Raw genomic sequence first — 144,179 nt, forward strand, 5'->3', positions numbered from 1 at the left:
TGCTGAATGTAATAAGGCAAGTGATCTGAAGTTTTTGTAACTTTAGTTTAGTGAGCACAAACACAGAACAGGTCTCCACAGCTCACACGATGTAAACCAACACAGTGGAGAAGACAACACAGCAGATGGTGGATATTAGCAGTCCTTCAGTTCAAATGTTTTTATAGGTATGACTCGACATGGGCCGTGTTTCGGCTACAGTGCCTGCATCAGGAATCTACAACATAAAGTCAAAATATTATAACTGCGAAGACCATCAAGAAATCAAACATACATGTGACAAAACAGTGGGTTTTAAGCCTGTACACTGTATTATTTCTTGAAGTACATTTCTCTAGTTTGGCCAGCAGGTGGTGCATGTTTATGTTTAAAGCTGTTACAGAGAAATGACTATTCCCTCTTTAGTTAACACAGATAAGAGGTAACCTGTAGTGATGTGGCCAGCTACTTTAAAACTTGTTGCTCTGGGCTCTGATTGGCCCAGGAGCTCAATTCATCTAGAATGTACTGGCTTTTGCAGCAGTCTTAGCGAGGGAGAAAAGAGAGAAATATCTGTTTGCTGAGACCCTGTGAACAGTTATATTTGATAATCTGTGAGTAGCTGTATGTCCTGAACTCCCCAGGTACTATGTAGATAGTAAGCAAATGTTTAGAATTATAATTGATCCATATTTCAGTTACCTGTTATTGTTTTGCTGATTGCACCTTTTCTGTTCATTGTTCTAATTTTTTATGACAATAAACATTTTTAGTTTATTGCCTCTGCTTGTCTGGACTGACTAAGAATCCTGGTGGTTTGTGTGTTGCATCTGTGGGTGCTTTCTAGGAACTGTGGAACCACTGGGAATGTGGCCCCAGTAACCTAGGAATCACTGGGGATAATTTGAGAGTGGAAGACTTGCCCAGAGGCGGTTGGGATCCAATCAGTGAGAGGAGGGTGCTGGTGTACAGCACAAGCAACAGGTGCAGGCAGACCCGAGCTGTGCTTGGGATAGACCCTCTAAGTGGCTGCTGGGTAGCCCCAGGCGGGCGGCTAGGCATTTCATGAAAATACATAAAAATCAGACATCCATAAATAAGAAAAAGGAACCTCTACAACAATATATAATACAGTAAGGGCCCTTTTACTAAGGTGTGCTAGCGATTTTAGCACGTGCTAAAAATTAGCGTGTGCTAACACTAGAGACACCTATAGGAATATATGGGTGTCTCTAGCGTTAGTGTGTGCTAATTATTAGTGCACGCTAAAAACACTAGCACACCTACAGCTTAGTAAACAGGGACCTAAATATCAATCAACATAAAAATTAATCCATAAAAGCAAATTCCCTTAAACCCAAAACTATAGAAACAAGATAAAATTAGCATGCAACAAAAGAAAAAACTGTAATTGTATGAATTAAAAACTATGAATGCATAATTAAATTGATATATTTGAATTAATAGCACCTAAGTTTAAGAGAATGCAACAAAAAAATGCAAAACAAATTATATACAATTCTCAACTCATATCTAGAAAAACATATATTCCCCATAGTAGTATTTAAAAAAACTATTTTCCATCAACCAGTTTATGATAATGAGCACTGATGTTGCACACTTTTTTGTTAAAATAGATATACTAATATAAGACCAAAACAAGGAGTATATATACCTGGAAAGCTAAAGGATGAACTCAAATGGAGAAGATAAATGTATGAACTGGAATCGACAAAAAGTATATTAATCATATGCAGGGGCAGACTGAGAGTACTCTTGGCCCCCGAGCACTGAGACTACTCTGGCCTCCCCGCCATGCTGCTGCCACCGCCACCAGTGCCCCCACCCCTGCTGTGCTGCCTCTCTCCCGTGTTGCCGCTGTCCCCCCCCCACACACACACCTTGAAAGGCCCTGGTAGTCTAGTGGCTGTGAGCCTGTGGCTTCTTTTGGGGGCAGGAATGGCAGCCATTTTGTAAACACGGCTATGCAACCAGGGATAATAGTAGAAGTGGCCACTAAAGCACCAGGGCCCAGTGAGAGTTGTAGTGTGTGATGGCAGGCAACTGGGCAGAGCCTCTGGGCCCTCGGGTACTGCCCGGTTGCTCGAATGGTCAATCCACTCCTGACCATATAAGAAAATGGAAAACATAAAACAATGAATGCATATAGGGGTCCTTTTACCAAGCTGCAGTAAAGGGGGCCCATGATGGCATCAGCATTTGGGTTTGCCACATGCTGAGGCCCCCTTTTACCACAGAAGATAAAAGTTTTTTTTCAAATTGAAAATAAGTGGCCATGTGTCATGTCCCCTACCTCAACGCAAGCGGCGTCCTCAGGCTGCGCAGGGTCCCGTCGACACGCACACTTGACTGGCACAGCCCTGAGCCATGTGTATGTAGTTATTATTATTATTATTATTATTTGTACCCCGCGCTTTCTCACATAATGCAGGCTCAATGCGGCTTACATAGTAATTTGAAATACAAAGTTAATAGAATTTTAGTAAAACAGTAGTAAAACAATGTAAAGTTGGGCTTAGTAGTGTATGATAAGTTGAGCTAGATAATATATGACTAGGATAAAAGAGGGTAGACAGGATAGGATAGTGTAATTTGGGAGAAAGGGCAAGGAGGGATAAAATTAAGGAGAGATGGAAAGAGAAGGATGGGAGGTTGGTATTTAAGTCAGAACAGAATTGGGGGTGGAAGTTGGCGAGATTAGGTTGGGGCATTTGGGTAGGCTTGCTTAAAGAGATGAGCTTTCAGCATTTTTCTAAAGTTCTTCTCTGACTGCAGGCTCCTTGATTGCTTTGCTTCCATGCACCTGGCTCTGCTCTCTCTCTGCCTGGCTTCCCTTGCTTCTCTCCTATTGGTCTTCCGGTTCCTCCTTCCCCTGCTCTTGTCGTATGGATGTGCCCCTTCTCCCTGCTGATGTCAGACACCAGCACTTTATCAGCTGAGCTCTCCCTAGACTCCTTGCTTCGGCTTCTACTTTGGTAGGTGTTACTTGCTCAGTAGTGTGCTTCTCCTCTACTTTGTTCTTTGTTACTGATTCTGCCTTTACCTGGATTACTCTTGTGTCTGCTGCCTGCCTACTGACTCTGCCTCTACCTGGATTACTCTTGTGTCTGCTGCCTGCCTCCTGACCTTGCCTGTACCTGGATCACTCTCTTGCCTGCTGCCTGTCTGGCCGTCACGTTCATCACCCCACTTCCTGCTCCATCTCGTAAGCCCTGCAGGCCGCCCGCACCTAGGGGCTCAACCTCTGGGGAACAGCGGTCAGCGCTGGTGAAACCCGGGGCTGTCCAGCCACCAAGCAGAACCTGGTCCGAGTACCGGGCTCGGCAGTGCTCTACTTGGTACAAGAACTCACAGGTCTGACACCATGCGCTAAGTCAGCAAGTGGCCATTTACTGAACAGAGCTGTACATAAGTTGTGAAATGTGGAAAAAGTGAAACTAAATAAAACATCTCATCTGATCACACTCCAATGAATGAATAACAAAAGAAAATACACCAACAGAAGATTTTGTATCATTTATTTTACCATAATCAAGTAAAATGCAAGTGTAGAAAGAAGGACACGCTCATCAGTGTGTCTTAAAATAATCGCCAAGTTTAGCCACCAGTGTCATTGTACTATGAATGTTTCCTATCAGAAGACCCAAATGTAAAACCACAAAGCATAGTTGATATGGGCTACAGAGAATGTTATAAAATAGGTGTGCAGCCCCAACCGCTGACATTGTGACTCAACTGAAACATACCTGTCTCATTAATTAAACCAATTCTCACCAAAGGTATATGTGCCATTTTCCTAACAGAAAAAAAGTCTACAAAAGTACAACATGGGTGAGTTGTAAAATTACAGCATCGCAGATTATAAATTCCACAATAAGATACTGGAAAAAAAATGCCTCACTGCGACAAGTCTCCTGCTACAATAAAGCACTACGATTGCACACATACACTTATTTATTCAATATCACAATTCCTCATGTACAGTCTCAATACAATCTTTTAGGGTGGATAGTGTTCACAATGAGCTCCTTTTATTATTGACCAGATAGAGATTTCAGTTTTGGCACAGTATAAGTCATCACAAGAACAAAATATTTGAAAACCAGTTGTGGTCATAACCCCTCTCAAACTTACCTTTTTCCTGGTGGTCAGCTTAGCTGGCTTCTGTTTCTTTTGTCTGTCCTTTCTGAGCAGCTGGCTCTCTCTCTTTGTGCTGGCAGCTTCCAGCAGCATGGCTCTAATTGTTTCACTATACTGCACCTGTGTGTGTGGACTGAGTTAGCTCTACCTCTCTTTGGGTGTACTGGCTTCAAGTGCTTCATGGTGTTGCGTTGGTGTGGGTTGGGCCTCTCTGGGTCAGTGTGCTTTTGCCTAGGTCTAGGGAGTGTGACATCATCAGGGATGGCCTTGATAAGGAAGTGGTGTTGTTTCCTTCAGGGCCTTTGCAACGGTGGTGTTTGCTTTAGGTAGGGTGGTGCAGTGTGCACTTCTGACTTTGTGTCTAGTTTCCCTGCTTGCTTTTGCTAAGGTCCAGGTTAGTGTTAGTGCAGTGTGCACTGGTGACTGTGTGTTTAGCTTTCCTGCTTTTCCCTTATGGTTCCCCTGCTTTTCCCTCTTGGTTTTGGAAGCATTGCTATGTGTAGGGCTTTGGAAGCTCTGTTGCTGATAGAAGTACTTCAGGGTTTGGTGTTGTTAGGAACACTGCAGAGTTTGCTGTTAGAAGTACTTCTGGTGTTTGTGCTATTGGGAGCATTGCAGTCTTTGCTGTTGGTGTTTGGTGATTTAGAATCACTTTTGGCTTATGTGTTAGCTTCCCTGCTTTTTCCTTGTGGCTCCCCTGTCTTCCCTTTTAGTGCTAGGAGCTCTTCTGGTTGCTTGCCAGAGTAGTGCTTAGGAAGCTCCTTGTTAGTTTTGTATCTAGCTTGCTAGAGCAGTGCTTAGGTAGCTTGTTAGTTTTGTGTTTAGCTTGTTAGTGTAGAGCTCTGCTTGTAGCTTGGTGCTTAGTAGCACCTGTGTTAGCTTTGTGTTTAGTTCCCTGCTCTGTTAGTTTAGGGCTTAGGAAGTCCCTTTCTTGAGCAGGGCTTAGGAGCTCCTGTTTAGTATAGGGCTTATGAAGTCCTTTTGTCAGTTTACTGTTAGGAACACTCCTGCTGGTTTAGGGCTTGGGAGCACGTAGATCAGTTTAGGTTTAGGAGTACTTCTGTTTCCAGTCCTGGTCCCTGTGTCATCCGGTATCCAGTAAGTCCTGCCGGCTACTCGAACCCAGGAGCTCAACTCCTGGGGGGCTTAGTAGCTAAGTGCAGGTGAAGCTGTGTGGACCAGTCCGGTGTGCTCCAGTCCGGTGTTCCAGTCCTGTGTCCTCCAGTCTGGGGGATTCCAGTCCAGGGGGTTCCAGTCCTGTGTCCTCCAGTCCGGGGAATTCCAGTCCAGGATTCCAGTCTGTGTGTTCTGGCTCGCTGGGCGGTGCCTGCAATCCCTGCCGGTGCCGGTGTGTTTGCCCAGCATTGATTGGTGGGTTTTGCCTGCTGCTGTCACTCCTCGTCAGCAGCCCAAGGGCTCACGTTTGCTCCAGAGCCCAGCCCCGCGGGCTCTGAACCTGAGAACCTGACATCAGTGGACTGCATGAGGGGCTTATAGCCCATTTATGTTTCAACGAAAGAGATCTGATGAAACAAAATATTTATTTTTATTTTGACTTATGGTTATCAATAGAAATCAAACAAAATAAAACATGGAAAAGAAAATAAGATGATACCTTTTTTATTGGACATAACTTAATACATTTCTTGATTAGCTTTCGAAGGTTGCCCTTCTTCGTCAGATCAGAAATAAGCAAATGTGCTAGCTGACAGTGTATATAAGTGAAAACATTCAAGCATTACTATGACAGTCTGACAGGGTGGGAGGATGGGGGTGGGTCGGAGGTATGCATGGGGACATCAAAGCATATCATTGATATTCTAACAGGATGGGTGTGGATAGGTGAGGGGTGGGGTGATCAACAGAGACATACAGCTTTATGGTTTATAATGGGCTAGGAACCCCAGATCCTTGTTAAGTCCTTTCTGTTGGGTGTTAAAATATTCAATCATTCTGACTTCAAAAGTCTTACGTTCTTGTATGGTTAAAGTTACCTTTCAGTATTCTCACTGTGAAATCACTGGTACAGTGTCCTGGTTCTGTGAAGTGCTGTCCCACCAGGGTGGGGGCCCTACTGGCTGTATTGTTCATGTGATGTCTATGTAAATTGAATCTTGTCTTAAGCATCTGGCCTGTTTCTCCAATATAGCATCCTTCGTTACATTTTTTACACTGAATGATATATACCACATGGGAAGATGAGCAAGTGAAAGATCCCTTTATGTTGAATATTTTTCCTTTGTGGATAACTGTGGGGTCCTGTGAAATATTTTGGCATAGTTTGCAACTGGATAAATTACAGGGACGTGACTTATAAAACCACTTGCCCCTGAAACATGTTCAAAACAGAATAAACCCTTTGTGTATCTAAAAGGTAAACTTCTACAAAACCAGGGCTTTTTGTGAGGGGGTATTGAGTACAGCACCGTTTCCATTGTCTGCTAAAATTGACCGTGGACCCCAAGTTTTAATGATAGAGCTCAGGCTCTACACACATTTATTGTCATAGATTCTGTGACTGGTTGCAGAGGGCCTGGCTATTATGGGGTGGGTCCCTCAGTGATCACCCCACTCCTAAAGGGTGGCCTAGCACTTGAGTAGTGGCACCTTTTTGGCTATAAAAAAACACTCTGTATAAAACAGATGAAGATGTGATTCCATATGCCCCAATGAAAGGAGAGTTTACTTTTACTCCCAATTTCAACATATTTTCATCATCTTTATAACACCAGGCTTCCCAAGGCAGATTATCAACAACAGTTAAGATGAACCCATCAGGAAACAGGATATCTTCACTGAAATCTGGCCTTCTGTTGTACAGAATAGTGAAGAAAAATGAGCACGAACTACAGACTTTATAATTGCTGTTTCTACTAGCTACAATTATTCTTGAAGCTGTTGTAGTGATATTAAATTGTTATTTCTTTTCTCCTCCACCTTTTAAGGCACTGCCTATCCAGCCGAAACAACTTTAGACTTGTTACAAATGGACCAACAATAAAGAACGACTACGTGGATGCAGCAGCTCATAGGTTTGCTCGCTTTGTTTTGAGTGTCTGGCAATGACGGCTGCGCAGGTGAGTGGAAACAGAGATGAACCAAATTGGCTTCCTTGCTTACAGTGGACTACATAGGCTCACTTCCACCCCTGTCTATTAAACCTCCTTGCTAACTTAACTGCTCGAGAGGAAGCGTGGGAGCCGGTATCCCTAAGCCGGTAGCTCAAAGTGCAGCCATTTAAGGTTTAAAGACTACAAGACCCATGATGCTCTCACAAACTCTGCTGGTCCCAGTCTTTCTGAACTACAACTCCCGGTGTCCCCGCGATCCTATCTACGCGCAGAACGTTGGAATTGCACGTGTTTTCATGAGAAAGAGACTTGGCACGCACATGCCGGTGTGCACGCACGACGTTACCCATGCGCAGGGGGTTGGAATTAACAAGGAGACGGTTGTGTTCGCGCGAGAGCGATTCTTGGAAGCAAGGGACGGGGACCGACGTTTGACTCGCGCCGTTGCGGCGGCGGTTTTGGAGCGCAGTAGGCTCGGTGGAGCCCGTGCGTCTTCTGACTGAAGAGAGCGAGCCAGTAGGCCGGTCACCGCTGAGCGGGCGCCATGGCGAGCGATGGGGCCGATGGTAAAGTGGAGCTGCCAGGCTACGTGGGCTGGAGCATACCAGAGTTGCAGGCCCGGCTGGCGGAGATCGCGGCCCCGGTGCACGGTGAGTAGACCCCTGGATAGATAATTGCAACTATTTAAACTCGGCATCGCAACTTCTCTTCCCTATATTATTTTCGGATTGGCCTCGGTTTACCAAAATGCATTCTGGAATTTGCAGTTTCTGCCATGAATTAGATTGTGGAAACTACGAGTCCCAGCCCCCCGTGGCGGAGAATAAATTATAAAACCAGGCCTGGCTCCCTTTTTCACTGTTCTGTGGGCTATTTGTTTAATATGTCTTTAGGAAAGTGGGGAACTCTGGAACAGCAGTGGTTGTCAGACCATTGTTGTGACTGGTTATGTTAAAATCCACATCAACGTGTGCAGTATTTATCTACTTTGAGGATCCAATATGGGCAGGTGACTTATGTGATTAGTTAGACATGGATTTAGAACTTAAGAACATAAAAGTTGCCATACTGAGACTGAAGGTCCATGAAGCCCAGTATCCTGTTTTAGCAATGGCCAATCCAGGTCACAGGTACCTGGCAAGATCCCAGAACAGTAAAGTAGACTTGATGCTGCTTATCCTAGAAATAAGCAGTGGGCTTTCTCAAGTCCATTTTAATAATAGCTTGTGGAGGAGGTTTCTGAATATATGAGACTTTTAGGAAAGTATCCAAACCTTTTTTAAACCATGTTAAGCTAACTGCTTTTACCACATTCTCTGGCAATGAATTCTTGAGTTTAATTATATGTTGTGTGAAGACATATTTTCTCTGGTTTGCTTTAAATGTACTATTTAGTAGTTTCATTATGTGCCCCCCAGTATTGTTGGAAAGAATAAAAAGTGATTCATGTCTACCCATTCCACTCCACTCAGTATTTTATAGATCGGCCATCTGCTCATTCAGCATATTGCCTGCTAAGTTTGATGGCCAAGGCTGCCAAAATACCTGGAATAATTTTGGCCGCTATGAACTTAACCAACCAGTGCTGAATATTAGCTTGGCTGGTTGAGTTTAAACTGCCCAAAAAACACCTGGATATCCAGAGCTGGTCACCGGAAACAGCCTGGCATTGAAAGTCCGGGCTCAACAGCAATGCCAGGTAGGGCCTTGCTGGTGACTTGTGCAAGGGCATTAGCACCTCCTTTCTTCTGCTGGTTGCGCCTCTCTCTGGCCCCCCCCGATGATTAGAAGCCCCACGCTGTTCCAAACAGCGCTCTAAAATTAGCACTGGAACAGCACAGGGCAATTACGCCCCCATGATCAGATCTAATACCATGCAAATTTAGGCACAGTATTGGTCTGATCATAGGGGAAAAGTGAGGCACAATCATCTCACACTTGTTTGGCAGTTCCGCTGGTAGATGCTTGGAACGGCTTCTCAGTGGAGGTGGTGGAGATGAGGTTTGTATGTGGATTAAAGAAAGAATTGGACAAGCACAGAGAGCCTCTAAGAGAGAGGAAATGATTATAGAGCTTATTAGTAGGCATGGATTGGCTACATGTTCTTTATCATTTTTTACATAGTATTTTTTGAAAAGTTAAAATATCCACTCCATTCATGATTTTATGAACCTCTATCAGTGAGTCATGTAGAGGTGTCAATTTACCCCTTAATCATTTTGGTCACTACTCTGTGTTGGGTCATTCCATGTCAGTTCAACCAGTGGTCCCCATCTCACTATTTCAGAATTTCATAATACTCTTCTAGAATGGAGACCAATATATAGGTGAAGCTATGTCTGAAATTTTGCAGTTTTCCAATGATTTTTGAGATTTTTATTCAACAGGGGGGTCAGCACAGTTCACAGCCAAACTAGAAGTTTGGGTACCTTTTAGGTTTAATAACTTTGCCTTAAGGGCTTTGTTTACTAAGCCATGCTAGAGGCGCGTTAGTGCTTTTAGCTCACGCTGTGTAGGCTCCCACAATATTCCTATGGGCGCCTAAACAGCGCGCGCTAATTTTGTGCATGCGCTAAAAACGCTAGCGCACCTTAGTAAATAGAGCCTTAAGTGTCGTACATCTGTGAAATGTGCACCACTTATTCAAAAACTGCAGCCCATTTTGAGCTGGGACACATGGATTCTGCCTCAGAATATGAAGAAGAAATTTTGAGTAGATTTGAAGTCTAACTTGATGTAGTCCTAAGAAACATGGAAAAGTATCAGAAGAGATTGTGTTGGCTATGACAAAAGAAAACTTGAGCGAACAGAAAGACACTATCGGGCTTATTTTCGAAAGAGAAGGACGCCCATCTTTCGACACAAATCGCAAGATGGGTGTCCTCACAGGGTCGCCCAAACCGGCATTATCGAAAGCCGATTTTGGGCATCCTCAACTGCTTTCCGTCGCGGGGACAACCAAAGTTCACAGAGGCATAGCGAAGGTGGGACTGTGGCGGGCCTAACACATGGGTGTCCTCGACCGATAATGGAAACAAGAAGGGCGTCCCTGACAAACACTTGGACAACTTTACCTGGTCCTTTTTTTTCTTACGACCAAGCCACAAAAATGTGCCCTAAATCACCAGATGACCACCGGAGGGAATCGGGGATGACCTCCACTTATTCTCCCAGTGGTCACTAACCCTCTCCCACCCTCAAAAAAAAAATTAAAAAAATATTTTTTCCAGTCTCTATGCCAGCCTCAAATATCATACCCAGCTCCATGACAGCAGTATGCAGGTCCCTGGAGCAGTTTTAGTGGGTGCAGTGCACTTCAGGCAGGCGGACCCAGGCCCCCCCGCCCACCTGTTACATTTGTGTTGGTAAATGTGAGCCCTTCAAAGCCCACAGTACCCACATGTAGATGCCCCCCTTCACCCCTTAGGGCTATGGTAATGGTGTACAATTGTGGGTAGTGGGTTTGGGGGGGGCTCAGCACACAAGGTGAGGGAGCTATGCACCTGGGAGCAATTTCTGAAGTCCACTGCAGTGCCCTCTAGGTTGCCTGGTTGGTGTCTTTGCATGTGAGGGGGACCAGTGCACTACGAATGCTGGCTCCTCCCACGACCAAGTGGCTTGGATTTGGTTGTTTCTGAGATTGGCATCCTCGGTTTCCATTATCGCTGAAAATCGGGGACAACCATCTCTAAGGTCAACCTAAATATCGTGATCTGGGTGTCCCTGACCATATTATCAAAACGAAAGATGGCCGCTCATCTTGTTTTGATAATACGGGTTTCCCCGCCCCTTCGCCGGGACGTTCTGCGAGGATGTCCTCAGGAAAGCTTGGGCGCCCCTTTCGATTATGCCCCTCTTTGAAGACAAAATTTGTTTGCATGCTGGCAGTTGAAACAGGATCTATGGCCAGAGTCAATATGAAACTGCACAAAAGGTTCTGGTCTGGATGAAATAATTTAAAACATGAATGATAAAGTTGCTAAGTTCTCTAAAAAAACAGGAAAATTTATATACTGACGATACTGTACAGTTGGACAGTAGAGCAAACTGCTGAAGAATTAGGAGCTTCGAAACATAGTTAAGAAAGCTTGAAAGTTACAGAAACTACTAGTTTTATGGCTGAACCCAAATACTACTACTAATCATTTCTATAGTTCTACTAGACGTATGCAGCACTGTACACATTATATGTAGGTACTTTCTCTGTCCCTTGAGAGTTTATATTCTAAGTTTTTTGTACCTGGGGCAATGGAGGATTAAGTGACTTGCCCAAGGTCACTAGGAGCTGCAGTGGGAATTGAGCCCAGGTTGCCATTATCAAAGCCCGCTGCACTAGCCATTAGGTTACTCCTTCGCTCAAATGCTGTAAAGGTAAAGAACTGTCTTCTGAAGTGTTGTCTAAAGTGATCAAATTTTATGAGGAGGATGATATTTGTCGAATTTGCCCTGGAAAGAGAGACTTTGTCTCTGTGAAGATCGATGGTGAGTGCATCCATATGCAGAAAAGACCGCTCCTAGCGACTCTTCATGAACTATACGAATTATTTAAAGAGAAGGCGAATGAAATGTACAAGATTTGGAATTTCTAAATTCTGTGAATTGTGACCACCTTGGTGCATTATGTTGGTGCTAAAGGGGTTCATTGTAAGTGTGATTCACTGACTGTCCTGCATACCTCGTCAGTTATTCCTATGTTTCATATATACCCAGTGCTTTTTTTGTAGAAAAAAGGTGCCGGTACTCGTTGTGGGCGGGGTCACCACACATGGCTCCACCCCTGTTATAGCCACACCCACATTAGCCACACCCCTTATACCAGCCATGGCACATATAAACAGACATTGAAAATATTATAGTATTATAGGAGAAAAAAATAATGTGATTTTTATTATAAATAATTTCTGTAAGCTGTTACAGGTCCAGTATCCCCAGTGGGATACTAGACCTGTAATAGCAGATGTAAATTCTCAAATTGGACATATTCCAGACACTAAAATGAAAATAAAATGATTTTTTTCTACCTTTGTTGTCTGATCATGCTAGTCCAGTATCCGATTCTGCTGCTATCTGTCCTCTTAACTCCGTTTCCAGGGCTTCCTTTCCATTTATTTCTTTACTTTCCACTTTTCTTCTTCATTTCTTGCCCTACATCCATAAGTAAAAAGCTGGGTCCTACTCCGCAGACTTGACTGTCCAGTGGATCCAGCTTCTGCCTATTTTCTTCATTCATGTGCAATTTTTCTCCTCTCTTCCTTTTCCCTGATCTCATCTCCTTCCTCACTCTTCCCTCCCCTCCATCCATGTCCAGCAACCCTCCTCTCCCCTCCATCCACCCATGTCCAGCAACCCTCCTCTCTCCCTGCCCCCTCCAGCCACCCATGCCCAGTGATTCTCCTCTCTCCCCTGCCCTCCCCTGCCCATGTCCAGCATGTCTCCTCTCCCCCTGCCCTCCCGTCCATGTCTAGCGATTCTCTCTCCCCTCCATGCCCAGCATGTCGCCTCCCTCCCCTGCCCATGTCCCGCATGTCTCCTCTCTCCCTGCCCTCTCCTCCATGCCCAACATGTCACCTCCCTCCCCTGCCCTCCCCTCATCCATGACCAGCACTTCTCATCTCTCCTCTGCCCTCCCCTCTTTGTCCAGCGATTTTCTCCGAGGACAAGCAGGCTGCTTGTTCTCACGACTGGGTGACGTCCGCGTCAGCCCCCACCAACCGGAACAAAACTTCGCGGGCGGTCCCGCACGCAGGGCACGCCCACCGCGCATGCGCGGCCGTCTTCCCGCCCGTGCGCAACCGTTCCCACCAGTCCTTTCTTTTCCGCGCCTGGAGAGAGACGTGTTATCGCCTCTCTTGTTCTCAGTCCCGGAAACCAGATCGCATTGTTCGCGTATCTTCGTTATTTTTTTTCATTTAACTTCGTTGCCGCGTTTTCCCTTTATTTTTTCCAAAAAAAAAAAAAAACGCGCTGTACTGTTTTTCCCTCGTCTTCTAGCGGGGGCGTTGCGTTGGCGGTCGATTTCTTTTCGAGGTCTGATTTTACTGCCACCATCGACGACTTTGATTTCGCCGACGCGATTTTTCCGTCGATGTCCTCAAAGGTCCCGAGTGGATTTAAGAAGTGTGGTCGGTGCGGCCGGCCTATCTCGCAGATCACTCTCGCTTGGTGCCTCCAGTGCCTCGGGCCGGAGCACGATACCAAGTCGTGTACTTTGTGTCTTGGTCTCCGGAAACGGACTCAGATAGCGAGGCAAGTTCTTCGGGACCGTCTTTTTGGAACTTGCGCCGGCCCCTCGACTTCGACCTCGACGGCATCGGTATCCACGGCCGGTTCTTCGGTACCGGTATCGATGTCGACGAAATCGGCACCGATGGCATCGACCCCAGGAGCACAGGTCCCGTCGGCCCGCCAGTCCTCCGGTGACGGCAGGGGTGAGAGGCCGCGTGGGCAGTCGGCCCCGGTCACTCCCTCTACCCAGGGCCCTCGGGACCGAACCCTGTCGGACCCGGTCCCTCGAGGCCGAGGGGGATCGACCTCCTCCTCCTCCATCCCACCTAGCGCCGATGACGGGCATCACAAGAAATCCAAGAAGCACCGTCATTGGTCGCCATCGATGCATCCGGCCCCCGGTGCCGGAGAGGAGTCGACGCCGAGGAAGCGTCCACGTCGAGAGGAGAGGTCCCCCTCTGTAGTAGAGGTACCACCGCGTCAGGGTCCCAGCACTTCGGTGCAGTCTCCTGGACCCGAGCAGCTTCTGGCACCGACGCCTCTACCGGCCCCCCCATCTTTCCCGGCAGCGGGCCTGGATGAGTGTCTCCGAGCCATCCTTCCGGGGATCCTGGAAGGGCTGATGCGCCAGACTGTGCCGGCGCCGGGGGTGCTTGCGCCCTCGGCGCCGTTGACCGTGGTGCCGGCGAGCTCTAGCCCGGTGCCGAGGCCTTCGACGCCTGTCTCGACCACCACGCAGGTGGAGTCCCCGTCAATGGAGGGAGCTTCGTCCCCGCCGGCGCGGGAGTCCACCGCTCGACGACACCGAGGCCTCGGTGCCTCGACGTCAAGCTGGGCCCGGTTGAGGACTCAGCTGCATGAGCTTATGTCCGACACCGAGGAAGAGGCCTCGTGGGGGGAGGAGGAGGACCCCAGATATTTCTCCTCAGAGGAGTCTGTGGGCCTTCCCTCCGACCCCACGCCTTCACCAGAGAGAAAGCTCTCCCCTCCTGAGAGCCTCTCCTTTGCCTCCTTTGTCAGGGATATGTCTATCTGCATTCCCTTCCCCGTGGTCTCTGTGGATGAGCCGAGGGCTGAGATGCTCGAGGTCCTCGATTATCCATCACCACCTAGAGAGTCCTCCACGGTACCGTTGCACAATGTCCTCAAAGAGACACTGCTTCGGAACTGGATGAGACCATTATCTAATCCCACCATCCCTAAGAAAGCAGAGTCCCAATACAGAATCCACTTGGACCCAGAGTTAATGCGGCCCCAATTGCCTCATGACTGAGCGGTCGTGGACTCTGCTCTCAAGGGGGCACGGAGTTCGAGGGATACCGCCTCGGCGCCCCGGGGCGGGAGTCTCGCACTCTGGACTCGTTTGGGAGGAAGGCCTACCAATCTTCCTGCTCGTGACCCGCATCCAGTCGTACCAGCTCTACACGAGCATACACATGCGGAATAATGTGAAGCAACTGGCGGACCTGGTTGACAAGCTCCCGCCGGAGCAGTCCAGGCCTTTTCAGGAGGTGGTCAGGCAGCTGAAGGCGTGCAGAAAGTTCCTGTCCAGGGGTATATATGACACCTGTGACGTGGCATCTCGTGCTGCGGCCCAAGGTATAGTGATGCGCAGGCTCTCATGGCTGCGTGCCCCTGACCTGGACAACCGCACCCAGCAGAGACTGGCCGACGTCCCTTGCCGGGGGGATAATATTTTTGGTGAGAAGGTCGAGCAGCTGGTGGACCAACTGCATCAGCGGGAAACCGCCCTCGACAAGCTCTCCCACCGGGCGCCTTCAGCATCCACCTCAGCTGGTGGACGTTTTTCCCAGGCCCGGCAGGCTGCACCCTATGCCTTTACCAAGCGTAGGTACAACCAGCCGGCCCGAAGGCCTCGTCAGGCACAGGGACAGCCCCAGCGCGCTCGTTCTCGTCAACAGCATGCGCCTAAGCAGCCCCCTGCGCCTCCACAGCAAAAGCCGGGGACGGGCTTTTGACTGGATCCACGGGAACATAGCCGCCCTCAAAGTGTCCGTACCGGACGGTCTGCCGGTCGGAGGGAGGTTAAAATTTTTTCACCAAAGGTGGCCTCTCATAACCTTCGACCAGTGGGTTCTCCAAATAGTGCGGTGCGGATACGCCCTGAATTTGGCCTCCCTGCCACCAAATTGTCCTCCGGGAGCTCAATCCTTCAGCTCCCATCACAAGCAGGTACTTGCAGAGGAACTCTCCGCCCTTCTCAGCGCCAATGCGGTCGAGCCCGTACCACCTGGGCAGGAAGGGCAGGGATTCTATTCCAGGTACTTCCTTGTGGAAAAGAAAACAGGGGGGATGCGTCCCATCCTAGACCTGAGAGGCCTGAACAAATTCCTGGTCAAAGAAAAGTTCAGGATGCTTTCCTTGGGCACCCTTCTGCCAATGATTCAGAAAAACGATTGGCTATGTTCCCTGGATTTAAAGGACTCATACACTCACATCCCGATACTGCCAGCTCACAGACAGTATCTCAGATTCCGCCTGGGCGCACGGCACTTTCAGTATTGTGTGCTGCCCTTTGGCCTCGCCTCTGCCCCATGGGTGTTTACAAAGTGCCTCGTGGTGGTAGCGGCGTATCTGCGCAATCTGGGAGTGCACGTGTTTCCCATATCTCGACGCTTGGCTGGTCAAGAACACCTCGGAGGCAGGAGCTCTCCGGTCCATGCAGTGCACTATTCAACTCCTGGAGCTGCTGGGGTTTGTGATAAATTACCCAAAGTCCCATCTCCAGCCAACCCAGTCTCTGGAATTCATAGGAGCTCTGCTGAATACCCAGACGGCTCAGGCCTTCCTTCCCGAAGCGAGGGCCACAACCTCCTGTCCCTGGCTTCCCAGACCAGAGCGTCTCAGCAGATCACAGCTCGGCAGATGTTGAGACTTCTGGGTCATATGGCCTCCACAGTTCATGTGACTCCCATGGCTCGTCTTCACATGAGATCTGCTCAATGGACCCTAGCTTCCCAGTGGTTTCAAGCCACCGGGAATCTAGCAGATGTCATCTGCCTCTCCACCAGTTGCCGCACTTCACTGCACTGGTGGACCATTCGGACAAATTTGACCTTGGGGCGTCCATTCCAAATTCCACAGCCCACGAAAGTGCTGACGACGGATGCATCTCGCCTGGGGTGGGGAGCTCATGTCGATGGGCTTCACACCCAGGGACTGTGGTCCCTCCAGGAAAAGGATCTTCAGATCAACCTCCTGGAGCTCCGAGCGATCTGGAACGCACTGAAGGCTTTCAGAGATCGGCTGTCCTGTCAAATTATCCAAATTCGGACAGACAATCAGGTTGCAATGTATTACATCAACAAGCAGGGGGGCACCGGATCTCGCCCCCTGTGTCAGGAAGCCATTGGGATGTGGCGTTGGGCTTGCCAGTTCGGCATGCTCCTCCAAGCCACGTACCTGGCAGGCGTAAACAACAGTCTGGCCGACAGACTGAGCAGAGTCATGCAACCGCACGAGTGGTCGCTCCATTCCAGAGTGGTACGCAAGATCTTCCGAGAGTGGAGCACCCCCTCGGTGGACCTTTTCGCCTCTCAGACCAACCACAAGCTGCCTCTGTTCTGTTCCAGACTTCAGACACACGGCAGACTAGCGTCGGATGCCTTTCTCCTTCATTGGGGGACAGGCCTCCTGTATGCTTATCCTCCCATACCTTTGGTGGGGAAGACCTTACTGAAGCTCAAGCAAGACCGCGGCACCATGATTCTGATAGCGCCCTTTTGGCCCCGTCAGATCTGGTTCCCTCTTCTGGAGTTGTCCTCAGAAGAACCGTGGAGATTGGAGTGTTTTCTGACTCTCATTTCGCAGAACGACGGGGCGTTGCTGCACCCCAACCTTCAGTCTCTGGCTCTCACGGCCTGGATGTTGAGGGCGTAGACTTCGCTTCGTTGGGTCTGTCGGAGGGTGTCTCCCGTGTCTTGCTTGCCTCTAGGAAGGATTCCACTAAAAAGAGTTACTTTTTCAAGTGGAGGAGGTTTGTCGTTTGGTGTGAGAGCAAGGCCCTAGAACCTCGTTCTTGGCCTGCACAGAACCTGCTTGAATACCTTCTGCACTTATCAGAGTCTGGCCTCAAGACCAACTCAGTAAGGAATCACCTTAGTGCGATTAGTGCTTACCATTACCATGTGGAAGGTAAAGCCATCTCTGGAGAGCCTTTAGTCGTTCGATTCATGAGAGGCCTGCTTTTGTCAAAGCCCCCTATCAAGCCTCCTACAGTGTCATGGGATCTCAACGTCGTCCTCACTCAGCTGATGAAACCTCCTTTTGAGCCACTGAATTCCTGCCATCTGAAGTACTTGACCTGGAAGGTCATTTTCTTGGTGGCAGTTACTTCAGCTCGTAGGGTCAGTGAGCTTCAGGCCCTGGTAGCTCATGCTCCGTATACCAAATTTCATCACAACAGAGTAGTGCTCCGCACCCACCCAAAGTTCCTGCCGAAGGTGGTGTCGGAGTTCCATCTTAACCAGTCAAGTGTCTTGCCAACATTCTTCCCCAGACCGCATACCCGCCCTGCTGAACGTCAGTTGCACACATTGGACTGCAAGAGAGCATTGGCCTTCTACTTGGAGCGGACACAGCCCCACAGACAGTCCGCCCAATTGTTTCTTTCGACCCTAACAGGCTAGGGGTCGCTGTCGGGAAACGCACCATCTCCAATTGGCTAGCAGATTGCATTTCCTTCACTTATGCCCAGGCTGGGCTGCCTCTTGAGGGTCATGTCACGGCTCATAGTGTCAGAGCCATGGCAGCGTCGGTGGCTCACTTGAAGTCAGCCACTATTGAAGAGATTTGCAAGGCTGCGACGTGGTCATCTGTCCACACATTCACATCACATTATTGCCTCCAGCAGGATACCCGACGCGACAGTCGGTTCGGGCAGTCGGTACTGCAGAATCTGTTTGGGGTGTAAATCCAACTCCACCCTCCAGGACCCGAATTATTCTGGTCAGGCTGCACTCTCAGTTAGTTGTTTCTTCGTAGGTCAGTTTCTGTTGTTCCCTCGCCATTGCGAGGTTAAATTGACTTGGGTTCTTGTTTTGAGTGCGCCTGAGATCTAGGGATACAGTGGTGGAAATAAGTATTTGATCCCTTGCTGATTTTGTAAGTTTGCCCACTGACAAAGACATGAGCAGCCCATAATTGAAGGGTAGGTTATTGGTAACAGTGAGAGATAGCACATCATAAATTAAATCCGGAAAATCACATTGTGGAAAGTATATGAATTTATTTGCATTCTGCAGAGGGAAATAAGTATTTGATCCCCCACCAACCAGTAAGAGATCTGGCCCCTACAGACCAGGTAGATGCTCCAAATCAACTCGTTACCTGCATGACAGACAGCTGTCGGCAATGGTCACCTGTATGAAAGACACCTGTCCACAGACTCAGTGAATCAGTCAGACTCTAACCTCTACAAAATGGCCAAGAGCAAGGAGCTGTCTAAGGATGTCAGGGACAAGATCATACACCTGCACAAGGCTGGAATGGGCTACAAAACCATCAGTAAGACGCTGGGCGAGAAGGAGACAACTGTTGGTGCCATAGTAAGAAAATGGAAGAAGTACAAAATGACTGTCAATCGACAAAGATCTGGGGCTCCACGCAAAATCTCACCTCGTGGGGTATCCTTGATCATGAGGAAGGTTAGAAATCAGCCTACAACTACAAGGGGGGAACTTGTCAATGATCTCAAGGCAGCTGGGACCACTGTCACCACGAAAACCATTGGTAACACATTACGACATAACGGATTGCAATCCTGCAGTGCCCGCAAGGTCCCCCTGCTCCGGAAGGCACATGTGACGGCCCGTCTGAAGTTTGCCAGTGAACACCTGGATGATGCCGAGAGTGATTGGGAGAAGGTGCTGTGGTCAGATGAGACAAAAATTGAGCTCTTTGGCATGAACTCAACTCGCCGTGTTTGGAGGAAGAGAAATGCTGCCTATGACCCAAAGAACACCGTCCCCACTGTCAAGCATGGAGGTGGAAATGTTATGTTTTGGGGGTGTTTCTCTGCTAAGGGCACAGGACTACTTCACCGCATCAATGGGAGAATGGATGGGGCCATGTACCGTACAATTCTGAGTGACAACCTCCTTCCCTCCGCCAGGGTCGTGGCTGGGTCTTCCAGCACGACAATGACCCAAACATACAGCCAAGGCAACAAAGGAGTGGCTCAGGAAGAAGCACATTAGGGTCATGGAGTGGCCTAGCCAGTCACCAGACCTTAATCCCATTGAAAACTTATGGAGGGAGCTGAAGCTGCGAGTTGCCAAGCGACAGCCCAGAACTCTTAATGATTTAGAGATGATCTGCAAAGAGGAGTGGACCAAAATTCCTCCTGACATGTGTGCAAACCTCATCATCAACTACAGAAGACGTCTGACCGCTGTGCTTGCCAACAAGGGTTTTGCCACCAAGTATTAGGTCTTGTTTGCCAGAGGGATTAAATACTTATTTCCCTCTGCAGAATGCAAATAAATTCATATACTTTCCACAATGTGATTTTCCGGATTTAATTTGTGATGTGCTATCTCTCACTGTTACCAATAACCTACCCTTCAATTATGGGCTGCTCATGTCTTTGTCAGTGGGCAAACTTACAAAATCAGCAAGGGATCAAATACTTATTTCCACCACTGTACCTCAGTCGTGAGAACAAGCAGCCTGCTTGTCCTCGGAGAAAGTGAATGATACATACCTGTAGCAGGTGTTCTCCGAGGACAGCAGGCTGATTGTTCTCACCTACCCTCCCTCCTCCCCTTTGGAGTTGCGTTTCATCATTTTTGCTTGTCATTCAACTGGCGGGAACGGTCGCGCACGGGCGGGAAGACGGACGCGCATACGCGGTGGGCGTGCCCTGCGTGCGGGACCGCCCGCGAAATTTTGTTCCGGTTGGTGGGGGCTGACGCGGACGTCACCCAGTCGTGAGAACAATCAGCCTGCTGTCCTCGGAGAACACCTGCTACAGGTATGTATCATTCACTCTCTCCCCTCCATGCCCAGCATGTCGCCTCCCTCCCCTCATCCATGCCCAGCACTTCTCCTCCATCCCCTGCCCTCTCCTCAGCTATGCCCAGCACTTCTCATCGCTCCTCTGCCCTCCTATCCTTGTCCAGTGATTCTTTCTCCCCTCCTCTCCATGCCCAGCATGTCGCCTCCCTCCCCTCATTTATGCCCAGCACTTCTCCTCCATCCCCTGCCCTCCCCTCAGCCATGCCCAGCACTTCTCATCGCTCCTCTGCCCTCCCCTCCTTATCCAGCAATTCTTTCTCCCCTCCTCTCCATGCCTAGCATGTCGCCTCCCTCCCCTCATCCATGCCCAGCACTTCTCCTCCATCCCCTGCCCTCCCCTCAGCCATGCCCAGCACTTCTCATCACTCCTCTGCCCTCCCCTCCTTGTCCAGCGATTCTCTCTCCCCTCCTCTCCATGCCCAGCATGTCGCCTCTCTCCCCTCATCCATGCCCAGCACTTCTCCTCTCTTCCCTGCCCTCCCCTGCCCATGTCCAGCATGTCTCCTCTCCCCCTGCCCTCTCCTCCATGCCCAGCATGTCGCCTCCCTCCCCTCATCCATGCCCAGCACTTCTCATCTCTCCTCTGCCCTCCCCTCCTTGTCCAGCGATTCTCTCTCCCCTCCCCTCCATGCCCAGCATGTCGCCTCCCTCCCCTCATCCATGCCCAGCACTTCTCCATCCCCTGGCCTCCCCTCAGCCATGCCCAGCACTTCTCATCGCTCCTATGCCCTCCCCTCCTTGTCCAGCGATTCTCTCTCCCCTCCTCTCCATGCCCAGCATGTCGCCTCCCTCCCCTCATCCATGCCTAGCACTTCTCCTCCATCCCCTGCCCTCCCCTCAGCCATGCCCAGCACTTCTCATCGCTCCTCTGTCCTCCCCTCCTTGTCCAGCGATTCTCTCTCCCCTCCTCTCCATGCCCAGCATGTCGCCTCCCTCCCCTCAGCCATGCCCAGCACTTCTCATCGCTCCTATGCCCTCCCCTCCTTGTCCAGCGATTCTCTCTCCCCTCCTCTCCATGCCCAGCATGTCGCCTCCCTCCCCTCATCCATGCCTAGCACTTCTCCTCCATCCCCTGCCCTCCCCTCAGCCATGCCCAGCACTTCTCATCGCTCCTCTGTCCTCCCCTCCTTGTCCAGCGATTCTCTCTCCCCTCCTCTCCATGCCCAGCATGTCGCCTCCCTCCCCTCATCCATGCCCAGCACTTCTCCATCCCCTGGCCTCCCCTCAGCCATGCCCAGCACTTCTCATCGCTCCTATGCCCTCCCCTCCTTGTCCAGCGATTCTCTCTCCCCTCCTCTCCATGCCCAGCATGTCGCCTCCCTCCCCTCATCCATGCCTAGCACTTCTCCTCCATCCCCTGCCCTCCCCTCAGCCATGCCCAGCACTTCTCATCGCTCCTCTGTCCTCCCCTCCTTGTCCAGCGATTCTCTCTCCCCTCCTCTCCATGCCCAGCATGTCGCCTCCCTCCCCTCATCCATGCCCAGCACGTCTCCTCTCTCCCCTGCCCATGTCCAGCATGTCTCCTCTCCCCCTGCCCTCTCCTCTGCAAGTCCGGCGATTCTCTCTGCCCTCCCCTCACATACCCTCCATGTCCAGCACGTTGCCTCTCTCCACTGCCCTGCCCTCTGCAAGTCGCGCGAATCGGTCCGGAAGTGAAGGCAGCAAGGCAGGCATGCAGCAGACAGCTTCCTCTCTTCTCGCTTTGCTTCCCTCTCAGCGCATCCCGCCCATGAAGGCGGGGCGCACTAAAGGGAAGCGACGCAAGAGGAGAGGAACCTGTCTGCTGCGTGCCTGCCTTGCTGCCTTCACTTTCGGACCAGTTCGTGCGACTTGCAGAGGGGAGGGCAGTGGAGAGAGGCGACGTGCTGATGGAGGGTAGGTGAGGGGAGGGGACGGAGAATTGCGACGGGTAATGTTTTTAACGGAGCGCGGGGCAGGAACGGACGGGAGCGGGGCCTCATGAAAAAGGTGCCAGTACGCCGTACCGGTGCGTACCGGCACAAAAAAAGCACTGTATATACCATACCTAATGGAATGGGTAAAGGTAAATCAATTTTTTACGCTTTCAAAAAGTACAAAGACTATGGGACACTCAAGTTACATGGTGCTACTTTTAAAACGAACAGAAGGAAATATTTTTTCACTCAATGAATAGTTAAGCTCTGGAACTTGTTGCCAGAGGGTGTGGTATCAGCGGTTAGTGTATCTGGGTTTAAAAAAGATTTGGACAAGTTCCTGGAGGGCAGATCCATAGTCTGCTATTGAGAACTGCTATTGAGGTAGACATGGGGAAAGCAAACTGCTTGTCCCTGGTAACAGTAGGAACTATTTGAGATTCTGTTAGGTACTTGTGACCTAAATTAGCCACTGCTGGAAGTAGGATACTGGGCTAGATTAACCATTGTTCTGACCCTTTCTTACGTTCTTATGTTCAACTGGGCAAACAAAAGCATAGTGAATATAAAATTCCTTTTTGTTTCTTCTGCTGATGTTGATTCTGCTCACAAAATGTTGGAAAATGGATTTGCAACTGCAAAAACAATACCTGGTGCAAGAATCCACACACAGCTTTATCCCACTCAACAAGAGTGAGCTCAAAATTCACAGAATATCTGCAGATGATGCAGCAACAACAACAGTAACAGTGAAAGTAAAGAGTGGCGCTTCTATACAACAACTGTGGTCAATATGTTGCTGCTTGTTTATGACTGGGATTGGTATTTGGGAACCATCTTCAAACTTTCTGAAGAATATACAGATATATTGGTTAACATTATGAGATGAGTGCTAGGTACCCGTTATCCATGTGCCATGGTTGTTTATGTTCTGACTGGAACCGGTCGACATTACCATCTGAACAAGGGAGATAAAGAAAAAAAATTTAGCTTTGTTCTGCTTTAAAAACTGCGTACTTTGGGATCACTTGGTGCAGTGAGCCGCAGCAGGTGTGTTTTCCCAGTTCTGCTCTGGGGCCCCTGATAATTTTTTTTTGTTACATTTGTACCCCGCGCTTTCCCACTCATGGCAGGCTCAATGCGGCTTACATGTTGTATACAGGTACTTATTTGTACCTGGGGCAATGGAGGGTTAAGTGACTTGCCCAGAGTCACAAGGAGCTGCCTGTGCCTGAAGTGGGAATCGAACTCAGTTCCCCAGGACCAAAGTGCACTACTCTAACCACTAGGCCACTCCTCCACTCCTTAACTTGAATTTTACAGAGCTTTTGCACATAGGACTGTTGTATGGACAGATTTGTGACCAAGAGAAATGAGCAAATGGTGGCAAAAATTTTAAGAAACAACTGCGAATGGGCCAAGGCTCAGGATGACAAGATGGCTGACCAGCCGCCCTCTCCACATCCCTTAGCATTGAAAATGACGATTGCAGACCTTCCTGATGTGGTCAGTTGATCATTGATGTTTCCAAAAGGACTAAAGAGCTTGAATGTAGAGTTTCTGATCTCAAGGATGGCAACCTGCGGAGGTGTAAAGATATACAGGCCCTGTGTAACAAGTGGAAGAACAAGTGCAAAAATGTAATGATCTTTTGGGGTTCCCAAAAACGATTTCAGACTCATGCATATGCTAGGAACTGGAGAACTGGATAGCACTTACCTTTCCAACAATACGCAAGGTGTGGCTGGTCCAGATATTACATTACACTTGACACTTGGATGCTGCAGCAACCAATAAATGGATGTACATAGCTTACAAACTAGGCAAAATAGGGCATAACTCTAAAAATATAATAATGCAGAGAAGAATACTTCTTATATTACATCTGCACATAGGCTCGGCCATTGCTGAGAGGGAGAAGTGCAGCCTGGCGCTCTCATTGTGAAATTCCATGACTATGAACAAAAAATGGAGATACTGAGATGTGATCAGCTCAAGTGTGTGGAGGTGCGTTATGCTGACTCTCCAATCTGCATTTTTCAGGATTACTCTGCGGCTTTTTTGGATAAGCAGAGAATGCACCTCGTTCAGTGATTCTCCTTCTAAAGCAGTTGAATGGATTAACAACATGCGGTTGACTGATGGACTCTCATCTGATACATAGGCCTCTGGAAGAGACCGCAGCTATTTTTAATATTACTACAACTCTAAGAACTGCAGGTCTCCTGCAACTAAGGCCTTGGGTATCTGTTTACACTCCTGGATAACCGTTTGCCACTTTTCTTTATTCTCTTGTCCACTGTGCCGTTTGGTGAGAGGACTTACTGACTGGTATTGTCTTGCTTTCTTGGGTGGTGGTGCGGGACTCCAGTGAGCATCGTACCTGTGATCTATAACCTTTCCTTGCTGAGCTAGGGATGTCAATGGTTGGTGTTTTCAGGGTACTGGGGATGGGGGGAAGCAGGGTGGTAGAATTTTGGTTCTAATTCATTCCGTGTTTGCAGATACAGGGTTTCGTTCTTCCTGTATCATTATTCAGTTTCCTAACTGGTATGAACGATTGAGCAGCATTCTTGTCTTTGAATTCTCTGTAAGTGAAGTGAGCTCCTCTAGATTGAGGTTCTCCCGGGATGAAGACTGGGCATCTGGGGAGAACATGGATGGTTGCTCTCAACTAGTACTGTTTTACTATATTACCAGTTATGGGTGATTGCCTCCTGGAATGTATCTGGTATAACCTCTCCCATAAAGCAGTAAGATCAGGACCTTAAAGCAGCAAAAAAATAGATATAGCTTGCCTACAAGAGACAAAACTCATAGATCAGGAACATCAAAAACTTAAATGTGATTAGGTTGGGGAGATTTTTTTACTTCTCCTTTCAGAAGAAAGCAGGAGTGGTGGTACTTGTTCGGAAGAACCTACTTTGCAAATTCACTTAATATCTAAGGACGAATATGGCAGGTTCCTTCTGTTAAGAATTATTCTTTATGGCTGTGAGTTTTACCTCTTTGTATGCTCCTAACACACATGAACATGCATTCTTTAAGAAAATAGTTCAGTCTTCCCCCCCCCCCCCCCCCCCCCCCCCCCCCCCCCCCCGCTACTTGTGGGATATTTTAATCAAGCTTGAACATCATGGACTCTTGGGCAAATGCATTTCAACTAAAACTAAACAAAGAAAAAACACACTGCCTCATCCTCTCATCCCTACACAGCGCTGACAACCTCACTATTATCAACACCCCAGATTACACCCTCCCTATCTCAGCCTGAAAATCCTCGGAGTTACAATGGACCGCAACTTAACACTAAAGAGCCAAGTGACATCCACAACAAAGAAAATGTTCCACTCAATGTGGAAACTCAAACGCGTGAAACAATTCTTCCTGAGGGGAACATTTCGCAACCTGATACAATCAATGGTACTGAGCCATGTAGACTACTGCAATGGAATTTATGCGGGATGCCTAGAATAAACCTTAAAGAAAATTCAGACCGCTCAAAACACGGCAGCTAGGCTTATCTTCGGAAAAACGCAATTTGAAAGTGCAAAACCCCTTCACGAAAAACTACACTGGCTCCCAATCAAAGGACGCATTGCTTTCAAAATCTGCACTCTGGTTCACAAAATTATTTATGGTGAAGCTCCGGGATACATAACAGACTTGATCGACCTACCAACTAGCAACATATCTGAATCAACACGAACGTACCTAAATCTGCACTACCCAAGCTGCAAAGGACTCAAATACAATCAACTTACGCATCCAGTTTTTCCTACATAAGCACACAACCGTGGAACGCATTACCAAAAGCCTTGAAAACTACGAACGACCACCTAAGCTTCCGGAAAACACTAAAAAGTAACCTGTTTAAAAAGGCATACCCTACCGATCCAACATAAATGCCTGATCTTTGCAACACAACAAAACTAAAGAACGTAATGGACATAACACAACTCTTCTGCTATACGATTCCTTAGTGTGGCTGTGCCACATGAACTTTATCTTACCACAACATCGCTTTGTATTTGTTTACACCGGAGTCTGTAACGCCTCTCCGGTACTATGTAAGCCACATTGAGCCTACAAATAGGTGGGAAAATGTGGGATATAAATGTAATAAATAAAGTCAAAGTAGTCAGATCTTCTACTACACATACTTCAGTTTTCTATGTAGGGAAAGAGATAGTAACATAGTAAGTGACTGCAGATAAAGACCTAAATGGTCTATCCAGTTATATTTATTCTCAATTCAAGATTAAATCAACAATGAACGTAGTATTATATACTTGATCATGGTAGGTCTTTGTTGTTTCTGGGATATAGATTGTAGAAGTCCACCCAATTCTGTCCTTATGTTCCAGCTACTGGAATTGCTGTTAAAGCCCACTCCTCTTCGAATCCATGTTGTCATTTGCGTGACACAGGCCGTAAAAGTCTGCCTGACACTGTCCTCACGTTCCAGAATACTGGAGTTTTCGTCAAAGCTCTCTACAGCCCTTCCTAAACTGGATTGCTATAATCTAACCCAGCACCTGCCTTAGTTGATATAGCCAGTGTTGCCATCTAAGCACCACTTGACATGCAACACATATGCAACCCTTTATGGGATGCCTTAACCTCTGTTCCTCCCTGGGGCTAGTAGATCCATGGCGCATCTTGCATCATATAGAGACAGATTATACTAATCTCTCTAGGATGCATGACGCATTCTCCAGAATAGACTATATTTTAGCCTCGCAGACATTTTTTTCTGTCAATTTGTGTTGATGAGATAGGGCCCATACCAGTCTCTGACCATGCAATTATATGGGTGGATGTGGAGTTGATGGGACCAACAGTGGGATGGAGGTTTCCTTCATATCTGCAGAAGGATGAAGACTTTCTTAAGGGTCATTTCATGCCAAGTGGTCTAAAATTAAAAAAAAAGTTCCCACCATCATGTTCTCCAATTTTGTTAAAATTTTATCTGTTGAGTGAGTCAGGTGTTAAACGAAGTTTCCCAAAATTTGAGGTCTCAAACTGCAATAGTTGCAGATCTAGACCCCTGTTTCTGAAAGGTTGTCAGTCCATGAGCGCGCGACATTTACCAAAATGCCATTTTTGGGGTCTAATAAAATCCAAACACATTTATAAGAGTGGCTTAAAAATTCAAATCCTGTACAGTTTTTGATGCTAATTCTGTTGAAATACATTTTAACATTATGGATGCAAAGTCCAGTCAAACAAGTTGACTCAAAGTGTGCATCAAAATTGGTCGCGACTCATTGGAACATATTTGGACCAATATTCAGACCGCAACAACTTCCATGCAAACAAAGATACGGACTTGAAATTTTGAACAAGCATTATGCTTGTGCTGGACATAATTTATTTATTTATTTATTTATTGCATTTGTATCCCACATTATCCCACCTCTTTGCAGGCTCAATGTGGCTTACAATACATCATGGATAGTGGAAATTAGAAGAGAGTAGACATTAGTGTTACAGAAGGATTTTGGGTTACATGGTGATGGAATACATGATAGTAATAAAACAGAAGGCATTGATTTACATTTCTAGATATGTGTAAGAATTTCACATGCTTTGGTCTATGTGGTATATCTTGTCAAAGAGATGGGTCTTTAGTAATTTACGGAAATTGGTCAGTTCATAGGTCGCTTTCAGGTTGCTTGGCAACGTGTTCCAGAATTGTGCGCTTATATAAGAAAAGGTTGATGCGTGCATTACTTTGTACTTTAGACCTTTACAGTTGGAGAAATGAAGATTAAGGAATGTGCGAGAAGATTTTTTAGCATTCCTGGATGGTAGGTCTATCAGGTCTGACATATAGGCTGGGGCATCGCATGGATGATTTTATGTACTAGGGTACATACTTTGAATATGATGCGTTCTTTGAGTGGGAGCCAGTGTAGCTTCTCTCGTAGGGGTTTTGCACTCTCGTGTTTTGATTTCCCAGATGAGTCTGGCTGCTGTGTTCTGGGCTGATTGGAGTTTTTTGAGAATTTGCTCTTTCAGCCAGCGTAGAGTGAGTTGCAGTAATCTAGATGACTGAGTTCTAATGATTGTACTAGATTACGGAAGACAGTCCTCGGGAAGAATGGTCTTACTCTTTTTAATTTCCACATTGAGTGGAACATCTTTTTGGTAGTGTTTTTTGCGTGATTCTCAAGTGTTAGGTACCGGTCGATGGTAACTCCAAGGATTTTCAGGGTATCTGAGATTGGTAGGTTTAATTTTGGTGTGTTGATTTGCTTGTGTTATGTTGAGAGGTAAGTACTAGGCATTGGGTTTTTTCTGCATTGAGTTTTAACTGAAAGGCATCTGCCCAGGAGTGCATGATATGTAGGCTTTGGTTGATGTCATTGGAAATTTCTTTTAAATCTTGATTGAATGGGATGTAGATCGTTACATCATCGGCGTAAATGTATGGGTTGAGGTTTTGGTTAGATAGTAGTTTGGCCAGGGGTGTCATCATTAGGTTGAATATGGTCGGTGAAAGGGGAGATCCCTGTGGAACTCCACATTCTGGTGTCCATGCGGCTGATGTAACCGAATTTGATGTCACTTGATATGCCAGATTTGCAACTAACCAGTTTCTATAACCGCCCTGCAGGATCTCTTCAAAGTTGGCACTGTCAGCGCAAATGGTAAAGTGTACCAAAGTTCAAAGCCAGTTATTAAAAAAGAGTCTGCCTGAATCAGCTTGTGAACAGTATCATCTTAATTAAATCAGAAATGGGCAGATTTTGTCACTTTTAATCCACAATATGCACAAGAACGTGCCCTGTTTTCAGAAACTGCGAAGGTAGTCCATGGTGATAACTAGAAATAAGCGTATTTTCCAGTGCATACAGCTGTTAGAGCAAAAATATCAGTTTGCTAAACAACAATATATAAAGTGCCCTACCCAGTCAGTTATATTGTTGGCTACTCAAGCAGCTGTAAATTCACTTATTCATGAGCACACTAAGAAATTGTTTCTTAGAAAATAAGATATCACTAATAATGGCAATAAATCTGGTAAGCGTTTGCATAGGTGTCTAAGATTTGGCAGGGATCTCAATGTCTTTTATTTACAGTCCTCTGTGGGAGTGGTTGTCATTAAACAAGAAGATGTAACAGACTGTTTGTTGTTTACATCATTTTACGCAGATGTATTTTGTGCAGGCAGCAGGTGTGAGCCCTGCAGTCTGATTATTTGGAAGGTGCGGACCTGCCCTGCATTTCACTAGATGCCCTCATGCTCTTTATCCCCCCATTACAAGCCAAAGAAATTCAGAAGGCCATTCAGGCAAGATGAAATTGTACGGCCCAGTCCCAGATGTATATATGCCAGAATTTTACAAAATTATAGCCCATCAGTTATCAGTCCCCTCTAGGCTTATTACACGACTGCTGTAGATGGAGGCTTTTTTCCTTCTTGGGCTAATGAGGCATTAATCATGTTAATACCCAAGCCTAGGAAACCTGACCTTCCAGAATCATATCACCCCATTTCCCTTCTCAGCTTGGATATTAAAATATTTTCTCGGATATTAGCAGACATGCTTGTCTACATGTTTGGCCACTTTGATAGGGGACCATCAGTTTAGTTTTGTAAAGGCAGAGACAATTGGTACTAAATATACGGAAAGTATTGTTGGCCATGTCTCATTGCCAACAGGCAAATTTACCAAGCATGTTAAGTCAGTCTGGATGCTGCTAAAGCTTTCGGCCAAGTAGACTGAACTTAAACCTCTTTCATGTCTTACAACAGTTGGGGATAGAAGGATGGTTCTATCAGGTGGTGACTGTCCTATATACAGCACCTACTGCATGCCTCCTTGTTAACAGTTAGAACAGAGGCATTCCATATAGAAAGAGAAACGTATCAGGGCTATCCAATTTCCCCACTTCTGTTTTTATTATACTTAGAACCTTTTTATGCACTGTTGTTAAAGGTAATGAGATACAGGGAATGTGCATAGGAGACCATATTACAAGAGTCTTGGCTTATGCCGATGATATTATTCTGACTTTAGTTCACAGACGTCACTTACTAGGCTTCTTAGTACTGTGGATGGATTTGGTTTCTATTCTGGTTTTGCCCTCAATCTTCAGAAGTCAGTGGCTCTCCCACTACAAGACTCAGTTGTAACTAATTGGATAGACAGGCGCCTTTTCCTTGACTTGGGTAGAAGAATCTGTAAAATATTTAAGATCTTTGCATAAGTGCAACATAGTTCCCCTGCTCAATGCATTCATCACCAAACTGCAGCTGTGGCAATTCTACCCACCTTCATTAATGGGAAATATTGCACTGTATAACATGATACCTATACTGCTCTCAGCACAACACATACACTAATGAGGACTGTTACTGAATTTCTGTGGAATGGCAAAAAAGCTCCAGTTCCCTTTTCTGTTGTGTCTACACCACGAGATAAGGGAGGCCTCGATCTGCTGGATTTTAAACTTTTCTCCATGGTGTGTCAAATGTGACACATTAGTGATTAGTTTAGATCTTCTGATCACTTTTCTTATACACCAGTAGAAACTCAATTTACCTCTTATTGGCATTTTAGCTATATATTACATACTGGAGGTCCACACTGTTGGCCTACTCTATTATTAGGTCTATGAGACTGGCATGGTTATGGCTGTACATATGTACTGGGTTAGCTCCGGGGGCTACCCCATTATTAGCCAGAGAGGGTAATGGGTACTTTCTCCTGGACTTCACTCCTTAACTTTTTGCCACTGGTTCTCTACAGGCATGACGTAACTATGGCAGGTGGTTATGGAAGAGGAACTCCCCAAATCTTTTGACTAATGCACGGAATTCCAATTGCAATCTAGAGACTTCTTTACATACATGCAACTGCATCATTATGTTTCTTCTTCTCCATGTAACAATTTGGAGGCAGCCAAGTTGGAGCAGCTTAAAGAGTCTCTTAGTCTGGATGCCACCCAGGTCGACTCTCCTTCGACGTCGGTGGAGGAAGCTTCACCGGAGTCCAGGCAGGCGTCGACTTCTCGGCACCGCCATCAAGGACGTTGTTCCTCGGCGTCGAGGCAGGCTTAGTTTCGGACTGCTCCAGGGACAGAAAAATATTCACTGTACCTGAATGTATAACCTACAAGCCTGAAGAAGACTATTAAAGTGATGTACATTCAGGTACAAGTAGGTATTTTTCTGTCCCTGGAAGACTCACAATTTAAAAGAAAAGAAATCAGAGCTGAAGTGGGATTTGAACCTGGTTCTCAACGCCATTAGGTTGCTCCTCTGTTATATATCAACTTCTCTGTGACCATTTTATTACATGTAGCACACAAGAGAAGATCTGCAGATAGTACAGGTGAAGAAAAGTCAGATCCCAATATGCAGTGGAGAAATCCTTTATTGATTAAAAGTACCCAGCGTGGTCCACGTTTCACCCACTAATGAGCTTCCTCAAGGGTATTGCAGTGTGCTTGTAAAAACACAAATGCTGGCAGACGTCCTTCCAAAGAGTTACCACAAAACAAGTGGCACCAACAGACTAACTCAGAGCAAACAGCGTCATGTAACACATGTTTTTTAGTGGGCAAAACGATGGACCACATTGGGTACTTTTATCACTAAAGATTTCTCCATTGCATATTGGGACCCGCTTTTTTTCCTTTGCCCATTTTATAACACGGGCGTTTCTTTGTTGCCACAGATAGATGCCCATGTCCCTTGTTTTGCCCCATTTAAATTTTTGACATCATAGTTTGTAAGATGCACATGGATGTCTGTTTTCCATATATTTTAGAACAGGCTGTAGATCATGTTCAAAAATACTTGAGAAATGGATGTCCATATTATGACTTGTGGAGCAGCATTTTAGAAAGGATATTAATCAACCGGGGCCACCATTATCCATTTGCTTACTTCTTCAAACAAAAAAAAAAAATTTAATGCATTGATAAGTCAAGGTTTGCCTTTGCTGAACCTATAATGGTTCATTCCCATTTTAGTTTAGCTTCAGCCATTTTGCCTGGCACTGATGTCAGGCTCACAGGTTTGTAACTTCCCAGATTGTACCGAAAGCCCTTATAAAAAATTGGCATGGGCAACCCTTCAATTTCCAGGTGTCATGGCCATTTTGAGTTGTAGGTTACAGATTACTACACATAGTAACAGGTTAGCAGTTTTATGTTTGACCTCTTTCAAGATTGTGGGGTGAATGCCATCTGGTCTTAGCATTTTGTTGCTCTTGAGTTTGTCAGCTTGATCTATTACATGTTTGACTTACAGTGATGGGCTTTAATTGCTCCAAATCATCACCATCAGAGGTGCTTTCTGGTGTCGGTATACCCCAACAACAATAATTTAGTGTTTCTGCTATTACTTTATCCTCCCTGAGAGAGGAAGGTTCCTGCCTCATGATGCTTTGAGTCTAGGTAGGCAGGATGATCTGTGGAGATGGAGGTGGGATGTCTGAGGTTATTACCTGCTTTTGATTTATTAAAAGCTTTTTCCTATTCTGTCTCAATCATGAAAGTATTTCATACTTGCCTTTTTTCAAATCTGAGCTGAAGGTGAATTAGATATTCAGGTACCGTTTGGTAGGTTCCTTGTCAAGGGCTCTTTACATCTACATTGTACCTGAGGTATTGGAGGGTAAAATGATTTGTCCAAGGTCAGTGAGTAAGGCAGGATTTAAATCTTGGCTCCCCTGGTTTTAAACACTAGGTTGCTACTCCATTTCAGCAAGGGATAGGGCCTGTGAAAGAAAGCAGACTGATGAGATGTTGAAATGTGATGAGGAAAACTTCTGAAACAGTCTCTGGGGGGAAAAGCCTTTAGCTGAAGCATTAAGGGGAGAGAACAGGTGCTATCAGCATGTGTGACAGTGAGTTTTCAAATTGTGGATTTATTTTCTCATTAGTAACTGCCAATGATGTGATTGCTGTTTGCAGGAGGTCGGGAGGAGCTGATTGAGCGGCTTCAGACATACACCTTGCAGGTATGTGAATGTCAAAGGAGCTTAACTGCTTTCATATCTTTATCATAAAATATTCCTATGTAATAAAAAGGATTTTAGAGATTGCCTTTCAACTCTATCTGCCTTGACTAACAAGTGCACTTGGGGTCTGTATTGTTGATTAGAAGTAATTCTGTTTAAAAATGATTGTTTAACTTTGATTGTGTGAAAATAAGTTGGAATGCAGAAGATGAGACACAGCTCTAATTAATTTGGTATGTGAAGAGGAGGATGGTGCTTGTTTTCGAAGTTCAGACTGGCCACCTGGACTTGGAAACATGTGACCTCAATCCCACAGAATGGCTTTGTTCACCTATTCTCAAGCATTCTGTAATTTTCCTTGGCTCTGAAAATAAGCTTTAGCTTAATAAAAAGGGGGGCTTGTTGCAGCAGAGCTTTGAGGCTCATCTGTGGGTGGACGCATCGTGCAGAAAAGACTTGTTCCTGATCATAAGGAGACTTTGGGCTTTCGCTGCAATGGGCCTCCCGGCTGATGAGATAAGGGCCTGAAATTCCTGACCAGTGATGTTGTATATGTAATATGTATATATCTGTCTTATAGCTTTCTTTTAGTTAGATGATTTAATTATTGTATATATCTTAATCATTGTATATTTTAGCACCTCTAATAAAGATCTCATTTACCGAATACGAATCCAAAAGAATCCACAATAATTATTGAGTAGTCTGTGTCAGTGAAGCAGGCTGTAAATCCATAGCAGTACACCCTATCCAAGGAGTACGTTTTCTGGAGGGGGACACCAGTTTGATTGACTGGTCCCTTTTATGATTTAATGTAGTGCACTGACATCCCAAATGTCTGTTCTTTGGATCATCTCTTTTTTTAACAGACTGGCATCGTGTTGAACCGGCCAGTGCCGAGGGGAGAAGATGGAGAGCAGACTCTTCTACCTTCACGTTCTGTGCCAGGAAACCCTCCCCCACCATCTCTTCCAGGGCCTCCAGGAGTGGGAGTTGCCCCTCCCCCACCAAGGCTGGACCAGGTAAAAGCAGACCTCGTTCTGTGTTCTGTCTTTTCTGTTGCTGGTATGACTGAGCTCAGTCTTTAACTTGTTGCTGGTATGTCTTTAGCTTAATGGAACAAGCTTTTGACCATCAGTGGATAGTATCAGCTAGTTGGATTGTTGGGCTGCACAGCTCTTTGTGACTACTACTTGTTGGGAGGAAAGTGAGGATGAAAGGCTGAACTTAGCTTAAGTGCATGCTCATACAGAGTCTGTCAGTTTATAGCATGTCGCTTGAGGATTTCACATTTGTCCATGTGCTTGTCTATACATTTCATAGTTTATAATGAGAAGGGGAGGGGGGGCAGCTTTCACCTTTTTTTTCCAGTCTAGTGAAATGGTTTGATGGCTGCTTGTCTGCCTTCAAAGCTGCTGTGTAGATGAAAATCAGGTGCTGTACTACAAGTTGTTCACATCTGTATGAACTAAGAAACCCTAAGTTCTCTCATCCCATGAGGAAATGTTAGGATCAGTATGTATTTAGGAAACGCTTCTTGCTCTGTGCAGCTGATGAGGCTGTAGCTGAAAAAAGCAGATACTTGATTTTTTTGTAAAACAGAGCATGTAGCCTTATTAACCCTTCCCAAACTCATTCTCTGACGTGTGTCCTGTCTTTGCAGATGCCTGGAATGCCTTTGCCACCACCCTCAATGGGAATGTTATCTCTGCAGCCACCACCACCCCCTCCTCCTCCTCCACCCCCTCCCCCAGGGATGGGCCCAAGCTTCCCTTTAGGAGTAGTTCCCCCTCCTCCAGGTCTTGGGCCACCACTTCGGCTGCCCTCTGTTGATGCTGGCGCCCTGCCGGAGGAGGAGAGACTCAAGCTGGCCCAGCAGCAGGCTGCCATATTGCTTCAGCAGGAGGAGAGAGTTAAACAGGTAAGAACTGCATGTGACAAGCAGCTTGCAATTAGAAAGCCGCAAAGGCACTAGATGGCCAATTCTTATTGGAAAAGTGTCTGGAATGTGGGGGATAATGTGAAACAAAAATTGTTGTTAGAAATTGCCTGATCAGACAGCTGCATGGGAGGGCGAAGCAGCAGCTAACTAGAGATCTGCATCCAGGAACGTGCTTTATTACTGTTTGGCTTCTAATTATCAAGTAAAAGTGATAAACACCAAAGGGCCATGCTACCCTCTTCTTCTTTAACAAAGAAGATTCTCAACTGAAGCACCAGAAGTTTGTATGGGAAGGAAGCGGGGCTGTGGCGAGATTGCCTGCTGTTTCAAACGATCACTAGCTCATATTCGGTTTTTATTTCAAATTTTCATTATTCGACCTATCACAAAAATTCATGCACAAAGTAAGGTACAAGCAAATGGTTTCTTTGTATAACTATACAACAGTTACATAACAAAGTAGCAAGGTTAATATAAAATCATGGAAAATAAAACCTAGATACATATATTGCTATCAAACCACCATGCATCTTAAGAATTCAGAAGTAACCTAATACCTGACTTATAACTCATGAAATACTTCAAAACACATCATGGTACAAAAATCACATCAGTCAAATGTAATACTCCAGGTCGTTTCATAGGAGATAATCTAGAAAAATGGCTTCCAAACCTGACTCAAGGAGTCCCAGCCGGTCAGTTTCCCAGGATATCCACAATGAATGTTTATGAGACAGATTTGCATGCAGTGCTGCTATCATAAAAATGGAAAAGAAACAAGTCTTCAACTGCTTATGAAAGATGAGATGCTGTTTTTTAAAGGGGGGAGTTACCAAGGTGCAGTAAAAGGTGAGCTTTTACTGGATCTCAATTTACCACAGGAATCGCCAAACTGAGGTATCTCTGCTCTTATATGACACACTACCCTTATATGGATGACCTCCGTGCAGTAATAAAAAAACAGAACCTCTCACAGATGGTGTTCAGAAAAGATGTTTATTAACATCAGTCTTCAATAAAAAGAAAGGGGACCCGACACGACTCATGTTTCAGCCCTACCAGCCTGCATCAGGGGTCAAGGAAACTACCATCTCAAACAGGGCCGGTCTTAGCAAGTGCGGGGCCCTATGCAGACCAATTTGATGGTGCCCCACCCTAGCCCTGCCCCCACCCTAACTCCGCCCCCACCCTAACGCCAGGGCCGGCCACCCCTCCCTCCGAGCTCCAAGGCCCCCAGCTCCAGGGCTTGTCGATCCTGCACAGTCAATGCCAACTGAAAACCATGTCTTTTTCACAAACACAGATACACCCTAATCCACTATAGAATAAGTAGTATTATTTAAACTTTCTATTTAGACAAAAATTAAACTGAACCCCCAAGATGCCAGACTCTGCATACAATGCAACACCACAGAAACAGAAAATGTCCCCTAGTACTGTGCAAAATATAAAGACAGCAGATGTAAATTTGAAAAAAACTAACAAATATCAATCACCACTTTAAAAATTAGCAAATAGAAATAAAATAAATATAGAAAATAAAATAATACCATTTTATTGGACTAATACATTTAGCTTTCAGAGGCCAAAATATCCTTCCTCAGGTCAATACAGTATAGTACTGTTACAGTATCCTATCCTGACCTGAAGAAGGGGGGTTTGTTCTCCAAACGTTAGCCAAAATGTATTAAAATTAGTCCAATAAAAAGATTACCTTGTTTACATGTTCTATTATAAACATTTATTAACACAGCTACAATACTACTTTATCCTAAAGCAGAAAAATAAAAATATATATTTTATTTACAGTTGTCTCTGGTTTCTGCTTTCCTCATCTTCTTTTCACTGGCTTCCTTCCATCCAGCATCTGTCTTCGTTCTCTCTCTGCCATCCAGTGTCTGCCCTCTCTGCTGTCCCCTCCATCCAATGTCTGCCCTCTCTCCCTGCCCTTTCCATTCACATCTGCCCTCTATCTCTGCCCCTTCCATCCACCATTTGCCCCTGTCTGCCCTCTCCCCCTTCCATCCACTGTCTGCCCTTTCTCTCTGCCCCTTCAATCCACCATTTGCCCTCCCTCTCCCATCCATCCGGGTCTGCCCTCCCTCTTGCTCCCCCTTCCATCCAGGATCTGCCCCTCTCTATGCCCCTTTTTTTCAGCCCCCAGTTCCAGCCCCACTATCCCACCAGTCCCCTGCTTCAGCCCCAGCCCTTTTCTCCCACGTCCCGAGCTTCAAACCCAACCACTTCTCCCTGTCCCCTTTTCAGCCCCAGCCACTTCTCCCTATCTCCTTTTCAGCCCCCAGTACCCACAGTTTCAGCCCCTGCCCCTTTTCAGCCTCCAGTCCCAATACTAGCCCCCTTATCCCACCTACCCTCCTTTTCAGCCCCCAGTTCCAGCCCCCTTCATCCACATGCCTTGTATTAGGGGCCCCCCTTTTCAGCCCCAGAACCATTCTCCCACCTGACCCACTCATGCCCCATTTTCCCACTAGCCCCATGTATGGCCCCCATTTCCCATATGGCCCCTTCTCAAACCCCAGTTCCAGCTCCCTTCTCCCATCTGAGAACCCCCACCCCACACTCCTCCCATCTGAGTCCCCCTTACCCCCTCCCCCCATCTGAGAACCCCCATCCCGCACCCTTCTCCCATCTGAGTCCCCCTTGCCCCTTCCCCCATCTGAGAACCCCCACCCCACACCCTTCTCCCATCTGAGTCCCCCTTACGCCCTCCCCCCATCTGAGAACCCCCATCCCACACCCTTCTCCCATCTGAGTCCCCCTTACGCCCTCCCCCCATCTGAGAACCCCCACCCCGCACCCTTCTCCCATCTGAGTCCCCCTTGCCCCCTTCCCCCATCTGAGAACCCCCACCCCGCAACCTTCTCCCATCTGAGTCCCCCTTACCCCCTCCCCCCATCTGAGAACCCCCACCCCGCACTCTTCTCCTGAGAACCCCCACCCCATACCCTTCTCCCATCTGAGTCCCCCTTGCCCCCTCCCCCATCTCAGAACCCCCACCCTGCACCCTTCTCCCATCTGAGTCCCCTTACCCCCTCCCCCATCTGAGACTCCCATCTCACACCCTTCTCCCATCTGAGTCCCCCTTACCTCAGAGGAGGGCGGGACTCAATGCGGAAAGGCCCGACGACGTGCAGGAGATTTTTACTAGCAGACGCGAGGCACTGCCTGCTACTCGGCGCTTCTCAAATTTTTTTTTTTTTTTTTTTAAGGTAGGAAGCGATCGATCGTCGGGGGGGTGGGAGCGGCGGGCCGGGCGACCTTGAGCGCGGGGCGCTATGCGGTCGCCTTGGTCGCCTCGCCCTAAGACCAGCCCTGATCTCAAACATATTCCCAGACAAGTCATGAAACAAAGTCTCCTATTGGCAATCTCTTTGAATGCAAAGATCTGAGGTACAGGCTAACTCACAAAGTGCTTTGTGAATGGTGAAAATAATGAAATCCCAGTCATTGAGATATCTTATTTCATATATACATTTGTGGAAATTTAGTTAATCATAAATCAAATGAGCAGGCAGACGTATGTGGAATACAGGCTCAGGAGAGAGGTCTGAATGCAAATGTTTGATATCAGTGTTAAACTGTTGGGAAGTCAGTGGTGTGATTGTAGGGACGTGCAAGTACCCACGACCGGTGGCTGCATCTTTGAATGCTGTTAAAGATTTTCCTTAGCATCCTCAATAGACCTGTCCAGGACTTGTAGGTTATGCTCATCGACCAGCAGAGATAGGGCAGAGTACAGTTCTGTTTTCTATAGAGCACTGTACAGCTTGGATCAATCAGTATTTCTCTATCTCCAGCAGGTGGAAGATGGTTCCCTGTTCAGCTTCTGGAGTGCTCTGTTGAGGTTGCTCCTGAACCAGTAATGACTGGTCTTCAGTTGAGCTGGGAGTGAAAGTGCTTTTGGATTAGCCTCTTTGGCAACAGGGCACACCTGGAGATGCAGGGTTCTCCACCCCCCCCCCCCCACACACACACACACACACCTTGACTGCTTCTCTCTGGTGACTTCTTCCCTCTTTGCTGTTGGCTTTATAAAATATTTTTAAAAAGTGACAAGAATACTGCCCCAATGAGGGAGCTGAGGCAACCAGAAAGTGAGGGAGTGGCTGCCGTTTTGCTTTTCCACGCTTCTGCTCCCAATGTTGATATTGGCCTTTCATCTCAGTTTCCTTTACAAAGGCTGCTTCACAATCCTCCAGGTGGATCTTTGCCTGCTAGTGAAGAAACAGGTATATCTGTTAGAGAGAGCACAGGCTCCTCAGGAACTCCTTTTTCATTCATTCTCAGCAGGATCCCATTGGGATGACCAACACGCTATTTCAGCACTGTCTGCTGCTCTCTTGTTCACTCCGTCTGTTCTTCCCTGCTAGAAGCTGGCCCCCGAGTTCTTCCCAAAGACAGGCAGAGGGGTCTTGGCATGTCTTTGGTGGGCTTCCTGCCTGTTGGGTAGTAGGCGGTTGGCGCTTAGCTGTGCTGTATCGTTTTTTCACGCCAGAGCTGTTTTGTCTTGTGGGGCCTTCTCCTCCCCCCCCTCCCCCCCCCCCCCCCCCACCCCCCCCCCCCCCCCCACACTCCCAGCCCTCTCTGCACCCTTCGGGCACTTTACCACGGTTTCTGAAGTGCAACGCCTCAACTGGATAGGCTGTAAACTTTGGAGACTTACACCAATGGTGCTGGCAACTGTGTGCAGAATGCACTCCATGTTGTTGGCCTGATTTCTCTGTAGGTCAGGAGGGGTTGCCTACCGGCATCTTAAGGGGCCTGGCTTCGGTTATTTTTTTGCCTCCCCTTATCTGGGAAAGTCAGTTTTTGTGATTCAGGCGGGAAGTTTTTGGTGTCAGCCATTGCTCTTGCCTCCAGGGTTCCTCCTCTTTTCCGTGTTGCTGGACCAGATGTCTCGCCCTTGGCTACATCGGCGAGGTGCTGTTAACACTGTATGGCCAGGCTACTCGCTCTCGCCTGGAGGCCTAGCTTTCCTGGTCACCTGCACTCCGGTTGGGCGTGGATCAGCTTAAGGGCTGTTCCGTTTTTTTACTGGGGCCTACTTGGTCCATTTTTTTTTTCCCTAAGGCCCCATTGTTTCTAATCTCCCCCAGTGCGCATTCCCCTGTAGCTGGGTGATCTTTGTCATTTCTGGATGCCTGTTTTGTAACGCTGAGCTTTATTTTGCTAGGCTTCTTGTTCCTTTTCTTTCTGCCTTCTTGCAGTGGTTTGACTTTGGGATTCAGTGCTTGCAGTGTTCCCTTTGTTTGGGTCTTATGATACAGCCTCTTGGTGTTTCTTACCCTGTAAGTCATATCTGTTGACTGCTATCCTTCTCTTGGTGCAGAGTATGAGGGACATAGCTGCTGGCTTTCATTCCTTCCAGTATAGCGTCTGGTATCTGACTTAGCAGCTGTAGCAGTCAGCCTTTCGCGGGTCCAGTCCCGTCTCTTCTCTGGTCGAGTATCTCTTGGTGGCTTGTGGTCAGCCTGGCTTTGGCTGACCTGCCATCTGGATTCTCATCCTTCTTTCTTGCACAATGGATGACCTGTCCTTTGGTGGATCTGCCATCCAATATTTCAGAGGGTGGCCGTTAGGCCTTCTTGCGGGCTTGTCATATTGCCTCTTTCCAGGGCTTTATGTTGTCCCCAGCAGTGGGGGACAAGCTTTTTCTTTGCCCAGGGTATGTAATACCTTAGAAATGGTCCCATGGTCCCTTCTCTTCAGTCTTGTCGTCCTACCTCCTACGGCCCTTCCTACCCTGGTTCTTCCTGGGCTGACGTCCTGTTTCTTCCAGGGCGGCCCTTGCTGCATTGCCGGGCCTGCCTCTGATCATCATCTCTGTCCGCCCACACCCACTCAAATTGGAGGTGAGGTAGTGCACCTTTCCTTTTGAGGTGAGCAGTAATCTGTCTCTGGTGGTTCTCCGACTGTCGGTCCTTGCTCTGTTGGGGTCAGACTCATCTTGTCTTTGGATGTCAAACCACACTCTGACTCTGGTCATCGAGATTGGCTCTGTCTCTGGGTGTTGGACTTTGTCCTGTTTCTGGGTGTCCAGTCTGGCTCCGCCTTGGGACGTCCAGCCATACTCCATATCCAGTTGTCGAGCTTGGCGCCATCTTGGGACTCCGAGCCTTCCTTCAGCTCTGGGCATTGAGATGGCACTGGAAGTCAAGCTTTGCTCCATCCATGGGCCTTGTCTTGCTCCATCTCTGCACGTCGAGCCTTGCTTAGTTGTGGTGCGTCAAGCCCAGCTCCATCGCAGTGCGTCAAGACGTACTACATCCCTGCTGGTTGAGCCAGGCACAATCTCGGGAGGTTGAGCCTTGCATTGTTTGTGGATGTCCAGCGTGACTCCATCTAGGGTGATAGTGCCCGGCTGCTTTGCAGATGGCCAAACCTTGCTCCCTCTCAGGCGGCCAGGCCTGGACTTCCTCTTGGGCAGCTAGGCTTTGTTGCTGAGGGCCAAGATTTCTCCCAATCTCGTTTTTGGGCCTGGCACCATCCAAGGAGGTCAACCCTCACCATATATGGCTGTTGGGCATTGCCCTGACTCTGGCTGGTGGCCTGGCTCCATGTCAGGAAGGTGTGCCTTGCCTCTTGCCTTGCCCCATTTCTGGGCGGCAGACCTCATTCCGCCTTGGGGGGGGGGGGGGGGGGTTGGGCTGGCTGGCATCCCTTGTATTGTTGCTGGCTGCCGTGGTGGCACCGCCTCTGGCTGTCAAGTTTTGCTGCATAGCGGGGTCTCGGACCTGGCTCCGTTGTTCTTGATTGAAGCTTATGTCATTGGGCACCGGCCTTTTCTCCTCTTCTGGAATTTGAGCTGCCTCCATTTCTGAAGGTTGCACCTACTGCATTTCTAGTTGACTGGTCTTCAACTCTTGTGGCTTTTTGGGTCTGGCACCTTATCTGGACTTGGAGACTTTCAAGTGATCAAAGCTTCCTTTTCCGGAAGCAGAGACCTTCATTTCTGAGGGTCGAGGTTTGCTCCCTCTTGGGGCGAGCTTCTTGGCGGCTCTGACTGACTCTGCTTCCTCTGTCTCTGGATGGCGTCTGTTTCTCCGCTTTGGGTTGGCAAGTTTTCTCACAGTCTTCGATATTGCTTTCGCTCTGGGGGCTTCTCCAGCACTACATAGCAAGTTGGCTCCGTCACTGGCAGTCATTGCTGCTGGGCTTCTGCACCCTACTTGGGGACTGCTTTGGTGCATCCCACTTGCCTCTGGATTGATCTGTGGGAGGTAATAGAAGGAAAAATTATATTTCTTACCTGATAATTTTCTTTCCTTTAGTCCCAATAGATCAATCCAGAGGCCCACCCTTGATTTACTTTGCAACATGTGTAGATGTATGTGTGTGTGTGTGTGTCAGTCCTTTCTGGCTTTGATTTGCCTTTTCCTGTAGGAGGTGTGATGTGTTATTGCAAGGATCGCTTTCAATGGACATTTGATGCAAGAGTACAACTGCGATGGCTTCTCAGCGCCGCTGGGTCTTCAAGATTGTCCTGGAGGCAGGAGTTTGATCCATGGGGTAATGGTCTCCCTACTGCTTTGGTATCGAACATACTGAAAGTGAGGCTGCTGCATAGTATCTCTTTTTTCAGAGTTCTGGCATTCTCTCTATCTCCACCTGCTGGTAAAGGGACATAACCCACGTCTCTGGATTGATCTGTTGGAACTATTTTCCATTTTCAGCAGAGGCAACACTCGTTTCAAGGGGATCAAAGAAGGGGTGAACAAACATGTGGAATCTCATCTTCTCCCTTGCTGGGAAGAGAACTATGTGAGAGTGCTTTCAGCAGTGGACATTGCAGGAGAGATGACTCTCTTCAGTCAGACAACCTCAACAAATACTATCAGGGTCTTTCAGTTCTAGATCTTATGGCCACGAGTTGCAAATCCAAAGTGCCAGTTTTTTCAGTCACCAAAAGGAGGAAAAGTTTGAGGAGCTGGATGTTCTCCTTTATCCATGGCCATTCTGTGCTGTAGGTTTGTGTTTCCTCCATGGCCAGTGATGGGCAGAGTGCTGCAGAGGATTGCTTCCTGTCCAGGCCAAGTGATTCTATTAGCTTCAGACTGGCTTAGAAGGCCTTGCTACACAGACCTGATTCGTCTCCAGGTCATTGCTCATTGGTTGTGGCTACCACATTGCAGGAAGCTCCTATACCAGGGACCAATTCAAATGAAAGATGTGTCTCCTTGTGGTCTTACAGCCCAGACCTTGGTTATGCTTAAGATGTCTTTACTACTTTTACTTCAAGCTAGGTAACATTCTATGTCTGTGGCCTATGTGAGAGTCTTGAGGGTTTTAGAAGGTTGGCGTTCCAAAAGAGCCCATTGTCCTTTTCAGTCATCGGTGGCTCATATTCTTGCCTTCTTTCAGGACGTCTCTAAGAAAGGACTGTACCTGAGTTTCCTATGATCCAAAGTGTCTTCTCTTGCTTCAGAAGCACCAAGAAGTAGTCATCTATTACATCTAGGAATTTTATCTCCCTGGCTCTCCCTGATTTAACATTTATCTAGTCAATATTGGGGTAATTAAAATCATCCGTTATTATACTGTTGCCCAATTTGCCAGTTTTCCTAATTTCTGTTAACATTTCTTCATCTGTCTGTTCATTCTGTCCTGGTGGATGGTAGTACAGCCCTACCAGTATACCCCTTCCCTTCACTCATGGAAGGGAAGACGTATATAGCTATGTTTCATGTAGCATGCTTATTTTATGTGACTCAATTCCCTTTTTAACATATAGCGCATCCCCCCCCCCCCCCCCCCTCCAATTTGATCCACTCTATCATTGTGATATAATTTGTACCGTTAACCCAGTGTCCTATTGATTGTCCTCCTTCCACCAGGTCTCTGAGATGCCTATTATATCTACCTCTTCATTTAACACTATATACTCTCTCCCTTTTTATTTTTTAGGCTTCTAGCATTTGTATACAGAAACTTTGTTGTGTTTTTTTCTTTGCATCTACAAGCTGCCTAGAAGTTGATGGGGATAATTTGCATCTTTTACTCTGCTCTCCCCTTAAACACTCCTAGCTTTCTTTCACCATTGTTGAAACCTCTCTATTGGGATTCTCTAAATGTCATGTTTCAATAGTATCCTTCAAGGATACTCCACACCAAACCCTATAGTCTCTGTCAGGAGGTTTTCGGAGATTCAAATCTTGTCGTGCAGAGATCCCTTTTTTCGTTTCACAGAGGCTAAAGTAACTATTCACACTGTTCCCGCCTTTCTTCTAAAAGTAGTGAGGCAGTTTTATTTTAATCGGGGAGCTGGGGAGGAGCTGGCAGTTATGCGGATGCCAGCAGTATTGAGTGCTACAGTTACAGTTCAATTAGCCCGTTGTTTCCCATAAATATAGTTCACGGTGGATTACAGCAAGATTCTAGAGCACAATAGGCTAGGAAGTTACACAGTATAGATGCAAAACCTTGAAGCAGTATAGCATAATAATAATGAAGAAAAACAAAGCAGATATAATTCAAATTATTTCTTTTCTGGTGTCTGCGTAGCTAAACAAGCATATAGGACCACACAAAAGCAGTCCTAACTATTCCCGCTTAGCTATTTGGGTGCCAGCACTGAATATCAGTTGGCACCCACATAACTTATAGGTATGGTCTGAGGGGTTCTTTGGTCTTCTCCTGACCCCGCCCCGTTTATTGACCTGGACCCACATAAGATCTTTTAGGCAGCGTATGCCCTCATGGCCCCAGATATTCAGTGTGTTAACTGCCATCAGCTGAATATTGATCAGTCTGTTTTTTTTGCACACACTTTAACTTTTGGAATTTTTTGGTGAAATTTTGAAACTTTTTCTTTAGTTGCTGTTAGCAGTTGAATTCAAGTTGGATATTTTGTTTAAAAAAAAAAGCGGAAAAGGAAAGTTAAGGTGAAGTAGATAAGGAAGGATATTTCATGAAGTTATTGCAACTCTGTGTTCCACTGCTGTGCTATTGAAATACCAGTGTGAACTGCACAGTGCTGTGGGGAACAGCACAATTCTGTTCTCTGTCTCCCTTCTGGTCGATGAGCATAATCTGCAAGTCCTGAAATGATCTTTTGGGACTAATTGAAGGAAAATTAGCAGGTAAGACCTAATTTCTCCTTAATATTCTCAAAGAACCTTTAACTGTAAAATAGGCAGCTATATTTATTTAATCGACTTACAACCTGCCCAATCACCATAGTTCTAGGTAGTTCATAGTTTATTAACATTTTATATACTGCCGTTTTGTCATAAAAAAGGTGGTTTACAATAAAAAAGTAACACAGCCAAGAGCTTTAAAATGAAAGGAACACCGTAAATCAATAGGACAGAAAAGAGGAAAAAGAAAGAAGAGTAGAAAAAGTAGAGAAGAAAGTAAGAAACAGAAGATTGCTGCATGCTGGAACCTGACTCAGATGGAGACTCCATAGGCCTTGGTGAATAGATGGGTCTTCAAAACATTCTTAAACTTGGGGAAAGAGAATTCAAGTTGGAGCCCTGGAGGTAGAGAGTTCCAAAGAAAGGACCTAAAAAGAAGGTGGCCCTATTCCTAGTTAATTCTGAATGGGATTGAGAAACAGAGGGGAGGATTAAGTGATGTCCTGTAGAAGAGCGAAGAAAGTGTGGGGGTGGAGAAAGGGATGAACAGGGAGGCTAGATAAGGAGGAGAGCCACAATACAAAGCCATGTGAATTGTATACATTTGATGACCTTAAGCCAATGGTGGTGAATGAACAGCAAGGTTGCACTATCAAACTTTCAGTGGTAAAGAATATGAACAGCTGTATTCTGAACAGTCTGAAGACATTTTATCACGTAGGAAGGGAGCCCTCCATATACTAAAAGGCCTAGCCCAATGACCCCACGTAAACCTCTTCAACCAGGAACATAACATGACTAATGATCGCACTGGACATCACGCAATCTTCATCCCTTCCGATCCTCCACATATATCTCATTTGATATCTATACAACCTATATTTGTTATCAACCGACTGAGCAAACGCCTTTGATGGTATTATGTAAGCCACATTGAGCCTGCAAATAGTTGGAGAAATGTGGGGTACAAATGCAATAAATAAAATAAATAACATTGCAAATAGCTAGAAATTGGCACATAGCCCAAAAACAGCGTTGTCATCTTGCTGATCTGAGAACTAAAGGAGAGATCACTGTCAAAAATAACACCTAGATACTTAGAATCAACGAGAGGGATGGGGAGTCCCTGACAGAGATGGGGAGAGTCGGCCTGTAATCCAACAAGTGGTAGATCTTTATGGATTTACTACCAGTGTAAAGAGCAAACAAGAAGCTGTGTTATCATGTCATGCTTGAAGGACAGAGAAATCAGGAGAAAGACGGTGTAAAGAAGCAACAAGAAGAATGTCATCTACATAATAATATGCTGAGATGCCATGAGACTGTACCAAAGTAGTTAAAGGACTAAGAAAGATACTGAAGAGGAGAAAGCTCGAACTGTGGGGACCCCCACAATGCACAGGAAATGGAGGGGAGTGAGGTGGTGAGAACAGTGAGCGATAGGTCGTGTAAAAAAAGAAAACCACTGTCCAAAGTCAGATAGATGGGCGAGAAGGAGAGATTGGTCTACAAAATCAAATGCAGATGAGAGGTCTAGTTATACAACCAGAGTGAGGTTACTGGAATCTAGGATAGAATGAAGTTCACTAAGGAAGCCTTTGATTAAAATTTTGGTGCTGTGCTCAGGCCTAAAACCTGATTGATTGTAAGTAAAAGAAATTAGCTTGTTCCATGTGCTGGGATAATTGTGAGAAAACAATGCACTCAAGAACTTTGGAGATGAACGGAAGATTGGAAACCAGATGGTAGTTTGAATGAAGAGAGTTGTCTAAATTTGGTATAATGAGGTAAAACCGTGTATAATGACATATAAAATGCAGTGATGAAATATCGCTTACAGAAACCTAAAATAAATCACAGGTTACCTTTTATTTGCAGAAAGTGGCTTGCTCCTCTGATCCCCTTTGTCTTCACCTTTTCAGGCAACAGTGTTGCAAGAGCGTAAGCAGGACATGGTTAGCATGGCTGTTCCTGTGACTCGGCCCCAGGATGGCATCCCACGACCACAGATCCCACCAGCAGGTAAGTTGCAGAAAGCCTTTTTCTAGCTGCTGTGGCCTGTGCTGCAGGACTGCTCATCCTGGTTGGAATTTGGCTCTTACCCTCTGGTGAGGCTGCCTTTACAACGCATATGCTTGGGTAAGTGTTTTGGGATCTATTTTAAGTGGAAAGTGCTAAGTAAGTAAATGATTGGAATGTTTTATTCTATATGATAATTAAACTGACATATTGATCTTGAACGTGTAGAACACATCACTTAGGGGCTGACTTAGTAGATTATGCTGAGGGACCTGGGTTTGATTTCTAGATCAGATCTTCCACCACTTGGGCCAGTAAGGAATGCTGTGAGGACAGAGTTCCCAGCCCATGGGGATGGAGAGTTGTCCTTGCACACCAAGAATGTAGGACATACTATGCTGGGCCCCACCCTCTCGTGCTCTTTTCTTCTCTACCAGACCAGTCCAGACCAATAGGTTAAGTCCATCCACCATCAGAAGGAGACAGAGAAAAAATAGTTCCGAGTAATTCGCCCCCTTAAGGGTATCGTGTAGCCTGCAATGTTCAGTATTTTCTCTGTCTCCTAGTGGATGGTGGATGAATCGTGCAGCTCTTCCTTGGTGCTTGTTAATTGGCTCCTGTGCCGGTTTGTCTGGGTGCGCTGGTTGATTTGTGCTCATTTTACTGCCTGCACATGTCTGAACCAGAATGATAACCAGTGGGGCTGGGACCCACATTCCTCAGCTGGAGTGACGCTCAATGGTCCAGACCTCTCCTCCACCCTCCAGTTCCACTCTTTTACTTGAGTGGCATCATATGTAGTGCAATGTGGCTTCGGTGTGGCATTATCCTCGGCAAGTATTCAATGTTTATTTTCAAGCAAAGGTAAGTGGTACTTCATTATTTCTTGTCTTCAGCCTTTCCTTCGGGATTCTGGGGAGTTTGACTGTGGGCTCCAACCGTTACTGGTCGAAGGACAGCCATTGCCTGCCAAGCCTCATGAAATTGAGTTTTTCTCCCTGTTTGTGATGGTTCTGGTGCCTATTTGGGGAGGTGTGTGAGTTGAGTGCCTGCATGCCATGCCCTAGACTCTCTGTCCTAGTCTCGGCAGGTGTGTTTTATACACTAGGTTTCTCTTTCGCTAAGGGTGTTCTATCGTTGCTTATGTAAGAAATAACTCTGCACAATGTAATCCATAACCAATCTGTAAACAAATTGTATTTCCAACATTTAACTCATATTGTAAGCCACACTGAACCCGCAAAAAGGTGGGAAAATGTGGGATACAAATGCAATAAATAAATAAATGTTTCTGCCATTTCTCTCCATGTTTCCTTTTGCGCGCCTCTGTTCTCTCTTTGGAGGTGCTATGGTTTAAAACGTTATAAAAAGGGCGGGAAATCTCCTTCCTGGAGTGACTTTTCGTTTCTCAGTCTATGCTCTCCCACTTCTTTTTACCTGACCTGATATTTGGTGGTGTTTGTTCTGTTTCTCTCAGTAACAGTCTCCCTTCCTGCACCCTGTTCTGCCTTATTCCAGGGACTCGCATCAGGCTCATTGTCTTTTAGATTAGTCAGCCTGAATTTAATGGCCTCATTTGTCAAGTGCTTTTGCTGCTCATGTTTCTTGAACAGGCTGTTAAAACAAACAAACAAACAAAAAAAGCCCTGGGATACCGCTGTGTTCCCATTTCCCTGGTTTATTTCAGTTTCTCTGGGAATGTTACTTGTTTAGCCTCTATTATAAGCTGACATGGTCTTTTGGCTTTCTCCCTGGCAGCATTTTTCTGTTTCTTGCTGTGTTTGTCCCTCGCTCCTGTTCACAGGACAGCAGGTGATTCAGCCTCTTGTTATTCTTGGGCAGGCTGTTTTCTTTTGTGTCTGGCACGTTCCTTGGGTCAGGTCAGCTATATTGAGCGATATACAGCTTTTGATTTTCCCTAGCTAATTACCTTTGCTATTCTGGGGAGTGGATATGGCAGTTATTTTACACTGAAAACATGCAGTGATGTTCTCTGCTTCTCAGTGTGGCAGGATCTTATTATTTGTATCCAGGCACAGTTTTGCTTCCCCAGCAGTTAAAAAAAAAAAAAAAAAAGGTGAGGAGAAAGCTAGCCTTTTTGGTTGCACTGGGCCATCAGCCATTGTGTTTTGCAGTGTTCACTTCCTTATGCTCTGCTGGGGAAGCAGCATTTCGTTTTCTTTTGTACTGTGCAGTGACACTAACTTTGGTCCTGGTGGTCACCACCATACTTCCACAGCAACAGCTCATATGGCTAATGCCATTGTCTAATTGTTCCACATAGTCTCAACATTCCTCGCGGCTGCGTTGTGGCAGCATCATTCTTTGTTGCATAGTGGTGGAATCTTTCTTGGTGGTAGTCCCCCTGTTCTATGTAGTGGCAGTAGCCTCCTTCGCTACATGATGGCAACATCATTCGGGGCTGTGGGCCACCACCAACCTCCTGTGCTGCATAGTCATGACTGGCTTAGGATGGGTAATGCTAGTGGATTCTGTACTTGTCTGGTGGTGGTGACTCCTGTCCTGCATCTAGGCAGCTTCCTCCTGGTGCTGTGTGATGGTGGCGGCTGCTTTCCCATGGTACTGTGCTAGCAACATTCCTATGGGCTGTGTAGTTGTGGCAACATCTCTTGGGTCTGTATGGTTGTAGCCTTCAGTACCGCATAATGGTGGCAGCCTCAGGGTAAGGAGTGGTGACAGCAGCTTCCTGTGTTGCCCAGGGGAAGCAGCAGCTCGGGCTGGCTTTTCCATGTAGGTACATATGTAAAATTAGGCACCAACCTGTGTGGTGCAGTAGTAGTGCTTGCCACACCACAGAAGGTTGCTACGGCACATGGTTACTAGCTCCTTCTCGGTTCCACAGTTCTACTAGTGACATAGGATTTACACCCTCCTCATGTAAGATTTGTGGGTTCAAGTCCCTCCACTTCCACTTTCTACAGCTGTTCTATCTAGAGTACTAGCTACAGCACAAACCAGTATGGCTCCAGCACTTGCAGGTGCTGGTTTTAGGTCCTTCAGTATGCTCTTCCCTGTTTCCTTCTGGAATGGTAGGCTGTGTCTAATCAGTTGGTCTGCTTTATTCTCCTGCTTAGAGCCTTTGACAGAGTATAGGTTAATAGCCTATGTGGGCTAGGCAACCATTGCTTTCAGGGTCCACTGTTCCAGGGTGGCTGTAGTTTTGCTTCCCTACACATTCTCTTTTTGGCTCACGGTGTTCTTGGCCATCAAGGTTTCCTGTATTTTGGGGTATTCTTTAGTACTTCTTTAGTAGAAATTTGCTTCTCTTCAACAGGCTTGCCTGGCACTCAGTACTTGCTTTATCAAGGGTCTTTTCTCTGATAATCCTGTTTTATTTGGAGGATTTCTTTGCTACATCCAGTTGGTCTGGACTGGTCTGGTAGAGATGAAAAGGAAGGAGAAAGTATGTATTACCTGATAGATTTCTTTTCATTAGTCCTACCAGACCAGTCCAGAAGCCCCCCCCCCCCCCCCCCTCCTCTGGTTTTTCCTTTGATTTATATTGCACACCGAGGTCTTTCCTTGGATTTACCATATTGGGTTTTCTTAGGTCGCACGTCTCCTATCTCGGTGGACTATCTGTAGGTCAGTTGAGTACAAGCCACACTACAGGTTGTGGCTCAAGCCACATTTCCTGACTGTGATATATTTGTATGAGCTGCACTACAGGTTATGGCGCAAGCCATGTCTCCTGACTCTTTGAAATATCTGTATGACCACACTACAGGTTATTGCTCCAGCCACATCTCCTGACTCGGTGAAGTATCTCAATGTCAGTGGAGTACGAGCTGCACTACAGGCTGTAGCTCAAGCCCCATTTCCTGACTCGGTGAAATATCTGTATGTCAGTTGAGTACAAGCCCCGTCTCCTGACTCGGTGAAATATCTGTATGTCAGTTGGGTAAGAGCCCCACTAGAGGTTGTAGCTTAAGCCCCGTCTCCTGACTCGGTGAAATACCTGAATATTGTTTGGGTAAGAGCCCTACTACAGGTTATAGCTCAAGCCACATCTCCTGACTCATTGAATTATTTGTATGTCAGTTGAGTACAAGCAGCCTTCATATTACAGTTCTGCATGGATATCCTGTATCTGTCAGTTGGGTAAGAAGAGCCACACTACATGTTGCAGCTCAGGACCAGTGGGCTCACTGACTTTGCCATTTGCAATATTCTTCGCTATAGATGTCATGAACACCATTGCTTGGTTATTTGAAATTCTGAACGTGCCAGGCTCCATGATATTCTTAAGGAGGAGAATTACTTGGAACTATTTTTTCTCTTTCTTCCGCTGGTGGATGGACATAACCCGTTGTTCTGGTCTGGACTGTCTGGTAGGACTAAAGGAAAGAAAATTATCAGGTAAGACATAATTTCTCCTTCCCATTACATTTCAGGATGGAGTCCCACTTCCTTAAATTAAAAAAAGTCTGTTTAAAACCTGGCTATCCCATCTTACACTTCAGTAATTCCTTCTTCCACTTTAGCAGCAACCCCACCTCCTTACCCTTCCCAGGCCACTCTGTCCTTCATCCCTCTATCCTCTCCCACCTATTTCACCTCTTCCCCCTTTTTCACTTCCATAAAGTTTGTAACCTCCAGTTGGGTCATTCCATGTCAAGTGTGATTTCAGAGAAGTGCCCTGCTGGACCATCACGGATTTCGATGAAATTTTCTGTGAACATTCATACATGTCCCCAATGAACATTGGTAAAGTTTTACATTCGCCGATGCAGTACTTGCTGAGATATAGTAATTTGTTTGACCCCATACTGCAGCCTTCTATGGTATGACTCCGAGATTTCAGCAACTTTGAGACACTGTGAGGCAGATGCAGCAACCAAACGTAAAAAAATCTAAATCGTTAAAGTCCCTAACGATTTTAAAATAACGAAACATGCACCAAAAAAAAAAGTCACACATGCTGAGATCGGTATTGAAACGTACAATGTATCAAAGAATCACAATACACATCGTTAATCGGCCCCCAAATCATGCGCAGAGCAGCCAAGCGTTATGTTAGCTGCTCTGCGCATGCCACAAACAGTCAAAACACAGTCAAATCACAAGCACATGGCTCCCAAATCCAAAGGACGTCAGAAAACACATAAAAAAAGCCCAGTCTTCCATTCTCTAAACAAACAGATTCATCGCAAGCGGCTTCAAAATCCCGAGGCTTCTCCGTTCACACAGTGGCAGCATTGTTAAAAGCAGTTCTGAGATCCTCGCACCCCAGTCCCACAGAAGCACAAAACAGACAATTTAAACATTTTAGAGGAGGAAATACCTGCTTTGGGTTCTGGAGAGAAGGGGGTCTTCCTAAATTCACTGCCCAAGTCAAACTGCAAGAAGGCACGATCCGGCCTTGCCCCCCGCTGCTCCCCACTTTCCGCCGCTCCCCCCACCCCGAAAAAGCAAACTTCTAGAAGCCCCTGCCCCCCTCCCTTCCTCACTACTTTCTCACCTCAGCTCCGCCTCCCGACATCCTCCGTCTGTGCCCCGCCCCCTTTTGGGGTCGTCGCCGCCATTCCCCTCCTCCATCGGGCCCCCCTTCCTCTTACCGGGCCCGTGCAGCGCCTCTCTGTCCGAAGGCGCTGCACGGGCAAGAAGAAAGCTGAATCAGCTGATGCCTGCCTTCGCGATGGCGCGTCTTTCTCCTGCTACGCCCGCCCCTGTCTGACGTCAGTAACCTACGTAGGTTACTGACGTCAGACAGGGGCGGGCCCAGGAGGAGAAAGACGCTCTATCGAAGCTAGGCGAAGGCAGGCATCAGCTGATTCAGCTTTCTTCTTGCCCGTTGCAGCGCCTTCGGACAGAGGAGAGAGGCGCTGCACGGGCCCGGTAAGAGGAAGGGGGGCCCGATGGAGGAGGGGAATGGCGGCGACGACCCCAAAAGGGGGCGGGGCACAGACGGAGGATGTCGGGAGGCGGAGCTGAGGTGAGAGAGTAGTGAGGAAGGGAGGGGGCAGGGGCTTCTAGAAGTTTGCTTTTTCGGGGTGGGGGGAGCGGCGGAAAGTGGGGAGCAGCGGGGGGCAAGGCCGTCCGTACAGGACGCTCCTGATGAGCGCCCTTGCCCCCTGCCGATCCTTTTTTTATTTTTATTTTTTTATGTGTTTTCTGACGTCCTTTGAGCCAATCACAGCGCTTTTAGCTCTGCTAATGCGCTGGGATTGGCTCAAAGTTTGTTTGTTTTTTCACTTAATGATTTTTCCTGGCACAGAGCTGTCCTAACGAGAGGTCCAGACCTCTCGTTAGTTTTCCTGCCTTTTTCCTGCGTAAAAGCAATCGGAAAAGGTTAGTGCATGTCGTTTCAATGGGGTTTTCACACTAATTGCTCATCTCCATTCCGTTTTCGTTAGCTGCTACTGTCGTCGGAAAATAGGCTTAAGTGCATGGAAAGGATAGGAAATTCTTCCCTGAGGGCTCATTTAACGATGAAAAACGTTTAGTGCATCTACCTCTGTATCTCTGGCAATATTTTGTTGAGAGAAACAAAACTTGGCCATCTTGTACAACTTTTTGTGCTCTGCTAAACAAAATAATAAAAAAAATCTTCATGAGCGGTTTCCATGAAGAAAACTTGGAGCAAACATGGTCCGAAAAATTTGCGGCATGAAAAAATTGTAAAGTTTGGCTTTTTATATCTCTGGAATTAAAGGTGTGATAAACATGAAACTTTGCACACAACAACTTATCAACACAGGGTTTTCAAATATAAAATTTCATTCTCCTAATATTTTCTATTAGTTCACAAATTGAGTGTAAAGTTGATGATTTTTGCAAAAACGCCAAAAATAGGGTATTTCTAGCCCACTTTTACAAAAAAAGACCTTCTGGAAACTCTTTTTAATCATTTTCATTAGAAAGAGCATGTTTCAAACCCCTTAAAAAAGTAGGGTTGGTTTTTCATTGCTGGCATATAAACATATTTATCTATATATTGATTTCCTCCACTGAGAATTTTATGTCTTACCGTCATACACTTCCATATCAGTTATTTTATACTCCAGTATTTTTGTTGTCTGAAATCCTGAATACCAGTTATCTTGAACCCAAATAGGTATTATCTCCTAGTTGTTATACATCATTTAAGAATATCTGTATTGCTTTTTTGGATACTCTAACCATTTCATAATATTTTTGTCTACAACCTGTGACAACTATATACAGTTTCGTACAATACATTGTTTTATGTTTTTTCACACACAAAATTTTTCCCTTGCAATACCATTTTACAGTGTCTAATACTATGTGTTTTTTTAGTATGTTTTTAAGTGTATTTTATTGCTTATGATTTTGCTTTTGCATCTCTGATATGTCTCATAATAATTTTTTATAATTTTCTATACATTTATTATTGATTGCCTTTTGTTTACACAATTATTGATTAATTTTTGCATTATTCATGTTTGTTTTATGATTATTTGGCATTTGCATCATCTATGTTTTAAGCTTCACGAAGATGTTTTTATGAGTTTGTTTCATATGTCCATTATTGAATGTTTTACAAAAATGTTTTTATAAGTTTATTTCAATTGCTTTTCGTTTGCATTATTTATGTTTTATATTTGTTTTTATAGACTCCTGAAGAAGGTGCTACGGCGCCGAAACACGGCTGTGTTGAGTCGAGTTGTTGTAATAAACATTACTTTTTATTTACAATCATACGTCTTCTCCATTGTTTGAAAGGAGCCTATCTTCCCCACCCTTTCCTTTGTTTTTCCCTTAAAATTCTCTAACTCACAAGACACTTCACTGTGGTTCCCCTGCCTATCTTGTTCTCTTTTATTCACTTGACTCTCATCATTTGTTTCTTCCTTCTCCAAAACAGTCGCATTATGAGTCTACACGTCACACAGCTTTTTATTTTCTTGCACCTAAACTTTGGATTGATCTTCTCCCATTATTACATTCTGAATTGTCCTTCTCTTTCTTTAAAGTTCTTCTAAAAGTCACTTTTTCTGTCTTGCATTTGGTTTCGTACCTCCTCTTTGTGGGTTGTTGGCCACTGGTTGCCTATGCAGTTAATTATTTGGTTTGTGTGTTTACTCTTGTATGATTTGTTCTATAGATTATGGAGTTCTTTTCTCTTTCTACTGTATTTTATTTTAACTTGTTATGAACTCCTGCAATCTTTTGTAGTAGTGGCGGTATATCAAAAATTTTAATAAACAAACATACCAGCCCAGTACCTGCTCTGTCCACCACCACTTTCTCTCCCTACAATCACCTTCTCTCCCTCCTGTGCTTCCCTCTTCTGCTCATCCCTCAACCTCCCAACTGAATCTTAGGTGGAAATCAGGGCCTGGCATTTCATGGCTTCAGAAGGGACCTTGGTGCTTCATCAGCAGGGAGGGATCATCACATCAATGACTGGTTTAAAATAAAGGGGGACAAGATAAAATAGGGGAGAAATTCCAAGGTAGTGGAAAGTGAAGGCTTATGGTATAAGATCCCTGTTTGGTTCTGACTGAGGAGGTCCAGAGTATCAAGAAGAGCCTGCTGATGAGTGAAAAAAAGCATTTGTCTTTCTTTAACAATGTTTGCATCTTTTTTAAAAATGTTTCTCTATTGTAGGGAGTGCCCCTGTGGGTCCTTTGCCTTCAGGAGCCTCTGCTGGGGCCTCTGGCCCCAGACCCCGTGGACCCCCTCCACCGCCAGGGGAAGAAAGCAGAGAGGTGAGGACAATTTGTTCCGAGTTTAAGCAATTTTAAACTAAAAACTAAGCAATTTAGATTCAAGCCTTGTCTACATCGGAAAGAAAATTTCCAGTTGCATCTCTTGGCAGTTATTAAATTGTCAGTTTGCAGAATTGTTCAATTTTCCATCCATATTGGAGATCTGCTATCTGATTTGAGGACAAACATTTTTTTTTTGTGGCAACCAACATGTGGAACGAACTACCTTGTGATCTTTGAAAGCTAATTTCTTTTTCTGTTGCCTTTTCGTAAATGATTTACATCAACAAGATAGATTTGTAAAAATGTTATATTTGCTGATTTTAAATAAGAGCATGAGGATAGACAGATTTGAAATGTTGTTTGTAATTTGATGTATATTCTTTTTGTTTTATCTTGATATCATATAACTTATTTACTGTATTAAGTACTTATGTATTCTTTGAAGATAAGCAGGACATTGTTTCTCACATATGAGTGACGCAGTCTGGCAGCGTCCCACTGTGCATGTGTCAGGTGCCTTCCTGCCCGACACGCAAGTTGAGCCCAGCAGTCTTTTGTTTTTTGCAGAGCAGAAAGGTGTCTGTGATCTCTCCTCAGCACATCAGGTGTTTTATTTTTGTGGTGCCTTCCCTTGCTGGTTTTTGCACTCCTTCCTCATGTCTTTATTTTCTCTACTCCGGTGTGTGCCCGAGCGTGTGTTGTGTGATTCTGATGCTTTTTTATTTTTTCGACCCCTAAGTCCTTCTTAGGACCAAGTTGAACTGAGTTGCATCGACAATTTTTGGGCATTTGATGTGGGCCATTTTTCACTACATGTCACAAAAGACACAACTAATTACAGCGTTGTGCTTAGTGCATCAAAATTATTTTGGGTACTGACCTCCGTATCTGATGTATCCATGGCTTGGGAGCCAAACCACAAGGGTCTTTATTGTGTCTCAGATCAGTCTTTCAACGTCTGCATCAGTGACATCAGGTCTGATACCTATTGAGCCTGTTCCAGCCACAGGAACTTCAGGCATTGACATCTACCGCTAAACTGTTGCCCCAAGACCAGCTGGTTTTGGGCTTGACACCATAGAGGCGTACGCATTCCATACACATTTCTGAGGACTGTTACCACGATTGAGAAAGAAGCATCGACATCGCTAATCCTCGATGCACAGTGCTGGGAGTTCCAGAGCATCAGCATCGCTAATCTCCAGAAGCCATCGGAACTGAGTAGATGGTTAATCATCTTTGGTGGTGGTGCTAAGCTGCCCAATGCCATCTGGCTGTGATCCGGCCCCTTTGGCACCAGCAAATTTGCAGGCTTTCTCTGCGCTGAATCCCCAGTCTTTATTCATGCCTGCCCTTCATGAGGAGATCCGGGTCATGCTCAAAGATGAGCTGGAGGGCTTCTGCAGATACAGAGTGCTTTGGCATTGAGGGCACTTGCACCAGTCACAGTACAGCCCCAACTGCTCGATGGGGCTCATTCTGGAAAAAGAGTCCCAGACACCACAGAGTGCTTGGGCATTGAGGGTGCTTACACCAGCCAGAGCACAGTCTCAGGTGCCTGAGGTGACTCTGTCAAGGGAGAAGTCCTCGATGCTGGTCCCACCTTGATCGTCAGGTGCAGCCCTCGACATTGGGGAGAAATTTCTCTGGGGCCCAAAGGTAGATGTACCTTGGCATTCTTCGATGCATGGCCTTCAGCTTGGCATGAAACTGCAAACTCGTACTTCCCATAAGGGGTACTTCACACAGTCTGATACAGGCCTTTCCTGGGAGTCTAAGAGGGATTCACAGTACTCCTTAGTGGAGGAGTCCTATGATAATACATGTGGTCTCTCTCCACCACAAGAAAGACATAAATTTCCTCCTGAAGGCATATCTTTCATGGGCTTTGCACAGGAACTAGCGGAGGTTATTCCATTCAGTTTGAAGACTAAGGGTCAGCCGAGGGCTGCATTGCTCACTGTTAAGGACTCTGGATCTCTACCTAGGCACCTCTGTCTGTCTAAGTGGCACCTCATAAAATAGACACTTTGTACAAAAGCCAAAAGGGTCCAGTTACTTCACCACTCCTTGGTGGTTGAGTCTGCCCTCAACAGAGTGTGGAGATCGATGTTTCTTACCTCTCTTCTTCTGTGCAAGGTGCCCCAAACCCTAACCACCTCTGGGAGGCAGCTTTATTAGGCCTCGATGCTGGTCAACCGCATTCGGACCCGTCTGCTCTACACTACCATCTGTTGAGGAGCACACTGCGCTCATGTTCACAGACAGTCTCCCCGTGGTTAAGGCTGCTGCTTTTGCAAGCTGAACCAGAAGCAGGTTTATACATGATGTCTGACCAGAAGCACCTTTGATGTTTTGACATTATGTCCAGACTGTCCACCCTGGTGATGAAATGAGCACATTTTCCTGGCTGCATGTCTCGGGTCTTGCCATTCCCTGCTGAGGAAATAACTTCTTTGTGGGAGTAGATGAGAGGTCTGTGACCACATTAAGAATCACTAGAAAGTCTGTCACCCGGCCATCTCCAGTTGCGTCCTTCTTTTCTAGGGGTGGGATCTTTGGGCGAGCCTAGAAACAGTTTATATGATGGGTGTACAATTACCCCTTCTTCCCATAGGCCTCAGCAGGCTTGGTTCCAATTCTCTCTTCTGTGTCAACAGCATCCCCAGGAGGCCTAGTCTGCTCCCCAGTCGTTTTCAGGGAGCAAATTTTTGACTGCCTCCTGAAGATCATAGCCATCTTTGAAGTAGCGCACTCAGATCTGCCAGACAGGGGGGAAGCTGAATTTTTTCCAAGGAATGTTGACCTTTGAAACCTTCGACCGGTGAGTTCTTCAGATAGACCAGCTCTGTTACGCTTTGAATTAGCAAAGAAGACCACTGGCTTGCCCACAAAGGCCTTCATAGCTCAGCTGTTTACACAAAGAAGTATTAGCAGAGTAGCTGTATGCTCTTTGCCACCTGAAAGCATTTTACCAGGGCAAGAAGGGACAGAATTTTATTCCAGCTTCTCGATTATGTCAAGAAATTGATGGGGGGGGGGGGAATTTCCTCCCATCTTGAGCCTCGGAGCCTTTTATTTATTTGGATTTTGCTCTCACCTTTTCAGTAGTAGCTCAAGGTGAGTTACATTCAGATACATTGGATATTTCTCTGTCCCAGGAGGGCTCACAATCTAAGTTTGTACCTGAGGCAATGGAGGGTTAAGTGACTGAATAAACATCTAGCCAAAGGGAACTCCACAGTGATTTTCCTGGCCACCTTTCTTCTCATGATTCAGTTGACTGATTTATGCTCTCTGGCTTCTGAGAACACATACATTCACATTCAGATTCTTCCGAGCCACAGGAACTATCTCAGATGTCAGATGGGACGTCACTGTCAATACTGCATTTGACCGTTTAGCCTCATGTCAACTCCCAGGGTAGTCTAGTGTCTAGTAGTAGTTGCAACATTGTTCCACAGACTGGTAGTCCTTATGTTGCCCTGTCTGGCTGAGTGGCATGTCAAGAATACACCGTGGAAAGGTATTTAAGTGTCGTGCACAGAACTATTTCAGTTCCAAAACTCCTGTAGTTTCTCAACATGAGATTCTCTTGATGATTCTTGCAGATATGGGAATTACTGGTAGGATGTACAAATGGTTCCAGAGTTTTTTGACTGGAAGATCATATAGAATTAAAATGAAGACTTGCTTTTCTGAAGGGTGGAAAAATCCATGCTGACTACCTCCGGGTTCTCTGCTTTCCCCAATTCTTTTTGTGTTTTTATATTCTTTGGGATTTGAATTTGAAAATCAAAATGGTTATATTACATATATCTGCACAGATGTATCCATTTTAATACCTATTTGGGAATTTGGATACTGAATTGTCTAGGGTTCAGAAGGGTGTGAATTTAATAGAAAAATGGATGGTGAGTCATAAATTGAAACTTAACACGGATAAAACAAGTTTGTGAGTTTTAGTAACTGTCCTACTTGGGCTGCTTCTCAGATTACAATTAATCAAATAACTTACACATTATCATCTGTGCCCTGAAGAGGACAGGTACAAATCAAGGTAGGGTATGCACAAAAAGTAGCACATATGAGTTTATCTTGTTGGGCAGACTGGATGGACCGTGCAGGTCTTTTTCTGCCGTCATCTACTATGTTACCATTAAAAGAATGGAATTCTGTTTGGACAGTAAGTTTTCTTTTGAAGATCAAATACATTTCTTAGCTAGGAAAACATTTTTGCTTTGCAGAAACTTAAGCAGATTTGTAAATATTTTAGAGAGGATCAGTTTAGAATATTGGTACTGTCCTTAATTTTGAGTCAAATAGACTACTGTAATGTTGCTTATTTAGGTTGCACGAGACACCTTCTAAAACAGATCCAAACTATTAAGAATAATGCCCTTCCCTTGATTTCTGTCAGTAAAGGAAATAGATTATCCCAGTATTATGTCAGGGTCCACTGGCTACCTGTGAAGGCAAGAATTGTATTTAAATTATCTTTTTTTTTAATTTAAAGCCTTGTATAGTCTGCTACCTGCTTACTTCTATGCTCATTTTATGGTAGTGAATGGTAAAAATAATTTTAGAAAGGGAAGTGAACATTATTTTGTCTTTCCATCATCTAAAATGGATAGTGAGTCATAAATTGAAACTTAACACTAATCACTAGGCTACTGGGAGAGTAGCCTAGTGGTTAGTGCAGTGGACTTTGATCCTGGGGAACTGAGTTAAATTCCCACTGCAGCTCCTTGTGACTCTGGGCAAGTCACTTAACGCTCCATTGCCCCTGGTAGAAAAATAAGTACCTGAAGATATGTATACTGCTTTGAATGTAGTTAAAAAACCTCAGAAAGGCGGTATATCAAGTCCCATTTCCCCCTTTCCCCCCTAAAGGTATGAAAAAGATAAGACATTTTGAGCATCTTTTGCATTCCAAGCTGCTAGACTTGGAAAAGATATATTTATAATGTCGGTCTGTTTCATATGGTGAATTTCGTTGATATATTAAAACTTGTCTGTTTAGGAAATATGTTCTAGCTCCTGCATAATTTAAATTTTAGGTTTACTGATGTTTGTAATTATGATTTGTTGTAATTCCTGGAGATGACCAGTCATGCTTTGAACTGTAAGGCCTAGGCTGCTTTATTTTTGTTGTTATTATTACCCCAAGTCCCACTGGTGCATTGCAGCCCTGCTGAAGTGCAAGGTCAGGTCTTCTTGCCTTGAGCTATGACGAATGCCCTCATCACCATCATCACTTAAGTCCACAGCAGCTAACGAGTTGCAGCTTGCCCCATGGCCTCCAAAGTACACATTATGTGCCTACTCTTCAGAGGCACCCAATGGACCCTAGCTTCCCAGTCATACCAAGTTAAGGAGACCCTGGCAGATATTTTCCCAGAGCTGTCTCAGTTGTTGCTCTAGTGCACATTCCATACCACTTTGATCCTGGGATTACCATCCCACATTTCCAAGAATGCATCCTCTCTGGGCCGGAGGTCCATATAGTTGAGCTTCACACCCAGGGTACTTAGTCCGCCCAGGAGACAGAGAATCAGTTCAACATCTTGGAACTCTGGGTGTTTTGAAATGCTCTGATAGTTTTTAGTGATCAGTTCTTCTTGCTTACTCTGACAGACAGCCATGTACCATGTGGGCAAACAGAAAAATGCGTAACACTATGCCTTGGCTCAGAAAGCGGTCGCACTGTGAACTGGAGCCACCAGCCACAAGATGGTACTCCTGGCCACAAACCTTGAGGGAAGAAGAAAGCTTGGCGGACAAACTGAGCAGGGTGATACAACCCTGTGAGCAGTCTCAGTATGGGCATTGCCCATCAGCTCCTCTGAGAGTATATCTTTTCCTTGTTGAAAACTTTTTGGTCACTCGCCTCACCCACAGAGTACCTCAGTTTTGCGCCAAGCTCGGGTCCCTTAACTGGCTTGCTTCAGCTGCCTTTCTTCTACATTAGAGAATGAGACTTCGGTATACGTTTTCTTCGATCCTTCTCATAGGGGAGACCTTGTTCAACCTTGGACAAAGCTAGGGAACCAGGATTCTCCTCGCTGTGTGCTAGCTGAGGCAGACCTGGTATGCTCAGCTTCTGGAGTTTTCCTCCCAAGTACATAAGTAATGCCATACTGGGAAAAGACCAAAGGCCCATCAAGCCCAGCATCCTGTCCCCGACAGCGGCCAATCCAGGTCAAGGGCATCTGGCAGCTTCCCAAACGTACAAACATTCTATACATGTTATTCCCGAAATTGTGGATTTTTCCAAGTCCATTTAGTAGCGGTCTATGGACTTGTCCTTTAGGAAACCGTCCAAACCCTTTTAAAACTCTGCCAAGCTAACCGCCTTCACCACATTCTCCGGCAACGAATTCCAGAGTTTAATTACGCATTGGGTGAAGAAAAATTTTCTCCAATTTGTTTTAAATGTACTACACTAGTTTCATCGCATGCCCCCTAGTCGTAGTATTTTTGGAAAGTGTGAACAGACGCTTCATATCCACCTGTTCCACTCCACTCATTATTTTATATACCTCTATCATGTCTCCCCTCAGCCGTCTCTTCTCCAAGCTGAAAAACCCTAGCCTCCTTAGTCTTTCTTCATAGGGAAGTCGTCCCATCCCCGCTATCATTTTAGTCGCCCTTCGCTGCACCTTTTCCAATTCCACTATATCTTTCTTTGGGATGTGGCAACCAGAATTGGACACAATACTCAAGGTGCGGTCTGACCATGGAACGATACAAAGGCATTATAACATTCTCACACCTGTTTTCTATACCTTTCCTAATAAGTACTGTGGAGATTGGACTGTTCTCCAACCTCATCTTTCAGAACGAGGGGTCTCTTCTACACCCTACCTTCTGCTGTCTGGCCCTTATAGGAAACCAGACAAAAGATAGTAAAATAGTAAACAACATGATGTGATAAGGAAAAACAAGTCTAGCTTGAAGAGTCTATATGCAAATGCTAGGAGCCTAAGACATAAGATGGGAGAATTGGAATATATTGCACTGAATGAAGAAATAGACATAATAAGCATCTCTGAGACCTGGTAGAAGGAGGATAGCCAGTGGGACACTGTCATACTGGGGTGCAAATTATATCGTAGTGATAGGGTGGACCGGATTTGGGGAGGAGTAGCATTGTATGTTAACGAGAGGCTTGAATCAAATAGATTGAAAATTCTGCAGGAAACAAAAGACCTCTTGGAATCATTGTGGATCGAAATTCCATATGTAAAGGGGAAAAGGATGGTGATAGGAGTGTGCTACAGTCCGCCCGACCAGGATGAGCAGACGGACGCAGTCATGTTAAAGGAAGTAGGCAAATAAATTAGGCAACACAATAATAATGGGTGATTTTAATTACCAGAGATTTATGGAATATGTAGAATATTAATCACATCAATTTCCAAAGTATTCTACAGTTATATAGAGTGTCGAAAGGTGATAATGGACTCACACATGAAAAAAGTGGAGAAAAAAGACCTCAGTTTGAACGGCACCTCCTTCTTCCAAAGGACACGCCTTATAATAGGAAAGAGTGCCTCTTTAATCATAAGTCTTTGAAAAAAACCTCCACAATAGATAACTTAATAAGCAGCTGTCCATACACCTAATCTAACACTCATGAATGGAGCCACGGGCATATATCAACAAATATAACAATCAAACAATGTTACTTATCTTGGATGACCAAAATGATAAGAAAATCCTCCACAAAATCATGCGGGTTCTTCAACTACTACTTTGGAAATTGATGTGATTTTTAATTACCCCCATATAGACTGGGTTAATGTAGCATCAGGGCACGCTAGGGAGGTAAACTTCCTTGAGGAAATAAAGGACAGCTTTATGGAGCAGCCGGTACAGGAGCCGACGAGAGAAGGAAAAATTCTAGACTGCCATTTGTGGAGCGTATGATCTGGTACGGGAGGTAGCGGTCCGGGGGCCGCTTGACAATAGTGATCATAACATGATCGCTTTTGAAATTTGCTTTCAAAAATGTAAACATAGGAAGTCAAATATGTTAGCATTTAACTTTAAAAAAGGAAGCTATGATAAAATGAGAAGAACGGTAAAAAAAAAAAAACTTAGAGGAGCAACTGAGAGGGTAAGAAACCTACAACAGGCGTGGATGTTGTTCAAAAACACCATCCCGGAGGCCTAGGCCAAACATATTCCACGTATCAGAAAAGGAGGACGGAAAACCAAACAACAGCCGGCGTGGTTAAAAAGTGAGGTAAAGGAGGCTATTGGAACTAAAAAGGAATCCTTCAGAAAATGGAAGAAGGAACCGAATGAGGAAAATAAGGAGTGGCATAAGGAATGTCAAGTCAGATGCAAAGCGCTGATAAGAAAGGCAAAGAGGGATTTTGAAAGAAAGATAGCATTAGAGGCGAAAACTAATGGTAAAAATTTTTTTTAGATACATTAAAAGCAGGAAACCAGCAAAAGAATCTGTTGGCCTGCTGGATGACCGGGGTGTAAAAGGGGCGATCAAGGAAGACAAAGAAATAGCAGAAAAATTAAATGAGTTCTTTGCTTGGGTCTTTACCGAGGAAGATTTGGGTGGGATACCGGTGCTGAACAGGTATTCGAAGCAGAAGAGTCGGAAAAACTTATTGAAATACTGTAAATCTGGAAGACGTAATGGAGCAGTTCTGCAGACTGAAGAGTAGCAAATCTCCTGGACCAGATGGTATTCACCCTAGGTTACTGATAGAACTCAAAAATGAGCTGGCAGAGCTACTGTTATTGATTTGTAATTTATCCTTAAAATCGAGCGTGATACCGGAAGATTGGAGGGTGGCCAATGTAATGCTGATATTTAAAAAAGGTTCCAGAGGAGACCCGGGAAATTATAGACCGGTGAGTCTGACGTCGGTGGCGGCAAAATGGTAGAGACTATTATCAAGAACAAAATTACAGAGCACATTCAAAAGCATGGACTAATGGGACAAAGTCAACATGGATTTAGTGAAGGGAAGTCTTGCCTCACTAATCTGCTGCATTTCTTTGAAGGGGTAAACAAACATGTGGACAAAGGTGAGCCGGTTGATATTGTGTATCTAGATTTTCAGAAGGCGTTTGATAAGGTCCCTCATGAAAGACTACAGAGGAAATTAAAGGGGCATGGGATCAGAGGTAGTGTCTTACTGTGTATTATCAATAGAAATCAAACAAAATAAAACATGGAAAAGAAAATAAGATGATACCTTTTTTATTGGACATAACTTAATACATATCATTCAGTGTAAAAAATGTAACGAAGGATGCTATATTGGAGAAACAGGCCAGATGCTTAAGACAAGATTCAATTTACATAGACATCACATGTACAATACAGCCAGTAGGGCCCCCACCCCGGTGGGACAGCACTTCACAGAACCAGGACACTGTACCAGTGATTTCACAGTGAGAATACTGAAAGGTAACTTTAAAACCATACAAGAACGTAAGACCTTTGAAGTCAGAATGATTGAATATTTTAACACCCAACAGAAAGGACTTAACAAGGATCTGGGGTTCCTAGCCCATTATAAACCATAAAGCTGTATGTCTCTGTTGATCATCCCACCCCTCACCTATCCACACCCATCCTGTTAGAATATCAATGATATGCTTTGATGTCCCCATGCATACCTCCGACCCACCCCCATCCTCCCACCCTGTCAGACTGTCATAGTAATGCTTGAATGTTTTCACTTATATACACTGTCAGCTAGCATATTTGCTTATTTCCGATCTGACGAAGAAGGGCAACCTTCGAAAGCTAATCAAGAAATGTATTAAGTTATGTCCAATAAAAAAGGTATCATCTTATTTTCTTTTCCATGTTTTATTTTGTTTGATTTCTATTGATAACCTTAAGAGTGGACTAACACGGCTACCACACTCCTCTACTTACTGTGGATTAAAAACTGATTGAAAGATAGGAAACAGAGAGTAGGATTAAAAGGTCTATATTCACAATGGAGAAGGGTAGTTAGCGGGGTCCCCCAGGGATCAGTGCTGGGACCTCTGCTTTTTAACATATTTATAAATGACTTAGAGATGGGGGTAACTAGTGAGGTAATCAAATTTGCCGATGACACAAAGTTATTCAAAGTAGTCAAATCGCCGGAAGATTGTGAAAAACTACAAGAGGACCTTATGAGACTGGGCGTCTAAATGGCAGATGATGTTTAATGTGAACAAGTACAAAGTGATGCATGTGGGAAAGAGGAACCCAAACTATAACTACGTCATGCAAGGTTCAGCGTTGGGAGTCACGTACCGAGAAAGGGATCTAGGTGTCATTATTGATGATACGTTGAAAACTTCTGCTCAGTGTGCTGCTGCGGCTAGGAAAGCAAATAGAATGTTGGGTATCATTAGGAAAGGGATTGAAAACAAAAATAAAGATATTATTCTGCCATTGTATCGCTCCATGGTGCAACTGCGTCTCGAGTATTGTGTTCAATTCTGGTCGCCGCACCTCAAAAAAGACATGGCGGAATTGGAAAAGGTGCAGAGAAGGGCAACAAAGATGATACAGGGGAAGGGACGACTTCCCTATCAGGATAGGCTGAAGGGGCTCTTCAGCTTGGAGAAAAGGCGGCTGAGGGGAGATCTGGTAGAGGTCTATAAGATAATGAGTGGAATGGAACGGGTCGATGTGGAGCGTCTGTTTACGCTTTCTAAAAATACTAGGACAAGGGGGCATGTGATGAAGCTGCAGTGTGATAAATTTAAAACGAATCTGAGGAAATTTTTCTTCACTCAACATGTAGTTAAACTCTGGAATTTGCTGCTGGAAAAGGTGGTTAAGGCGGTTAACTTAGCAGATTTCAAAAAAGGGTTGGACGGCTTCCTGGATTAAAAAGCCATAGAATGTTATTGAATAGACGAGAGAATAAAGCTGTATTTCTAGGATGGGCGGGACAAATTGCTTGTTCTTTTGGCCGCTGTTGGTGACAGGGTGCTGGGCTCGATGGACCCTTGGCCTGTCCCAGCATGGTGATATTTATGTACTGCCTGGATGGTGAGAGCGTACTCTTTGCCTCCTTGGAATTTGCTTGAGGGTGTCTCCAAGGTTTTGTGGGTTTCCAGAATACATTTCACCAAGCGATGTTATATTTTCAGTTGGAGGTTTGCCATATAATATGGAGGCAAGGCCCCTCCTACTTACCCTACACAAAGATTGCTTGAATACCTCTAGCACCTCTCTCGTGGGTTGATTATCAGAAGCAAATGCGAGCGCTAGAGGCTACTAGCACCCACGTTTGCTCCCACCCTGTAATCGGAGCCGGCAAGCATGTGAAACAATGAGCTTGCCAGCCCTGACCGCAAGTAGCATGCAAATGCATGCTAAACAGAGTATTAACTATTCTTCCCCAATGCTCAGCAGGCAGTGCACCAAGCATGCTAGCAGGCCTCCCCATCCCACCCCAAACGACCCAACCCCCGACACAAGGGCACTGGGGGGCTGAAGGTCCAGTGAACCTGTAGCCCCCCCCCCCAACCCCTCCCCCGTACCTTTAGAAGAGAGGAGGGAGTAGCACTCCTGCCTTCCATTGTTGCCTCCAAATGGCACTGCCCTGCCCAGTGCATCCTGGGATGCTCTGGGTGTGGTTTTCCTACCATATAAGGGAAAAACTCCAGGAGGGGGGAGGGGGAGAAAGTCACTGGGCCACTAAGAAACTTGGGTGTCGAGGGGGGGGGGGTCATTTGTGGGGGGGGGGGGGGCTGGTGGGCCACCGGACCTTCAGCCCCTTACGTGTGGGTAGAGGTATGGACCTCCTATTTGTAAGGTCTGGGCTTTTTTTTTCTTTTTTTGACAGCCCAGACCTGCCAAACAACTCCTGCTGGATGATTGTACTTTGGACGCAATCCTTCCGCAGGAAGATCAAAACTAATAGCGCGCATAAATTTGCATGTTATTAGTTTTGATCATGAGGGCTTTAATCCCACGTATTGTTCTGGTGCTAATTTTCTAGCGCTGTTTGGAACAGCGCAGGGGATTTGATCATCGGGTTCTCAGTCTGGTTTGAAGACCAGCTGTATAAGGACTCACCTTTGTGTGAATAGTGTTTATCACAGTCTTGGGGATAGACCCATGTTTGTATAGTCTTTAGTCGTTCTCTTCATGTTTCCTTTCCTCCTGCAAAATCCCCTCTCAAACCTTCAATTGTATCATGGGACCTCAGCTTCGTTCTCACCCAGCTGTTAGCACTTTTTGAGCAATTAGATTCCTGTCATCTGGAGTACCTGACCTGGATGGTCTCATTTTTTGTGGCGGTCGCTTCAGCTTTAGGCAATAGTAGATGAAATTTCATTACAACAGGGTAGTTCTTCATACACGTCCTAAATTACTTCCTAGGCTGCTGTTGGACTTCCATCTTAATCAGTTATACGACCTACCAATATTGACACAAACCTCATGCCCATTCTGGTAAGAATGCACAACTTGGGCTACTCATGAGCCTGGACTTTTTACCAAGAGGAGGACTAAGGCCTTTTGACAGTCCACCCAGTTTTTTGTCTCTTATCCAAACAGATTGGGGGCAGACAGTAGTAAGTGCAAGCTGTCCAATTGGCTTGCGGACTGCGTTTATTCCGCTTCTACACAGGCTGGGATGACTGTAGGGGCTCATGTCATGGCTCACATTGTCAGAGCCATGGCTGCATCACAACCCCTATAAAGGTCAAATAGATCAGATTTACAAGGATGCGGTGTAGGCTTCAGTCTACATATTCACATCTCACTTCTGCCATGAGCAGAGTTCCCAATGTGACAGCTGGGTTGGACAGACAATTCTCCAGAGTTTGTTTAGTGTCTAGAATCTAAGTCCACCCTCCTAGGCCGTTTTCTTCTATCTTAGGCTATTTAATGCCAATATGTATATAGTTTCAGGTTTATCTGCTCTTCCAGGGACTTGTCTTTGTGAGTTTCTCTTGGCCTAATGTTGTTACTTTCAGTGAGCCTGGTAGCTAGGGATTCCTATATGTGAGAAACAATGTCCTGCTTGTCCTTTGATAAACAAAGTTACTTATCTGTAGCAGATGTTCTCCGAGGACAGCAGGTCATGTATTCTTACATCCCCTCCCACCTCCCCTTGGAGTTGTATTTCTTCATCTATAGTATTGTACTGTTGGACCCACACTTGTGCGTCGGGCAGGAAGGCACCTGTTCATGCACAGTGGGACACTTGCCAAAGGCCTCTTAAAAGATTATGCTGGGCAGCGTCTGCACCGAGGCTTGTGTCGGATGACGTCCCCAATATGTGAGAATGCATGTTCTGCTGTCCTCGGAGAACACCTGCCACACAGGTAAGTAACTTTGCTTTATTATTGGTGTATAATAAAAACATAAAATAAAACTAGAATGCATTGGAAAATGTTTTTCTGCTGATGAGGAGAGAAGCCACAATTTTCTGTATCTGCAGCACTTGAGATTGGTCATAAATAGACATTTGATTAGTATACCCATCCCTGTTCTGTATATGCTGCATGCAATAATGTCTTGATTATATTTTGTAGCCTGATGATTCCAGTTCTGGACCCAAAATTCCTCAGGCTTTGGAGAAGATCCTTCAGCTAAAGGAGATCAGACAAGAGGAGCTCATTTCAGTGCATGACATGATAGGTAATGGTGTAGGATGCTGGTGGAGGGCTTATAGCGCCTTTGGTGGGGGAGAGAAGGTTGAAGGAGCTCACAACTCTTTAGAAGGGGTAGCATATTGGGGAGATGTTTAAGGCTGATGTATAAGCACTGACTAATGGGGACTCATGTCTGTTTTGGATGGAAGCCCTGTTTGCAGGAGACTAACAGCTGCTGCATGAGAACTGGCTGTGTGAGTTAGGGGGATTATAGTTACCTCACCCATTAGAGTGTTGACTTTGTAGGGGAGGGTTGGGGGGGCAGTCATGGCTCCTGTAAAAGTACTGGCTTCAGAGGAGTGCCTACGGCTTCTGGGGGAGTGTTGGCTGTAGGGCACTTGCAGCTCCTATAGGTCACTGTCTGTAGAAAAGGGATGGTTGGCCTGTGTCTCCTGTGGGAAGTATAAGGGATTCATGGTTCAGGAGCTTTGTAGGACAGGGAGAAGCACTAGGCACAATTACACACAATAGGGGTCAGACAGGTGTGACTAGGCCGAACAGTGAAATCACTATTCCCACTTATTTTTCTTCTGTTTTCTGTAATATCTTCTCTTTCTCTCTGTCCTTAGCATGTTAATGTGCCAACAGGTGAACTGATCACAAATGTGAACCCTGGTTTGGCTTTTCCATTTGTAAATCAGTGTTTCATTCCTTTATCCTGGGGTGTTTTTTTAAAATTCATTCTTTTCAGATGATGACTACTTAGAGACAGAATGGAGATCCTCTGGTGGTTTCTCTGCCTCTGAATCAGAAGATGACTTTGCTGTGCTGACCAAGAGAGAGGTAACATGGAGCCCCCATGTCAATACATTGTCTGGTGTGGCATAGAGACTCACTTTCCTGCAGAAAAGCCCAGGTCAGGGCCATCTTCAGGCCAATGTGACAACGCTGCATTCTGCAGCTGGAGAGGCCCCTTAGAAGTTGCATTTGCAAAGACTTAAGAAAAGATTGGGCAGAAGGGGAAATTGCTTTTCGCCCTGCTTTTGTCTTTGTGCCCCAGAGAACCAATCTGCCATAGGAGAAGTAAGCCGAGTTGATACAGTGGGGGAACAGCAAAAAGAATAAATGGTAGCGCACGGTGAATAGGATTTGGACAAAGAGGTGAGGAGAAGTTAGAAGAAGGGGAAAGCAATGATGCAAGAGTTTGGGAATGGGGAGAGGCGAAGAGGTGGATGAAAGCATGTGGCAGGGAAGAGAAAGTAGTGGTAGGGGAAGGAGAGCAACACTAGGGTGAGCAGGTAGGTGCTTACAGGTTGTAGGGATGAAAGTGGGAAAGAGGAGATAAATAAGAGAATGTATAGTACAAGGATACAAACAGAACATGCCACACACCATTATGTGTAGCAGTGTGCATTGGGAAGAACGAGCGCATATAGCGGTAAGGAAGAGGGTAAAGAGGTGGTGAATGTGTGGTAGGAGAAGAGGAGATTTGGAAAGTTGCTAACCCTGCCCAGGACAAAGAGATGAGAAAAAATCTATCCGATGCTCAAATGTTTTTATGGGACCTGTAAATATTCAGATGGTTGGCAGCCCTGGTTGTGTCACTGTTTAGGCTCCTTAAGATATAACATAAAAATCTCAGTGTCTATAAACTATATTTGTAATCTGTTATTCTCCGAGGACAAGCAGGCTGCTTGTTCTCACGACTGGGTTGACGTCCACGGCAGCCCCCACCAACCGGAACAAAACTTTTGCGGGCGGTCCCGCACGCAGGGCACGCCCACCGTGCATGCTCGGTCGTCTTCCCGCCCGTGCGCGACCGTTCCCGCTCAGTCTTTTCTTTTCCGCGCTGGAGAGAGCCGTGTTCGTCTCTCTCTCTGTCAGCCTCGGAAACTGGACCGCGCCTTAGACGCGAGTTTTTTCTTCGTTGTTTTTTCTTTGATTGTTTTCTTTTGTTCTGTTTAAAAAAAAAAAAAGAAGTAAACTTTGTTTTCCCCTCGTACTTTTAGCGGGGGCGCCTCGCCACGCGGTCGATTTATTTTTCGAGGTGTGATTTTTACCGCCACCATCGACGACTTTGACTTCACCGATGCGATTTTTCCGTCGATGTCCTCGAAGGTCCTGAGTGGATTTAAGAAGTGTGGTCGGTGCGGCCGGCATATCTCGCAGACCGACACTCACGCTTGGTGCCTCGGGCCAGAGCACGATACCAAGACGTGCACCTTGTGTCTCGGTTTACGGAAACGGACACAGGTGGCGAGGCAAGTTCTTCGGGACCGTCTTTTCGGAACTTGCGCCGGCCCCTCGACTTCGACGGAATCGGTGTCGATGGCCGGATCTTTGGTACCGGTACCGATGTCCACGAAATTGGCACCGACCCCAGGAGCACAGGTCCCGTTGGCCCGCCGGTCTTCCGGAGATGGCAGGGGTGAGCGGCCGCGCGGGCAATCAGCCCCGGTCACTCCCTCTACCCAGGGCCCTTGGGACCGAACCCTGTCGGACCCGATCCCTCGAGGCCAAGGGGGATCTACCTCCTCCTCTTCGGTACCGCCGAGCGCCGATGACGGGCACCGGAAGAAGACTAAAAAGCACCGTCATCGGTCGCCCATGGCGCATGTGGCTACCGGCTCCAGAGATGACTCGACGCCGAGGAAGCGGCAGCGCCGGGAGGAGCGTTCCCCCTCGGTGGTAGAGGTATCGCTACGTCAGGGCACCAGCACTTCGGTGCCGTCTCCTGGACCCGAGCAGATTTTGGCACCGGCACCTCTATCGGCCCCCTCGCCTTTCCCGACAGCGGGCCTTGACGAGTGCCTCCGAGCCATCCTTCCGGGGATCCTGGAAGGGCTGATGCGCCAGACTGTGCCGCCGTTGATGGAGGCGCTGGCGTGCTCTAGCCCAGTGCCGAGGCCTTCGACGCCGCTTGCGGCGCCGGTCTCGACCGCCACGCAGGTGGAGTCGACGTCGATGGAGGGAGCTTCATCCCCGCCGGGGCGGGAGTCCACCGCTCGACGACGCAACCGAGGACTCGGTGCCTCGAAGTCGAGCCGGGCCCGGTTGAGGTCTGAGCTACAGGAGCTCATGTCCGACACCGAGGAAGAGGCCTCGTGGGGGGAGGAGGAGGACCCCAGATATTTCTCCTCAGAGGAGTCTGTGGGCCTTCCCTCCGACCCCACTCCTTCACCGGAGAGGAAGCTCTTGCCACCTGAGAGCCTCTCCTTTGCCTCCTTCGTCAAGGATGTCTATCTGCATTCCCTTCCCCGTGGTCTCTGTGGATGAGCCGAGGGCCGAGATGCTCGAGGTCCTTGACTATCCATCACCACCTAGAGAGTCCTCCACGGTACTGTTGCACAATGTCCTCAAAGAGACACTGCTTCGGAACTGGTTGAGACCTTTATCTAACCCCACCATCCCCAAGAAAGCGGAGTCCCAATACAGGGTCCACTCAGACCCAGAGTTAATGCGGCCTCAATTGCCTCATGACTCGGCGGTCGTGGACTCTGCTCTCAAGAGGGCACGGAGTTCGAGGGATGGCGCCCCCAGGGCGGGAGTCTCGCACTCTGGACTCGTTTGGGAGGAAGGCCTACCAATCTTCAATGCTCGTGACCCGCATCCAATCCTACCAGCTCTACACGAGCATACACATGCGGAATAATGTGAAGCAACTGGCGGACCTGGTCGACAAGCTCCCCCCGGAGCAGTCCAGGCCTTTTCAGGAGGTGGTCAGGCAGCTGAAGGCGTGCAGAAAGTTCCTGTCCAGGGGTATATATGACACCTGTGATGTGGCATCTCGAGCTGCGGCCCAAGGTATAGTGATGCGCAGGCTCTCATGGCTGCGTTCCTCTGACCTGGACAACCGCACCCAGCAACGGCTGGCCGATGTCCCTTGCCAGGGGGATAATATTTTTGGTGAGAAGGTCGAGCAGTTGGTGGACCAACTACACCAGCGGGAAACCGCCCTCGACAAGCTCTCCCACCGGGCGCCTTCAGCATCCACCTCAGCAGGTGGACGTCTTTCCCGGGCCAGGCAGGCTGCGCCCTACGCCTACAACAAGCGTAGGTATACCCAGCCGGCCCGAAGGCCTCATCAGGCACAGGGACAGTCCCAGCGCGCTCGTTCCCGTCAACAGCGTGCGCCTAAGCAGCCCCCTGCGCCTCCACAGCAAAAACCGGGGACGGGTTTTTGACTGGATCCATGGGAACATAGCCGCCATCAAAGTGTCCGTACCGGACGATCTGCCAGTTGGGGGGAGGTCAAAACTTTTTCACCAAAGGTGCCCTCTAATAACCTCCGACCAGTGGGTTCTCCAAATAGTGCTGTGCGGATACGCCCTGAATTTGGCCTCCTCTCCACCAAATTGTCCTCCGGGAGCCCAATCCTTCAGCTCCCATCACAAGCAGGTACTTGCAGAGGAACTCTCCGCCCTTCTCAGCGCCAATGCGGTCGAGCCCGTGCCACCCGGGCAGGAAGGGCAGGGATTCTATTCCAGGTACTTCCTTGTGGAAAAGAAAACAGGGGGGATGCGCCCCATCCTAGACCTGAGAGGCCTGAACAAATACCTGGTCAAAGAGAAGTTCAGGATGCTTTCCTTGGGCACCCTTCTGTCAATGATTCAGAAAAATGATTGGCTATGTTCCCTGGATTTAAAGGACTCATACACTCACATCCCGATACTGCCAGCTCACAGACAGTATCTCAGATTCCGCCTGGGGACACGGCACTTTCAGTATTGTGTGCTGCCCTTTGGGCTCGCCTCTGCCCCACGGGTGTTCACGAAGTGCCTCGTGGTGGTCGCGGCGTATGTACGCAAGCTGGGAGTGCACGTGTTCCCATATCTCGACGATTGGCTGGTCAAGAACACCTCGGAGGCAGGAGCTCTCCGGTCCATGCAGTGCACTATTCACCTCCTGCTGGGGTTTGTGATAAATTACCCAAAGTCCCATCTCCAGCCAGTCCAATCTCTGGAATTCATAGGAGCTCTGCTGAATTCACAGACGACTCAGGCCTTTCTTCCCGAAGCGAGGGCCCACAACCTCCTGTCCCTCGCTTCCCAGACCAGAGCGTCTCAGCAGGTCACAGCTCGGCAGATGTTGAGACTCCTAGGTCATATGGCCTCCACAGTTCATGTGACTCCCATGGCTCGTCTTCACATGAGATCTGGTCAATGGACCCTAGCTTCCCAGTGGTGCCAAGCCACCGGGAATCTAGAAGATGTCATCCGCCTGTCCCTCAGTTGCCGCAATTCGCTGCACTGGTGGACACTTCGGACCAATTTGACCCTGGGACGTCCATTCCAAATTCCGCAGCCCACGAAAGTGCTGACGACGGATGCATCTCGCCTGGGGTGGGGAGCTCGTGTCGATGGGCTTCACACCCAGGGACTGTGGTCCCTCCAGGAACAAGATCTTCAGATCAACCTCCTGGAGCTCCGAGCAGTCTGGAACGCACTGAAGGCCTTCAGAGATCGGCTGTCCTATCAAATTATCCAAATTCGGACAGACAATCAGGTTGCAATGTATTACATCAACAAGCAGGGGGGCACCAGATCTCGCCCCCTGTGTCAGGAAGCCGTCGGGATGTGGCGTTGGGCCTGCCAGTTCGGCATGCTTCTTCAAGCCACATACCTGGCAGGTGTAAACAACAGTTTGGCCGACAGACTGAGCAGAGTCATGCAACCACACGAGTGGTCGCTCCATTCCAGAGTGGTACGCAAGATCTTCCGAGAGTGGGGCACTCCCTCGGTGGACCTTTTCGCCTCTCAGACCAACCACAAGCTGCCTCTGTTCTGTTCCAGACTACAGGCACACGGCAGACTAGCGTCGGATGCCTTTCTCCTCCATTGGGGGACCGGCCTCCTGTATGCTTATCCTCCCATACCTTTGGTGGGGAAGACCTTACTGATGCTCAAGCAAGACCACGGCACCATGATTCTGATAGCGCCTTTTTGGCCCCGCCAGAACTGGTTCCCTCTTCTTCTGGAGTTGTCCTCCGAAGAACCGTGGAGATTGGAGTGTTTTCCGACTCTCATTTCGCAGAACGACGGAGCGCTTCTGCACCCCAACCTTCAGTCTCTGGCTCTCACGGCCTGGTTGTTGAGGGCATAGACTTTGCTTCGTTGGGTCTGTCTGAGGGTGTCTCCCGTGTCTTGCTTGCCTCTAGAAAGGATTCCACTAAAAAGAGTTACTTTTTCAAGTGGAGGATGTTTGTCCTTTGTTGTGAGAGCAAGGCCCTAGAACCTTGTTCTTGTCCTGCACAGAACCTGCTTGAATACCTTCTGCACTTATCAGAGTCTGGCCTCAAGACCAACTCTGTAAGGAATCACCTTAGTGCGATTAGTGCTTACCATCATCGTGTAGAGGGTAAAGCCATCTCTGGAGAGCCTTTAGTCGTTCGATTCATGAGAGGCTTGCTTTTGTCAAAGCCCCCTGTCAAGCCTCCTACAGTGTCATGGGATCTCAACGTCGTCCTCACCCAGCTGATGAAACCTCCTTTTGAACCACTGAATTCATGCCATCTGAAGTACTTGACCTGGAAGGTCATTTTCTTGGTGGCAGTTACTTCAGCTCGTAGAGTCAGTGAGCTTCAAGCCCTGGTGGCTCATGCTCCGTATACTAAATTTCATCATAGCAGAGTAGTGCTCCGCACTCACCCTAAGTTCCTGCCAAAGGTGGTGTCGGAGTTCCATCTTAACCAGTCAATTGTCTTGCCAACATTCTTTCCCAGACCGCATACCCTCCCTGCTGAACGTCAGTTGCACACATTGGACTGCAAGCGAGCTTTGACCTTCTATCTGGAGCGGACACAGCCCCACCGACAGTCCGCCCAATTGTTTATTTCTTTCGACCCCAATAGGAAAGGGGTCGCTGTTGGGAAATGCACCATCTCCAATTGGCTAGCAGATTGCATTTCCTTCACTTACGCCCAGGCTGGGCTGACTCTTGAGGGTCATGTCACGGCTCATAGTGTTAGAGCCATGGCAGCATCGGTGGCCCACTTGAAGTCAGCCACTATTGAAGAGATCTGCAAAGCTGCGACTTGGTCATCTGTCCACACATTCACATCTCATTACTGCCTACAGCAGGATACCCGACGCAACAGTCGGTTCGGGCAGTCGGTGCTGCAGAATCTGTTTGGGGTTTAAATCCAACTCCACCCTCCAGGACCCGAATTTATTCTGGTCAGGCTGCACTCTCAGTTAGTTGTTCTTCGTAGGTCAATTTCTGTTATACTCTCGCCGTTGCGAGGTTCAATTGACCTGGGTTCTTGTTTTGAGTGAGCCTGAGAGCTAGGGATACCCCAGTCGTGAGAACAAGCAGCCTGCTTGTCCTCGGAGAAAGCGAATGATACATACCTGTAGCAGGTGTTATCCGAGGACAGCAGGCTGATTGTTCTCACCTACCCTCCCTCCTCCCCTTTGGAGTTGTGTTTTTTTCCTCATTCCTTTGCTTGTCATTCAACTGAGCGGGAACGGTCGCGCACGGGCGGAAAGACGGCCGCGCATGCGCGGTAGGCGTGCCCTGCGTGCGGGACCGCCCACAAAAGTTTTGTTCCAGTTGGTGGGGGCTGCCGTGGACGTCAACCCAGTCGTGAGAACAATCAGCCTGCTGTCCTCGGAGAACACCTGCTACAGGTATGTATCATTCGCTGTGTGGCACCCCTGCTAAAACTTTTCAAGAAGAAATTATAAAAAGGAATGTGTTGGAAGTGATGCAGCTTGGGCTTCTGGCAACTGGTTTGGGTACATATGTAGTGGCGACAGAGGAGAAGGATGCTTGAGAACCCTCTAGAATCTGTGGGGTCACCCCCTTTTTGTCTCTAGATATATAGATGTCTATTTTTTTTTTTATTGACAGTTAAGGTTTAAAAAAAAAAGGTAGAACTATGAGTTTAAAAAACAAACTTCTAATGGTCAGTGAAATGTTTTTCTGGAGTTAGCTGACAGCCTTGCTGTGGGGTAAGGAATGTGTTTTTAGGATATGAGATTTGAATAGTCATACCCGCAGTGTTCCTGTCTGGCCACAGGAGGTCACTGCTGTCTTCTGAACTTCAGGGCAGCATTTGTAAGATGCGGTGCCACCTTCACCATGAGTCTGGCTTTTCAGCACCATTCTAGAGGATTTACTGACTGCTGCAGAGTAAGGAAGGAAACATAAAGCTGTCAACACACTGGCAGATGAAAACTCAGGCTGTTCTCTTGACTTAAGCAGGGTAATATTTTACATCAGAATTTTTGTGTAATGTATTTTAAATGGGCAATGATTTAAATATGTTTGGATCGATATCCAGCAGACAGTGATAGGTGTGTTTTTTGTTTTTTTTAAACACTGTGGCTGGCTAAATTAGCCCCATATATTCAGTGCTGGGCCATGTGTGGGTAGTGGCACTGAATATCTGGGGTAACTGTTCCAGTGCTGGCCACCATGTTTATGCAAGTCACGGCCAGTATTCATTCAGCCAGTCCCGCGTAAGACACTTATGCAGGCCCAGCTGAATATTGGCTGAGACCTGTATCATAATAATAATAAAAAAAAATAGTAGAGGCCATCTGGTCTCAGGACTCTGATTCTCACCCCCCCCCCCCCCCCCCCCAACCATGCAAAACCATTTCCCACCCCTCTAACATACGGGATAGGGCAACCCCCTCCCCCACTGTCTTACCTGCTATCACTGGTGCTTCAACAGTGGGCAGTGGGAGCAGGAACGCAGCCCACTCGCTCCTACCCCTAACAGCTGACTTTCCAAAACACCTGCCACGATTTCTCATGGCAGCCTTGTGGTACTACTGAAGTACAACAAGAGGTCACGGCAGCCATAACTGACCTTTTATAAAATATTGCTGTGCATAATTTGCATGGTATATACTTTCACTGTGGGCGGACACTTGGGCAGAGCTTGCGCAGATCATGGGTGGTGCGAGCAATAAACAGGTGGATTATAAAGTGCTATAATTTATGCACACCCTTGCTAAATGTAGACTCAGTCATTTACAGCAGCTGTAGAGCTGATGTATGTGATCGTACCTTAAATGAAGGTGTGTTTTACTTTTTATTTATGAAATAAGCTTCAAATAGGTGTGGTTTGCCAACTTAACACTAGACGCCTTAGCTTCTAAAGCACTGGCTGTTTCCATTATCGCAGAGAAATCGGCGGCGGCGGAACAGGAAGAAGAAGAAGAAAGGGACAACTGAGAAAGTGGTGAAAAATTTCAAGAGTGCACGTGAGGAAGTGAGGGAGACCCCAGAGGTGGAGATTGAATACGTGACAGAGGAACCTGAAATCTATGAGCCCAGCTTTATCTTCTTCAAGCGTATTTTTGATGCCTTCAAGGTGTGTATGATGCTGAACAGCAGGTAACCCAGCTGGGTACCATACCTTATCATTGCCAGACACTGTGGAAGACAGCAGGAGAGTTAGTCCCCAAGATGTTGGCATCAGTACTACTCAACATTCTTTCCCTTTTCTGACCATGCAGCTGACAGATGATGTGAAGAAGGAGAAGGAGAAAGAACCAGAGAAAACAGACAAAGTGTTGAGCTCGGCTGCCCCAAAGAAGCGACTGGAGGAAGAACAGATGGACAGTGACGACTATGATAGTGATGAGCGTGAGGTATGATGGGTTCATGGGGCATCTGTGGTCTGTCTGGATGCAGTATGTTTCAGAAACAGAAGGAAAGAAAGAAACAAAAGAAAAAAAAATCACAGAACAGCACTTCTCAAAAGTCACAAAGCAAACAAAAGTGGAGTTGACAAAAAAGCCGAACGGATTCTTCAGTATATCTTGTGTTTCTAATTATGAATCTTCACTCGACACAGACCGTGTTTTGGCTATAGGGCCTGCACCAGAAGTCTGTGTGAAGAGTCGCTTCGATGGGATTGTGTATTATGATTCTGTGAAATTGTTTGTTTATCTACAGTTCAGACCGTGTGTTGAGTCTGATTTTCTTGCTATTAAGCATGACAGTGATTGATTGAACTTCATATTCACACACACTCCTGTGTAGACTCCTGATACAGGCCCTATAGCCGAAACACAGCCCATATTGCATCAAGTGAAGATTCATAATAAAGACACAAGAGATATTGAAGAGTTCATTTTACTTTTTTGTCAACTCCACTGTTTGCTTCAGAAACAGAAGGCCCAACAGCACACTTTAGAAAACTTCTCTAATGGAAAGGAATTATTCTGTAGTTACCTGTGGGCAAACTGATTGTTAGAGAGCTAGGGCTGACTTTCCTCAGCAGAATAGAATATGAGTGAAGTGTGAGGATCTGGGGGGGAGGGGATTCTTCATAGGATAGCAGTGGTTAGGATGTTAAAGAAACTGGAGTTTATTGTTTGGTGTCAGCAAGAACTTACGGAATATGGGTGGTGGTTGTGTGGGCGCACTCAGGTTTGTCTTTTCTTAGCAGAAAGGGGATGAAGGAGGGATCTGTGGTATGTAGATGATAGTTGGGGTTTAGGGGAGCAGTGAAATGTTTGGTGAAATGTTAGATTGTAAGCTCTGTCGAGCAGGGACTGTCTCTTCATGTTCAAGTGTACAGCGCTGTGTATGTCTAGTAGCGCTTTAGAAATGAGAAGTAGTAGTAGTAGTCTTGGCAAGAAGTATTGAGGTTTATGGCCATTTCTCAATGGGGGTGGGGGATGTGAGATATAGGGGGGGTTTGTGAAATTTTATGTCTGTTTGCTTATAGGAAAAGAAACCAGATGTCCCCAAGTTGTCCAAGAAGAAGCTTCGAAGAATGAACCGTTTCACTGTGGCTGAGCTGAAGCAGGTGAGCTGTTAACCTAATACTCAACAAATCCTTGCTTAGAACCATAACTGTGGGGGAACACTTATCCTTTGCTGTTCTTTTCCATGTTTAGCTCGTGGCCCGGCCGGATGTAGTAGAGATGCACGATGTCACTGCACAGGACCCAAAACTGCTGGTTCACCTGAAGGCTACCAGGAACTCTGTACCTGTGCCCCGGCACTGGTGCTTCAAGAGGAAGTACCTGCAGGGCAAACGAGGTATTGAGAAGCCACCATTCGAGCTGCCCGAGTTCATCAAGAGGACAGGCATCCAAGAGATGAGAGAAGCACTGCAAGAGAAGGTAGAACATTGCTGACTCAGGGAGGGAGATGGGAAGGAGGGTCACACGCCTTGGTGGCTCTGGAAAGGAGGGGAGTGTGGATTTTGGTATCCTTTGACTCATTTCTTCTATCTTCCAGGAAGAGCAAAAAACCATGAAATCAAAAATGCGAGAGAAGGTGCGGCCTAAGATGGGCAAGATTGATATAGATTATCAGAAATTGCATGATGCTTTCTTCAAGTGGCAGACAAAGCCCAAACTGACCATCCATGGAGACCTGTACTATGAGGTGAGCCTGAGATTGCTTCTCTGCTTCATCCCTGTACTGTGAAATAAGGTGTTCATTTGCTGAGATCTTAGGATACACTTCTAGGTTATCAGTTCACTCCAATTCCAAACTGTCAGTGCTGAACTCCCAGCTTCTCCAGATCCCTAAACTGTTGGGAGAGCAGGAGGTAATGTTTGTTTCTCCTTTAAGTCCCTGTCCTTAACTTAGATGCCTGAAGAATACATGTTTTTTTTTTTTGGGGGGGGGGGGGGGGGATGCAATAGCCTCCAGCGGTTAAATACCCTTTGACATTTGGTTCATCACTCCAATCCCATAGGGTAAAGAATTTGAGACGCGGCTGAAAGAGAAGAAACCTGGGGATCTATCAGATGACTTGCGCATCGCTCTGGGCATGCCCGTTGGGCTGGTGAGTAGCTTAGGACAAAGCGTCAGGACATGTTGGTAAAAATATCTCATGTAGTACTGAGATCACAGATGGAATAAGGTCTGTGGCAGCATAGTTGGGAAGTGCAAATGGCTGCCTGATTAAACCAGCATCACCTGTGTTTCTGTACTGGAAGGGACAGTAAGAACATTCAAGTAGTGCATAAGTGCTTGGGAGGCCAGTAGTGAGGATTGTCTGCAACTTCCCTGAGCATGGACCCTAATGACTGAGGACTGATGCAGCCTATCTGAAGCTGGAAGCTACAGGCAGGGCTGCCTTCAAGGGGAAGATTGTGTCCAGCTTCTAGATGCAGTGTGATCTTGTTTTCACTGGTGGGCTGTAGTGTTAGAAATACGAGGCGTCAAATGCCAAAGCTTAGTGAGAAAAGAAACATTTATACTTGATAGGGACATTTCTGAGCAAGAAGTAGTCAAAGGCATTAATAGCCATATAGAGGGAAGTCTCAGGGCTTGATGGACTAACAGCTAAATTTTATTTAAAAATTCAAAGGGACGGTTGCTCCAATGACACAAACATTTAATACAATAATATTTGGGGATGCGGTGGAAAAATTAATGAAAACAGCAGGAATCACTCTTGTCCCAAAGCCTAGTGTATGCATGTCCTATATGCCAGTCTTGCTGATCAATTTAGATGCCAAATTGTTAGCAAAGATATTGGTGAATAGGCTGCGAGTATTTATATCTAAGCTAGTAAGTGAAGATCAATCTGGATTTATTCCAGGAAAGCAGACGTGATAACATTCATAGAATAGTTAACCTTATTTGGAGAATTAAAGCCAATAGGATTGTCTCTGTGCTCTTGACAGTCAATGCTGAAGAGGTGTTTGATCAGGTGGAATTGGGTTTTATGTTTCAGGTGTTATTAAAAGTGAGGCTAGGTGCTAACGTCATCAGCTGGATGAGATGCTTTATACAAATCTTAAAGCTTGAATAAGCGTTAATGGCAGATATTCAGAGACATTTGAACTTGAGAAAGGTTCAAGGTAGTGCTGCCTCCGTCATCACTCTTGTTTGCCCTAGATAGAGTCTGTAATGGAAAATATTCATAGACAGGAAGATATTTAAGGCATAAGAGTGGGATCTAAAGATTTCAAAATAGCATTGTTTGCAGATGATGTATGTGATATTTACAATTAGTCAGCTTATTACAGCTCTGCTGATCATATTGTATGAGAGAGAGCTACAGCAGAGTATCTGGTTACAAGATCAATATGAGTAAATCAGAGGCCCTTAATGTTAATTTAGAGACATCTGTGAGGGCATTGTTCCCATTTAAGTAGGCCAGGGAATCTATTAAATACCTTGGAGTGCAGATATCAGATGATCCATCATGCACCACATTTAAAAGCTGTCTGCTGAGATTTGGAATAAGAACGTGTCATGGCTGGAATGGATTGTGATTGTGAAGATGAATATCCTACCCAGGGTCCTCTTTTTATTCACATTCTTTCAAATAGAGGTGTCTGATAAAGCTTTGAAGAACCTGCAAAAGAAGGTCTTTGAATTCATATGGAACAAAGGGCCACTAAGGATGGTGTGTTTATCTAGGGATAAAAGAGGGCTGGGAGTTCCTTGCTCTCATTCCTACTTTGAAGCTGCCGAAATATAGACTCTTGGAATGAAGAGTAAGGACATGCAAACGGTGGGTGAAGATAGAACAAGATACACAGGGGAGGTGCTATTGGGTGGGCTACTGTGATTGACCTGCTTACATAGGATTACTTTAGAGCAGGACAACCCATTCCTTAGATTCACTCTAAAAATGTGGGCGAAAATTAAAGGGTATCTATTTGGGTGAAAATGGTTTACTAGATTCCTTCCAGTTTGTCATAAGAGACTTTCCACCTGAACAAATATATTGAACATATTTAGAGTAGGAATGGAAAAGCTAAAATTGTTTGGGACAATTAATTAAGGAAGCAGATAGGCATGTAGGATTTGAGAAAGTAAAGGAGAAATATGGGTTTAATAAGGGAGACTGGGGGAGCTGGCAAAGTGCACCTGTGTGTACAGAGGGACCACTGTTGTAAGCAGGATACTGGGCTAGATGGACCATTGGTCTGACCCAGTATGGTGATTTATGTTCTTATATTACCTACCTTGTGAGGTGAACCCCAAGTAGAAATTTGGCTATCATCAGAAGGTAATGGCTGTCACAATAGAGGAAAGCCCTTCCTGTGGCACATGGTCACAAACGCATGCCCAAAGAGACATGCCTTGCCCCTTTGGTGCCATGACAGAGCACGGCACAACAGATTCTAACCTCCTCGCAATAAGTCTTGTTTTGAGGTGTTTTATTTTATTTTTTCCTTCTTTGTGGCAAAGTGTAAAAGTAAAATCAAGAGCTTCCGGCTTCTATGGATGTATCAGGCCTTGTGGACAAGCATATGTGGTGTTTCAGAGACTGGATGAAAGCTTCCCCCTGAGGCCGAAGACAATTCTTTCTTCTCCCTATGATCTCCTTGATGAGCCCTAGAGTGAGATCCCACTCATTGGGAACTGCTAGCTTACAGTACTGCTGCTGGTGTGTACTCATTTCAGTCTCTAGTCCTGTGGCTCAGGTTAAGGATCTGGTACTTGTGGATGACAACTAATTTCTCTTCAGGAGTACTGCAAGAGGTATGGTCAGTTGTGACAAGGACAGAAACCATATTAAAAACTTCTCTCAGTCAATTAGCTGAATTTTGTATAAAGACTGCTACTACTACTACTACTAACTAGCATTTCTAAAGCGCTACTAGGGTTACGCAGCGCTGTACAATTTAAACATAGAAGGACAGTCCCTGCTCAAAGAGCTTACAATCTAAAAGACAAGAGAACAATCTAAAGACAAGTGAACAATCTAGAGGACGAGTGAACAGATAATCTGATAGGGTGGATAGATTGGAGGACGAGTGAGCAGTTAATCTGATAGGGTGGATAGATTGGGCCATTTCATATTTCTAGAGCGGTTAGGCGCCGAAGGCAGCATTGACATGGTGAGTTTTAAGCAGAGATTTGAAGATGGGTAGGGGTAGGGAGGGGGCATGGCGTATGGGTGAGGGAAGATTGTTCCAGGCATAGGGTGAGGCAAGGCAGAATGAGCGGAGCCTGGAGTTGGCAGTAGTGGAGAAGGGTACTGAGAGAGAAGGGCTTTGTCCTGTGAGCGGAGGTTGCGGGCGGGAACATAGGGGGAGATGAGAGTGGAGAGGTAGTGAGGAGCCGCAGACTGAGTGCATTTGTAGGTAAGGAGGAGGAGCTTGAATTGTATGCGATATCTGATCAGAAGCCAATGAAGTGATTTGAGGAGAGGGGTGATACGAGTATATCGGTTTTGGCGGAATATAAGACGTGCAGCAGCATGCTGAACGGATTGAAGGGGGGATAGGTGGCCGAGTGGGAGGCCGGTGAGGAGTAAGTTGCAGTAATCAAGGCGAGAGGTAATGAGAGCGTGGACGAGTGTTCTGGTGGTATGCTCAGAGAGGAAAGGGCGAATTTTGCTGATGTTGAAGAGGAAGAAGCGACAGGTCTTGGCAGTCTGTTGGATATGCGCAGAGAAGGAGAGGGAGGAGTCGAAGATGACTCCGAGGTTGCGGGCAGATGGGACGGAGAGGATGAGGGTGTTATCAACAGAGATAGAGAGTGGAGGAAGAGGAGAGGTGGGTTTAGGAGGAAAGACGAGGAGCTCGGTCTTGGACATGTTCAGCTTCAGGTGGCGGTTGGACATCCATGCCGCAATGTCGGATAAACAGGCCGATACCTTGGCCTGGGTCTCCGCGGTGATGTCAGGTGTGGAGAGGTATAGCTGGGTGTCATCAGCATAAAGATGATATTGAAAACCATGAGACGAGATCAGCGAGCCCAGGGAAGAGGTGTAGATTGAGAAGAGAAGGGGTCCAAGGACAGATCCCTGGGGAACTCCAACGGATAGTGGGATGGGAGTGGAGGAAGATCCATGGGAGTGTACCCTGAAGGTGCGGTGGGAGAGATAAGAGGAGAACCAGGAGAGGACAGGGCCTTGGAACCCAAAAGAGGACAGCGTGGCAAGAAGTAAATCATGATTGACAGTGTCAAACGCGGCGGAAAGATCGAGGAGGATGAGGATGGAGTAGTGACCTCTGGATTTGGCCAGGAGCAGGTCATTGCAAACTTTAGAGAGTGCCGTTTCAGTCGAGTGCAGGGGGCGAAAACCGGATTGAAGTGGATCGAGGATGGCATGAGAGGAGAGAAAATCAAGGCAGCGGCTATGAACGGCACGCTCAAGTAATTTGGAAAGGAAGGGTAAAAGAGAGATGGGGCGGTAGTTGGAGGGGCAGGTAGGGTCAAGTGAAGGTTTTTTGAGGAGAGGTGTGACAACGGCGTGCTTGAAGGTGTCAGGGACAGTTGCAATGGAGAGAGAGAGGTTGAGGATGCGACAGATGGCGGGGGTGACAGTATGGGAGATGGTGTTGAGTAGGTTGGTGGGGATGGGATCAGAGGAACAGGTGGTGCATTTCGAAGAGGAAAGAAGGCGGGAAGTTTCATCCTCGGTGATCTCAGGAAAAGAGGAGAAAGAGACCTGGGTAGGTTGGTTGAGGGAGAGGGTTAAAGGGTGAGGAGGTGGTGGTGGCTTGGTCGTGAACTCAAGGTTGATCTTATGCACTTTGTTGCGGAAATAGTCGGCCAGTGATTGAGGAGAGGGAGAAGGGGGAGTAGGAGCGGGGGGCACTTTTAGGAGGGAGTTAAGGGTGGTGAAGAGACGACGAGGGTTGGAGCTGAGAGAATTGGTCAATTGGGTGTAGTAGTCCTGTTTTGCACGGAATAGGGAGGAGTGGAGGGAGGATAGCATGAATTTGTAGTGGAGGAAGTCTGAAAGGGTACGAGATTTCCTCCAGAGGCGCTCAGCGGATCGGGTGCAGGAGCGAAGGTAACGGATGCAAGGAGTCAGCCAGGGCTGGGGATTGGTGCGTTTTGTGGGACGGGAGATGGATGGCGCGAGGGTGTCCAAAGCAGAGGAGAGAGTGGTATTGTAAGCGGAGACCGCTTTGTCGACAGATGCGGAGGACGTGATGGAGGGGAGGAGATTAGAGATAGTAGATGATAAGGTGGAGGGGTCAATAGCCTGGAGGTTCCTGGAGGTGGTGGTTAAAGTTGGACGGGGTGGAGGGGGGGGGGGGTGAAGAAGTGTGAATGTGATCAGGTGATGGTCGGAGAGAGGAAGAGCTGAGATGTGGAAATTGGAGGGTGAGCCGGAGGAGGAGAGGACGAGGTCAAGACAATGGCCGTCGCGGTGAGTAGGGGTGGTGGAGCACAGCTGGAGGTTGAAGGAGGATGTTAGGGTGAGGAACTTAGAAGCATGGGGGTCGGATAGGTCATCAGCATGTACGTTAAAGTCTCCGAGAATGAGGGGTCAAGAAAGACAGAGCCAAGCATCAAAGTCGGTAAGGAAGGAAGGGAAGGATTTATCAGGGGTGCGGTAAATGACTGCCACTCTGAGTGGTAGCGGGTAGAATAGCCGGATGGAATGGGCTTCAAAGGATGAGAAGCAGTGAGACTGCGGAAGGTGGAGGGGTTGGAAACTACAGGAGGGTGAGAGTAGTAGCCCAACGCCTCCGCCGCGGCCAACTGGGCGGGGCGTGTGGGAGAAGAGAGAGCCTCCATGGCAGAGGGCTGCAACTGAGGCAGAGTCTTCCGGGGAGATCCAGGTTTCGGTTAGGGCGAGCAGTTGAAGGGAGCGAGAGATAAAGAGATCGTGGGTGAGAGGCAGTTTGTTGCAGACTGAGTGGGCATTCCACAAGGCGCATGAGAAGGGGAGGGAGGAGGGGGGAAGGAGGGGAATAGAGACGAGATTGGAGACATCCTGGGATCGTTCGCAGGGATAGGATGGGGACAAGTGAGGGGGACCTGGATTAGGGTTAATGTCTCCCACGGATAGCAGGAGGAGGAGCAAGAGAGTGCGGAGGAGGGTGGGGGAGGTCGGGCGACGAAGGCGACGAAGACGGGGTGTACTTAGGAGGAAAGGGGATGGGTTAATGGCAGGAAGGAAGTGCCAAAGGTTGAGAGCTAGGAAGGAGGAGGGGGACAAGAGGGATGGTGAGGTGAGGGATGGAGGTGATGCTGACAAATTAACTAGACGGTCTAGTTTTGCACAGCGTATGACTCAGGTCGAGTATCAAACCTCTACGGGCAGCTGGATGGATGGATTTGAAACTACCTGGTCCGTCCACTACAAATTGAAGTTCACCATGCGTTGGCAAACCTCAGATCTCTCCCAGCCTCACAGAATTCACCAGTATTACACTAGAGGCGCCATTGACCCCTGTCTATTCTGGCAGTCTTTTTATAGTAATGGCAGGGAGTTGCAACCTACCTTGCCTAACTACCTCTCTGCCTGGGATAGTAAATGCACGACTGCTAGATTCCATTGCGCCTCTACATCTCAAAACCTCCTATATTGGCAGCTCAACGCCCTGGTTCTCCACTGACCTTAGAGTCTTAAAATCAGAGACAAGAAGACTTGAAAGGGCTTGGCGGAAACGGAAAACTGATCTTGCCCTGGGGGCTTGGAAAATCTGTCACCGCAAGTACAAGTACGCCATCCAGCAAGCTAAGCGTATTTATTTTTCATCTAAATTACAGTCTGCTGGCCGGGACATAAAAAGGGTGTATCAGTTACTTAACTCCTTCCTCGATACCCGAAAGCTAGAAGCCTCCAGTGTCTTCCATCTGCCACCCAATTGGCCACTTACTTTAAAGAGAAAATCTTATCCCTACGGTCATCAACTGTAAGTCGTCTTTCAGACATGGATGACTTCTTGGTTTCCTTGGCCTCACCTACGGATTTCTGCCCGGTCGATCGCATTTGGACCAGCTTCAGTTGCCTTTCACTTAAAGACGTATCCACTGCTTTACTGAAGCTCTCCAACAAGCACTGTAGATTGGATGTTTGCCCGACCCATCTTCTAAAAGTCGTCCCAACGTGTTTTGTTGAAGACCTGACTAGCTACTTGAACTTCATGTTATGCTCTGGTTTTTTCCCGTCTGACCATGGAAACATTCTTCTCACTCCCATTCCGAAGAACCTAAAGATTAAACCAGATGTTCTCTAATTATCGCCCAGTGGCATCGATACCATTGGTTACCAAGTTGATGGAGAGTATGGTCAACGCTCAGCTCAATGATTTTCTGGCTGATTTCGATATTCTTCACCACTCACAGTCAGGTTTCCGGGCTCAATATAGCACAGAGACTGTTCTTGTCACCCTATTATCAAACTTTAAACGAGAGCTATCCATCGGTCGAAAGATACTATTGCTTCAATTTGACATGTCAAGCGCCTTCGACATGGTGGACCATAACATACTATTACATCTATTAGACTCCTTTGGCATAGGAGGGTCTGTTTTACGCTGGTTTGAGGGCTTCCTGACCACTAGATTCTACCAGGTCTCTGTGGAGTCCGCAACTTCTCCTCCGTGGATTGCCTCTTGTGGGGTTCCACAGGGCTTACCCCTCTCACCAACCTTATTCCATGTTATGTTGATGCCTTTAGCCTCTGCACTATCTAAATTAGACCTCAACCCTTTCATTTATGCTGATGATATTACCATCTATATCCCCCTTTCATTCCACCGTTGCAGAAATCGCTACTCTCCACTCTACTCTCCACTATTGAGCAATGGTCCCAGGTGTTTCGCTTTAAATTAAACCAGGATAAAACTCAGTGTCTCTTACTCTCGTCCACTCACACCCAAATAATTGACGCAACACTTGCAGTGAAGGACCACACTCTTCCAGTCGCCAACAGTCTTCGGCTTTTAGGAGTGCACCTGGACATGCACCTCCAGTTGGACAACCATGTGCATCTGGTCTGCAAAAGAATGTTTCATGCCATGTGCAGGCTCCGACGCATAAGATACTTCATAACCAGAGATTTGTTCCGCACGCTTGTGCATTGGCTAGTCCTCTCCCACCTAGATTACTGCAGCGGAATTTATGCGGGTTGCAAGGTCTCCCTACTGAAAAAGTTCCAAACAGTCCAGAACACTGCCGCGAGACTGATTCTGGGTGGTCACTGTTTTGCACATGCTGAGCCATTGCACTTCAGGCTCCATTGGCTACCTGTACAGGAGCATATTATGTTTAAGCTCTGCTCCTTAACCCACAAAATCATCTACGGGCTTGCTCCAGTCTATATGCTCCCCTTGATTGACCTTCCGCCCAGGAATGCCACACCTGCATCACGATCTTACCTCCATCTACACTTCCCAAGCTGCAAGGGTGTCAAGTATAAGAAGATTTTTTCCTCCTCCTTCCGCTACTGGTGCCCTAAATTTTGGAATGCTCTTCCGCATCACCTCAAAAAGCAGGAGGACCACATTTTCTTCAAGAAGCTGCTAAAGACCTATTTATTTGCTAAAGCTTACTCCCTCAACTACTCTGCTGATTGATATGCCCTTCATGATCCCCTCCCTACTTAGTTTCCAATTGTTAGTAGCTTCTCCCTCTGCCTACTCTTTGTCTTCCCTGCACTATTCTCTTACACTGTAAACTTTTCTAAAAAATTTTTCTAACTAATGTAAGCCACATTGTGCCTGCATGAGTGGGAAACTGTGGGATATAAATGAACCATAAATAAATAAATAAGTATGTCTGCGATTAAATATAGTCTTCTCCGAGGACAAGCAGGCTGCTTGTTCTCACTGATGGGTGACGTCCACGGCAGCCCCTCCAATCGGAAACTTCACTAGCAAAAGCCTTTGCTAGTCCTCGCGCGTCCATGCGCATGCGCGGCCGTCTTCCCGCCCGAACCGGCTCGTGTTCGTCAGTCTTCTTTTGTCCGCGCTCGGTACGGTCGTGTTTTCGCCGTGTCGAGCCCCGCAAAGTCGACCTCGTGCGTTCGTCGTGTTGTTCAAAAAAAAAAAAAACCCCATTCTGTGTGAAAAAAGACCCTGTGGTCTTTTTTCCCTCCGCTATTTTCAGCTTTTTCGCCCCGGTAAGTTTTCTTTCGTCGTCGGGGTAGGCCGCTTTTAGGCCTCGGGTCGAAGTTTTCTTCCCCTTGTTTTTTTCGGTGCCTTTTCCGCCATTTCGACTTTTGATCTCGCCGGCGTGATTTTTCCGCCCATGACATCGAAGTCTCCCAGCGGCTTCAAGAAGTGCACCCAGTGCGCCCGGGTCATCTCGCTCACTGACAGGCACGCGTTGTGTCTTCAGTGCTTGGGGGCTGGGCACCGCCCGCAGGCCTGTAGTCTGTGTTCCCTTTTGCAAAAGCGGACTCAGGTAGCGAGATTGGCCCAGTGGAACGTTTTGTTCTCGGGCTCTTCGTCGGCACCGGGGGTATTGAGTGCATCGACGTCTTCAGCGTCCAGAGCTTCATCCTCGGCCGCCAGTGCATCGAGGCATCGGCCCTCTGCATCGGCGCTGAGACATCGGACAGCTGCATCGACGTCGGTGGTACCGGGACCTCATCGGCTGATGTCGTCGGACGGTGGTGCTTCGTCTGGAGTGCAGGTGAGGGCTGTCCATTCCCCTGCTGGTGGCGGTGAGCCTTCGGGTGGGTCTCCCCCTACCATGAGGGCTCCTGCGGTACAGCCCCCCCGAGACCGACCTCCTTCGGCCTCGGCCCCAAGGAAGCGACGACTGGATTCTACGTCCTCCTCGTCGGTGCCGAGAAGCTCCGGTGACATGCTTCGTTCCAAGAAGTCGAAGAAGCATCGTCATCGGTCCCCTTCCCGTGTCGGCACCGAGAGCTCTGGGTCGCCGAGGGAGTCGGCACCCAGCAGGCATCGGCACCGAGAGGACCACTCACCCTCTGTTCAGGAGGTGTCGATGCGCTCCACTCTGGACAGCCCGGAACAGGTTCTGACGTCGACGCCTGCATCGACCTCCATGCCTTTCTCTGCAGCCGCTCTGAACGAGAGCCTCCGGGCCGTTCTCCCAGAGATTCTGGGAGAGCTGTTGCGCCCTAACCCTCCGGTACCGGCGGTGCTTGCGCCACCGGTACCGTCGAGCGTGGCGCCGGCTGGCCCATCGCCCGAGGTGAGGTCTCCGGCGTCGGTGCTGCGTGCGGTACCGGCTGCCGCCGCCTCCCAGGAAGGCTCCCCGACTACGTCAGCGGAGGGAGCTTCGCCGATGCGGGCGAGGGAGTCTACCTCTCGACGCCCCCATCGTGGACGTGGCTCCACAGAGTCGAGTCGGGCGAGGTTGCAGACACAGGTCCGTGAACTTGTGTCTGACACCGAGGGTGAGGCCTCGTGGGAAGAGGAAGAAGACCCCAGATATTTCTCTGACGAGGAGTCTGAAGGTCTTCCTTCCGATCCCACTCCCTCTCTTGAGAGACAGCTTTCTCCTCCTGAGAGTCTGTCTTTTGCTTCCTTTGTCCGGGAGATGTCTACGGCCATCCCCTTCCCGGTGGTTGTGGAGGACGAGCCCAGGGCTGAAATGTTTGAGCTCCTGGACTATCCTTCTCCACCTAAGGAAGCGTCCACTGTACCCATGCACCATGTCCTACAAAAGACATTGCTGGCGAACTGGACCAAGCCTCTAACTAATCCCCACATTCCCAAGAAGATCGAGTCCCAGTACCGGATCCATGGGGACCCAGAGCTGATGCGCACTCAGTTGCCTCATGACTCTGGAGTTGTGGATCTGGCCCTAAAGAAGGCTAAGAGTTCTAGAGAGCATGCTTCGGCGCCCCCGGGCAAAGACTCTAGAACCTTAGACTCCTTTGGGAGGAAGGCCTACCATTCCTCTATGCTCGTGGCCAAAATTCAGCTCATAACCTCCGATCAGTGGGTTCTCCAAATAGTCCGGCAAGGATACACCCTCAATTTGGCCTCAAAACCTCCAAATTGTCCACCGGGAGCTCAGTCTTACAGCTTCCAGCACAAGCAGGTACTTGCAGAGGAACTCTCCGCCCTTCTCAGCGCCAATGCGGTCGAGCCCGTGCCATCCGGGCAAGAAGGGCTGGGATTCTATTCCAGGTACTTCCTTGTGGAAAAGAAAACAGGGGGGATGCGTCCCATCCTAGACCTAAGGGCCCTGAACGAATATCTCGTCAAAGAAAAGTTCAGGATGCTTTCCCTGGGCACCCTTCTTCCCATGATTCAGGAAAACGATTGGCTATGCTCTCTGGACTTGAAGGATGCCTACACACACATCCCGATACTGCCAGCTCACAGACAGTATCTGCGATTTCAGCTGGGCACACGTCACTTCCAGTACTGTGTGCTACCCTTTGGGCTCGCCTCTGCGCCCAGGGTGTTCACAAAGTGCTTGGCTGTAGTAACAGCGGCACTTCGCAGGCTGGGGGTGCACGTGTTCCCATATCTCGACGATTGGCTGGTGAAGAACACATCCGAGGCAGGAGCCCTGCAGTCCATGCAGATGACTATTCGCCTCCTGGAGCTACTGGGGTTTGTGATAAATTATCCAAAGTCCCATCTTCTCCCAGTGCAGAAACTCGAATTCATAGGAGCTCTGCTGGATTCTCGGACGGCTCGCACCTATCTCCCAGAGACGAGAGCCAACAACTTGTTGTCCCTCGTCTCGCGGGTGCGAGCGTCCCAGCAGATCACAGCTCGGCAGATGTTGAGATTGCTGGGCCACATGGCCTCCACAGTTCATGTGACTCCCATGGCCCGCCTTCACATGAGATCTGCTCAATGGACCCTAGCTTCCCAGTGGTTTCAGGCTGCTGGGGATCTAGAAGACGTGATCCACCTGTCCACGAGTTTTCTCAAATCCCTGTATTGGTGGACGATTTGGTCCAATCTGACTCTGGGACGTCCTTTCCAAATTCCTCAGCCACAAAAAGTGCTGACAACGGATGCGTCTCTCCTGGGATGGGGAGCTCATGTCGATGGGCTTCACACCCAAGGAAGCTGGTCCCTCCAGGAACGCGATCTGCAGATCAATCTTCTGGAGTTACGAGCGATCTGGAACGCTCTGAAGGCTTTCAGAGATCGGCTGTCCCACCAAATTATCCAAATTTAGACAGACAACCAGGTTGCCATGTACTACGTCAACAAGCAGGGGGGCACCGGATCTCGCCCCCTGTGTCAGGAAGCCGTCAGCATGTGGCTCTGGGCTCGCCGTCACGGCATGGTGCTCCAAGCCACATATCTGGCAGGCGTAAACAACAGTCTGGCCGACAGGTTGAGCAGGATTATGCAACCTCACGAGTGGTCGCTCAATTCCCGTGTAGTGCGACAGATCTTCCAGGTGTGGGGCACCCCCTTGGTAGATCTCTTCGCATCTCGAGCCAACCACAAAGTCCCTCAGTTCTGTTCCAGGCTTCAGGCCCATGGCAGACTGGCATCGGATGCCTTCCTCCTGGATTGGGGGGAGGGTCTGCTGTATGCTTATCCTCCCATACCTCTGGTGGGGAAGACTTTGTTGAAACTCAAGCAAGACCGAGGCACCATGATTCTGATTGCTCCTTTTTGGCCGCGTCAGATCTGGTTCCCTCTTCTTCTGGAGTTGTCCTCCGAAGAACCGTGGAGATTGGAGTGTTTTCCGACCCTCATCAAACAGGACGAAGGGGCGCTTCTGCATCCCAACCTCCGGTCCCTGGCTCTCACGGCCTGGATGTTGAGAGCGTAGACTTTGCCTCTTTGGGTCTGTCAGAGGGTGTCTCCCGTATCTTGCTTGCTTCCAGGAAAGATTCCACTAAGAGGAGTTACTTCTTTCTGTGGAGGAGGTTTGCCGTCTGGTGTGACAGCAAGGCCCTAGATCCTCGCTCTTGTCCTACACAGACCCTGCTTGAATACCTTCTGTACTTGTCTGAGTCTGGTCTCAAGACCAACTCTGTAAGGGTTCACCTTAGTGCAATCAGTGCATACCATTACCGTGTGGAAGGTAAGCCGATCTCAGGACAGCCTTTAGTTGTTCGCTTCATGAGAGGTTTGCTTTTGTCAAAGCCCCCTGTCAAGCCTCCTAGTGTCATGGGATCTCAATGTCGTTCTCACCCAGCTGATGAAACCTCCTTTTGAGCCACTGAATTCCTGCCATCTGAAGTACTTGACCTGGAAGGTCATTTTCTTGGTGGCAGTTACTTCAGCTCGTAGAGTCAGTGAGCTTCAGGCCCTGGTAGCCCAGGCCCCTTACACCAAATTTCATCATAACAGAGTAGTCCTCCGCACTCACCCTAAGTTCTTGCCGAAGGTTGTGTCGGAGTTCCATCTGAACCAGTCAATTGTCTTGCCAACATTCTTTCCCTGTCCTCATTCCTGCCCTGCTGAACGTCAGCTGCACACATTGGACTGCAAGAGAGCATTGGCCTTCTACTTGGAGCGGACACAGCCCAACAGACAGTCCGCCCAATTGTTTGTTTCTTTTGATCCCAATAGGAGGGGAGTGGCTGTGGGGAAACGCACCATATCCAATTGGCTAGCAGATTGCATTTCCTTCACTTACGCCCAGGCTGGGCTGGCTCTTGAGGGTCATGTCACGGCTCATAATGTTAGAGCCATGGCAGCGTCGGTAGCCCACTTGAAGTCAGCCACCATTGAAGAAATTTGCAAAGCTGCGACGTGGTCATCTGTCCACACATTCACATCTCATTACTGCCTGCAGCAGGATACCCGACGCGACAGTCTGTTCGGGCAGTCAGTTCTTCAGAACCTGTTTGGGCTTTAGGATCCAACTCCACCCCCCCGAGGGCCCTGTTTGTTCTGTTCCAGGCTGCACTCTCAGTTAGTTGGTAAATTTTTCAGGTCAATCTCAGTTATGTCCTCGCCGTTGCGAGGCCCAATTGACCATGGTTGTTGTTTTGAGTGAGCCTGGGGGCTAGGGATACCCCATCAGTGAGAACAAGCAGCCTGCTTGTCCTCGGAGAAAGCGAATGCTACATACCTGTAGAAGGTATTCTCCGAGGACAGCAGGCTGATTGTTCTCACAAACCCGCCCGCCTCCCCTTTGGAGTTGTGTCTTCCCTTGTCTTTGTCTTGCTACATACGGGACTGACGAACACGAGCCGGTTCGGGCGGGAAGACGGCCGCGCATGCGCGGTGCGCATGGACGCGCGAGGACTAGCAAAGGCTTTTGCTAGTGAAGTTTCCGATTGGAGGGGCTACCGTGGACGTCACCCATCAGTGAGAACAATCAGCCTGCTGTCCTTGGAGAATACCTTCTACAGGTATGTAGCATTCGCTTTATCTTCCATCATAACTTGGAGACACTAGAGAATCAGATCAAAAAAATCTGAGGTTTTTAGATTTTCCTGTTTGTCACTTGTTATCAGCAGAAATCTTCTTAAAATACCATCTCAAGAAGGTCTTACTGTTAACTAGGGCAGATATTATTTCTTTTTAAAATTGTTACTATATTCTTGTTGTCAGACTCGGGCAAAATTAGGATGAGGTTGTGCTAGATACTAAATGTTCTTTTGATCTTTCAAAGTTTCTTGCGTCCACTCAAGATAATATTTAAACTAGAACTACCCTCTTAGTCTCTTTCATCTGATCAGATTGCATCCTTAATTCTGAAGACATACTTCTAGAAAAGTTGTCCTTTTGTGGTTAGTGCATGCAGGTTTTTTCTGATGTGATTTGTGCTACACAAGTTTGTTGTAAAGTGTTTTTACAATTAGTCTGCTTAATCTTGGAGCTACTTTCTTAAATTTCCATATAAATGGTAACTTATAATAATGTTCATTATATCTTCTTTGATCCTGTATACTTCGTTTTTACAATTAGTCTGCTTAATCTTGGAGCTACTTTCTTAAATTTCCATATAAATGGTAACTTATAATAATGTTCATTATATCTTCTTTGATCCTGTGTACTTAGAAAAATTAATTGCAATGTGACAAGATTAGAATTTCCATCATCTGGTAGTTAATACTAATCAGTAGAAGAAATTATATTGGGGGAAATGCAGTTGTATCCATCTAGGTCTAATAAGGAGGTTTAGGCATGATATTTGGATGTTTATCCTCTTTGTTTTCTTGAATTTTAAAATGATCTTTCCTTTCCTCACTTATTACAGATTTGTGACATTTTAAAAAACTGTTGTTGTTTTTTTTATTATACTGTATTACTGACTTTTTTTTCTTCTTTTCTTGTTAGCATTTGTATTTAAAAAATGTACCAAATAGTAGTAGTCTCCCTCTTAATCTTCAGAGATTGACTGAGACAACACCTTTTGAGGTACTGTTAGCACCTTTCAGAGAACCAAAGGGTTGCCCTCATGCTTATATGAGTTGCTTCACAAAGAAAAGACACTTTCCTCAGCAATCCTCCAGACCGTTCAAGACGCTTGGGTTATGCAGTCCTACCAGCAGAGGGAGACTGAGAACACTAAAACTTCTTATACAAGTAGCCTGTGCAGACCTTCTACTAACCAGTATTTTCTCAGTCTCAGCAGAGGGTAGATGTGTGTAGCCTGTGCAGTGTACTCAGTCTGGTAGGCCCATTTGGGGTTTCTAGGTTGGGTTGTAAATGTTAGAGATCCCACACTTGGATCTCTATTACAGGGTGTAAGTCCTAAGGAGCTTCTTATTCCCTGTGGGGTGTCACACCCGGGTGGCCGGGTCCCTCCCCCTATGCTCTTCCTCTGGAGGACTGCTTGACCTCGGCTACAGATCTCATTCTGTACCCTTGAGGCGTTTAGGCATCAGCAACGAGGTTTAAAAATAAATAAATAAATAAACGTTTTTAAAAGGCGGCTATTTTGGCCGTTCTTGTGGCAGTCCAGAGATAAAACGTCTTCAAGGGCGTTCTTGCCTTAGACGGTTTTACCTATTAGTCTGTCAGAGCACAAAGCAACTGTTTGTTTTTATTGTGTTCGCAGCCATTATGTTTAAGCCGGTGAGGTGTCGGTTTTGCGCGAAGCGCAGCGTTGAAGTGAATGGTGGCCAATGTAGATTTTGTGGGGAGCCTACGTTCTCAGCGCTCTTGCCCCCTGTTCTTTCCCCCGAGTCGGCGGAGGTGTTGGGCGGCGATTTGACCGCACATTCCGGGCCGGCAATGGCGGGGCCGGTTTTGGTGGGAAACACGGCCATTTTGGCTGCGCGTCCCGGGTCGACCTCGACGGAGCCGTTTTTGGCAGGAAGAGTGGCTCTTTTGGCCGCACATTCCGTACCGGCGCCGGGGGACCCGTGTGTGGCGGGAAGCACGCCTAGTTTAGCCGCGGATCACGAGATGGATCTGCCGCCTCGGGAGCGAGGGGGGCCCGTCGCGGAGACTGCGGGAAGTGTTGGGGGCTTCAGCAGCGTCGGGGGGTCTGGCTTCCCCCCTGAGTTTGTTTGGTCTCTGTATAATGCCTGGAGAGCTGTCCCCTCTCAGGCTGTTTGTTCCCCGGAGGCTGCTAGCTCAGTGGGAGTTAAGTGCCCACGGGTGGATATTTCGGAGCTTATGGAGGTACTTTTTCTGCCTGGGTCGGACGATTGGAGTGACCCAGGAAAGGAGGATCTCTTAGATGTGTCTGAGGATCAGGATGGGCTAAGGACTGGGGAAGATTCATTTTTCATAAGGAGGAGTTGTTAGAGCTCATTGATCAGGTGATCTCTACTTTGAAGTTTGCTCCGGCAGCCACTTCCTCTGTGGAGGGACCCCAGGTAGATCCCTTGGTTAAGGGGATTTGGAGAGCCTCCCGTTCCTTTCCCATGAATTCAGACATTAGGGACATGGTTTTTCAGGAATGGTCTGTGCCGGAGGCTGCTTATAAGGTGTCTAGGGCTATGGCGCGGCTGTATCCCTTGCCTCTGGAAGATTTGGCCCTGCTGAAAACATTCCGGTGGATGGCGGTACAGCCTTACGGGATCCTCAGGATAGGAAACTAGAGTCCTTTCTGAAGCGCAGCTTTGATTTGTTGGCTTTGGCCTTGCAAGCCTCTGTGTGTGGGGGCTTGGTAGCCAGAGCTTGTTTCCGTTGGGCGGAGAAGCTCTTGGATGAGCCTGCGTTAGATAGGACTGGTTTGGTTCAGGACCTGGCCAAATTGGAGATGGAGTCTTCGTTTTTGGCAGACACCCTTTATGATTTGCTAAGGGCTTCGGCTAAGAATATGGCTCTGGCGGTGAAGGCTCGCAGGGCTCTTTGGCTTAGGGCTGGGTGGCAGATGCGGCCTCTAAAGTAAAGTTGTCTTCTCTACCTTTCAAAGGTTCAATGTTGTTTGGAGAGGACTTGGATAAACTGATGAGTGGTCTTGGGGATACCAAGGTCTCACGGTTGCCGGAGTTACGGCATAAGGCGGCTAGTCGAGGTGGTTCGGCAAGAGGTCGGTTTAAGGATACGAGGCGATACAGGCCGGGCAGATTTGTGTCTCCTCCTAAAAGCCGGTTTTTCCAGCGGACGCAGTCCTTTCGAGGGGGTCATCCTTATGAAGGTGTGCAGGTCCAGCCACTGGTGAAGGTCGGGGCGCAACTTCATCTGTTTTATCAGGGGTGGACCCAAATTACTTCAGATCAGTGGGTGCTGGAGGTCGTTCGCGATGGTTATGCGCTCGAGTTCGAGCACCCACTGCCGGATCTGTTTCTTCCCTCTCCTTGTCACTCTCGAGTCAAGTTAAAGGCTATTCAAGAGACTCTGGGTCGCTTAATCCAGTTGGGAGCTGTGGTACTCGTTCCTCAGCACGAGCTGGGAATGGGTTGTTACTCCATTTACTTTGTGGTGCCAAAGGAGGACCAGTTTCGACCCATTTTAGATCTCAAGAGGTTCAATGGGGCGCTCAAGGTGCCATCCTTCCGCATGGAGACTCTGCACTCGGTCTTAGTGGCTGTTCGTCATGGAGAATCTCTCACGTCACTAGATGTCACGGAAACTTATCTGCATGTGCCGATTCGAGAGGCCCATCAGCGTTTCCTTCATTTTGCTGTTTTAGGGAGGCACTTTCAGTTCTGTGCTCTGCCTTTTGGTCTGGCAACGGCTCCACGCACCATCTCCAAGATAATGGTGGTGGTAGCAGTGGCATTGCAGAGGCAGGGAATTCTGGTGCATCCGTATCTGATCGACTGGTTGATCCAGGCGAAGTCTCGGGCTCACAGTGTGGCGGCAACAGCTCAGGTGGTCGCGTTTCTGGAATCGCTCGGATGGGTAGTGAATGTAGTCAAAAGTTAGTTGATCCCATCGCAGAGTGGAGTACTTGGGAGTGCAGTTCGATACGGCAGTGGGTCGTGTTTTTCTGCCGGATTCTTGGATCGCCTCTCTTCAAATGTACCTTCGGGTTCTGGGCCTCACGGCAGCGACAATAGAGGTAGTACCATGGGCCAGGGCGCATATGCGTCAGCTTCAGACGGCCCTGTTGTCCAGGTGGTCTCCTCAGGTACACAGTTTGGAGTTGCGGTTGCCATTGAGGGGGGCTCCTCGGTGCAGTCTCCAGTGGTGGCTCATCTGAAAAAGGGCATGCCGTTGGAACCTCCTCAGTGGGTGATTCTGGTAACGGATGCCAGTCTGCTGGGCTGGGGAGCTCAGTGTCTCGGTCGGTCTGCGCAGGGGCGGTGGTCGATGGAGGAAGCTCAGTGGTCTATCAACCGGTTGGAGACGAGGGCGATTCGGCTAGCTCTGTTGGCGTTTTGCTCAAGTGTGGTCGGAAAGGCAGTAAGAGTCATGTCCGACAACGCAACAGCGGTAGCGTATGTCAACCAGCAGGGCGATACAAAGAGTCCGCGGTTGGCAATCGAGACGGCTCTGTTTATGAGTTGGACGGACAGGCATCTAGTGCAGGTTTCGGCGGTGCACGTGGCCGGGGTGGACAACATGAACGCGGATTTTCTAAGCAGACATGTTGGACCCTGGAGAATGGTCTCTGCACCGGTCGGTGTTCGACCAGATAGTTCTAAAGTGAGGAATGCCAGTAGTGGATCTCATGGCATCAGCACAGAATGCTCAGGTTCCTTGGTATTTCAGTCGGTGTCAGGATCCGCGAGCGGAAGGGATCGATGCGTTGGTCCTTCCGTGGCCTCAGCAGGTATTGCTGTACATGTTTCCCCCGTGGTCCTTGATAGGTCGAGTCCTACAGAGGGTAGAAGGTCATGCGGGTCCGGTGTTGTTGGTGGCTCCGAATTGGCCACGTCGGCCGTGGTTCGGGGATTTGATGCGCTTGTTAGAAGGCGAGCCTCTGTGGCTGGGGGGGCTTGGTGCTGTTATGTCAGGGTCCAATTGTCATGCCGGATCCGGATCGGTTCTCTTACGGTGTGGCCCTTGAGAGGGTACGGTTGAGAAGGAAAGGGTTTTCCCCTCAGGTGATTCAGACGATGCTGCAGTCTCGCAAACGTTTGACGTCTTTGGCCTATGTGCGTGTGTGGCGCATATTTGAAGATTGGTGTGGGGACCGGGCGTGTGTCCCTTCGACAGCTTCTGTGTCGTGCATTTTAGATTTCTTGCAGGATGGTTTTGAGAAGGGCCTTTCATTGTCATCTTTGAAGGTGCAGCTGGCTGCTTTGGCGTGTTTTCGGGGTAAGGTGCAGGGCAGGTCGGTTGCGTCTTCCCCGGATGTGGTCTGTTTTTTGGGGGTGAAGTTGCTTCGTCGTCCTCAGCGGCCAGTAGTTCCACAGTAGGATCTTACTATCGTTCTTGACTCTTTGGCGGGTTCTTCTTTTGAGCCCTTGGAGTCTTGTTCGATAAAAGACCTTACTATGAAGGTGGTCTTTTTGGTAGCCATATCGTCGGCTCGCCGGATTTCGGAACTTCAGGCTCTTTCATGTAGGTCTCTGTTTCTGTGGTTTTCTAAGGAAAAGGTTTCGCTGCGTCCAGGGCCTTCGTTTTTGCCTAAGGTGGTATTCTCCTTTCATGTCAATCAGGTGATTTCGTTGCCGGTCTTGGGGGACCAGACGGGGGATGCTTCTCAGTGTCGTTTGGCGAAATTGGATGTGCGCAGAGTGTTGAAGGTTTACTTGCGCAGCTCAGAGGAATTCAGGTCTTCGGACAGGTTATTTGTCCTTCATGGGGGCCCAAGAAGGGAGCGGCTGCTTCTAAGGCATCTATAGCTCGGTGGTTGAAGGATGCCATCTCTTCGGCTTACATATTGCATGGCCGTACGGTGCCGGTGGGGCTCAAGGCACATTCCACTAGGGGGATGGCGGCTTCTTGGGCAGAGAGTAGTTTTGTTCCACCGGTGGACATTTGTAGAGCGGCGGTGTGGTCTTCCCTGCATTCTTTTGTCAAACATTACAGAGTGGATGTACAGGCAAGGGAGGATGCCAGTTTTGGAGCTGCAGTCCTGTCCTCTGGGCTTTGCAGGTCCCACCCTTAGATGTGTTTACTGCTTTGGTACGTCCCAAGCGTCTTGAACGGTCTGGAGGATTGCTGAGGAAGGTGAAATTAGGCCTTACCTGCTAATTTTCTTTCCTCTAGATCCTCCAGACGGTTCAAGAGCCCACCCAGTGTATCGGACAATTCAGTATGATAATTTCTTTAGACTTCAGTTGCTGATATTTCTAATAGCTCCTGTGATTTGGGTCCTGGAGTTTTACTAAGGGCAGTTTGTCGTATCGTTTGTGCCCATCTGCAGTTGAATTCCCCCGTCTTAAGGGAAGGAGATCTGAGTGTGGATTCAGTGGTTTTGTTTAGGTGGAGGTGTTTTGTTTCTCTGCTTTGTTACTGTTTTACTGGTTAGTAGAAGGTCTGCACAGGGTACTTGTATAAGAAGTTTTAGTGTTCTCAGTCTCCCTTTGCTGGTAGGAGTGCACAACCCAAGCGTTTTGAATGGTCTGTAGGATCTAGAGGAAAGAAAATTAGCAGGTAAGGCCTCATTTCACCTTACCACATATGAACAGGTAGGAGAAAGAATTAGAAACAAAATGGGATGACGTGTGGCAGAAGATTTTCAAAGATCTGACTAAGCTGTCTATCTCAGCTGCTATAGTGGAGAATGGATATAAAACCTCTTATAGGTCCAGTAGCCCTTACTGTTGGAGGGGTCATGACTAGTAAGGGGTTTTATCCATATATGGCAGTGGGGTGCAATGCCCAAGGATTCAAGAGTATTGAGAAATAACTGGGTTGGCACTAGAGAAAAATCTCCCAACTGTTTGTTAAATCTGCTGCCTGATAAAAATGGAAGAGTATGTTGATAAACTGATATTCCTTAGCATCCTTGTTAGATCATTCCAGAACCTGGTCGAGCCCCCAAGCAGTTCTTGGGGGCTCGACCAGCCTTGGTCTCTGTGTGGATGTGCACTCTGAATTTCAGGTTCCCCCCTCCCCTCCCCAGAGTTGTGCCTTTACCTTGGCCCCTTCCCCTGCATTCTGGGAGGGGTTCCCCAGTACTCACTAGGCAAAATTTGGTGCTAAGTGGGGTTTCCTGTCCATCAAGCTTTATGCCTAGTTTCTTCATAGCTAGAGTCCTCAGGCCTAGGATACAGAGGGGCCCTCAGGGGCCAGGAAGCTATGTTTGTCTTGCAGGCAGGAACAGGAGGACATGAATTCTCTGGAATCTGTGGCTCCCTTAGATGAGATCACAGAGAAGGAGGATTCTTGGAAAAACAACCTTCAGGAGGGTTGGTTCAGAGGCTGGAGCTTCCTTATTTGATCACTCAGGACTTATTTAGAAAGAGTGCATGAGGATAACCATGTTTTGAGAAGTGTTTTGAATTATGTATAAGAAAGTTCTGATATCAAATGGTGTAGACTATTCCAAAGTTTCGGGACTGCGTGACTAAAATCTGTTTCACGGATGACATCATGACAGATCTGTGTTGGGAAGATAAATGGAGTTGTAGACTTTGAGGAGAACATAAAGCATGAGATGGAACATATAGAATGAGAGAGTTTGATAAATAGACAGGTGCTGACGGGGTTAATCAAGTGAAGGCACCAATGCAGCAAACCAGGATGGCCAGAAGTTTTCAGTTTGTTCATAAGAAGCTTTATTTATAAAATTCAAAGACTTGTGCAAACAACAATCTTCAAGTGAAATATAGGATGCGCTTTACACCAAAACCCAATACAGCCGTGTTTTGGCTAAATTCAGCCTTCACCAGGGGTCCTGTGAAAAGCTGCAATTGACTGTCGTTTCTTGGGGTTGAAATGCACCACTCTATTTGAAAAGGGACAAAAATCCATAATTAAGCAAAATGGAATATATATAACGGTCCAACTAAGTTTCATATATGCTGGGAGAAACAGCAAGAAAAATAGCGTCCTGGATGCTGTTTTTTTCCTGGTTTATATTAAACTTAGGTGGACCGTTATTTATATTCCATATCTAATTATGGCTTTTTGTCCCTTTTTCAAATAGAGTGCTGCATTTCTAGCCCACACTATTCAACTCTAAGAAACGACGGTCAGTTGCAGCTTTTCACAGGACCCCTGATCAAGACTGAATTTAGCGAAACACAGCCTGTATTGGGTTTTAGTGTAAAGCACATCCTGCATTTCACTTGAAAACTGTTGTTTGCACAAGCCTTTGGATTTTATAAATAAAGCATATCTTATGAACAAACTGAAAACTTCTGACTATTCTGGTTTGTTGCATTGGTACCTCCTGCCCTGTTCGTTTGATTGACTTATGTGGAATATTTGTTTTTCTTCTTGTGTTGTTTGCTGACTGGGTTAATCCTTTATGTACTAATATTAATAATTTGTATTGTATTCGTGCTGATACAGGGAGCCAGTGTTCTTTTTTTAGTAAGGGTGTTACATAGTCAAATTTATGTGTTCCATATAATAGTTTAATGGCTGTAAATTGCACTAGTTGTAGTCTCTTAAGTGAAGAAAGTGGAAGACCAGAATATAAAGAATTGCAGTAATCAATATTTGTAATGACTAAGGAAAGAATAAGTGAATGCAAACAAGATGAAGATAGATAACATTTAACTGATTTGATTCGCTGTAATGCATGAAAGGAAGAACGTAGAACTTTTAACAGTTTGCAGAGCATTTCAGTTTGCTATCAAATGACACCCAGAATCTTTACTTTCTCAGAGAAGGGAAGTATATGCCCTTGAATAGAGGGAGGTGAAGGTATTTGACAATATGGATTTGGAAAATGAATGGCAAGTAGAAACAATTTGAATATCGTCTGTCTGTGTCACAATATGGGCTAAAACCGCTGGTGTGGATTAGAGTGATGAGGAGATTAACAAAAAAACACAGATTGATTAACAGGCCAGAATAGACCCTTGGGGAAGGAACCCCAAGGTTGATGGGAACTTATCTGAGTAGGTGCTATTACGAATTTAATATGATCGATTGGACAAATAGGACTGAAACCAGTTCAGAATAGTAGATGTGATTCCAATATCTGATTTTCTATTTACAAGAAAACCATGATCAATCAAATCAAATACTGATGATAAGTCTAAGGAAATTATAACAACAGATGATTTCTGATCTAAGATAGTACATGTTTCATTATAGAGGGCAGATATTATGTGTTGATGTAAATCCAGCCTGCTTAGAATGGAGCACCAATGTTTTTTCTGAAAAAAAACAAACAGTCAATTGATTGAAAACTAGTTTCTCCAAAAGTTTGGAGGAAAGAGGTAAGTTAGAAATAGGTTGATAATTTAATGATTTTGTTGGATCTAAATATGAGTTAGTTTTTTTTTTTTTTTTTTTTTTTGGGGGGGGGGCAGTTAGAATCAGAATAAAAAATTGCATCTCCCTTCTGTCATACTATTCACCCTCCCATCCCATCCCTGCCAAACAAGCATATACCCCCTTTCTTTCCCTTTTCCCTCAATCTTACATCCCTACTTTCCTCCCCTCCCAGACCACTTGGCCCTGATCTAGCTTTGTACCTGACTCTTACCGTTGCCTCCTCTGGCGCTCTGCAGTGGCAGTCACATGTGGATGCTGTCAGCCCTAGCCCTTGGCTCCAAACTCCCACTAGCTCAAATGGCAGAAAAGCAGAGGAAAGGTCCCGCAGCTTCTCTCTACTTTACTGCAGTGTGAGTGAGCAGCAGCAAGCAATATGGGTCAGTTGCTGAGGACTAGGACTGTGCGGTAACTGGCACTAAAAAGCAGGCACCTAATTGACCACTAGGTTGGGAGGGGAGCTGGTATAAAAGCAAATTTATCATTACTAATAATAATCTTACTGGTATTGCTTGCAGTGTTATTGGGGTGGGGGGAAGGGGGCAGGGCCAGGGATGGGAAGGTGGGAGGGGAGGGAAAGAAAAGGAGTAAACTGGCTCTTATAAATTGGAAACACAGAGGAATGGTGTTGTAGGTTTGATTGTTATGCTCTGTGTGGAAAGGTATATGTTTAATAAAACATTTAATTAAAAAAAAGAAATGAGGTGTTGCTGAACCCTACTTACCTGCCTATTCTCATCTTGAGCTACTACGGCAAAAGTGTGAGCCAGATCCAAAATCCCTTCCTCTTTTCAGTATATTTTCTTTTTCCCTTTGGCATTGCATCTGGCATACTTTTCATCCTGTTGCAGAATGCGCACAAGGTGCCACCACCATGGCTGATAGCTATGCAGCGCTATGGACCACCTCCATCTTACCCCAACTTGAAGATCCCAGGGCTGAACTCACCGATCCCTGAGGTAAGTGGCACCCAAATACATCTTTCCTTGTTTTTGACTCTGTTCCTGTTGCTGTGCTTGGTTTGTGGTAGTGATGGGATTGGAATTTGGATCTGTGGGTTTGTTGGCTCTGATCACTGAGGAGTGCTCATCCATGCTAAACCTCACTTTGAATGACTCCAGTAATGAAGAATTATGCTGTTACATCTATTGTTCACTTTCTTCTCTCTCTTCCAACCCCTCCCCCACCCCCAATCCCCAGGGCTGCTCCTTTGGGTATCATGCCGGAGGCTGGGGCAAACCTCCAGTGGATGAGATGGGGAAGCCGCTCTATGGGGATGTCTTTGGAACCAACGCTGCTGAATTTCAGGTGAGAGGTGATGGGGGAGGAAGTACTGTACAGAACTGTGCTCCCTTAAAGAGGAAGGGCACTGTCTAGATCACAGTATAAGGAGATGCAGGTGAGTAAAAGCTGGAAACGTTGTAGTATGAGGCTATGAGTGGATTATTTCTTGGTTGGTATTTACTTAGTAAGAATTGCCTCTTGGATGCCATCATTGTGGGAATAGCATAAAAATGTTGACCAGTCCTGATCTGTAAAGAAGTGAAAGCCCTCTCCCAGGGTGCAGAATGTTCCTTGTTGGGGAGAGGTGGATAAGGGGATGGGAGGTGCCTCTGTTTTTTTCCACTACTATTATAAGGAGACTCTGCAGCCTTTTCTTTCTTTCTTGCCCACAACCCTCCCGTGCAGACAAAGACAGAAGAAGAGGAGATCGACCGGACTCCCTGGGGAGAGTTAGAGCCCTCAGATGAGGAATCCTCAGAAGAGGAAGAGGAGGAGGAGAGTGATGAGGAGAAACCAGATGAGACTGGATTCATTACACCTGCTGACAGGTGCATGGCAGAGAGAGGGGTAGCTTTTAAGGTTCGGAGGAGGGGCTGTGACCACTATGGTATGTGATACTGGAAAACCATTTCTCCCACTATTGTACCAGCTACATGAGAATCGGTGGCAGTTGTAAAATCCTGGACCTGCAGGTGGTCTCGGCACTAGGTCTGTCAGTGGGCTGGGATATTGGATCTATAGGTGGTAAACCGGTCGCTGCTCTCAGCATTAGATCACAGTGAAAAATGGTGTCAGCAGTGGGATCAGTGCAATTGTATCTTGGGTCTGCGTGTTTTGTAACTTTGTGCTTCCAGCACTCATCAGATCAACCTTACGTATTGTGTTGCACAGTGCTTGCTCACTTTGTAGCAGAGAGAGCACACTGTTAACCCTTTTTCTTGCTAGGATGTTACTAACTCTTGCTTTTCTTTCATCAGCGGCCTGATCACACCTGGCGGCTTTTCATCTGTCCCAGCTGGCATGGAGACCCCTGAGCTGATTGAACTGAGAAAGAAGAAGATCGAAGAGGCCATGGATGGGTATGACATTCTTTCCTTCTTAATTCCTTTAGGTAGTACTTTAATGTTTTAGTGTCTTTGGAGGGGATTACAGCAGGAAAAAATCCAAATGCAAGTCTGGTGAACTCCTTTCTGAATATAAACACCACCCCTCAGAGAGTATAGTATTGATAGAATTGGCTTTGGATTATGCTTTAGTCATCTCTCTTCATTGTAAGACTGGTGCCCCTTAGTATAGAGTCCCACACCACCTTTTCTGAAGGCTTGCTGCCAGAACCACCTTCAGAACAGCTATTCTGTTTTCTTCTACGCTCTACGATTCTTTGTGGGTTTTAGCCTCATAATAGCCAAACTCTTGAACTGTTCTTGTGAGACTATGAACAGTGCAGGAGTTTGGCCAGTGTGGAGCTGTAACTCGCTGAGAGCTACATGGTGCTGAAAGAAAATAAAACAGCATCTTTGGAGGTATGCTGGCAGCAGGCTTCCAGTGAGTGTGGGCTGGGTTTAGCAAATGGGGAAAGGGGAAGAGATGGTATGCTGGAAGCTGATTGGTGGAAAAAAACAGATATTAAGATTAATAACATAGTAGATGTTGGCAGATAAAGACCTGTATGATCCATCCAGTCTGCAAACATAGCATAAGATATGCTGTGATACTACATATGTATACTTGAATAGGATTGGACGAAGGGCTGAGGGTGTGAATTTTGGGAGTATTGTGCTGGGGAGAGAATATAAGGAGCAATCACTCTGAGAGAGACTTGTCTGCTCCTTGCCCAGACTACTTTGCCTTCAATAGGCTTGACTCTCACATTCAAAGATATTTTGTGCCAGAATGCTCCTCTCTCGAGAAATAGTGAATAATTGTGCCTTAGGTGTTTTCTTAGCTATTATGACTGTTGGACTGTGCCCAAATTTCTCTCACACTCTCTCCTCTCCCCACTCCTTGCAGCACAGAGACACCGCAGCTCTTCACAGTGTTACCTGAGAAAAGGCCGGCCATGATGGGAGCGGCCATGATGGGTTCCACACACATCTATGACATGTCGGTAGGTAGCACAACAGGGACTGTGCATGGTTCATTCTGCAGTCTGAAACCTTCCCACCACCTGACATGCAGCTTCTAGAACAATGAACCGGTCCCTCTTCCCAACCTTTATATTTTGTGTGACTTGACTGACGTTTTGTCCTTGGTTGTGATTGAGAGCAGGGCAGTGGGAATTCTGATCTGTAGTGGATGTTGCCATGCTTCATGAAGAATTACATTGTGCCATCAGTGTGCAGAGGGCTGCGTACAGTAATTAAATGACTGAATTCCTTTCCCAGAGAGCTTGCTAGGTAAAATGGAGAAGTGAGAGTAACTTATTACTGAGCCAATACGTCAAGCTCCATCCCTGGCTGCCTTCAAATCCGGGCTAAAGGCCTACCTGTTTGATGCTGCTTTTGATTCCTAACTTGTTACTTGCTAGTAACCTTTATCTTGTCTTCCTCTTTTCAGTATCCCCTTTTCCCTATGTGTCCTATCTGTCTGTCCTACCCTTATCCCTTATTTGTCCTGTCTTCTTCTCTTCAATAATCCCCTTTTCCCAATGTGTCCTATCTGTCTGTCCTACCCTTGTCCCTTATTTGTCCTGTCTATCCGTCCTGATTTAGATTGTAAGATCTTTTGGGCAGGGACTGTCTTTTCTTCATGTTCAGTTGTGAAGCGCTGCGTACAACTGGTAGCGCTGTAGAAATGATTTGTAGTAGTAGTTATTTGAGGTCGTACATGAGGGTATTGGAATGAGGTCGTAGACTTACAGTTCTCTGCTGTAATCATCCTTGATGTAGACAGGATCTTGCTATTAATGAATGCCCCTTGTGGATCTGTGCTCTATGGGCTGTGCCTCCATCTTCTAGAGGTCTTAACTACAGACACCTCCTTCCTCCCCTGGAGGTGCTGCTCTAACAAATTCCATTTTGTACCTTCCCTCAGGTGATGAGCCGCAGGGGCCTGCCCCCAGAACTGCAGGGTGTGGAGGTGGCTCTGGCCCCTGAGGAGTTGGAGCTGGATCCCATGGCAATGACTCAGAAGTATGAGGAGCATGTGCGGGAGCAACAGGCCCAGGTGGAGAAAGAAGACTTCAGCGACATGGTGGCAGAGCATGCAGCCAAACAGAAGGTAGGAACTTAAAAGGAGAGGGGACTTACCATGTGCAAAAAACAGCAAAGAGTGTTTCTTCTCACAGCTGCACAGTCTGCTGGATTTTGCACAGGTATTTCTGGGGAAGGGGGCATCTCGTAGCAGCACCATCTGCTGACTTTTGGAGGATCATTGGTGTGGTATAAGCACACCTAGGGAAGGGGAAGAGGAACCATTAAGTTACTGCAGGTGGAAGACTGGGGATGCAGGATGTTGTGGCCCTAGCTCAGGAAGGTTCTTGCTGAGCAGGAGGAGACTGCTGGGGAAACAAAAATTATGTAAAACATCAAGTTCAAGAGAGTGGCCCTGGAGAAGTGGAAGATGGTAAAACCGTTCTGCAAGTAATGAATCCCCTCCCTTCCCCATCAGTCTACCTTCTCTAAGCACATTGGAATGCAAAGCCCTAGGCAGTGGAATTTGCATCATTTTTGAGGGTGTAGAAGGATCAAGTTCATTAGAGAACTTGAAATCACTTCTGTTGGCACATGCCATTGGTTCTGGATGCAGTGCAGTAACCTGTGTGTATTGCATTTTTCTTCCTACAGCAAAAGAAGCGGAAAGCTCAACCACAGGACACCCGTGGAGGAGGCAAGAAATATAAGGAGTTCAAATTTTAACCCCATCCTCCATCCCCGTGAGTGCTGGCTCTATTCTGGACCCTGGTGGCCATTGTTTTCCTCTCCTCGCTGCTGCCTTTACTCTTTATTTTTAATAATTTGTCAAGCAGGGCATATAAAAGACATGACCTACTGGGATGAAGTGGAGGCTTTTTTATTTTTTTATTTTCATTTTTTGTTGTTGTTGCGGAAATCATCAGCAGAGGATGACCCATGATGCCCCATCCCCAGTCATTTACTAGCACATAGTCACCAACTGTGTATGTGCAAATGGTTCCTCTTGGTGTCAGATGATCGTTTTGTAAATAAAATTCCAAGAACTGAAGAGTGTGCTGTTCACCTTGTTTTCCCCTTTCCTGGTTTTCATTAGCAGTGAAGTGGGGCTCCTTCCTGAAGCCAGTACCTGCGTGCAAGTGCTGCCACAGTACACAGGGAGCAAGTGCATCTTAGGACGTTTTCTAGAAAGGATCGAGGCTTATGGCCCTGTGGTACATCCTCAGTAGCCTAGCAGACAGGAAACATAACAGGATGTGTCTGAGCCTGGAACAGTTCAGGGCTGCCAAATTGCAGGTTGTTCCCTCTCACTTCCCTGTCTGGTTGTTAGGAGTCATAGGAAAAGCTTTTTCTAATTTATCTGTGCCTGAAAATGGAGCAACCAGACCCTCGAATGTATACCATGTAAAGCCTTTAATGTTAGGCGTCCTTAGTCGTATTTACCAGGTAGGACAGGGCTGTATTCCTATTAAAAAGCATTCAGCCCTTCCACACAATTCCTGCTGTCTCCTGGCAGGATATGTTACAAGAACATAAAAACAAAGGCAGTGAGCTTTGAAAAATGACATGTACAAGGTTATATATGCACATCCACGGATGAGTACAAAGGATTTCTTGAACCTGCACACCTAGGATACACATGCCTGCTGGCTTAATACTGTAACTATTAGGCTACACCACAGTCGCTATTCACACTGTACTAGGGGTGTTGGTTTATCAAGAAAAGTGCAGTTAATCGATTCAAGATGATAGAAGCAAAAAAAAAAAACATTAAAAAGGTGTGAAGCTGAAAAGGAATTGACGACAGTGGATGCTGGTGAAGACTGGCGCTGAGAGAATGGAATTACACTGGTTAATAAGCTACGTTCCCTGGGGGATAAATGTTCTCTCAGTTCTTGGCTCTCTGTGTGACTGTGTTGTTGAGTGAGAAAAATTAATTTACAGGATAAATCTCTCCTGAGCAGACAACTTCTGACACTTGGAAACCTAAGCTAGAAGAAAAGGGCAGGTTTGTCTCCTGACCGACTGGAGCTAAATCTTTCTGGTACACTCATGAACAGAGCCAAGAGGGTGAAGAAGGGGTCCTGATAGCAAGCTTGCTGTCTACTTCTGGATGTTGTTCACAGGCTCTAATGAAAACCTTTTTTTTAGCTTTTCCTTGCTGTGTGTGTGTTAAATATTTTGGCGCTTCATGGGTCTCTGATCAGGACAATACAAACCTTATTTTTTGAACGTTAATTTGTGTCAGTTGTGGCTATTTTATTAGTGAGTTGGCAAAACACCCAAAAGCTATTTTCAGGCCTAGCACCCACATGTTTAATAATAGGATGATCAAATGTTTGAGTGCCATGTAACTAGAGATATTTATAAACCAGCAGGTGCTTTGGCTAATACCAGCAAGCCACAACCGTGGAATTAATTTAAGATGCAGGCCTGAGAGATAAGGAGCTAAAGTGACTCATCCTAAAGACTAACAGTCAGTGACAGCTGGGATTAGAAGAGAGGCATAGAGACTCACCCCCCAGGGTCACTCACAGAGAGCATAAGCACATTAGAATTGCCAAACTGGAACACATCAATTAAGAACGGTTATTTACACTTTCAAATTTATACTTCATGAAAAGTATTTTTTCAGTACATAAACAATTAAGCTGTGGAATCTGCCGTCAGAGGATGCCAAGATTCATTTTAAAGCCAGGTTTTGTTTCTGGAGAAAATGTCTGTTAGCTAAAGTGACTTGTGGAAAGCATAAGAAGTGCCATGCTGAACTGGTGAAAGTCGGACCCAGCATCCTGTCTCTGACAGTGACCTGTCTGGGTCACAAGTATCCAATAGATCCAAAAGTAGATCCAGTTTTTCTCAGCTCAGTTCAAGAGATAAGCAAGGATTTCCCAAGTCTACCTGGTAAACAGCTGGCCAGGATTTCTAAGTGATCAGGATTGGCCACAGTGAAACACTGCTTATCTCTGCATGGAATGGAGGAGTAGCCTCTGAGCTCTTTGTGACTCTGGGCAAAGTCACTTAACTCGCCATTGCTCCAAATACAAAATAAGCATCTATATATATTGTATAAACTGCTTTAATTGTAATCACAGAAAATGGTATATCCAATCTCATCTCCTTTCTCTTTCCCTATTCCCTTAAATAAGGATCTTTGCTGAATCATAGACCCAAATGCCTGTGACCTGAATTAGCCACTGTTTGAAACTGGATGGTCTTGATGAACCTTTGGACTGACCTAGTATAGCAACTCTTAGATTTCCTATTTACCTGTTCAGACCACTTCTAATTTTGTAAATCTCTTTCCTATCCTTTATTAGTCATCTCTTCTGCAAACTGCAGGGCCCCAGTCCCTTTCTTCATAAGTTGGCCATTCAGCCCCCATTATCGTTGCCTGTCTTTGTGTCTTTTTTTTTTTCCCTAGTTAAGCTATATCTTGAGCTTGGGTGAGATAAGAATAATCATTCTGGATCAGACCAGTGGTCCATCTAGCCCAATCCAGGTCACAAGAACCTGGCAGAAACCCAAACAATAGCAACATTCCATGCTACCACTCCTAGGGCAAGCAGTGGCTTCCTCTTGTCTGTCTCAATAGCAGACTATAGACTTTTACTCCAGGAAATTGTCCAAACCTTTTTTAAACCCAGATACCCTAACCACTGTTACCACATCCTCTGGCAAAGAGTTCCAGAGTTTAACTATTTGTTGAGTGAAAAATTATTTGCTCCTACTTGTTTTAAAAGTATTTCCATGAAACTTCATTGAGTGTCCCCTAGTCTTTGTACTTTTGAAAGAGTAAAAAAATCGATTCACTTCTACTTGTTCTACACCACTCAGGATTTTGTAGACCTCAATCATATCTCCCCTCAGCTGTCTTCTTTTCCTAGCTGAAGAGCCCTAACCTCTTTAGCCTTTCCTCATATGAGAGGAGTTCCATCCACTTTATCATTTTGGTCGCTAGAACTGAACACAATACTCAAGGTGAAGTTGCACCATGGAGCAATACCGTGGCATTATAATATCCTCGGTCTTATTTAACATCCCTTTCCTAATAATTCCTAGCATCTTGTTTGCTTTTTTGGCCGCCATCGCACACTGGGCAGAAGATTTCTGCATATTGTTTACAACGACAGCTAGATGTTTTTCTTGGATGCTGACCCCCAAGGTGGATCTTAGCATCAGATAACTATAATTAGGATTATTCTTCCCAATGTGCATCACTTTGCATTTGTCCACATTAAATTTCATCTACCATTTGGATGCCTAGCCTTCCAATTTCTTAAGGTCTTCCTGAATAGTTTTGTGTCATCTGCAAATTGTCACCTCACTTGTCATTCAGACTTCCAGATCATTTATAAATATATTAAATAGCACCAGTCCACTGTTCACCCTCCTCTATTGAGAGATATGGCCATTTAACCTTACCCTCTGTTTTCTGACTAATAACCAATTCCTAATCCATAACAGAACATTGCCTCCTATCCCATGACACTCTAATTTTCTCAGGAGTCTGTCATGAGGAACTTTTTCAAAAGCTTTCTGAAAATCTAGAATACACTACGTTAATCATCTCACCTTTATCAACATGTTTATTCATGCCTTCAAAGAAATGAAGCAAGTTGGTGAGACAAGATTTTCCTTGACTGGAATCCATCAACTGGCTTGCCTTTATTCACATGTTTATTCACCCCTTCAAAGAAATGAAACAAATTGCTGAGGGAAGACTTTCCTTGGTTGAAACTATGCTAACTCTGCCCCATTACATAGTAACATAGTAAATGAAGGCAGATAAAGACCTGCACAGTCCATCCAGTCTGCCCAACAAGATAAACTCATTTTACATGATATGCAATACTTTATATGTATACCCGAGTTAGATTTGTCCTTGCCATTCTCAGGGCACAGACCATGCACAGACTGTAGAACCATTTTTGTTTATGTATTCTGTAATTTTATTCTTTATAATAGTTTCCATTATTTTACCCGGCACTGAATTAGGCTTACCACTCTGTAATTTTCTGGATCACCCTTGGAACCCATTTAAAAAAAAATCGGCATTACATTAGCCACCCTCCAATCTTCAGGTACTGTGGACGATATTAATACAGATTACTAATAGCAGATCAGCAATTTCATGTTTGAGTTCTTTCAGTACCCTTGGATGCATGCCATCCGGTCCAGGTGATTTACTGCTCTTTGTCGATTTAGCTCAGTATGAGGCGTGTTTTCAAAGCACTTAGCCTTACAAAGTTCCATAGGTTACTATGGAACTTTGTAAGGCGCTAAGTGTTTTGAAAATGAGCCCCTATGTCTTCCAAGTTCACCAAGATTTCTTTCAGTTCCTCCTCATAATGACCTTTGAAAACCATTTCTGGTACAGGTAGATCTCTAAAAATATATCAAAAGGACACTGGTTCCATTCATTCACTGTACTTAAAAATTCAGAACACAGTTATCAGTGTGCAAGTCAGAGTTCTTCGATTAAAGGAGGAAAACGCCTCAAAAACAAGCCACTCCCACAAATATAAATGGGGTAAAGGCTACAACTTCATCATCACAGGCGTTTCTATAAACCCTCTTTTTTTTTAACATTTTTTTGAAAAGTTCTTTTCTTAATGCTCAATAACAAAGCCGCTCTGCCGAGTATACTGTACAAAACTTTTTTTACTTAACTTCGGCTAACTGCAGGCTTTCTCCTCCCAGACCGTGATTCAACTGTGGTCAACGGTCCCGTTTCACATTCCGCTGCTTCAGGACCACAGCCATGCAATCACCCAGTTCATCGGTCATAAATCCTGTGCACAAGGAGGAGAAAAAGATTTAAATCTTTATAAAATTTCTACAAAAACAGTTTGTTTAATTCTGACTCTGCTTACAATCCGTTCAAAAATGCCGACGGTAGCATGAAGGGCAAGAGTATTTAAACATGGCGGTCCTATAAATACAAATTGTGACGTCACACGCTGTCATCAGTGTCCAATCACAATTCTTCAGGCTGCAAAAAGGCATACCCACATTAATGAGTGAAGATCAAAATCAAAATCCCTTTCGTATATTACATATGTACACTGCAATGAATTTTCTCACAGTTTCAACATGCTTAGATGTTTAGTTTTACAACAAGTTGACCGGCGTATACAGGGAGAAGAAGCCCGATTGTGGTTGTTAAGAAAAGAACAGCAGTGGATTTTTCGATTAAAATCAATGAATCCTTTGGGTCTGAATGGGAAGATTGAATGGATGTATTTCCTTTAATATACGAAAGGGATTTTGATTTTGATCTTCACTCATTAATGTGGGTATGCCTTTTTGCAGCCTGAAGAGTTGTGATTGGACACTGATGACAGCGTGTGACGTCACAATTTGTATTTATAGGACCGCCATGTTTAAATACTCTTGCCCTTCATGCTACCGTTGGCATTTTTGAACGGATTGTAAGCAGAGTCAGTATTAAACAAACTGTTTTTGTAGAAATTTTATAAAGATTTAAATCTTTTTCTCCTCCTTATGCACAGGATTTATGACCGATGAACTGGGTGATTGCATGGCTGTGGTCCTGAAGCAGCGGAATGTGAAACGGGATCGTTGACCACAGTTGAATCACGGTCTGGGAGGAGAAAGCCTGCAGTTAGCCAAAGTTAAGTAAAAAAAAGTTTTGTACAGTATACTCGGCAGAGCGGCTTTCTTATTGAGCATTAAGAAAAAGAACTTTTCAAAAAAATGTTTTAAAAAAAGAGAGTTTATAGAAACGCCTGTGATGATGAAGTTGTAGCCTTTACCCCATTTATATTTGTGGGAGTGGCTTGTTTTTGAGGCGTTTTCCTCCTTTAATCGAAGAACTCTGACTTACACACTGATAACTGTGTTCTGTATTTATAAGTACAGGTAGATCTCTTACATCTTCTGTAAAGACTGACACAAAGAATTCATTCAGTTTCTTCGTTGTGGTCTTGTCCTTCCTGAGTCCCCCTTTTGCTCCTTCATGATCTAATGGTCCCATGGATTCCCTCGTAGGCTTTCTGCTTCTACTGTACCTGAAAAAGTTGTTACTCTGAGTTTTTTTCCTCTGTGGCAAGTTTCTCTTCACATTCTCTTTTAGCCTTCTTTATCAATGCTTTACATCTAGCAACCTGTGAATATATGGAGACATTATATGATATTCTCTATTCCTTTCGTAATAATTCCTAATATTCTGTTTTTCTTTTTTGACCAATGCCATACACTGAGCTGATGATTTTAACAGATTGTCCACAATGATTCAAAGATCCTTTTCTTGGGTGGTAACTTCTAAAATAGAATCCAGCATTGTGCATTTAAACTTGAGATTAGTTTTCTCTATGTGCATCACTCCACCTTTGTCAATATTAAATTTAATGTACTGTTTAGAGGCCTAGTTCCCCAAGCAGTCTGTGACAGAGGCGAGCTAGGATTAGAACCAAGTAGCAAGGAAAATAAATTTGAATTTGCATCACAAGTGTTTTTTGGTCTCTGTTAATGCCTGATTCACTAAGCGTTTTTCCCTGAATAGGGAAAGATAAACCAGACCTTTAGTGCCCTAGGGATTACATCACCCACTCATCATAAAAGTAGTCTCAACTATTTGGAAGCACCCTGCCTATTTGTTGACAAACTTCCTATGCTATACCCTGACAAGTAATTTGAACTGCTTCTTTAATTTGACATTCAGCATTCTGGGATTTGGAGGTCAGAAACAAAGGACTACAAGTCCCTGCATGCACCAGGCTGAAGGGTAAAAGAAACAAGACTGGCTCAGCCTGTCACTGGCACTCTGGAGGCATCCAGTAACTGTCACAGTGCCAGTGGCTGCAAGGCAGGGCTGAGGTACCCCATGACTCTTGTTGGTTTTCATTTAAAACGTGATGCCACCCTTAGAAGCCTCCTCTCCACCTAGTTAAGCTGATCCGGAATTAAGTATAGTTCGGTGGAAGTGTGCCAATGAGAGCAACCCAATAACACACTGAGCCATTTGTACAGTGCATAATTAAATGGGATGAAAGGATAGTAGGATACACTTCAAACCGATGGGTAATTGTCTTAAAATCAGGTTTAAAATTTTGGTTCTTAGAAGGAATTCTTTCAGCTGCTTGCAACACGAACACTTCAAGAGATTTACTTTTGAGTGTGAAAACATTTATTTGTAGAGCAGTACCCTTGGTTATAGTCTCCTGTCACAGAGAGCTTACATTATGAAGGCGAGTACATCTGTGCTGGTGGGGGAAAAAAATGAACTGGGATTGCTGGGCTTTGTAAGTTGACTGTTAAATCCCCACAAGGTTACAAACTAATCTCAGCAGCTGAAGAAAGGATTACTGAGGGTAATTGGGAGGTGCTGCCAGGGTCCTTTGGGTGCATCCTTGAAGCTTCAGGTTGAGCGCGGTTCACACCTTGAATGACTGCAGGATTGGGAGGTGCTGGAATGTGGGTAAGTGTGTCATCAAAACATTGAATTTGGGCCACAAAACAACAAGGAGCGAGACAGAGAGCAACGACTGTCACACATTTCAGACATCAGCATGGGGAAAGAGACGCCGAAAAAGTAAGTGCATTTTAAGATGTGTTTAATTTTTGTGCCTTAGTATGGCAAAGGTGCAGTGAGAATGGAACAGGACCTGTCTTCTCTTGATCCTCATTAAGCACATACATTTCACATGTTTTGTACGAACATTTCCAACACTGAAATTTGCTGAAGCGTTTTATTTGTGCTCAGTTTTAGTAGCTGTGGGAATAGAGAAGAATGGAATATGTTAGATGGTGAAACCAACAAAATAGATGTATCGGTACACACTTTCAAGACCCACATGGGTGATATCTGAAGACAAGGCCTGATGAAGTCTAGAAAGCTCATGCCTAATGATTAGAGCAATGGACTGAGAACCAGGGGAACCTGGTTCAAATCCCACTCTGGCTCCTTGTGATCTTGGGCAAGTCACTTAACCCTCTTTGCCTAAGGTACAAATTCAGATTGTGAGCCCTCTGGGATAGAAAAATACCAAAAATTAAATGTAAAAATTAAAATACCACACTATTTTTAAAGGATATCACAGCCTACATGAATCTATGTAACTGGTCACAGGGACTAGCTCCAGTTACAGTAGTCCCTATCATATGTTGCTGGTCTTAGCCAGGATCTTAGTTCCATGAACATGTATCACTTGTCACAGCATCGTGATCCCAAATATGTCACTCATTGAGAATTCATTTCCCATGAAATCAGTGTTGCTAGGATTTCCTTCCACCCCAACTGTACAACTCTATTGACTAGCTTCTGTCTTGTACAAGGTTATACTAGAAGTGTGTAACCAGTGAAGCAGGAATACAGCATGTTTAGCTGAAATGGACAGCATGTCATTGTGTTCATTTTTATCCATTGCTTCTCTGGTGCTCCCCAGTGCTGAACCAGGGTCAGATGAAAGACTCCTAAAAGGAGACCTACCATGACAGTTTTCATGACCCAATGGAGGTTTTATGGAGCCATTTTATTACTGCTACTGAACTTGAAATTAAATGGCTTTATAGCTACTCAGTTTTACCTAAGCTATATTAACATAAAACTTAGATTTGTTCTGCCTTCAAATGTGTGTTCTCTGCTTTTGTGGACTCTGTTTTTAGCCATCCTTGCCATACTTATCATTCTCAAGTGAAGTTTTTCTGTTTTATGCATTCTGACCAGAGATTCTATGGAAAGAAAACTACTCCCTCCTACTTTCCCATGTTCTAGGATTGTAATCATTTACATTTCTTTCCCTTTTCTCCCAGTTTCTTATGGTTTTGCTGATGACACAAAGTTATTCAAAGTAATTAACTTGCGACAGGATTGTGAAAAATACAGAAGGACCTTACGAGACTGGGAGACTGGGCGGCTAAATGGCAGATGACGTTTAATGTGAGCAAGTGCAAGGTGATGCATGTGGGAAAAAAGAACCCGAACTATAGCTACGTCTTGCAAGGTTCCACGTTAGGAGTTACGGACCAAGAAAAGGATCTGGGTGTCGTCGTCGATAATACACTGAAACCTCAGTGTGCTGCTGGAGCTAGGAAAGTGAATAGAATGTTGGATATTATTAGGAAAAGTATGGAAAACAGGTGTGAGGATGTTATAATGATGTTATATCGCTCCATGGTGCGACCGCACCTTGAGTATTGTGTTCAATTCTGGTCGCCGCGTCTCAAGAAAGATATAGCGGAATTGGAAAAGGTGCAGCGAAGGGCAACTAAAATGATAGCAGGGATGGGACGACTTCCCTATGAAGAAAGATTAAGGAGGCTAGGGCTTTTCAGCTTGGAGAAGAGACAGCTGAGGGGAGACATGATAGAGGTATATAAAATAATGAGTGGAGTGGAACAGGTGGATGTGAAGCATCTGTTCACGCGTTCCAAAAATACTAGGACTAGGGGCATGCGATGAAACTACAGTGTAGTAAATTTAAAACAAATCGGAGAAAATTTTTCTTCACCCAACGCGTAATTAAACTTTGGAATTCGTTGCCGGAGAACGTGGTGAAGGCGGTTAGCTTAGCAGAGTTTAAAAAGGGGCTAGACGGTTTCCTAAAGGACAAGACCATAAACCACTACTAAATGGACTTGGGAAAAATCCACAATTCCGGGAATAATGTATAGAATGTTTGTACGTTTGGGAAGCTTGCCAGGTGCCCTTGGCCTGGATTGGCCGCTGTCGTGGACAGGATGCTGGGCTCGATGGACCCTTGGTCTTTTCCCAGTGTGGCATTACTTATGTACTTATATGTATCGAACTTCTGTATCACTATTGAATGTGCTATTTTGTTTGCAATAAAGATTAAGATCCCCTCCCTCATATTTATATTTAATTTTGTAAACTACTGAGATATGGGCATGTGGATATGGATTGATAGCTCTGATCTTAGAATTAGTACTGTGGGCTAGGGTGCACATGAGATCTTTTACAGTGGCCTCTTCTCTGTTGATGGTTTCCACAGAATCAAGAGTTCCAGGTCAAACAGTCTCTAGTCTGTCCAAAGGGGAAAGAGTTTGGAAACCCAAAATTGGAGACTTGTGATGATGGATGCAAGTTTCACAGGTTGGGGGGCACGTTGTTTCTACAAATGGGCACAAGGTTAATGGTTCTTAGTGGTTGATTGACCACTGAGCTTCCATCTGGAAGCACGGATGATCCACATAGCTCTCTTGGAGTTTTATCAGCTGCTTCAATGCAAAGTAGAAAAGATTTTTGTCCAGCAACACAATCGCAGTAGCCTGTATCAACAAACAAGGGAGAACAAGAAATTTGCAAAGTGACAGAAGAAGTGCAGATGTTGATGGATTGGGTGAAGGAGAATCTAGAAGATATGAGCAGGAATCTGTGGCTCCAGCAGAGTGGAGTCTAGTGAAGGATGCTTTTCTTTGAATTGCTACACCATTGGGGTTATCCAGTCATGCCCTGATGGCAGCAGGCCCAGAATATAAAGATTCCAGGCTCTTTTTAGTGAAAATATGCCAAAATATAAAGGCTTAGGTCTACCATGGCCACGGTTGGGTCCTTCTGGATGCATTTCCTTAGTCCCCTTACTAAACTCATACAGTCTTTAGGTCTCTCGGCATATTAATATGCGATTATATCCTTTTGGCTCTCCCTTCCCAATCTCTGTCCTTGGATGTCTCTTGTTTCCAGGTGTGCCTAGATAAGCTGGTGGAATAGCTTAGTCTAATCATCTTGGAGGCATATTTTCAAAGCACTTAGCCTTCCAAAGTTCCATAGGTTTCTATGGAACTTTGGAAGGTTAAGTGCTTTGAAAATCTTCTGTTTACTGGATCATAGGCCATCATACTAGGCCATCTGTTGTTTTTTCCCTGCACGATACTGCCCTCTCTATTGTAGACTCCTTCAAATACCTTGGAGTTATTGATCAGTTCTGTCAAAGCTATAGGTCAAAACTCTTCATTGTAAGTGTTTTTGGGCCTTGTCTCTTTTGTTGAATCTGCAGTTTATTTTAATCTGTTTTGAGGTTTACTGTTATTGCTACAGTTTTCTCTTGCTTGGACTACTCAAATGTGGCTTATGCTAGCCTATCCCAGTACCTTTTTAAGTGATAATAGATGATACAGAATTCCACAGCGTCACTCATATCTCAGGCAAGTACATTTTATAGGGTTGCCTTATTGCTTATTCAGCAGTACTAGCTTAAGGTTCCTTTTTTTTTTTTTTTTAATTAAGTTTGTTTGTATTTTGGTCTACAGAGCTTTATATCAGAGCAGCCCTCCATACCTAGCCACCCACTTGCTCCCCTACTCCCCATTTCTTGCATTTGTCCTGTGGTTTTGACTGGTTTTACACCTCTCTCTGCCGCTCATTTGGAATGGTACCTTTGTAAACTGGTATTAGTATTTTAAACTTGATACATGCAGATACTGTGAGCTACTGTTCAGAGCGTAAGAGGGTGAAGACACAAGAGGAGAGAGAAGCTACAATACAGTGCGTTGCAGTAATCCATGTGGGAGATTACTAATGCAAGTATGAGGGTGTGTGAAATATTATGGGGGAGCAAAAAAGCCTTAGCTGAATGAATTCTGCAGACGGCAAAGAAAGAAGTATGTAGTACTACATCAGTTTGTTGTTGGATAATTAAGTGTCAAAGATGATACCTACAATTTTCAGAGTCTTTATACAGGAGAAAATGATGACTGGCTGCGAAGGTGTGGGTTTGGGAAGTGTGTTTTTAAGAGTACCTTTGGATTTTTACATAGGGATGCTCAAGATGAAGATGGGAGAGAAGATAACACTAGAATGTGGGTCCCAACAAAAATTAAGATAGATTTCCTAGTGGAGTCCAAATGAGTGGAAAAGACAAGTACTATGAACAATGAGTCCCCTACAGAATTGCAACAACAAAAAAGTGTATTGGGGCTGGTAGGGTGAGATATGCAAGGTACGGAGGGCAACCTATGTAAAAAGCTTTATTCACCAGAGTCAGAATCTTCTTGAATTGGATCCAGAAAATTGATGCATGTTCTTGAGAATATTAATCTCTAATCCTGCTCTATTTCATACGCGCCCCCCCCCCCCCCCCACCAATTTTGTAAGACAAACCCTTTCCTCCCTCCAGTACAGTGGGCATCTGGTAGAAACTTTTAAAAATAAAAAAGCACACATGCACATTGGTCGACTGCCATGAAATGTTAAAATATAAATATAGTACAGAGATATAATAAGCAGCCTTGCCTGCGTGAGAAAGCATAATTAAACTGAGCTGAATTTGTTTGATGTGAACAAAACACACACAAAATTTGGATTGGAGTTTTCTCACTGATATCTCGTCATGCTCATTTGTTGTCATAAAAATACTGATTCTGCTTACAATTTCTACACTCAAATGTGTGGAATTATTTTTATCTTGGGATCATCAGTGGGGACTGATTACTAGGGCAGCAGAGCTCAGTGCTTGCATTGCTAGCTCTGGGTTAAGAATAGCCATACCAGGTCAGATGAATGGTCCATCTAGTCCAGTATCCTGTTTCCAACTGTGGCCAAGGCAGGTCACAAGTACCTGGCAGAAACCCAAATAGTAGCAATATTCCATGCAAGCAATCCCAGGGCAAGCAGTTGCTTCTCCTTATCTCAATTGCAGGACATTTCCTACAAGAACTTGTCCAAACCTTATTTAAACCCAGATGCGCTAACTGCTGTTACTACATCCTATGGCAAAGAGTGCCAGAGCTTAACTATTCGTTGAGTGAAAAAAATATTTCCTATTTGTTTTAAATGTATTTCCTTGTAACTTCCTCGAGTGTCCCCTGGTCTTTGTACTTTTGGAATGAGTACAAAAATCGATTTACTTGTACCCGTTCTACTCCACTCAGAATTTGGTACACCTTAATCATATCTCCCCTCAGCTGTCTCTTTTCCAAACTAAAGAGCCCTAATCACTTTAGCTTTTCCTCATATGAGAGAAGTTCCATCCCCTTTATAATGTTGGTCACTCTTCTTTGAACCTTTTCAAATTCATCTATATCGTTTTTGAGATATGGCAACCAGAACTGAACGCAATACTCAAGGTGAGGTCGCACCATGCACCAATACGGAGGCATAATATTTTCGGTCTTATTAACCATCCCTTTCCTAATAATTCCTAGCATCCTGTTTGCTTTTTTGGCTGCTGCTGCACACTGAGTGGAAGGTTTCAGCATATTATCTACAATGGCACCTAGATCTTTTTCTTGGGTGCTGACCCCCAAGGTGAACCCTAGTATCAGGTAACTATGATTTAGATTATTCTTTCCAATGTGCATCACTTTGCATTTGTCCACATTAAATTTAATCTGCCATTTGGATGCCCAGGGCTTCCTGCAATTTTTCATAGTCAGCATTTGTTTTTAGCAACTTTGAATAGTTTTTGTAATCTGCAAATTTGATCACCTCACTCGTTTCGATTTCGAATCATTTATAAATATGTTAAATAGCACCAGCCCCAGTACCAATCCCTACTCTCTCCCATTGAGAGAAATGACCATTTAACCCTACCTACCCTCTGCTTTCTGCCCAATAACCAATTCCTAATCCACACCAGAACGTTGCCTTCTATTCCATTACTCTTTAATTTTCTCAGGAGTCTCTCATGAGGAACTTTGTCAAAGCTTTCTGAAAATCAAGATACATTACATCAACCGGCTCACCTTTAGCCACATGTTTATTCACGCCTTCAAACAAATGAAGCAGATTGATGAGGCAAGACTTCCCTTGACTGAACCCATGCTGACTCTGTCCCATTAAACTATGTTTATTTATGTGTTCCGTAATTTTATTCTTTATAATAGTTTCCACTATTTTACCTGGCACTGACGTCAGGCTTACTGGTCTGTACTTACCTGGATCACCCCTGGAACCCTTTTTAAAAAATCGGCGTTACATTGACCACCCTCCAGGTTACAACAGATGATTTTAATGAACAGGGACTGTCTTTTCTTCATGTTCAATTGTGAAGCGCTGCGTACGACTGGTAGCGCTATAGAAATGATTTATAGTAGTAGTAGTAATAGGTTACATATTACTAACAGCAGATCAGCAATTTAATACTTGAGTTCTTTGAGTATCCTTGGATGTATGCCATCCGGCCCAGGTGATTTACTACTCTTTAATTTGTCAGTTTGACTCAGTATGTGTTCCAGCTTCACCAAGATTTTTTTCAGTTCCTCCACATCATCACCCTTGAAAACCATTTGCAGTACAGGTAGATCTCTTACATCTTCTTCAATAAAGATCGAAGCAAATAATTAATTCAATTTCTCTGCTATGGCCTTGACCTCTCCCCTTTTGTTTCTTCATGATCTAACAGTCCCACAGATTTCCTCTTAGGCTTTCTGCTTCTGCTGTACCTGAAAAAGTTGTTACTGTGAGTTTTAGCCTCTGCGGCAAGTTTCTCTTCATATTCTCTTTTAGCCTTCTTTATCAGTGCTTTGCATTTGACTTGCCAGTTTATATGTTGCTTCTTATTTTCTTCATATGAGTCCTTTTTCCATTGTTTGAAGGACATTGTTTTGGCTGAAATAGCCTCTTTCACTTCACGTTTTAACCATGCTGCCTGTCATTAATACGTGGAGTGCATCTGGTCTGCACTTCCAAGATGGTATTTTTGTAACAACATCCATGCCTGATTGAGTGTCCTCACCTTTGCAGCCGAGCCTTTTAGCTTCTTTTTAACCATTTTCCTCATTTTATTATAGCTGCCCTTTCGAAAATTAAATGCAACTACAGTAGATTTTCTTTGTGGCTTCATTCCAGATAGTAGCTCAAACTTGATCATATTATGGTTACTATTTTCCAGGGGACCCAACACTAGTTCTAAAATGGCTCCCCCTCTTGTCAGCTCCTGGACCAGTTGCTCCATGAAGCAGTCGTTTATTACATCTAGAAATTGTATTTCCCTTGAGCTCCCTGATGTGACATTTATCCAATCAATATTGGCATAATATTGGTTGCAAGTTTTCATGTTGCAGTAGCTCCTGGGGATCAGTTGTGGATCAGGACAGCAGCGGCTCTGTTCTTGCCTTGAGCCACCCCAGATCTTCCAGAGAAAGCCTGTGCATAGTGTTACCAGAGGGTTCCAGGCTACTGCAGATGGATTGAGTTAGTCCTGGATTTTCCTCAACCCTCCCCCCCCCCCCCAATTCTATAATCTCATGTGCAACTTTACATGCAATGAGCATGAATTTACATGTGTTGGTTAGAACAGTAGCAGCTATGTGTATAAGTTAATTGATAGTATTAACAGCCAATTATTGGTGATAATTGGAACTAATTTACAGTTACATGCATAACTTTATTTAGGTGCTATTCTATAATGCTAGCACCTAATATAACTGTAAGAGGGACATGGGTGAGGCACAGGTAGGCTAAGCGCTAAGCTTTTAGAATACTGTCAGTTACGCACATAACAGCTTTTAGGTGTGAGCATTTACACCAGACATTGACATGGTGTAAGTGGTTGCCTAAATATCCATAATGTAGATTTAGGCTAGTATTCTATAATGGCAAGAATTCACACTTTGAGGGAGATGCACAGAACTCTGGCACTGCTCTCTATAGCACTGGAAAAAAACCAAGTGCAGCAGTGATTTTTTTTAAGCACTAACAGCATGCAAATTATATGCACGCTGTAGTGTTGCACATTGATTGGTAAAAGGCTCGGAACTTACTAGTGCATGCCCACTGGACCTGTGTGGTAGATGCAGCTCTTGTGTGTATATCCAGTGAAGGTAGGGGGAGCAAGACAACTTTTCAGCAGTGGCTGGAAGTAGGAGGTGATGGGGTAAGTGTGTGTGTGGGGGGAAAAAAGCTGCGGCTGTTGCTGCCACCTGAGGAGAAGTGAGGAGGCAAACTTGTCTGTAAAAGTCATCCTGCCCTAACAACTGAAACCTACTGCTAGCTTAGCAGCTGTTGGTAGGTTTTAGTTATTAGGGCAGGGACTGTGTGTTGTTCTGAGCATTGTACGGAATTGCTAATAAGCTCACTTTACAAATAAGCTCATTAACAGATCATTGCTTCCGTGCATGCTAAAGCAGCGGCCGAAAGCCTTTGTGCTTTAGCAGTAAAAAATACATAAATTTTAATTTAGACTGACTAAAACTACTGCTTTGAGCATCAGGCTCTTAGTGCACATACTTTAGGTACCTAACTTTAGATGACTTGTATAGAATTACTCCCTCTGTATCCGGACTCACTGTTCCAATTTCCTATGAAAATCAATGAGAATTCCTAGGCAACGTGCTCATGAAGTAATAGGGTAAAGCTAGGACTGACTTAAGGTTTCCGGCTGACACCAGGGATAGATTAATAACAGTAACTTAATCCTAGGGGATGGATATGGGCTGCAGTGTCAGAGTTGGGTTTCTACCTTGTCAAGAACTTCTGTATGACAGAGGAGAGGTGCAGTGGAAACTTCTGATTCAGAGCTGGATGATTGGCCTGCCTTTGCCTCTGTCTCTTTAATGGGTGGTGTGTTGAGATGAAATAAAGGAAAACAAAAGCAAGTGTCATTAGTCATTGACAACAACAACAATGATGATGATTATTGGACATGGAGTGGAGAGATTATGGACCCAGGGCACAAGGGAGAGAGAAAAGATGGACATGGGGGTAGATAAGAGGGAGACAGAGAGGGCGATGTTGGATTCAGGAGCAAAAGGAAGTGATAGAAAGATGACAGACAGTGGGAGTGAGGGGAGAGGGAGAAATGCTGGACCATGGGGGAGAGAGCAGATAGGAAGAGAGAAGGGACGGAGATGTCAGGCTATGAGAATGGGGAGGGGAGGAAGAGGGAGCAGCTGCTGGACTAGAAAGGTGGAGGGAATGGTGGAACCATGTGGGAGAGGCCAGGAGAGGGTGTGGCAAGGAAATGAATAAGAGGGTAGTGATTACAGAGGGTAGAAATATGATAACATGGAGTAGATTAAAGATGAAAGGGAATGGAGGGCTGGGGAAGGTATGAGATTGATAATGGGAGGGCTATGGATGAGAGAAGATGGAAATTCGATAGGTGTCTGAAAAGTAAAAAGGAGAAGAACAGTGAGAGAGGGTGACATTTGAGTTGACAGAGAGCAGAAAAGAAAAAATAAGGAAACGGCTACAAAGGAATGATCAATATGCCAGAGGCAGGTATAGTGAGGGAATAGACGGGAGAGAGGAGCACCCACTTGAAGGAGAATTAGCAGACGACAAACAGGAAAGAAGAAAAGATAAACTAGAACCGACATAATGGAAAAATAAAATGTGCGGACCACAAAGGTAGAAAAAAGAATTTTTATTTGGAATGCTTTAAATGGAACATGTTAGCTTTGGGAAATGTGCATAGTAAATGTCTTTGTATTGTGTTCAATAGAAAAATAATTTGTGATCCCTTGTTCTGTATTTAGTGGCGGTGTGATAATGGCAGGTGGTGAAAACGGAGGGGAGGTAGGGAGAAGGACTCAAGGAGGGGGGGGAGCCCTCCTTTATTTTCTGACCTGGGCTAACATTGGTCCTGGCCTTTGCTGTATAACATGGGGATCCACAACATTCCCCAGCTAAGGAACTCCTCCAAAGATGGAAAGAACACCCTTCTACCAAGCTCTGCAAGTCAGTGACAACATCCTTGAGCCACCAACTAAACGTGTGTGGGGTGCCATCATTTGCTTAGGGACAGGGGCGGACTGACCATTCGGACAACTGGACAGTGCCTGAGAGGCCAGAGACTCTGCCCGGATGCACGACCGCACACTACAGCCCTCCCCGGTCCTACCTTTAAAGGCGTGCCACAGGTGATCTAGTGGCCTTGGTGGGGAAACATGTTTTTTTCCTGCCCCTTGTGCTGCTGCTATTTCCCTACCGCCGTACTTTACAAATGGTGGTTGAAACTCCCTGCGGAAGTCTTGCGAGACTGTTGAGACCTGTGAGACTATCGCAGGAAGACTCTGCCATCATTTTGAAAACATTGTGAGCCGGCAGGTGGGGGAATAGCAGCAGAGCAGGCAGAAAAGAACATGCTCCCCCCACCCCCACAGAAACATTGCTGCTACCTGCCAAGCTTGGTAAAAAGGGGTTCTAGGTTTAATATTTTGAGGTGAGGATAGGGTGGGTCAAAGAAAACTTTGTGACCATTCACTGTGGGTTCAGGCCCACCCCAAATTAATGGCTATGCCACTCGGAAAACAAGCTCTTGAACAATGACAAAAACGTTTTGAATATCACAGACCCCTTGAAAACTACCCCCCCCCCCCTCCTGACAGAAAACATGCCAAGTCAATGAGCTTTACTAAAACAACTACTACTACTACTTAGCATTTCTATAGCGCTGCCAGGGTTACGCAGCACTGTACAAGTTTAAACATGGGGAAGGACAGTCCCTGCTCGAGAGCTTACAATCTAAAGGTAAAAACTATGTAGTCAGTGTAGGTATCAGGAATGGGAAGGTGGTTAGGCACCAAAAGCAAGGGAGAAGAGATGGGCCTTGAGTAAGGACTTGAAAATGGGCAGGGAGGGTGCATGGCGTATGGGCTCAGGAAGTCTGTTCCAGGCATAAGGTGATGCGAGGCAGAAGGGGCAGAGTCTGGAGTTAGCGGTGGTGGAGAAGGGTACAGAAAGGAGTGATTTGTCCTGAGAGCGGAGGTTACGGGTGGGAACATATGGGGAGAGGAGGGTAGAGAGGTAATGGGGGGCTGCAGATTGAGTGCACTTGAAGGTCAATAGGAGAAGCTTGAACTGTATATGGTAGCGGATTGGGAGCCAGTGAAGCGACTTGAGGAGAGGGGTGATATGAGAGTATCGGTTCACGCGGTAGATAAGACGTGCGGCGGAATTTTGGACAGATTGAAGGGGGGATAGGTGGCTAAGCGGGAGGCCAGCGAGGAGAAGGTTGCAATAGTCAAGACGAGGGTTCGGGTGGTCTGTTCAGAGAGGAATGGGCGAATTTTGCTAATATAGAGGAAGAAGCGACAGGTCTTAGCTGTCTGCTGGATATGGGCAGAGAAGGAGAGGGAGGAGTCAAAAATTACTCCGAGATTGCGGGCTGAAGAGATGGGGAGGATGAGGGTGTTGTCAACAGAGACAGAAAGTGGGGGAAGAGGAGAAGAGGGTTTGGGTGGAAAGACAAGGAGCTCAGTCTTTGCCATGTTCAGTTTCAGATGCCGGTTGGACATCCAGGCAGCGATGTCTGAAAGGCAGGCCGAAACTTTGACCTGGGTTTCAATTGTGATGGGAGTGGAGAGGTAAAGCTGGGTATCATCAGCATAGAGATGGTACTGGAAACCATGTGATGAGATCAACGAGCCCAGGGAAGAGGTGTATATCGAGAAAAGAAGCGGTCCAAGGGCAGATCCTTGAGGGACCCCAACAGAGAGCGGGACGGGGGGGGTGGAAGAAGAGCCATTAGAAAATACTCTGAAGGTGCGTTGGGAAAGATACGAGGAGAACCAGGAGAGGACGGAGCCCTGGAACACAAATGAGGAGTGTGTCAAGAAGTAAATTATGATTGACGGTGTCAATGGCGGCAGATAGGTCGAGGAGGATGAGGATGGAATAGTGACCTTTGGATTTGGCAAGGAACAGGTCATTGCAGACTTTAGAGAGTGCTGTTTCTGTTGAGTGTAGGGGGTGAAAGCCGGATTGAAGCGGGTCGAGGACGGCCTGAGAGCAGAGGAAGTCAAGGCAGCTGCTGTGAACAGCACGTTAATATAAACTTCACAAGTTTGCTATTGTTTTCAATATTGTCTGCGAATGTTTGGGGGTCTTTCAATATGGGGGTAAGCTCCGCCTACTGGCTTCAGCCCTCAGAATGGGCCGTCTTTAGTGTCATAAAGCCTCCTTGGATACAGACAGTTTACTAACACTGTTGGGACGGAGTAGAAGTGTACATAGAGGGTCAGTTCCGTTTCCGGATGGCAAGCCGCTTCTGTTTACCAGCCGGGGAGGGGCGAGTGTGAGCGCGGAGTTTACAGAGCGTAGAAGGAAAGGGGAACGAGCACGTGCGCGCGCGAGTGTTTGGAGGTGGGCGGGAGCGGAGGGCAGAGAGAAGAACCTGCGTGTGCGCATTGAGCGGCGGGTAACGGCTGCTGTACCCTGCGCCTCCGATCTGGGTGGGAGAGCGGACGGGACGCCGCTGCCGCCATGGCGGAGCGGGAACGAAGCAGTGGGGGAGCGGGGGTTGGCGGAGGTGGCGGCGGCGCAAGTGGACCGAGGGTGAGCACCGCCGCCGCCACTGTACCGGGCTCCACCGCAGCTGTCGCCGCCGTAGCTGCCACCGCAACCACCGCTGTCGCTGCTTCCCCCTACCCGCAGCCCGCCAAGCCTGTCAGCATCAGCTCGGGCGCCCGGCCCGTGCACATGAACCTGTACGCGACTTGGGAGGTGGATCGGAGCTCGCCCAGCTGCGTGCCCAGGTAAGCATGGCATCTCTTGCTGTTCCTCTGCTCTGGGGCACCGTCACTGCTTCTCTCGCAACCCGCTCTGGGAACTGCCAGCACTTCCTCATCCTACCCTACCTCAAGTATTCTTAACATATCCTCCCCCTTCTCCTCCCTCCCCGGTTGGCACATCTTCTCTTTCCTTCACTGTCGAGAGCTATTGTTGCATATTCTCTTCCCTCCTCCCAAGACTGCTATCTCCTCAGGGGCTGTCACGTCCCTCTTCTTTCGTAAGTTCTTGCCTCCGCACAGATTTTTGATTAGCTGTTGGGAACTGAATCTCTCCCCGCCCCCCCTTTTTTTGGGTTGACTTTTCAGGACCATAACAGGTGCCTGCCTTTTTAATGGCAGAAATAATTTGGCTTTGCAGATTGTTTCCAAATAATACCTGATATCTTAGTGTTAATTTTTAAGAAGTCCTTGTCCAGATGAGCTTAAGTATAGGTTGGGTACCCGAGGCAACAGGAGATGAAATAGCATGCGGTGTTGAAACCCTACGGATTTGTGCGTTGCCCCTTAGTGATCCAACTGATTTTCTTCCTGTCTTCTTGCTTTGAATGTACTTAAAGTTCCCAAGGCATGTCGATGTGTGAAGTACGATCTGATCACATATGCTATAACCACTAGGCCATGCCTTCCTCAGCCCATATTGGTAGGTATGCATGCATATTTGAATGTATTTACAGTCTTTTTGAAGAAATTTCACTGAAAGGGGCGAACAGCAAGAATAAGATGGACATAGGCAGTAGACAGTTTCTGCACAGCAGGTTTTTCTCCAGCGGCTGTCACTGCTTCCCCTTTTCTTTCTAGCGTTCCAGGTGTCTAATTTTTTTGTCCTTCTCCCTCATACATATCACTGATTACACTCTGACTGGTAAGATAGCATTCCACCCCTGTCTGTTGCATTCCTCTTGAAGCTGGATGCACCTTTATAGGGATTGCCCTCCCCTATTACTGCCCCTTTGCTCCCACCCCACCAAATACTTTCACTACTTCCCTTTACTGCTGTTTACTGGTATGATCACATTCTTTCCTTGATGTCACAGTGTGTGGTAGTGGCTCATCTCCTTGGTCATATTTCATGGCATCCCCCCACCTGCTGACCTAATTTGAATAGTGTCACACTATCTTCCTCTAGAGAAAAGACCATTCTTACGACTACTGTAGTGTAAGCACCCCTTGTTCCCAAGAACTACTTAACATTTAACAAGAACTCCCCAGTCTTACTATTACCGGATAACACCCTTGTCCTCTGCCCCCATCATACTGTCCTCGAGACTGCCTTTGGTATTGTCACAGTTTCCCCTGTTGGAGCACTCCCCATCGCCCCTGCCAAATTTGATTATCACAATTCCTGATACGATCATAACATCCCTTTCCAGCCCATTTAATATCCTAATACTTCCATAAACCCCACTCCTATTCAGTTATAGTGTCTCCTCTACACACCTGGTGCTGGTATTATTATTATTAGCATTTGTATAGCGCTACCAGATGCACGCAGCGCTGAACACCTGATACAAAGAGACAGTCCCTGCTCGAAAGAGCTTACAATCTAAGTTGACTATCACTCTTTTCATCTTTGATCTTTACTTGGCCAAATAAAGCAGATGGTATTTACAACTTTGTGGCATTGTGGTGGTTTCTTTATTTTGTTTTCCCAAGTGAAACCAGAAGAAGCCAACAATGTGGTGTTCATTATTATGGTTGCTTTGTTTGTGTCTGGTTCCTTTACTAGGAGCACCTTGGTATGTTGCAGTTCTGTTACTTTTCTTTGTGATAGTACAGGGGATTAAAGACAAAGTCTGTGAGACTCTTGGATTCATCTTCCATTTGCCTCGCTTTAGAAGGATTTTGCCCTTTCAAAGTAACATAAAAGAAATCCAGATTAGTGTATCCTCCAGGCTTGTTAAATTTACAGCGCATCCTGTATTTTGTAGGAGGACATTTATGCTAGTTTACTAGCTGCCTGACAGAATAAGAGGACTATTTACATTCCACACCGCAGGGATGGAATTATATCTAGCAAACTTAAGCACCAGTCAAAGGTTTTTAGGAGCTAGGGACCTGAGGGTTGAAGTTGTCGTACGTTTCTTGGCTAGCTCTTCAGAGTTAAATTTGTCTAATAAATACCCCCCATCCCCGTGTGTGTGTGTGTATATATATCAATATCTCTAAGTATATCTATTGGTATCTATAACTTTTTTTTCTGTTTGGCTTTTTTCTGTTTGTGATTTAAAGATTTTTTTTTAATTATTTCTTCGTCCTTTGCTTTTTTAAGTCAGTGTTTACCAAGTTGGGTCCTCCTTGCCAGTCAGGTTTTCAGGATATCCCCAATGAATATGCCTGAGAGATTTGCATATAATAGAGGCAGTGTATGCAAATCATGCATATTCATTGCGTATATCCTGAAATCTTGACTGTCAAGGGGTACTCCAGGACTGGACTTGGGAAACGCTGTTTTAAGTGACCTGATTTAAGGGATTATTTTTTTACTAGTAAAAAAGGTCCGTTTCTGTAGGCAAGGAAACGGGCCTTAGGCAGGCAATTCCCCCCCCCCCCCCCCGTGCTACGGCCCCCTCGAACCCCCCCTTCCGCGAACCTGTCGTTCCCCCCCCCCCCCCTCCGTGCGAGCAAAAATTGCTGCCACCGCCGCCGTGTTGTTCTTCCCTTCCCTTAGGTTCTTCAATCATCTTGTCTGGAAGTTCCTCTGCGTGCGTCTGACGTCAGACGCACGGAGTTAAACTTTCTGAGAAGATGATTGAGGAACCTACCCGAAGGTAGTGCACAACAGCGGCGGGAGGGGGTGTGCGGTTTTCGGCGTTCCGGGGGGGGGGGGGATCGACAGGTTCGCGGGAGGGGGTGGGTTTCGAGGGGGCCGTAGCGCGGGGGGGGGGTGACAGCTGATTCCGAGGCAGTAGGAGGAGTAGGGAAACACGCTGCGCGTTTCCCTACTCCTCCCCTTGCCTTGGAATCAGCTGTATTGACGTCAGTGACGTCAGTGACGTCCGTGCGTGTCTGCCTCGCAGACCACTTGCAGCCAGGGAGCCACGGTCCCAAGCATAGAACGTTGGAGGTGAGAATTATTATATAGGATTCTCTGCCATTGTGTTATACTCATTTAATTCCATTTTTTCAATTCCTGTTTCCCAGGTGCTACCTGGCATGATAAAAAAAATAAGCTTATTGTTATTATTGACAGTATTTTTTTCAAGCTTAGGTATATATACTTTTCTCTGCCCAGACCGTCTACTATCAAATTTCCTCTGTTTCAAGCATAGCTGTGATCTTGTGGTTGTAGAACCTTTCACTCTTTACTGGAATCATGCTATGTTCAGCTCAGGCTGAAAAGTCAATGAGGTTAATAGTCCTGGTAAATGAATGTATAGATTGTAATCTTGAGGTGTTCTGTGGGAGGTTAGATGAAAATAAGAGACAGGGTAAGCCTATCAAGCTCATTATGTGGGCTGAAGCCAGTGGAGCTTACAGGCAGTAGGCGGAGATTGCCACCATTTTCGCTCACCTGAAACAATAGCAAATGCTATTGAAAATAATACCCAAAGATTATTAGAAATAAAGGACTGCCTATGTGTGGTCCATTCTGTAAAAAGTCTAAAGCTGTTCCACTTGGATAGGCAGTGCCTTAAAAGGTGGAGGACAAATGGTTTGTTTGTTTTTAATTGCTTATTTGACAGGTTTTTAATTTATTTGAAAGCTTCCCATATATAGATATAAATATAAAAATTGAATATTATTAAAACAGCTTAAAATTTTTTTGTAGCTGGTAGAAATAGCAGTTATAAACTCTATTTTGTGCTGTTTTTTCTACACTGTACTGTACAATACAGATGGCCAAATTTCAGTGAGGATATACTGTTTCCTGGTGGGTTGTGGGAAGCCTGGTGTTATAAAGATGGAATATATTGAAATTAAATGGAAGTAAAATTAAACTCTCCTTTCATTGGGGCACATGGAATCACAACTTCATCTGTTTTGTTGAAGTTTACATTTTAGATACACAAATGGATTATTCTGTTTTGAACATGTTTCAGGGACAAGTGCATGTTTTATATTTGTTTTTATAGACTCCTGAAGAAGGTGCTACGGCGCCGAAACACGGCTGTGTTGAGTCGAGTTGTTGTAATAAACATTACTTTTTATTTACAATCATACGTCTTCTCCATTGTTTGAAAAGAGCCTATCATCCCCACCCCCTCTTTGTTTTTCCCTTAAAGTTCTCTAACTCACAAGACACTTCACTGTGGTTCCCCTGCCTATCTTGTTCTCTTTTATTCACTTGACATCTCATCATTTGTTTCTTCCTTCTCCAAAACGGTCGCATTATGAGTCTACACGTCACACAGTTTTTTATTTTCTTGCACCTAAACTTTGGAATGATCTTCTCCCATTATTACATTCTGAATTGTCCTTCTTTTTCTTTAAAGTTCTTTTAAAACTCACTTTTTCTGTCTTCCATTTGGTTTTGTACCTCCTCTTCGGGAGGTGGTGGAAATGAAAACAGTAACAGAATTCAAGCATGCGTGGGATAAACATAAAGGAATCCTGTTCAGAAGGAATGGATCCTAAGGAGCTTAGCCGAGATTGGGTGGCAGAGCTGGTGGTGGGAGGCGGGGATAGTGCTGGGCAGACTTACACGGTCTGTGCCAGAGCCGGTGGTGGGAGGCGGGACTGGTGGTTGGGAGGCGGGGATAGTGCTGGGTAGACTTACACGGTCTGTGCCCTGAAAAGGACAGGTACCAATCAAGGTAAGGTATACATAAAAAGTAGCACATATGAGTTTATCTTGTTGGGCAGACTGGATTGGCCGTGCATGTCTTTTTCTGCCGTCATCTACTAAGTGGTTTTATGAGTCAAAATAAAATTATTTTGTTTCATGCAAATCTGTTTTGTTTAAACATAACTAAATGGGCTATAAGCCAGTAATGTAGTCCATTGGTCTTCTTATACTTTGTTCTTGTGATGACTTATACTGTGCCAAAACTGAACACTATCTACTATCCACCCTAAAAGGTTGTTTTGTGGCTGTACATGAGGAATTGTGATATTGAATAAATAAGTATATGTTCTTGTTCCTAGTTATGCATCCAAAGGTTATATGCTTTCTCTCAAGAAAGCCAGTTAATCGCTTAACTTATTAGTGGAACATAACCTCAGAAGCATGGTATGGTCACATTTTCGATATGGTAATACTAGAGCCCAGCTAAGGAACAGGTTATTTTGAATTAGTCCTCACTGGACCAAATTGCTTTCCTGGTGCCATCACCATCCAGCTGGATAGACAGTGTCTTAAAAGGTGGAAGATAAAGGATTTTATTTTCCACATTTATATCACACATTATCACAAGCAAACTTGGGTTCAATGTGTACTACTTTTGAAAATTACAGTGAGAGAATAATAATTCAGTTATATCATGGGAGGAAGTAGATGGATATGTCTGAAACATTTAACAAAGTTAAGATTAGCATATATTACTACTACTACTATTTAGCACTTATATAGCGCTACAAAGCGTAAGCAGCGCTGCACAAACATAGAAGAAATACCCAACTGGGCATTTAAAAGCCCGTCCTTTAATGATTCCGCATATTCAGAAATCATAGCCATAAGTATAGACAGTTTTTAAAATATTATCACATGAATATACCAGAACAGGCATCCATCCAAACTTAAGGGTCTGTTTATGAAGCAGCGCTAGTGGCTGTCCATTGGGCCGTGTTGGCACTAGTGTATGGAGTCCAAAATAAGTAAAGTCAGAAACAACACGGTTTATACCTAATTGTTCAACTACACTTAGGATTCACCTTTGGGTTTAAAAAGCAAAACCATGTGCATGCATGGACTGGATAAACAAATTAAAACAAAGTTTAAACACATGCCCTTAATATGTAATACTTGGTAGCAATAATAAAACAGGGTTGGAATATTCACATAGCGAGCAGCGTGAGCCAACAGATTTATTTTCCTTTAAACATAATTAACTTTGTATGAACTTGGTAGCTAAGGACAATGTTTGGCCCATTTAGACTGACTCAACAGAACGTCTTCATGAAGAAAGCCCATCCCTCATTATTCAATACCTCTCTGTGAAATAGTAGTAATGAAAAAGGCAAGTGCATTTTTATAATATAGCACTGCAATTCACAAAACAAAAAGAGCAAGTTCCCACATGCCATCTTTTTCTTTTGATGTAGGCACAGGAAATAAAGATGTTAAATGCTCCCAGGTTTCAACCTAATTCGTTTAAAAAAAAAAATTGTACTTATAAATAGTAAGTCTGATTGTTAAGCACCTGATTCTCATAACATGATGTTTCTTTTGGTGGCCCTTTATAACCAGCCCCTCAAAATGATGCAGTGGTTTACAAGTTAAAACTAATTACTACTCTAACCGATGAAACCAATACTTCCTCTGTGTACAACTGTATGCTGCACAAGCCAGCATTTTTAAAACTGTAAGTAAGATCAAATAAAATGCCACCACCAGTAAAGAATGACAACATGGATAGAGCAGCTCACAGATTTGCTTGCTTTGTTTTGGGTGAGCAGGGATGATGGTTGCACTGAGGAATGGGAAAGGGAGACAAAACTAATTGGCTTCAACTTTTTGACATCATCCTATCTCCTGTTATCTAACCTCCTTGGCTGTGGATGCTGGAAAGTATTATGTCCCTAGTGGGCAGTTTCTGTCATCCCCTAGCAATGCTGCTGGCGTATTTGCAAAGGACACATCCCTTTCCTAAGTGTAGCATGATGCATTTCCCTGCTGGTTTGTTGCCACTTCATAACAAATCTTTAAAGGATAACAAGTGCATCTTTAAATGTTTAGTATTAACTAATAAAGGTATCAGTAATAATCAACCACTTTAGTTTTCTTTTAAACTTTTTTGGTTGTAGATTGATATTCTAATGAGTCCTTCTTGCTCTTTAATCATTTATTGAAACTTGATTGATGATATATTGTGTTATACTTTTTTTTAAATGTTGACTGTCTAACTTGTAGGTTTGCAGCTTTTTTCTTTTCCTTTTCAATTGGTTAATAATTGTTAGCTGACAAGGCTAGGAAATGATTTTGACTCTCAAATAAGAATGGAGGTCAAGTGTTCCGTGATATTAACATATTTGACTTGGCTCTGTCTTTAATGGCAAATATGTCTTGGAAACTCATGTTGCATTCTAAGTATTAGTACTGGTACAAACAATTTAAAAATAAAGCACCATTGTGACACTGTTATCCTTGTTATAACTTCACTGGCAACATTTTGTTGTTGTTGGTACATTTAACACCTCTAAACTGTGCTGTTGATAATATATGTAGATGAAACTACATATTGCACTATTATTTTTCATGGGGGAGACAGAGTACTGATTTTGTAAATTTTAATTATCTATTTAGTTTGATTTTACTTTTAATATAAGCCTTAAAGCAATTTTTATATTATTTTGAGAAGTCTTCTGTAGAAAGAAAGATCAAGCAAGTTATAGGTTAATGATACTCTTTATGGGAATAACATCATCATAAACTTGTATGGCATGATCGTCAAATCCCAGCTCTTGATGGTGGTCATCTTAATTGACTTTGTCTTGTTGGATGCTTGTGTAAGATTACCAGTATATAATACTAGCTGGAACTTGTTAGCTGATGGTGTGCCCCTGTGCTGCTTATCTCGCAGTACACAGGACACCCCATTTTTGCAGGTCTGAGGACAAATGATAGTTCTGATGACAGATGAACGGTAAGTAGGCAGATCAATTGCCTATGATGAGGTTTGCACACTACAGGTTCCTTTTTTTTTGTGAATAGATGCTGTCAGAGACACTCCCCTTTTCTTGGGACAGTTAAGACGTTTAACCTTGAAAACCTAGTAAGAAAAGGGACTGTGTTACATAGCACACTTCAGTCTTTTGTGCCCTACTGCTAGGAGCAGTTGTAAGAGCCCTGGGTTGTCTTTTTCTTTTTTTTCCTCATAAGCACAGAGTGGCCTTTGAGTCATCATCACTACTATTGCTGATTTATTTTTATAGAAATCCTAGACATATATCACAGTGATAGGGTGAATCAAATTGGTGGAAGGTGGTAGCATTATACATAAAGGAGGACCTTGAATTGAATGCTCTAAAAGGTCTTCAGGACACAACACATTTTGGAATACCTATAGATAGAAATTTCACATGTAAAGGGGAAAAGGATAGTGATAGGATGAACAAACAGGTGCAAAACTGTTATCAGAAATTAGGGAGGCTAACAAACTGAGGAACATAATAATAATGGATGATTTCAATTACTCTCTTATTCATTGGGTAAATGTAACAGTGCATGCTAAGGAGATAAATTTCCTTGATGAAATCAAGGACTGCTTTATGGAGTAGCTGGTTCAGGAACCAACAAGAGGGTAACAAGTCTAACCTACTCTTTAGTGGAATGCACGGTATGGTGCAGGAGGTAATGGTGTTGGGGCCACTTGATAACAGTGATCATAACATCATTAGATTTGATATAATCTCTGAAGTAAATGCTCACAGGAAATCCAATACGTTAGCATCTAACTTTCAAAATGGAGACTGGTAAAAAAAAATAAAGAAAAAAACTTACAGGAGCAGCTGCAAAAGTTAACCATTTACATCATTCGTGGAAACTATTCAAAAACACCATCCTGGAAGCCCAGACCACATATACTCTATGTATTAAAAAAAAAAAAAAAAAAGGAGGAAGGAAGGCCAAACGACTTCTGGCATGGTTAAAAAGTGAAGTGAAGGAAGCTATTGGAGCTGAAAGAAAATCTTTCAGAAAATGGAAGAAGGATCCAACTGAAAATAATAGGAAACAGCACAAGGAATAGCAAGTCAAATACAAAGTCCTGATAAGGAAGGCAAAGAGAGACGTTGAAAGGATGATCACACATAGTAAAAACATTTTAAGTATATTAAAAGTATGAATCAGTTGGACCGCAAGATAACCGAGGGGTAAAAGGGCCACTGAGAGAAGACAAGGCCATAGTGGAGAGATTAAATGAATTCTTTGCTTCAGCCTTTAGTAAGGAAGATGGCGGGAGAGATACTAGTGCCAGAAATGGTATTAAATGCTGATGAATCCGAGAAACTGAAACAAATTTCTGTAAATCTGGAAGATGTAATGGGCCAATTTGACAAATTGAAGAGTAGCAAATCGCCTGGACCAGATGGTATACGTCAATGTTTCTCAAGTCGGTCCTGGAGTACCCCCTTGTCAATCAGGTTTTCAGGATATTCACAATGAATATGCACAAAATCGATTTGTATGCACTGCCTCTATTGCGTCCAACTCTTTCATGCAAATTCATTGTGGTATGCCAAGGTAGATTTGGGAAACACTGGTATATGTCCCAGAGTACTGATAGACTTGAAAAATGAACTTGCAGAGCTATTGTTAATAATATGTAATTTCTCCGTGTACAAGCAGGCCATATCATCCTCACATATGGGTGACGTCATCCATGTCACCTGGTGCAGAGCTCTATAATAGTGTATATAACTTTAAGAGCACACTCTGGCATCCCCACTGTGCATGTGTGAGTGTTTTCCCACCTGCCGCGAGAGCATGGGACCAGCAGCCTCGCTTTGTGAGGAGAGAATGCACTGTCAGTGGCTCCTTACAGTGTTTGAGTTACTTTTGGAGCATTTTTCAGTGCCTTCCCTGTGGGATGTATAATTAAACTCTGGAATTCATTTCCAGGGAATGTGGTAAAAGCAGTTAGATTAGCAGAGTTTAAAAAAAGGTTTGACTACTTTCCTAAAATCTCCTGCATTCGGAAGCCTCCTCCATAAGCCATTATTAAGATGTATTGGAAAATTCATAGCTTATTTCTAGCGTAAGCAGCTTAAAATCTGTTTTACTGTTTTGGGATCTTGTCAGGTACTCGTAACCTGGATTGATCACTGTTGGAAACAGGATAATGGGCTTGATGGACCTTCGGTTTGTCCCATTATGGCTATTCTTATATGATGTTCTACAGATACACACAGGAGAAAATCTCTGCTAATTTGAGTTTTTGATCTATTCGAGATGCACAGTAAGATAAATATTATATACTGTGTTAGTGGAAGAGCAGGAATGCGATCCTTATATTAAATGTGTTTTCAATATCAGTAACTTGAGAGTATCCAGTCATAGTGATAGCTCATTTATTTATGTGTAAATGGGTCTGCAACTTGTTATTTTCAGGTATTTAGGAGTGCATCATAGAAACTGACTACCTCCCTCTGCCAACTCTTGTTCTCCTTGCCTGTTAATCACTAACTCCTTGTTCCCGGTTTATTTTTCCTTCAGTTCTGTCCTGTTCTTTCCCTAACAGTCCACCACAACATATTCTCCAAGTTTCCGCATGCAGCTGGTTTTTCAAAGGCTTCCCCACACATTCTCCTAAGTACACCCCATTTTCTGTATTGAGTATAAATTCTGTCATAGAAACCCATTTCTTCAAATTGGCAGATTTTCAGCTAGTCTGCTTTTTAGAATAAATGCATTAAATGCTATGAATTTCAGCAGCAGTAGGAAGGAGATGAATAACTGCAATGCCGAGTTTCTGGAGTGTGCTTCTGCTGGTAATTTTTCACTATTATTTTTTGTTACATTTGTACCCCGCGCTTTCCCACTCATGGCAGGCTCAATGCATCACACATTAGGTGTACGCAGTTAATATTGCATTTGTTCAGTTTTCTTTATGCTTTTCATTCTGTTATAGCACCGGTGATCTTGTTATAACCACTGATCATGGTTGGTCCCTTATCCCTCTAATAGAATATATTTTGCATTTTCATATTTTATTATGGTTTCTGGCAGTGTAGCTTGGCATTTGAAGAGTACCTGGATAAAACAAAACTGTAACTTACATAGCCAAATGTCAGGAAAGTTACACTTTTAACTCTTCTTTGTAAACAAAACTAACAATAACAAAAGATTTTATCTTTTCTGTGAAAGTAGATCCGTCAGAGGGCATGAGGTAGAGCCTGGGTTTGTACTGTAGTCGCAAGTTCTTGAAATTCTGGTTCTGTTTTAAACGTATCTGTTCTCTGAAGCAGTTTTAGTTTTAAAATAATGCAGTGCAGCACAGCCTCTTCCTTCTTAGGGCTATTCAGTGGAGTATATGTGTGTGTTTGAAGTACTAAAAACTTAAGGGCTGATATTCAAAACTACCATCAACCTTAACATGGGGTTAATATTGGGTTTGCGCTCCATTATTGTGTGCCAATTGCTCAAATGGTTTTAGCGCAGGTTTTAACTTGTTCTGAAACCATTACCATAGACTGCATTACAATGCATTCATTACCTACCCCAATTCTCACACGCGTTTAACATGGAAAACTTTACACAAGGTCCAGGGCAGCGTAGAAGGATTGGTTGAGAGGAGTGGGTGTCTGGTGGCACCCCTTCTCTCCCTCCAGCCTGACTACTCTTCCCTGGACTGTTTCCTATCTATCCTCACCCCGATATTAAAGATTCCTGTGTGGTGTAATGGCCCCCCTCCCTCCACCCAACTGTCTGAGGTAGTCAAATTGTCTTCTCTTTCACTCCCTGTAGCCCCATCCCCCCCAAAACTCCCTGGTAGTCTAGTGACCCCAACAACCCCCCCCCCCCCCCCGACCCAGTACCTGGAAGGAGGCAGTAACAATGCCCACTTGTTCCTGCCTCTGGGCGCTGTCATCTACAAAATAGCAGTGCCCCACCCTGTACAGTACATCCAGGCATACACTGGGCAGGGCTCGTCTACCTGTGTTACCATTTTGTAGATGATGGTGCCTGGAGGCACCTTCCCTTCACCTCTTCCATGTTTCTTGTGGAGCTCTCCTTTTCTAGCACAACAAAACTTAAAAAAGGTTTGCTGGATAGTGTGGGATACTGTCTCATCTGTAGTAAGACTTGTGGAGACTGAGATTGGGGGAAGAGTAAAGTTTGTCTCAGAAATGCTTGGAGGGCTGCAAGTTCTACTCGGTGCAAGGGAAGGGTTCTTACTTGCCGCTTGGGCTATATGCTGCGCGTGTGACAGTTGGGGTGAATGGCGACTCGCGTGGAAAGTTAAGCAGTGTGCCTGTTGTGGGACCTGCTGGCCACCGTCAGGGTGTTGCAGTGCATGCAAGCCAGGAATCCTGCAGGATGCAGATGAAATGGTCAGTGGCAGCACATCTTTGGATTTGGTGCAACATCCATATATGCTGGTGTCTTTGGGCTCTCTGGCAGGGCTGGTGTGCAGTTTGATGCAGGAGAGTGTGGGAACAGGCACCATTTTGTTTGGGCCAACTGGAAGTGAGGAGCAAAAAAACTGTGGTGGAAATCAAAATGGCTTTCGATGAACACAGAGGATCTCTGTTTACTACTACTACTAGAAAATAAATGGTATAAAAACAAAACGTAAAGGATTGCAAGTGGTGCTTAGATGGCAACCCTGACTGTATCAACTAAGGCTGGTGCTGGGCTGGCTTATAAGGTCTGAATCCTACATATAGTAATCTGGTTTAGGATGGGTTGTAGAGAGCTTTGATGGAAACTCCAGTAATTTGGAACATAAGGATAATGCTGAGCAGACTTTACGGTTTGTGTTCCGCAAATGACAAAGATGGATTTGGATAGGCTTTGATTACAACTCCAGTAATTGGAACATAAGGACAGAGCCAGGCGGGCTTCTACAGTCTATGTCCCACAAATAACAAAGAAAGACCGTGATCAAGTATATAATATCATGTTAATTGTTAATCTAGAATTGAGAATGAATGTTACTTGTTGGGCAGACTGGATGGACCATTCAGGTCTTTATCTGCCATAGCTTACTATGTTAAGTGCAGAGCACAGCCACCATTTTACAGTCTCAGGGCCCGACAGAGCATTCAGCTGCATCAGGATCTTTTTCTCCAGAGTTTATATTGCTCTTACCCCAGGCCTATTCACTGAAGCAAGAACAGTCAGAGTTCCTGCAAGGTGCTTCATTTTCTTGCCCTGCTACCCAACCATCGCCTAAGAGATCTCGTTTAGGCCTCCAGGAGTGGGCAGATAATGCTATCTTTGCTTCTCCCTTCTTATCTGATATGGCCTTGGTCTATTCAGAGGAGCCATCATTGAAGGAGCTATTGGAGGGAGAGTTCCCTCCCGAGGAGAGTGATGACCTGAAAATACTGAAGTACTTTCATAAAGAGGAGCTCAGTACCATTATTTCTGAGGCACTGGCAGTGCTTTTTCCATGGAAGAACCTACTGCTTCAGCGTCAGGAGTTCATCTTCATCAATCATGAGGGAGCTTAGAGGTTCTTCAAAGGCCTTTCAGATGTATCGTGACATTCAGGACCTGATTACAGCAGAATGGGTCTTGCTGAATGCAGGGCTAAGAGTGGGAAGAGCCATTGTTCACCTCC

The 144,179-nt window shown here is 45.7% G+C and overlaps 2 protein-coding genes across 2 annotated transcripts in view; both read left to right on the plus strand.

The window, feature by feature from the left end:
• Positions 1–7,589: 7,589 nt before the first annotated feature.
• Positions 7,590–110,407, plus strand: SF3B2 (splicing factor 3b subunit 2). The gene is made up of 21 exons (XM_030217837.1): positions 7,590–7,861; positions 33,305–33,351; positions 34,221–34,373; positions 35,015–35,272; positions 47,313–47,412; positions 56,005–56,105; positions 69,642–69,747; positions 70,453–70,544; positions 78,838–79,026; positions 79,172–79,306; positions 80,392–80,472; positions 80,564–80,791; positions 80,910–81,059; positions 81,376–81,465; positions 105,793–105,900; positions 106,142–106,249; positions 106,631–106,773; positions 107,203–107,304; positions 108,236–108,332; positions 109,259–109,444; positions 110,011–110,407. The coding sequence occupies exons 1-21, from the start codon at positions 7,756–7,758 to the stop codon at positions 110,080–110,082; spliced, it is 2,652 nt and encodes an 883-aa protein (XP_030073697.1). The 5' UTR covers positions 7,590–7,755; the 3' UTR covers positions 110,083–110,407.
• Positions 110,408–130,461: 20,054 nt separating this feature from the next.
• The window catches only part of PACS1 (phosphofurin acidic cluster sorting protein 1), a 419,530-nt gene continuing 405,812 nt past the window's right edge, over positions 130,462–144,179 (plus strand). Inside the window, exon 1 of the mRNA XM_030219186.1 lies at positions 130,462–130,758. Within this exon, the coding sequence (XP_030075046.1) occupies positions 130,487–130,758 (272 nt within the window). The 5' untranslated portion in view covers positions 130,462–130,486. The remainder of the gene's footprint in view (positions 130,759–144,179) is intronic.

This window comes from Microcaecilia unicolor, chromosome 11 (assembly GCF_901765095.1).
Source record: "Microcaecilia unicolor chromosome 11, aMicUni1.1, whole genome shotgun sequence".
Lineage (NCBI taxonomy): Eukaryota > Metazoa > Chordata > Amphibia > Gymnophiona > Siphonopidae > Microcaecilia > Microcaecilia unicolor.

Bases quoted from the DNA above. Each gene is read 5' to 3' on its own strand.
- SF3B2 (XM_030217837.1), top strand. From the start codon at position 7,756: ATGGCGAGCGATGGGGCCGATGGTAAAGTGGAGCTGCCAGGCTACGTG. The intron at 79,307-80,391 runs GTATGATGGGTT...GTTTGCTTATAG, and splicing joins ATGATAGTGATGAGCGTGAG to GAAAAGAAACCAGATGTCCC. The intron at 81,060-81,375 runs GTGAGCCTGAGA...CCAATCCCATAG, and splicing joins ATGGAGACCTGTACTATGAG to GGTAAAGAATTTGAGACGCG.